This window comes from Macaca mulatta, chromosome 15 (assembly GCF_049350105.2).
Source record: "Macaca mulatta isolate MMU2019108-1 chromosome 15, T2T-MMU8v2.0, whole genome shotgun sequence".
Taxonomy (NCBI): domain Eukaryota; kingdom Metazoa; phylum Chordata; class Mammalia; order Primates; family Cercopithecidae; genus Macaca; species Macaca mulatta.
This window is the reverse complement of record NC_133420.1, coordinates 45833048-45974541: the sequence shown is the minus strand read 5'-3', so window position 1 is coordinate 45974541 and position 141494 is coordinate 45833048. Positions and strand designations below refer to the sequence as shown.

The window sequence follows — 141494 nt, the reverse complement described above, 5'->3', positions numbered from 1 at the left end:
GCTCTCTGTAAAATGGACCAATCAGCAGGATGTGGGTGGGGCCAGATAAGGTAATCAAAGCAGGCTGCCCAAACCAGCCATCGCCAAGCCAGTTGGGTCCCCTTCCCCAGTCTGGCTGCCATGTTCTTTTGCTCTTTACAATAAATCTAGCTGCTGCTCACTCTTTAGGTGCATGCCACCTTTAAGAGCTGTAACACTGACTGCAAAGGTCTGTAGCTTCATTCCTGAAGCCAGCAGGACTGTGAACCCACCAGAAGGAAAAAGACGCATCTAAATGACGAAACAAACTCCGGACACACCATCTTTAAAAACTGTAACACTCACTGCGAGGGTCTGCGGCTTCATTTTTGAAGTCAGTGAGACCAAGAATCCACCAGCTCCGGGCGCAGGATTACAGGCCTGAGCCACCGTGCCTGGCCAATTTCGAGAACTTCTTATAGATTAAGCTCCATGGGTTTGTGAGTCACTTTGATTCAAAAATAGTAGGTAGCATAGAGTTTAGCTCCTCAAGAACCACTTTTAGAATCCTAGCTGTTCCCATAGTCTAGGTGATGTGGAAGAGCCATGGCTTTCTATCATCCCACAGAAGTTTCTGGAATCAGGTATCTCAGATATCACCCACATGACCTGGTTTGAGCTGAAACCAGTAGGTTCTGTATACTGTCGTCTTGATAGTGAATGGAGTTACATTTTCTCTATTTGCTAGTTGCTCTATGCTTTGAAAAGACGGTTACAAATAATGTAGTTTATAATTTTTCTAACATTTTATCTTGTGCTTTTTTTCTGATTTGACTAAGTAATTCCCCTGAAACACCGTTTTCTGATGAGAGACATCACCCCCGTCGCTATTATGTTTGGACAACATGTAACCTTTGAACACTTGCCTTAAGGCATTCTGGTAGGCAGTAGTTAGTTAACATTTAACCAACAGAACCCTATTTCTGTTTACAGGTAAGACTTCTTAATATATAAAATAATACAAAGTTGCCAAATAAGTCAGAAATAATACCAGCTATTAGGTGAATCTAGGAAGGTAGACATTTTAATATTATTTTATCCCACGACAAATACAAAATCATAATAATTGACATCATATTTCCCAAAATAGAAACATCTGAAATCATGCTAAATGAAAAAAGCCAATCTCAAAAGATTACATGCTGTGTGATTCCATTTCTATAACATTCTCAAGACAAAATTATAGAGATGGAGAACAGATTAATGGTCACCAAGATTATGAAGAGGGTGGGAGCGGATGGAAGAGGATGGAGACAACTGTGACCACAAGGGAGTAACAACGGAGATATTTGTGGTAATAAAATAGTTCTGTATCTTGATCAGGGGGTGGTTATACAAATCTACGCATGATAAAATTGCATAGAACTTTAGATATGTGCATGAAAAAGTGAAAAAATCTGAAGAGAAGTCATGGATTGCGCAGTGTCTGTGTACTGTCTTTAATAGTGTAATGTAGTTACTAAGATGTTGCTATTGGGGGAAACTGGTTGAAGGTGCACAGGACCTTTTTGTACTTATTTTTTAAACTTCCTGTGAATCTACAATTATTTCAAAATAAACCTTGGCTGAGTGTTCCCTTAATATTTGTTGTTATTTATTCAATAATTAAACAATAACAAACTTCAAAGGCTTAAGCAAAATGGCATCTTGAGTATAATTTATAGTTTGCAGGCTATATCACCTTGGTAGTCAAATAAAGTTACAACAGCTGACACACACTGACTCTGACCAACTCTGCCCAATCTGTTGAATTATGAGCCTTTCTTCAAAGTCCTTCCCAACTATTTGAAGAGGCGGCATGCAAGTGTCTCCTACATGCTCGATGACTTCTCAGCAGCTATGAATCACGTCCATTTTTGTCATCCCATGCCTGGCCCTGATGTAATCATCTCCACATGAAGTTCCTAATATGGCCAGTGCCTGGCACAGAGGACTCATGTCTGTGCTGAAGGTGCTGTCCCTTGTCACTGTCCTATAGTATAATTTGCCAGCCCATGCCAAAGTTGCATTGGGCTTTCTGGAGCACTTTTCTGAAAAGGGGAGGATTCCTCTCCCTGTCTTTTGTCATACTACATCACCTAGGACCCACTGTCTCCCAGAATTTTTAATGAAACAGCCCTTTTTATTTTAATTCGCAGAAAATCCTCGTTTAAGATTTAGGCAAGGGTGAAATGCCATCTCTACTAAAAATGTAAAAAATTAGCCAGGCATCGTGGCTCATGCCTGTAGGCCCAGCTACTCAGGAGGCTGAGGTGGGAGGATCACCTGAGCCCAGGAAGTTGAGGCTGCAGTGAGCTGAGATCATGACACTGCACCCCAGCCTGCCTGACACAACAAGACTGTCTCAAAAAAAAAAAAAAAAAAAAAAAAAGATACAGACATGAGTCCTAAGGGGTAAGAAGATCTGAGTGATAATTGCTACAGTGATCTAAGAAGCATCATTGCCCTTAAACATTGACTTTTTTTTTTGTCCTTAAAACTGGTGTCCCCCACTCTCTATCTTGAGGATGAATTTCTTAACCTAGAAGTCTCCCAGACCCCACTTAGAAGTAAATCTCTTGGATTGTTGGTTTATTTTTTTATTTATCTTTATTTACTTGCCTTTTTAATTTTTTTTTTCTTTTTACTATTTTTTTCTTCTTTTCTTTTGAGACAGTCTTGCTCTGTCGCCCAGGTTGCTGTGCAGTGGCATGATCTCAGCTCACTGCAACCTCCACCTCCCAGGTTCAAGCGATTCTTCTGCCTCAGACTCCCCCAAGTAGCTGGGATTACAGGCACACCCCACCACACCCAGCTAATTTTTGTATTTTTGGTAGAAATGGGATTTTGCCACGTTGGCCAGGCTGGTCTCCAACTCCTAACTTATCAAGTGATCTGCCTACCTCGGCTTCCCAAAATGCTGGGATTACAGGTGTTAGCCACCATGCCCTGCCTACCCCGCCCAATTTTTAAATGATATAAATTTCTATCAAGATTATAACCATGACACTAACTCTTATAAAAATTCATATTTATTTAAACATGTTTATTTTTTATTTATTTATTTTCTGGAGACAGGGTATCACTCTGTCACTCAGGCTGGAGTGTAGTGGTGCAGTCGTGACTCACCGCAGCTTCGGCCTGCCAGGCTCAGGTGATCCTTCCCACCTAAGCCTCCTGAGAAGCGGGAACTGTAGGCATGTTCTGCTACCACACCTGACTAATTTTTGCCGGTGTGTTCTAAGCAACCAGAATAATGCCTACTACATAATAGGCAGTCAATATTTTATTAATTGAACATGTGAAGCAGGTTGTACCTTGCAAAGACAACCTTCCTTTTGTTTCACAAACTATTTATTGTATTAATATTAAATTTGTATTTTTGGTAAACTTGCCCTATTTTCTTCCTCAGCATTACCAATTAGTTATTTATTAGATCTTCGTTCTATTACATATTTTTCTTTAATGGCATGTGTTTGTTTTTTTTAATATTTTATATGATTTTGTCAAGTCTATTCTCTCCAATCATAGTTCAGATTTCTGCAGTATTAGTTTGATTCCTTGCTATTTTAACGTGTTTTTAAATAATATAATAATTTTGTTTTCTCCTCTCCTCTTTCGTTAGCTCTGCCAGCTTTTTTAAAATGTCATGTTATTGTCTTATCAATGTTTTAAAATCTCTTGTTTCATGGACTCCACATTTAATTACCCACAGAGGATAAGGAAGTATTTTGTCTAATGTTTTCTTCTTATCCATATTTGTTCCTCTTGAAAAGTGTAATTTTCATGTTTTTATAAAGTATATTCTTCTACTTCATTTGGATGTTTTTGTTTTGGTTTGGATTTTTTGTTTTTGTTTTTGTTTTTTTGGCAAGATGTCTGCTAGAATTTGTTTTGTTGTTTTTTGTTTTTTGTTCCATTCTGTTTGTTGAGTCAGGGTTTCACTCTGTCGTCCAGGCTGGAGTGCAGTGGCGCTATATTGGCTCACTGCAACCTCCGCTCCTGGGTTCAAGCGATTCTCCAATTCTCCTGCCTCAGCCTCCTGAGTAGCTGGGATTACAGGCGCACACCACCATGCCTGGTTAATTTTTGTATTTTTAGTAGAGATGGTGTTTCACCGTGTTGGCCAGGCTAGTCTCGAACTCCTGACCTCAAGTGATCCGCCTGCCTTGGCTTCTCAAAGTGCTGGGATTACAGGCATGAGCCACCATGCCTGGCCTCTGCTAGAATTTTTTTCCCTTGTTTGTATTGGGCAAGGAAAATGTTTTTGTTTTTTGTTGTGTGTGTGTGTGCGTGTTTTGGTTTTTTTTTGTTTTGTTTTTAATGATGGCAATACTACTCTGATCTGCAATTTACTAAAGAATAGTGTGAGTTGAGGGCTCACAAATCTCATCTCTGCTTGTTTGTGCATTATTGATATTTTTAGTTTTGTTTTTAAGTCACTTGAAGGGCTGGATATCAATGGTTTGTATTTTTGTTTCATCTTTCAATTACTTGGTGGGGATGGTGAAGTGGGAAGTGACTGTGTAGTGACTCCAATAAGTAGATAGCTGTGAAGTAAGGTGTGCTTTCTCTCAGAAACTTCACAAAATCCTTTACATAGTTCTGCTAAATATCCACATTTGGTTTGTTTTGTTTTCTCTGAATTCTTTAGAATGACTAGGTCCCTGTAATGGTTAATTTTAGGTGTCAACTTGCCTGCTTTAAGAGACACTCAGATAGCTGGTAAGGCATTATTTCTGGGTATGTGGTGACGGTGTTTCTGGAAGAGATTGGCATTTGCATCAGTGGACTCACCCAATGTGGGCGGGCATCATCCAATTGGCTGAGGGCCTGGATAGAAAAAAAAAAGGCAGAAGAAAGGCAAATTTGCTCTCTTCTGGAGCTGGGACACGGTTCTTTTCCTGCCCTTAGACATCAGAACTCCAAGTTCTCCAGCCTTTGGACTCCAGGACTTGTGCCAGCGGCCTTCCAGTTTCTCAGGCCTTTGGACTTGGACTTAGACGGAGCCGCATTACTGGCTTCTTGGGTTCTCCAGCTTGCCGATGGCCTATCGTGGAACATGGCTTCCATAAGTCTCCTCTCATATGTCTCTGCGTGTATGTGTGTCCCATTGGTTCTGCCTCTCTAGAGAACCCTGACTAATACAGCCCTCCTCACAGAAGCCCGAATATACTCTATAACATATGTTATAAGAGGTTAGGGCCGGGCGCGGTGGCTCAAGCCTGTAATCCCAGCACTTTGGGAGGCCGAGACGGGCGGATCACGAGGTCAGAAGATTGAGACCATCCTGGCAAACACGGTGAAACCCCGTCTCTACTAAAAAATACGAAAAACTAGCCGGGCGAGGTGGCGGGCGCCTGTAGTCCCAGCTACTCGGGAGGCTGAGGCAGGAGAATGGCGTGAACCCGGGAGGCGGAGCTTGCAGTGAGCTGAGATCCGGTCACTGCACTCCAGCCTGGGCGACAGAGCGAGACTCCGTCTCAAAAAAAAAAAAAAAAAAAAAAAAAGGTTAGACTGGGCACAGTGGCTCACGCTTGTAACCCCAACACTTTGGGAGGCCGAAGCGGGCAGATCACTTGAGGTCAGGAGTTCGAGACAAGCCTGGCTAACATGGTGAAACCCCGTCTCTGCTAAATATACAAAAAGTAGTCAGGCATGGTGGCACACACCTGTAATCTCAGCTATTCAAGAGGCAGAGGCAGAAGAATCGCTTGAACCCGGGAGGCAGAAGTTGCAGTGAGCCAAGATTACACCACTGCACTCCAGCCTGGGCAACAGAGCAAGGCTCCATCTCAAAAAAAAAAAAAGAAGAAGAAGAAGAAAAGAGAGAGAGAGATATTAAAAATAAACTTGTGTAGGCATGGGCTGGTATATATACTTAGATTTACAAGTTCTACCTGTTGAGAGGGTCAAACAATGACATCACAGTCACTTTTTTGTGGGTTGAGGGGGGCGGTCTCACTACGTTGCCCAGACTGAACTCAAACTCCCATGCTCAAGTAATTCTCCCACCTCAGTCTCCTGAGTAGCTGGGACTACAGGTGTGCACCACCGTGCCCAGCATTGCCCATATTTTAGTTTCTAGATACCATTGGCTAATAAAAAAGGAACCAAGACTCCTCAGAGAAGTTGTTGGTTCCAGGGATGAATCGGGGAAAATGCAGGATGAGCCTAGAGTATCTTGAGGCTCATTTTGAGGACAGAAAGTAAAAAAGTTACTTGCATGCAAAATGTTAACATTAGGGGAATCTGGACAGTGATTATTCAGATACACTCTGATTTTTTTTTTTTTTTTTTTTGAGACTGAGTTTTGCTTTTGTCACCCAGGCTGGAGTGCAATGGTGTGATCTCGGCTCACTGCAACCTCCACCTCCAGGGTTCAAGTGATTCTCCTGCCTCAGCCTCCCCAGTAGCTGGGATTACAGGTGCATGCCTCCACGCCCAGCTAATTTTTGTATTTTTAGTTCAGAGTGCTTTTTACCAGTTTTCACTACCACTACAAGCATTAGCTCATATCCTCAACTGATATTATCCAACTTTAAAAATTTTGTCAAGCAGTCAGTTTAAAATATCTTACATGCGGCTGGGCGTGGTGGCTCATGCCTATAATCCCAGCACTTTGGGAGGCCGAGGCAGGCAGATCACTTGAGGTCAGGAGTTTGAGACCCACCTGGCCAACATGGTGAAACCCCGTCTCTACTACAAATACAAAAAATTAGCAGGGTGTGGTGGCGGCGCCTGTAATCCCAGCTACTTGGGAGGCAGAGGCAGGAAGAATCGCTTGAACCCAGGAGGTGGAGATTGCAGTGAGCTGAGACTGGGCCATTGCACCCCAGGCTGGGCAACAGAGCAAGACTCCATCTCAAAAAAAAAAAAAAAAAAAAAAAAACCTTACTTGCCCTCAATTTTCATTTCCTTTCATTAATGCAATTGGATTTCATCTCACATTTTATTGGCCATTCATTGATAAATATCCTTCAGTAAAGTACCTGTTCATATATTTTACCCATTTTTTTCATATTTGACTATACATTTTTTACTTATTGGTTTGAAGGAGTTAGACACACACTTTTTTTTTTTCTGATAATATTTGCAGGCAGTTCCTCATCCAGTATGTTACTTCTCTTTTGCTTTTCTTCATGGTGTCTTCTGATAAACAAAAACTTTTCATTTTAATTCTAAAAAGTAAAATTTGTCAACTTTTTAAATTTATGTTTTGGGTCTTTTGTTTAAGCTTCTGTTAAGTATTATACCTTGGTTCTTGTGCAGTAAGACAAGAAACAGAAAGAAAAGATATATGCTACAGTTTAAATAGTGCTTGTCCCGTCTGAAACTCATGTTGAAATTTGATTATCATTGTGGCAGTGTTGGGAGATGGGGACCTTTCCGAGGTGATTAGGTCATTAAGGAGAATTAATGCCCTTCTTGTTGTAGCCAATTAATACTCACAGGAATCCGTTAGTTATCACAAGAACAGGTTGTGATAAAGCAAATTGGGCTTGTTTGGCTCTCTTTTACTTCCTCTCTTGCCACGTAATTCTTTCCTTTTTCTGCCATGCTATAAAGGAGCACAAGGCCCCCAACCAGATGCAGCTGTCCAGTCTTTGACTTCCCAGCCTCCAGAACTATAAGCTAAATAAATCTCTTTATAAATTATCCAATCTCAGGTATTCAGTTATAGCAACAGAAAACCTGCTAAGACAATATGAATATTGGAAAGGAAAAATAAGTTGCCATTATTTGCAGCTGATATGATTACCTATGTAGAAAATTCAAAAGTATATCAAAATTACTAAAATTAATGCAAAAGAAAAAATTAATGAGAGAGTTTAGTAAGAAGTCTGGGTGTAAGATTAATATATGAAAATCAGTTGCATTTCTATATACCACAAAAACAATTAGAAAATATTATTTTAAAATGGCTGGCCGGGCATGGTGACTCACGCCTGTAATCCCAGCACTTTGGGAGGCCGAGGCGAGCAGATCACCTGAGGTCGGGAGTTCAAGACCAGCCTGACCAACTTGGAGAAACCCCATCTCTACTAAAAATACAAAATTAGCTGGGTGTGGTGGCACATACCTGTAGTCCCAGCTACTCGGGAGGCTGAGGCAGGAGAATTGCTTGAACCGGGGAGGCGGAGGTCGCAGTGAGCAGAGATGGCACCATTGCACAGCAAAAAAATTAAAATTAAAATTAATACCCCCACTACAGAGCTATATACTTTAAAATGGTTAAAATGGTAAACTTAATGAGCTAAGCATGGTGGCACACATGTAGTCCCAGCTACTCCTTGGGAGGCTGAGGCAGGAGTATTACTTGAGCCCAAAGAGTTCCAGGTTACAGTGAGTTGTGATTGTGTGCCATTGTACTTCAGCCTGAGAGACAGAGTAAGACCCCCATCTCTAAAAAAAAAAGGAAAAAAACATATATTTTTTTGAGATGGGAGTCTGGCTCTGTCGCCCAGGCTGGAGTACAGTGGAGTGATCTCGGCTCACTGCAGCCTCCACCTCCTAGGTTCAGGTGATTCTTGTATCTCAGCCTCCTGAGTAGCTGGTACTGCAGGAGCACACCACCACACCAAACTAATTTTTGTATTTTTTTTTTCATTAGAGTTTAGGTTTCACCATTTGGCCAGGCTGGTTTTGAACTCCAGACTTCAAGCGATCTGCCCACATTGACCTCCCAAAATGTTGGGATTACAGGCGTGAGCCACCACACCTGGCCAAAAAAAAGTAAATTTAAATATAAAAAACAAAAATAAATGACTTCTAGAATAGCCAAGATAGTCTTAAAAAATAATAATGTGGGGACTAGCTCTATCTAATATTAAATTTATATATCATGAAGTCAAATAATCAAGAAAAAATGTAGTATTGCCATAGGAATAGACATTTTTTCTTTTTCTTTTTTCTGTTGTTTTTTGTTTTTTTGTTTTTTTTTTTTTTTGAGACAGTCTTGCTCTGTTGCCCAGGCTGGAGTACAGTGGCATGATCTCGGCTCACTGCAACCTCCACCTCCCGGGTTCAAGCGATTCTCCCTGCCTCACCCTCCCAAGTAGCTGGGATTATAGGTGCTCGCCATCACGCCCAGCTAATTTTTGTATTTTTTTTAGTGGAGATAGGGTTTCGCCATGTTGGCCAGGCTGGTCTTGAGCTCCTGGCCTCAGATAATCCGCCCTCTTTGACCTCCCAAAGTGTTGGGATTACAGGTGTGAGGAGATCTTGGCAAATATAAAAACTTTGTTTTCTTTTCTTTTTTTCTTTTTTCTGAAACGAAGTCTTGCTCTGTGGCCCAGGCTGGAGTGCAGTGGCGTGATCTCAGCTCGCTGCAAACTTGGTCTCCCGGGTTCAAGTGATTCTCCTGCCTCAGCCTCCCAAGTAGCGGGGACAAAGGTGCGTGCCACCACGCCCAGTTAATTTTTGTATTTTTAGTAGAGATGGGGTTTCTCCCTGTTGGCCAGGCGGGGCTCGAACTCCTGACCTCAGGTGATCTGCCTGCCTCAGCCTCCCAAGGTGCTGGGATTACAGGCGTGAGCCACCACACCCGGCCAGCAAATATAAAAACTTGATGTAGAACACAGGAGGCATTTGGGAGAAAAAATGGAAGTTATTTTCTTCCTCATTCCAAATACAGGTACCAACCTCATACCTGTATACAATGAGCAGTTCCAGATGACTTACAAATTAAAGGGAAAACTTTTAAGGTTTTAGTTGGTTTGGAGACTATATGACTTTAGGATATAAAAGGTATTCTTAAACACAATTTCAATGTAAGGTTAGAGGCATATACACTTTAGCAATTCTTTGCTTGTCAGTTTGTTTGTTTGTTTTTGCCTGAGACAGAGTCTCTCGTTCTGTCGCCCAGGGTGGAGTGCAGTGGCGCTATCTCAGCTCACTCTGCCTCCCAGATTCAAGTGATTCTCCCGCCTCAGCCTCCTGAGTAGTTGAGACTACAGATGCCCGCCACCACGCCTGGTTAATTTTTGGTTTTTTGGTAGAGATGGAGTTTCGCCATGTTGGCCAGGCTGGTCTTGAACTCCTGACCTCAGGTGGTCTGCTCAGCTCACCCTTCCAAAGTGCTGGGATTACATGCCACTTTCTCAATTATACTCCTAGATGTATATAACCTAGAGCACCAGCTGTATATAACCTTGTGCACCAGAAGACATATGAAAAAATATTCATAGCATCACTGTTTGTAACGCAATATATAGCTAGTCTAATGCTATATATAAATAACCTAATTTATCTATTTTAATGCAATATATAAATAACCTAAAAGCTCATCAACAAGAGAAATGGGCAAAAAAATTGTGGCATATTCACACAATGGAATACTATATCACAGCGAAAATGAATAAAATACCATAGGCAATGATATATAGAAATCAAAACAAAATATTGAATTAAAACTGTATGTACTCGGATATCTTTTTTTTTTTTTTTTTTTTGAGACAGGGTCTCACTCTGTCACCCAGGCTGGAGTGCAGTGGTGTGATCATGGCTCACTGCAGCCTTGACCTCCTTGGGCTCAGATGATCCTCCCACTTCAGCCTTCCCAGTAGCTGGAACTACAGGCATGTGCCACTATGCCTGGCTAATATTTGTATTTTTTTGTAGAAACAGGGTTCAGCCATGTTGCCAAGGCTGGTCTCAAACTCCTGGGCTCAAGTGATCCACCTGTTTTGGCCTCCCAAAGTGCTGAGATTACAGGTGTGAGCTACTATACCATTTTTATAATGTTAATAATCAAGCACAACTAGGCAAAACTCATCAATATATTGTGTATGTATGTGTATCTATACATAAATACATATACATAGGTATAGACACACACACAATTTTATAAAACATGACAAGGGATAAATACAAAACTCAGGATAGTGGTTACTTCAGGGGAGGAGGTAGGGAGATGGAATCAAGAGAAGCCCAGGATTTCATCATCCCTAGTCCTTCAGCTGGTTGTTGGTTTCACAGATGTTTACTATTATGCCTCATAATTTATATATATTACACATATTTTGAATGTATCAAGTATTATGCACACACATATCCACAAAATTTAGCCTATTTTTGTCAGCACTGACATAGGTCCCAAGACCTCATGCCTCGGAATAGAGTTTCTCAACCTCAGCACCACTGACATTTTAAATTATTTGTCATGGAGGGGAGGGACCTCCCAGTGAATTATTGGATGTTTAGTAGACAGTGTATTATTGGATATTTAGACTCTATTCACTAGATGCTAGTACCATTAGAGTAAGTAGTTAGGCAGGCATGAGCAGGGCAGGAGAGGGTGTCCCGCCCAAGGAATGTCAGGTGGCCATCAGATGGTCGGGCAGTTGTTAAATTATTTCTCTAAAATGATCATTGGTCACAACCAGCGCCAGGGAAAGGCAGTCTCCCAACACACAGAAAACACCTAAAACTGGTGATCAGCAGCTTCCCGATTACACCTCCGGAGTTGGGCGAGTGGCCTCTAGCATGTGCACTAAGATTGGCCTCTAGCGTGTGCACTAAGAGACAAAATGGCCGAGCTTAACTGGTATATGACCCTTCTCTACCAACAATGAACTGGTAAGGGAAAAAAATGCCTCAGATGAGCACGTGCACAACTTCAGTAAACACAGCGCGTGTGGCCCCTCCCAAGTGTTAGCAAGTCACTGCGCATGCGCACAGCCCACTCCAAAGAAGAATCACTCCAAAGGCGAGCAGAGGCAACCGCCCGGAAGCATGCCAACTTATAAAACCCCAAGTCAAAGATCAAACCATGCGCTTGAATCTCTCAAGTAGCCGGCTTGGCCCACTTCCAAGTGTACTTTACTTCCTTTCATTTCCTGCTCTAAAACTTGCCTCCGTCTCTCCCTATGCCTTATGCCCCTCGTTCAAATCCTTTTTTCTGAGGAGGCAAGAATTGAGTTGCTGCAGATTCGCTACTAACAGTACCACCCCCCTCCCAGATGTGACAGCTAAAAAGGCCTCCAGGCATTCGCAAATATCTCCAGGGAAGCAAACTCCACTCACGGGTTGAGAATATTGCCTTAGGGAATTTCCCTTATTTTCTTCCAAATTCATTCAATCATTTAAAATGTGTTGTGGTATAAGAAATATATTTAGTCTTTGTCCCTGGTTCCTGTCACAGACTTCCTAAAACCTTGGAAATTTCCTGAAGGAGAGGAGTGTCTTTTGTTATTTATCATGAGTCTCTTTCATAACCCCTGGGTTTATGCTAATAGGGTGATTTAAGGTAGATCCTCTAGGTAGCCTCAGTATGGTGTCAGTAGGAGAGGAGGGGGCTGGACATTAAGCTCTGTAAAAACTCTTGAGCAATCAGATGTGATGAGCTTCGAGGTTGCTGAACACATGGAGGCGCTGGGAGGTTGGTATGCCCAGAGAGGGTGTGGAAGTTCTGTACCACCACTCCTCGTATCTTGCCCTATGCATCTCTTCCATCTAGGTGCTCCTGAGTTGTGTACATATAATAAACTGGTAAATGTAAGTAAAGTGTTTTCCTGAGTTCTGTGAGCCATTCCAAGAAACTATCAAACCTGAAGAGGGAATCACAGGAACCCCTCAATTACCGTAACCAGTTGGTCAGAAGCATAGGGACTTGCGATTGGTGTCTCAAACAGGGGCTGTGTTATGGGACTTGAACCCTTAACCTGTGGAATTTGACACTATCTCTACATATAGTGTCCAATTTGCTGGGCGCAGTGGCTGACACCTGTAATCCCAGCACTTTGAGAGGCTGAGGTGGGTGGATCACCTGAGGTCAGGAGTTCAGGACCAGCCTGGCCTACATGGTGAAACCCTGTCTCTACTAAAAATACAATAATTAGCCAGGTGTGGTGGCAGACGCCTGTAATCCCACCTACTTGGCAGGCTGAGGCACAAGAATCCCTTGCGTCTGGGAGATGCAGGTTACAGTGAAATGAGATTGCGCCGCTGCACTCCAGCCTGGGTGATAGAGTGATAAAGAAAAAAAAAGAATTCAGTTGAATTACAGGACACCCAGTTGGAAATTGTCTGTTGGAGAATTGTTTGTCTGTGGGGAAAAACCCCACATATCTGGTCACAGAAGTGGCCTGTGTTGTATGAAAGTCTAGAGAACAAGAGTGTGTTTTCCTCAGATGTTTTTCTTTTTTTAATTTATTTACCATTTAAAGATTTTTTAATTTTTAAATTGAAGACCATTATTCCAAGTGAAATAACTCAGGAATGGAAATCCAAACGTCCTATGTTCCTACTCATAAGTGGGAGCTAAGCTATGAGGATGCAAAAGCATAAGAATGATACAATGGACTTTGGGGACTCAACGGGGAAAGGGCAGTGAGGGGTAAAAGACTACACATTGGGTTCAGTGTACACTGCTTGGATGACGGGAACCCCAAAATCTCAGAAATCACCACTAAAGAACTTACTCATGTACAAAAATAAATAAATAAGAAAAAAAGATTTTAAAATTTTTAAAATAAACTTTATTTTTTATAGCAGTTTTAGATTTATGGAAAGATTGTGATAGTACAGAGCATTCTTCCACAACCAATACCCAATTTTTGCTATTATTAACATCTTACATTAGTAGAGTACATTTGTTAGTTAATGAACCAACACTGACACGTGGTTGAGAAGAGTGGAAATATTTTAATAAAAATCATTAATTGTTCCAAATTTCCAGGGAAGATGGTAGTCTAGGAAAATAAAAATGAACCAGAACCAGAAAAGAAATTTCTCTTCTTTTCTTAATATGTTGTTGTTAATTCTCTCTCACACTCTGTCTCTCTCTCTCTTTTGGCATAAACAACAAACATTTATTATCTCACGCTGTCTTTAGGTCAGAAGTTCAGAAATAGCTCAGAGTCTCTCACGAGGTGACACTCAAGTAATTCTGCCTTCCTTTTTTTTTTTTTTTTCCTGAGACGGAGTCTCACTCTGTTGCCTGGGCTGGAGTGCAGTGGCGCGATTTCAGCTCACTGCAACCTCTGCCTCCTGGGTTCAAGTGATTCTCCTGCCTCAGCCTCCCGAATAGCTGGGCTTATAGGCACCTGCCACCATGCCCAGCTAATTTTTGTATTTTTAGTGGAGACGGGGTTTCACCATGTTGACCAGCCTGGTCTAGAACTCCTAACCTCAAGTGATCTACTTGCCTTGGCCTCCCAAAGTGCTGGGATTACAGGCATGAGCCACCATGACTGGCCCAAGTAATTCTTAATATATTGTTATTTGTTAAAGTCCTTACTTTATTAAGATTGGATTTATTTTTACCTAATATTATTTTTCTGTTCCAGGATCCCCTCCAAGATACTATAGTACATTAAGCTATTGTGTCCTCTTGGCTGTGACAATTTCTTACTTTCCTTGTTTGTGATGACCTTCACAGTTTTAAGGTGTACTGCTCAAGTATTTTATGGAATGTCCTTCAAGTGGAACTTGTTTTTCTCATGGTTAGACTAGGGTTATATGTTTTTGGGAGAAAGACTACAGAGATAAAGTGCCATTTTCATCATGTCATATCAAGGGTGCCTATTGTTAACGTGACTCATGGTGGTTAATGTTGACCTTGATCATCTGGCTGAGATAGTCTGTCAGTTTTCTTCACTCTCAAGTTATTTTTCCTTGCCTTTCCATATTGTACTCTTTGGAAAGAAGGCATTGGGCACAGCCCACACTTAAGGAATGGGGAACTATGCTCTACTTCCTTGAGTAAGCAGTGTTTACATAAATGATTTAGAATTCTTCTGTACAGATGATTTGTCATTCTCCCTCATTTACTTATATGTTCAATCATTTAATTAGATCAGTATGGATTCATGAATATTTATTTTATACTTTGATTATAATTCAATATCTTTTCATTTTGTTGCCGACATTTTTCCAGATTTGGCCATTGGGTGCTCTAACAGTTGCAGTTGGCCTATGTGTTCCTTTGACATCCCCCCCATCAATGTGGGGGTTTTTTGATTTCACTTTTTGAACACTTTCTTACTTTATGGCACAATAAGATGCTCCAGGCTCATCGTGTACATTTACTACCTCAGTCCTGGAATCAGCCATTTCTCAAGGAACTCTAATTCCTTTTTTTTTTTTTTTTCCAAGACAGAGTCTCACTCTGTTACTCCACAGCCTCAACCTCCAAGGCTCAAGTGATCCTCTTGTCTCAGCCTCCTGAGTAGCTGGGACGACAGGCAGCTGCCACCACACCCAGCTAGTTTTTTAATATATATATATTTTTTTTGTAGAGAAAAGGGTCTCACCATGTTGCCCAGGCTGGTCTCCAACTCCTGGGCTCAAGCAATCCTCCCGCCTTGACCTCCCAAAGTGCTGAAATCACAGGTGTGCCACTGTACCCTGCCTGGTTCCTTTTATTAAAGTACAGTATTTGAAAGTAAAATCTAGGTACTAAGAGTTCTCATTGTTACTGGAATTAAGATTGTAAGTTTTTTTTTATTTTCATTTTTTTAGTTTGAGAGTGTCAGGAGGTCTGGCCTGTCATAGGATTTTAATCTGCTAGTGCTTATTTACTCTGCTCAGTTTACTTTGGTCAGCAGTTGCAGATCTGCCTTGCAGGTCACTGTTAACCCTTTAGCCTCCCTTCACTTCCCAAGTTTCAGTCAAGGGTCAGCAAACTGAGTCCTGAAAATAAATAAAAATGCAAGACGCATCTTCTCTTTTTCAGTCCTACCTTCCTTAACGTCTGAAAATGAACCCCAGGGTGTATTTCTTAATTTTTCCATGGTGCTCCAAGGTCCCAGTTCTTATTTCTTCACATTTCAAATTGCTTCTGGGCCTTCAGGAACATCTCATTTACTTACTAAAAATGGCACTGAGTTACTATTTGAAGGAAATGCTTGTCAAATCTCACTGCTTTCCTTGATTTGGGTACAAATTGAAGTTATTCTTCATAGTCTATAATGGGTTATGTCAGTTCCATAGTTTGACTATAGTTGAAATTTCTTCTTTGGTTCTGGTTCATTTTTTGTGTATTTTCCTAGACTGCCACCTTCCCTTGAAGTTAAGTACCAATTAATGACTGTTTGTTTTTTTTTTTTTTTTGAGACAGAGTCTTGCTCTCTCTCCCAGGCTGGAGTGCTGTGGTACAATCTCGGCTCACTGCAATGTCCACCTCCGAGGTTCAAGCGATTCTCCTGCCTCAGCCTCCCGAGTAGCTGAGATTACAGGTGCCTGTCACCACACCTGACTAATTTTTGTATTTTTAGTGGAGACAGAGTTTCACCACGTTGGCAAGGCTGGTCTCGAACTCCTGACCTCGAGCGATCCACCCAGCTTGCCCTCCCAAAGTACTGGGACTACAGGCATGAGCCACCGCATTCCGCTGATGACTTTCATTAAAACATTTTCACTCTTATCAAACAGCCATGGATTCTCTCCTTTCACCAGCCCTTAACATGATTCTCCCCTAACTTACCTATTCCCAACCAGTTCTCTAGCTTGTAATTTACCCTAATCTTTTCAAAGAAGTGAAGGTGAAAGAAACAGCTATGAGTAAGGTAGCAGAGAGAAAGGGACAACTCCCTTTCTTTTCCTTTTTTCCCCTCTTTTCCGCTTAACCTGTTATGTATAACTCTTTCTCCCTGACCTGAAGTTAGCCTTCTGTGCTAATAGAGTTTATTTACTTTTCCTGTCTTGGCATTCAATTTGTCTACAGATATTTGAAGTAAATAAATATAATATAGATGCTCTTTGGGAGGCTGAGGCAGGCGGATCACCTGAGGTCAGGAGTTGGAGACCAGCCTGGCCAACATGGTGAAACCCTGCCTCTGCCAAAAATACAAAAAAATTAGCCAGGTGTGGTGGCTGGCACCTGTAATCCCAGCTAATTGGGAGGCTGAAGCAGGAGAATCACTTGAACCCAGGAGGTGGAGGTTGTAGTGAGCCCAGATTGCTCCACTGCACTCCAGCCTGGGTGACACAGCAAGACTCTGTCATTTAAAAAAAAAAAAAAAAAAAAAAAAAGGGCCGGGCGCGGTGGCTCAAGCCTGTAATCCCAGCACTTTGGGAGGCCGAGGCGGGAGGATCACAAGGTCAGGAGATCGAGACCACAGTGAAACCCCGTCTCTACTAAAAAAAAAAATACAAAAAATTAGCCGGGCGCGGTGGCGGGCGCCTGTAGTCCCAGCTACTCAGGAGGCTGAAGCAGGAGAATGGCTGGAACCCGGGAGGCGGAGCTTGCAGTGAGCCGAGATGGCGCCACTGCACTCCAGCCTGGGCAACAGCGTGAGACTCCGTCTCAAAAAAAAAAAAAAAAAAAAAAAAAAAAAAAGGCCGGGCGCCGTGGCTCACGCCTGTAATCCCAGCACTTTGGGAGGCCGAGACGGGCGGATCACGAGGTCAGGAGATTGAGACCATCCTGGCTAACACGGTGAAACCCCGTCTCTACTAAAATACAAAAAAAAAAAAATAGCCGGGCGAGGTGGCGGGCGCCTGTAGTCCCAGCTACTCAGGAGGCTGAGGCAGGAGAATGGTGTGAACTCGGGAGGCGGAGCTTGCGGTGAGCCGAGATCTCACCACTGCACTCCAGCCTGGGCAACAGAGCGAGACTCAGTCTCAAAAAAACCAAACAAAAAAAAAATGGATAGATAGATAGATAGATAGATAGATAGATAGATAGATAGATAGATAGATGCTTATAATATTGTAATTACTATACTGGACAAAATAGTTACTTTTCAGGTATCTGAGACCACATCACTTATAGGAACCATAAATTTTATTTTACAACTACAACAAAGCCTTCATTTTGGCCACAAATTCAAACCTCTTCTCTAAATCTTTTGACATATCTGTTCAACAAGGAGTCAGATAGATTGGTTAGAGTACATCTGTTTTATGTTTCCTGATTCGTCTTTAGTGGAAATAATAGCCCTGTGCAAAAAGCAAACCACAGCCCACAAGGTTAGTGGTAAAGCTCTTGGGTTGCCAAACAACTGGGTCAAGCTGTTGTTCTCCCGTACCAATATGGTTCTGAAAAATATTTAACTGCAGATGATCCCACAGGGCACCGGCAAATGTTCAGCCTTGAACAGGCAAACAAGCAAAAGGTCAGTAGCAGAAAAACAAAAGAAAACAACAAAATACAGCCTGGAAAGCTGCTCTGTGAAGAATATGTTATTTATGTAACTGGAAAAGCAAACCTCCTCTCCACACCACCCCCCTGGGGTGGAGGATTACTTGTATCAGAGGATAATAAGTCCTCATATTGCCTCTATTCTGGAGCAGTGGGAGTATGAGACCTTAATCAAGAATTTAATTTAGTAGAGGGTGGTAGGAGGATGACACCTACAAAAATTTAATTTGGCACAGAATAAATACATGGGATATTTCCAAAGCTTGATCTTGGTGTAGCAAAGCAGTGACAAGAAAGAGAGACGGATAGCTCAATTTGGGGGACTGATTTTTAAGCTAATTTCAAACATCTTTTTATATATTTTTTTAATGCCTGGTTAGGCACAGTCTGAAAACTAGAAGATGAAAAAGAATTGACATTGTTCTGCAAAATAAAATGCTATCTTGATAGTGAGCAGGGGTAAAGTTACATTGATTATAGGAGTCAAATATTTCTCTTTCTCAGCATGGAAAACGTACATGTACTCACAGTACAACGTCGTTTCTCAGAATTAATGCCTGTCTTTGGGAGATGTGGGTGTGTTTAACATAATAGTTATTTACTGGGCACCAGGAAGAATTAGGTGGAAATATCTCCAAGGGAACTGAACTTGGACTACTTACACCCACCACGGATTTTCTTGCTAGAGCCATATTTTAAATCAAGTGAGTAATTCAGACCTGAGAAAATGTTTGGCTTGGGAAAAGAGGAGGGATCCTGGTGTGAGACCAACCCCTGTGAGTGGGGCCTGGAATCTCCTGAAAGGAGGAGGGAGATACTAAAGGAAATGTTGAAGAAGGAAATTTGAACAACATCAATGCTCTGAGATAGAAAGGCAGATGTGAAGACAAGGGGCAATAGTAGGAATCTGGGTGTGCTCAAGGCCTTTGATGATGGTTTATATTCTTGGGATAATTTTATCTTGAGACTGAGTATCATTTAAGAGTTAGGTCCAGCTGCATACAACAGAAAACTCAGTGTGGAGATAAACTAGATACAAATGTATTTTTCATGCAAAGGAAGTTCAGAAGTAGTGGTTTCAGGGCTGATATGACACTCCATTTCATGTTCATCAAAGACCAGTCTTCTTTTAGTTCCATTATGCAAGCATATGGCTTTCATCATTCTTAGTATTACAAAATGGCTAGGGACTCTTTTTTTTGTTTTCGTTTTTTTGGGGGCGGGGAGGGGGAGTTGCCCAAGCTGAAGTGCAGTGGCGAGATCATAGCTCACTGCAGCTTTGACCTCCTGGGTTCAAGCAATCCTCCCACCTCAGCCTCCCGAGTAGTTGGGATTACAGGCATGCGCCAGCATGCCTGGCTAATTTTTGTAATTTTTTGTAGAGACAGGGTTTTGTGTTGGCCAGGCTGGCCTCACAAAGTGCTGGGAATACAGGCATGAGCCACCACACCCCACCTGGAGACAAAACTAACTCTTTCTTTCTTTCTTTCTTTCTTTCTTTCTTTTTCTCTTTCTTTCTTTCTTTCTTTCTTTTTCTTTCTTTTTGTTTCTCTTTCTTCTCTCTTTTTTCTTTTCTTTCTTCTCTTTCCTTCCTTCTTTCCTTCTTTTCCTTCTTCCTGGCTTCCTCCCTCCCTTTCTCTCTCTCTTTCTCTCTGTCTCTCTCTCTCTCCCTCTCTCTTAGATGGATTCTCCTGCCTCAGCCTCCCAAGTAGCTGGGATTACAGGCACCCACCACCACGCCAGGCTAACTTTTTGTATTTTTAGTAGAAACGGGATTTCACCGTGTCGACCAGGCCAGTCTAGAACTCCTAACCTCAGGTGATCCACCCGCCTTGGCGTCCCAAAGTGCTGGGATTACAGGTGTGAGCCACTGCACCAGACTGGAAACTCTTTAAAGAGGCTTTCCCAGAAGTCCTTCCCAGCATCTTCCACATATGTCTCGTAAGCCGTATTTGGTCATGTGGCCATCCCTGGCTGTAAAAGTGGCTGGGAGAGGCAGTGTTTTTGCTGGTTATGTTGTCACCTCTAAAAATAGTGTTGGTAAGAAGTACTGGGTAAGCCACCAGCAGTCTGTGACATAGCAGTTGTCACATAGTTTTTTCTCTCACGTAATAATTCCACAACTCTTTGGTGAAGAGTGTGTGGGGCTGGTGTGGTACATAAAGCAACAGAGCAAAAAAAAAAAAAAAAAAGGTGAAATATAGCTTGATTCACGTACTCACTCTGCTGCTTTTGCCCATATAAGGGAGCAGTTATCTACTGAGGGAACTGTTTCGTAGAATTCCAGGTATCTAGGTGGAAGTTGAGGAAAGCCCACAGTGTACTTTGGAGCAGTGGGAGTGTCAGAGATGTAAGGGAAAGACTCAGGAGGTTTTTGAGACAACTGCGCGCACGGGCGCGCGCGCGCACACACACACACACACACACACACACTTCGGCCCCAACCATTTCATTTCAGAGTAGGTGTATATTCATTTCCCTCTGCCTTTTTTTTTTTTTTTTTTTTTTTTGAGATGGAGTTTCATTCTTGTTGCCCAGGCTGGAGTGCAATGGCGTGATCTCAACTCACTGCAACCTCTGCCTTCCAGGTTCCAGCGATTCTCCTGCCTCAGCCTCCCGAGTAACTGGGATTATGGGCACCTGCCACCACACCTGGCTAATATTTTTGTATTTTTAGTAGAGATGGGGCTTCAGCATGTTGGTCAGGCTGGTCTCGAACTCCTGATCTCAGGTAATCCACCCACCTTGGCCTTCCCAAAGTGCTGGGATTACAGGCATGAGCCACCGCACCTGGCGTCCCTCTACCTTTTAATACTTTGTAATAAGACATGGAAATTATCTTGCATAACCTAGTAGAGTTGTCAAATCAGGAAATTCATTATTGATACAATACTTTAAACTCTACTACATATTCCAATTTGTTAATTGCCAGTAGTGTTCTTTTTGTGTTGCTGGTGTTGTTTTGTTCATTTTTTCTGAGGAGGGTCTTGCTCTGTCATCCAGGCTGGTGTGTAGTGGTGCAATCACAGGTCACTGCAGCCTCGACCTTCCCAGGCTCAGGTGATCCTCTTACCTCAGCCTCCTGAATAGCTGCGACTACAGGCACAAGCCACCATGCTTACTAATTTTTGTATTTTTTGTAGAAGCAGGGTTTTAATATGTTGCCCAGGATGGTCTTAAACTCCTGGGTTCAAGCAATCCGCCAGACTCAGCTTCCCAAAGTGTTGGGATTACAGGTGTGAACCACCGCACCCAGCCTGCCAACAGTGTTCTTTATAGCAATTTTTTTTTTCTATACAGGAACCAGTTCAGGATTATGTGTCACGTTGAATTGTCATTTCTTCTTTAATCTATTGCAGCTTCTTAGGTTTTCTATTTTTTTTATGACATCGACATTTTTGACTTCTTATTCACCTTGCAGAAAGTGTAAACAACTGGAGCAATTTTGCCTCCAGAGAACATTTGGCAATTTCCGGAGACATTTTTGGTGGACAAAACTGGAAGAACTGGAGATAGATGGGGTGATGGTTGCACAACAATGTAAATGTACTTAATGCCACTGAACTGTACACTTCAATATAGTTAAGATGGTAAATTTTATGTTAGGTATGTTTTACAAAAATAAACAGAAAAATCTGGCCAGGCGCAGCGGCTCACTCCTGTAATCCCAGCATTTTAGAAGGCCAAGGCGGGTGGATCATCTGAGGTCAGGAGTTCAAGACCAGCCTGGCCAACTTGATGATACCCTGTCTCTGCTAAAAATAAAAAAACCTAACTGGGCGTGGTGGCGGGTGCCTGTAATCCCAACTACCCAGGAGGCTGAGGCAGGAGAATTGCTTGAACGTAGGAGGCAGAGGTTGCAGTGAGCAGAGACCACACCACTGCCCACCAGCTTGGGGGACAGAGTGAGACTCTGTCTCAAAAAAACAAAAACAAACTGGAAGGAGGGTGCCACTGATGCTACTGGAATGTAGTGAGTACAGGCCAAGAATGCTGCTAAACATACTCTAATGCGCATGACAGCCTCCCACAAAAAATGATTATCCAACCCAAAATGTCAATAGTGCCACGGTTGAGAAATCCTGGTATGAATTATGAGCACAACCTTGCTAAAGGGTATTAAGTGTGTATATCCTCTGAGCAAACAGTCTCACTTCTAGAAATGTATTCTATGGAGATATGACTAGTGAGCAATGATGTATACACAAAGGCTTTTTATTGCAAATACCATTTATAATAAAGACAAATTTTAAAACCACTTAAATGTCTATCATAACAGCCAGGCAAGTTGGCATGAACCTGTAGTCCCAGCTACTCACTTCAGGCCAGGAGTTCAAGTCCAGCCTGAACAACATAGCAAGACCTCATCTCCAAAAAGAAATGTCCATCACAAATGAGAATGGTAAAATCAATTTGGAGTACATTCATAAAAAGGTAAACTATGCATCTTCTTTTCTGCGGGCGCTAGAGGGGGACTGAGTCTTGCTCTGTTACCCAGGCTGGAGTGCAGTGGCACAATCACTACAGCCTTGACTTCCTGGGCTCAAGCGATCCTCCCACCTCAGTCTCCTGAGTAGATGGGACCACAGGCATGTGCCACTATGCCTAGCTAAAATTTTTGTAATTTTTTTGTAGAGACAGAGTCTCCCAATATTGCCCAGGCTGGTCTCAAACTCCAGGACTCAGGCAATCTCCCATCTTAGCCCTCTCAAAGTGCTGGGATTATAGTTGTGCGCCACTGCACCTGACCACACCTACTTTTAAAAAGAAGTTTTAGGCTGGACGCGGTGGCTCATGCCTGTAATCCCAGCACTTTAGGAGGCCGAGGAGGGGGAACACCTGAGGTTAGGAGTTCGAGACCAGCCTGGCCAACATGGTGAAACCCTGTCTCTCCTAAAAAATGGAAAAAATAATTAGCCAGGTGTGGTGGCGGGCACCCACAGTCACAGATACTTGGGAGGCTGAGGCAGAGAATCGCTTGAACCCAGGAGGCAGAGGTTGCAGTGAGCCGAGATCCCGCCACTGCACTCCAGCCTAGGTGATAGAGCAGGACTGTCTCAAAAAAAAAAGTTTTAGATGTAAAGATGGAAAGATGTTTATAACGTACTAGGTAAGCCAAAGACAGGTTTCAGGCCTGGCACGGTGGCTCGCGCCTGTAATCTCAGCACTTTGGGAGGCCTAGGCGGGCAGATCACCTGAGGTCAGGAGTTCAAGACTAGCCTGGCCAACATGGTAAAACCCCATCTCTACAAAAATACAAAAATTAGCTGGGCATGGTGGCAGGTGCCTGTAATCCCAGCTACTCGGGAGGCTGAGGTAGAAGAATTGCTTGAACCCGGAAGGCGGAGGTTGCAGTGAGCTGAGATCGTGCCATTGCACTGCAGCCTGGGTGACCAGGCAAGACTCCATCTCAACAAACAAAAACAAAAACAAAACACCAAAAAAAAAAAAGCAAGTTTCAAAACAATGCAGTATACATAATTTCCCGTATGCTTAAAAACCATAAAAATTAATGTGAGTATTTCAAAGTCCTAGACACATGCCAAATTGTTAACAATGATTATCTCTGAAGGGTAGTATTAAAGAGGAACTTTCAGTTTCTCTAGCTTGTTGGAATCATGAATCAGAAATATATAGACATTAAAATACAACAATCAGGTTAATATCCAACAGTTGCTAATTAAATAATGACTGGCAATAATTCATGGAGCAAGAAAAGGCACAGCTCAGAGTTCTACGTGGATGGTTTGGTACATTACAGAGGCAACTGCCACACCCTCAAAACCCAAAGAAATTGTTTTTTCCAAGACAGGGTCTTGCTCTGTTGCCCAGGCTGGAGTGCAGTGATGCACTCACAGCTCACTGGAGCCTAAAACTCCTGGGCTCAAGCAGTCCTCCCACCTCAGCCTTCCGAGAAGCTAGGACTACAAGCATGCAGCACCACTCCTGGCTTAATTAAAAAAATCTTTTTGTAGAATCAGGGTGTCACTGTTGCCCAGGCTGGTCTCAAACTCCTGGGCTCAAGTGATCCTCTCACCTTGGTTTCCTAAAGTGTTAGGATTACAGGCATGAGGTACAGTTTCTGGCTCACAGTGATTTCTCAGAAGGTGGTTCTGAGACAGGGTGAGCTGTCTTGTGGGTGAAGGAAATGGAAATTTTCAAGAGATCTGTGACTCTCTCAAAGCCATTGAAAGCATCTGCTTAGTCACATTATATTGTTGTTGGCCTCTGACCATTAATTTGTAACATTATTTTTCACTGGAGAAGCCTAAAACATCTTAAAAGTCAAATGGAAAAATTTCAATGGCAAGTTATAATACGACTAACAGTAGGTTACAATCCATTAATGAGTCATCAAACTTATTTAGTAGGTTAGAATCAACTTTTTTTTTTTTAACATGACAGACAAGATTCAAATAAAATAGAATAAAAATTTTGTACTGGGTCTGAATAAATATTTCCTTTTGTGGGTTGTGGTCAACAAATTTGAAGGTTACTAAATTACACACTTTAAAAAATGGAGTATTATGCAAGCTCAGGGTTAGGAGAGTCCTTATTTGATAACTTAAGCTTAAAGTTGTTGTCAGTGTCATATCCTTTAATATTTCAATTTAATTAGGCATTTTCAATCTCCTATACTTGAACATTACTTTTTAACATTGGAGAATTAAACTTCATAGACTTTATTTACTTATTTATTTTTTATTTTTTTGAGACAGAGTCTCACTCTGTTGCCCAGGCTGGAGTGCAGTGGTGAGATCTTGGCTCACTGAAACCTCTGCCTCCTGGGTTCAAATGATTCTTGTGCCTCAGCCTCCCAAGTAGCTGGGATTACAGGCATACACCACCACACCTGGCTAATTTTTTTTTTTTTTTTATTTTTAGTAGAGACGGGGTTTCACCATGTTGGCCAGGCTGGTCTTGAACTCCTGAGCCCAGGTGAACTGCCCATTTCGGCCTCCCAAAGTGCTGGTATTACAGGCGTGAGCCACGGTGCCCAGCCTAAACTTCATAGACTTAAAAAGTCACAAAACAAGGGAAGATAACTTTGTCCATTTTATGGTAATTGTTAAAAGCGTTAATAATATAAAATGGATTGGAGTATCATATCCTGTTTTAAAGATTCAAAGCATTATTTTCATTAAGACATTTAAATTTCTGCCTTCTCTTATTTTCATTTTTTTGAGAGCTATAGAAAACTTTATGTTATTTTTGCCTTAACCCAACTCAATTATAATATTATATCACAATATTGTTAATAAATTAACATTTTATGGCGTGATACAATTTTGAATTTTAAAATAACAGCGCCACCTGGTGGTGACTCTAAACATGTTTCATTTCTCTTTGGTATACATACCTAAAAGTGGAATTGCTCTTTTGGCTGTGGACATTCAGGAACTGGCAATTATATGTAACTTGAGAGACTGCCAAACTGTTTTTCAAAGCTACTGAACCATTTTACACTTCCACCAGTAATGTATGAGGGTTCCAATTTCTCCACATCCCATCCAACACTTGTTACTTTCCATTTTTTTATTAGAGTCATCCTAGTGGGTATACAGTGGAATCTTACTGTGGTTTTGATTTGCATTTCCCTAAGTAATGCTGTTGAGCATCTTTTCATGTGCTTGCTGCTGTTAGTATATCTTCTTTAGAAAATTATCTATTCGGGGCCAGGCATTGTGGCTCACACCTGTAGTCCCAGCACTTTGGGAGGCTGAGGCAGGAGGATTGCTTGAGTTCAAGAGTTTGAGACCAGCCTAAGCAATGTGGCGAGACTCTGTCTCTACAAAAAATACAAGCCTGTGGTCTCAGCTACTTAGGAGGCTGAGAGGGGAGGATCACTTGATCCCAGGAGATTGAGACTGTAGTGAGCCATGGTTGCACCTGAGCAACAAAGTAAGACCCTGTCTAAAAAAAAGAAAAAAGAAAAAGTATCTATTCAAATTGTTGCCAATGTTTTAGTTGGGTTGTTCATTTTTCTGTTGCTGTTGTAAGAATTCGGTGTATGTACTGGATACTGGAGCCTTATCAGGTATATGATTTATAAGTATTTATTTTCATTCTCTAGGTTGTCTTTTCGCTTTCTTGATAGTGTCCTGGGATGCACAGATTAATTATTTTAATTCTTATGAAGTTCAATGTATCTTCTTTTTTTCCCTTCTGTGGCTTGTGCTTTTGGTGTCATATTTAAGAATCCATTGCCAAATCCAAGGTCATGAAGATTTACCCTTATGTTTTCTTTCAAGAGCTTTATAATTTTAGCTCCTACATTTAAGGTCTTTGATCCATTTGGGGTTAATTTTTAGAGCCATCTCTAGCATGGCCACCATCAGACCCCTCATGAAGCCCAATATCATCAAAAAGAGGAGCAAGAAGTTCATTTACCACCAGTCAGAACAATATGTCAAAATTAAGCATAACTGGTGGAAACCCAGAGATAGACAACTGAGTTCATAGAAGATTCAAGGGCCATATCTTGATGCCCAACATTGGTTATATGGGAGCAATAAAAAAACAAAGCACATGCTGCCCAGCGGCTTCTGGAAGTTTCTGGTACACATCGTTAAGGAGTTGGAAGGGCTGCTGACACACAGCAAATCTTACTCTCCTGAGATAGCTACAATGTTTCCTCTGGAACTGCAAAGCCATCATGGAAAGGGCAGCCCAGCTGGCCATCAGAGTCACCAGTCACAATGCTAGGCTGCACAGCAAAGAAAGGGAATAGACAGCTCATGTGCACATTTTATTTGTGTTGAAATAAAACCATACAAACTGTGAAAAATTAATTTTAATATAACTTTTGAGATGGCGTCAGGGGGTGGATCCAAACTCATTCTTTTGTGAGTAAGAATATCTAGTTAATAAGAATATCTGGGTCTGGGCTTGGTGGCACATGCTTGTGATCTCAGAACTTTGGGAACCTGAGGAGGGCAAATCTCTAGAGCCCAGGTGTTCAAGACCAGTCTGGGCAACATGGTGAGACCTGTCTCTACAAAACATACCAGCCTGTAGTCCCTGTTACTCAGGAGGCTGAAGTGGGCCGATTGCATGAGCCCAGGAGGTTGAGGCTGCAGCGAGCCGAGATCCACACACCAATGCACCTCAACCTGGGCTACAGAGCAAAACTGTCATTAAAAAAAAAAAGAAAAAGAAAAAAAGAAAAAAAAGGCTATTCTTGCCCCATTAAATAGTCTTGGTATGCTTGTTGCAAATCAATAGACCATAAGTGTATCCGTTTATTTATTCTATTACTTGATCTATATGTCTATCCCCATGCCAGTACCACACTGGTTTTTGCTTTTGTTTTGCAATTATTAGACTTTATTTTTTAGAAGAGTGCTAGATTCACAGAAAAATTGCGCAAAAAGTATTGAGAGTTTCCACATTCTCCCTCCTCCACCATTAACATCCCCAGTTGGCATGGTAAATTTAATATAATCAATAAACCAACACTGACATATCATTATCCACCTACATCCATAGGGTTCACTCTGGTTGTAACTTCTGTGAATTTTGACAAATATCTAATGACATATCTGTAACATCATGGTATCATACAGAATAGTTTTACTGCCCTAAAAATCTTCTGATCTCTGCCTATTGATCCCTCCCTCCTTACTAACTACTGGCAACCACTGATCTTTTTTTACTATCTCCATAGTTTTGCCCTCTTCAGAATGTCATATATTTGGAAACATACAGTGTGTACCCTTTCCAGACTGGCTTCTTTCGCTTAGTAATATGCATTTAAGTTTCCTCCATGTCACTGTGGCTTGCTAGGTCAGTTTTTGTTTTGTTTTGTTTTTGTTTTTGTTTGTTTGTTTGTTTTTGAGACAGGGTCTCACAGTAGCAAGATCTTTAAAAATAGGCATTAAACGTTTAATTCGATAACAGAATTTCAAGAAGACAAAAAAAAAACAAAAAACAAAACAAGAAAAACTCTAGTTATTTGCAAAGCAAAAGAGCGTGCTAACCATTTATAAGTATTTTGGTAAAGAAAAGCACCAGGGGACCAGGCACTGTGGCTCACACCTGTAATCCCAGGACTTTGGGAAACCGAGGTGTGTGGATCATCTGACCCAGGAGTTCAAGACCAGCCTGGACAACACAGCGAGACCCTGTCTTTACAAAAACTACAAGCCTGTAGTACCAGCTACTCGAGAGGCTGAGGTGGAAGGATGGCTTGAACCTAGGCGTCCAAGGCTGCAGTGAGCTATGATCACGCCACTGTACTCTAGCCTGGGCAACAGGGCAAGACTCTGTCTCTATGTTTTAAAAATTAAGAAATTAAAAAAAGAAATATTGTGAGAATTAGCAAAATATGACACAGAGACACAAAGTGAGCACACACTATTGGAAAAATGGCACCAATTGACTTGCTTGACACAGGATTGCCAGAAATATTCAGTTTGTAAAAAAATGCATTATCTGTGAAGTGAAGCTCCATAAAACAAGGCATGCTTATATACAATACATTACCACTAAGTTACTATGTTGTATATTAGATTTCCAGAATTTACTGACCCTATCTAACAGTTTCAGCACCCTGTGATCTACATATTTCCATTCCAACGCCCCCACCACAACACAGCCTCTGGCAACCACCCTTCTATTTGCTGCTTCTATATGTTTGACATTTTTAGATTCCACACATAAGTGAGATCATGCAGTATTTGCCTTTCTGTGGCTGGCTTAAATCACTTAGCATAATGTCTTCCAGGTTCATCCATGTTGTCACAAATGACAAGATTCCCTTCTTCTTTAAGGCTTAATAGTATTTCATTGTATATGTCTGTCTGCCTATCTATCTATCTATCTATCTATCTATCTATCTATCTATCTATCTATCTATCTATACATATGTCACGTTTTCTGTATCCATTCATCCATTGATGGACACTGATATGGTTTGGCTCTGTGACCCCAGGCAAATCTCATCTTGTAGCTCCCATAATTCACATGTGTTGTGGGAGGGACCCAGTGGGAGATAATTGAATCATGCGGTTGGGTCCTTCCCATGCTATTCTCATCAGAGTGAATAAGACTCATCAGATCTGATGGTTTTAAAAATGGGAGTTTCCTTGCACAGGCCCTTTCTCTTTGTCTGCTGCCATCCATGTAAGACGTGACTTGCTCTGTCTTGCCTTCCTCCATGATTGTGAGGCTTCCCCAACCATGTGGAACTGTAAGTCCATTGAACCACTTTCTTTTGTAAATTGCCCAGTCTTGGGTATGTCTTTATCAGCAGCATGAAAATGGACTAATACAGTAAATTAGTACCAGTAGAGTGGCGTGCTGCTGAAAAGATACCCAAAAATATGGAAGTGACTTTGGAACTGGTAACAGGCAGAGGTTGGAACAGTTTGGAGGGCTCAAAAGAAGACAGGAAAATGTGGAGAAGTTTGGAACTCCCTAGAGACTTGTTGAATAGCTTTTACCAAAATGCTGATAATCATATGGATAATGAAATCCAGGCAAGGTGGTCTCAGTTGGAGATGAGAAACTTGTTGGGAACTGGAGCAAAAGTGACTTGGGTGCTGTTACAGGCCTTCCATTTTATAAAGGAAGCAGAATTCTGAAAATTTGCAGCCTGACAATGTAATAGAAGACAAAATCCCATTTTCTGAGGAGAAATTCAAGGCAGCTGCAGAAGTTTGCATAACTGGCTGGGCATGGTGGCTCATGCCTGTAATCCCAGCACTTTGGGAGGCCAAGGTGGGTGGATCATCAAGTCAAGAGTTCGAGACCAGCCTGGCCAACATGGTGAAGCCCAGTCTCTACTAAAAATACAAAAATTAGCTGGGTATGGGGGTGCATGCCTGTAGTCCCAGCTACTCAGGAGGCTGAGGCACAAGAATTGCTTGAACCCGGGAGGCAGAGATTGCAGTGAGTGAAGACACGCCATTGCACTCTAGCCTGGGCAATAGAGTGAGACTCTGTTTCCAAAAAAAAATAAAAATTGCATAAAGTAATGAGGAGCTGAATGTTAATTCCCAAGAGAGTGGGGAAAATGTTGCCAGGGCATGTCAGAGGTCTTCATGGCAGCCCCTCCCATCACAGTCCTGGAGGCCTAGGAGGAAAAAATGGTTTCATGGGCTAAGCCCAGTGTTCCCAAGCTGTGTGCAGCTTGGGACTTGGCACCTTGCTTCCCAGCCACTCCAGTCATGGCTGAAAGGAGCCAATGTAGAGCTTGGACCATGGCTTCAGAGGGTTCAAGCCCCAATCCTTGGCAGCTTCCACATGGTATTGAGCCTGCAAGTTCACAGAAGTCAAGAATTGGGGTTTCTGAACCTCTGCCTAGATTTCCAAAGATGCGTGGAAATGCCTGGATGCCCAGGCAGAAGTCTGCTGCAGGGGTGGGCCCTCATGGAGAACTGCTGCTAGGGTAGTGCAGAAAGGAAAGGTAGGATTGGAGCCTCCACACAGAGTCCTTACTGGGACACTGCCTAGTGGAGCTGTGAGAAGACAGCCACTGTCTTCCACGCCCCAGAATGATAAATCCACTGACAGATTTCACCATTCACCTGGAAAAGCTGCAGACACTCAATCCCAGCCTGGGAAAGCAGCCAGGAGGGGGGCTATACCCTGTAAAGCCACAGGGGTGGAGCTGCCCAAGACTATGGGAACTCACTTCTTGCATCAGCATGACCTGGATGTGAGACATGGAGTCAAAGGTGATCATTTGGGAGCTTTAAGATTTGACTGCCCTGCTGGATTTGGACTTGCATGGGGCCTGTAACCCCTTTGTTTTGGCCAATTGCTCCCATTTAAAATGGCTATATTTACACAATGCCTGTATCCTCATTGTATCTAGGAAGCAATTAATTTGCTTCTGATTCTACAGGCTCATAGGCAGAAGAGACTTACCTTGTCTCAGATGAGACTTTGGACTGTGGAGTTTTGAGTTAATGCTGAAATGAGTTAAGACTTTGGGGAACTGTTGAGAAGACATGATTGTTTTGAAATGTGAAAACATGAGATTTGGAAGGGACCAGGGCAGAATGATATAATTTGTCTGTGTGTCCCTACCCAAATCTCATCTTATAGCTCCCATAATTCCCACATGTTGTGGGAGGGATGCAATGAGAGATAATTGAATCATGGGGCTGGGTCTTTCCAGTGCTGTTCTCATGACAGTGAGTAAGTCTCATGAGATCTGATCATTTTAAAAATAGGAATTTCCCTGCACAACTCTTTCTCTTTGCCTGCTGCCATCCATGTAAGATGTGACTTGCTCTGTCTTGCTCCATGACTGTGAGGCCTCCCCAGCCATGTGGAACTGTAACTCCATTAAGCACTTTTCTTTTGTAAATTACCCAGTCTTGAGTATGTCTTTATCAGCGGCATGAAAATGGACTAATACAGACACTTAGGTTGATTCCATATCTTGGCTATTGTGAACAATGCTGGAATGAACATGGGAGTGTAGACATCTCTTTGACATTGATTCTATTTCCTTTTTATATATCTATAAACTTCCTACTTAAAACTGCTTTTGTTGCATCCCATAAGTTTTGGTATGTTGTCTTTTCATTTGTATTTGTCTCAAGATATCCTTTAATTTGTCTTTTGATTTCTTCTTTGACCCATTTTAAATTATTGTGTTCAGAAAAGATATTCAATATGATTTCAGTCTTCTTGAATTTTAAAGACTTATTCTGTGGGTCAAGTGCAGTAGCTCACTCCCACAATCCCAGCAGTTTGGAAGACTGAGATGGGAGCAGCACTTGAGGTTAGGAGTTTGAGGCTATCTTGGGCAACACAGGGAGAGACCCCATCTCAACAACAATAAAAAACCTAAAAACTTAGCTAGGCATTGTGGTGCATGCTTACAGTCCCAGCTACTCCTCTGGGACACTGAGGTGGGAGGATTGCTTGAGTCCAGGAGCTTAAGGTTACAGTGTGCTATGACCCCCACAACTGCACTCCAGCTTGGGTTACAGAGTGAGACTCTGTCTCTTAAATTAAAAAAGAAGATTTTTTTGTGCTTTAACATTCTAACATGTGATGTATCCTGGAGAATGTTGCATTTGCACTTGAAAAGAATGTGTGTTCTGCTGCTGTTGGATGGAATATTCTACATACGTATGTTAGGTTAATTTGGTCTATAGTTTTGTTCAAGTCCACTGTTTCCTTATCGATTTTCTGTCTGTGATATCTATCCATTGTTGAAAGTGGGGTATTGAAGTCCCCCACTGTTATTGTGTTGCTACCTATTTCTCCCTTCAGTTCTTTTAATATTTCTTTTATATATTTAAGTGCTTTGATGTTGGACCTTCTTTATTATACATTAACCTTCTTTGCCTCTTGAGACAGTTTTTAACTTAAAGTCTATTTTTTTCTGATATAAATAGAGCCACACCTGCCCTCTTTTCTTATTATTTTCATGGATTATCTTTTTCCATCCCTTCACTTTCAGCCTATGTGTGTCCTTAAAGCTAAAGTGAGTCTTTTTTTTTTTTTTTTTTTTTTTTTTTTTGAGACAGAGTCTCGCTCTGTCGCCCAGGCTGGAGTGCAGTGGTGCAATCTCGGCTCGCTGCAAGCTCCGCCTCCAGGGTTCAAGTGATTCTCCTGCCTCAGCCTCCTGAGTAGCTGGGACTACAGGTGCCCACCACGACGCCTGGCTAATTTTTTGTATTTTTAGTAGAGACAGGGTTTACAGTGTTAGCCAGGATGGTCTCAATCTCCTGACATCGTGATCCGCCCGCCTTGGCCTCCCAAAGTGCTGGGATTACAGACATGAGCCACCACGCCGGGCCTAAAGTGAGTCTCTTATAGGCAGTATATAGTTGGTTCATGTTTTTTAACGTATTTAGCTGTTCTGTCTCAACGTGTTTTGATTGGAGAATTTAATCCATTTACATTTAAAGTAATTATTGAGGCTGGGCACAGTGGCCCATGCCTATAATCTTAGCACTTGGGGAGGCTGAGGCAGGAGGATCACTTGAGCTCAGGAGTTTGAGACCACCCTTAGCAACATGGCAAAACCCCATCTACACAAAAAAATATGAAAACAAACCAAACATGATGGTGCTTGCTTGCAGTCCCAGCTACTCAGGAGGCTGAGGCACAAGAATCACTTGAACCTGGGAGGTGGAATTTAAACTGAGCTGAGATTGCACCACTGCACTCCAGCCTGGGTGAGAGTGAGACCCTGTCTGAAAAAAAAAAAAATTACTGGTAGATAGAATTACTACAGGTTGAGTTTCCCTTATCCAAAATGCTTGGGACCACAAGCATTTTGGAATTCAGATTTTTTTTTTTTTTTTTTTTTTTTAGATTTGAGAATATTTGCAGATGTTTTACTAGTTGAGCATTCCTAATCTGAAAATCCAAAATCTAAAGTGCTCCAGTGACAATTTCCCTTTGAGCATCATATTGGCACTTAAAAAGTTTCATATTTTGGAGCATTTCAGATCTCAGATATTCAGATTAGGTATGCTCAAACTATACTGTCATTTTGTTAACTGTTTTATTATTATTATATAGTTCTTTCATTCCATTCATTCTCTCTTCCTGTCTTCCTTTGTGATTTGATTATTCATTATAATGGTATGCCTGGATTCTTTTCTCTTTCTTTTTCTTTTTCTTTTCTTTTCTTTTTTTTTTTTTTTTTTGGTATCCCTGCCATGGCACGATTTCTTTCTTTTTATCTTTCGTGGATATACTATACGTTTTTCTTTGGGGTTACCATGGGCTTAACATAAAATATCTTATCACAGTCTATTTTAAGCTGACACTAGCTTAACTTTGATCACATACAAGAACTTTTCATTTTAACTTTTCTTTCCACATTTTATGTTATTGATGTTACAATTTATATGTTGTCTATCCATGACCAAATTATTATAGTTATATTTTTAATACATTAAAAAAAACCTTTAGGGCCAGGCACGGTGGCTCACACCTATAATCCCAGCACTTTGGGAGGCTGAGGCAGGCGGATCACGAGGTCAGGAGATCGAGACCATCCTAGCTAACATGGTGAAACCCCATCTCTACTAAAAATACAAAAAAATTAGCTAGTCATGGTGGCGGGCAACTGTAGTCCCAGCTACTGGGGAGGCTGAGGCAGGAGAATGGCATGAACCCTGGAGGTGGAGCTTGCAGTGAGCCAAAATCGTGCCACTGCACTCCAGCCTGGGTGACGGAGCAAGACTCTGTCTCAAAACAAACAAACAAAAAACAAACAAACAAATCTTTAGACTACAGTTAAAAGTGATTTATGTGCCACCATTACTATAATAGAGTATTCTGAATTTGACTATTTTGACCCTTACAGTGAAAGTTATACCTGCGTATGTTTTCATTTTGTTAGCTATTATTCTTTTGTTTCAACACAAAAGAACTCCCTTTAGCATTTCTTGTAAGGCAGATGTAGTGGTGATGAACTCCCACAGGTTTTTTTTTGTTTGTGTTTTGGGTTTTTTTGTTTTGTTTTGTTATGTTTTATTTTTGGCTAGGTTCTTATCTCTCCTTTATTTCCAAAGGACAGCATTACTGCTCTTCAGAACAGTATAGTATTGTTAGTTGGCAGGTATAGTATTCTTAGTCAGGTATAGTATTTTTAGTTGGCAGGTTTTTTTGTCTTTCAACATTTTGAATATATTCCCACGGTTTCCTGGCCTGCAAGACTGAGAAATGCACCAATAATCTTATTATTGTATGTAATGAGTTCCTTTTCTCTTTTTTTTTTTTTTTTTTTTTGGAGACGGAGTCTCGCTCTGTCGCCCAGGCTGGAGTGCAGTAGCCGGATCTCAGCTCACTGCAAGCTCCGCCTCCCGGGTCTACGCCATTCTCCTGCCTCAGCCTTCCCGAGTAGCTGGGACTACAGGCGCCCGCCACCTCGCCCGGCTAGTTTTTTGTATTTTTTAGTAGAGACGGGGTTTCACTGTGTTAGCCAGGATGGTCTCGATCTCCTGACCTCGTGATCCGCCCGTCTCGGCCTCCCAAAGTGCTGGGATTACAGGCTTGAGCCACCGCGCCCAGCCGAGTTCCTTTTCTCTTGCTTTAAAAATTCTTTCTGGCCGGGCGCGCTGGCTCAAGCCTGTAATCCCAGCACTTTGGGAGGCCGAGACGGGCGGATCACGAGGTCAGGAGATCGAGACCATCCTGGCTAACACAGTGAAACCCCGTCTCTACTAAAAAATACAAAAAACTAGCCGGGTGAGGTGGCAGGCGCCTGTGGTCCCAGCTGCTCGGGAGGCTGAGGCAGGAGAATGGTGTGAACCCTGGAGGCGGAGCTTGCAGTGAGCTGAGATCTGGCCACTGCACTCCAGCCTGGGCGACAGAGCGAGACTCCATCTCAAAAAAAAAAAAAAAAAAAAATTCTTTCTGTCTTTGACTTTTGATGATTTGATTACAATGGGCCTCAGTGAAGATCTCTTTATATTTAATCTATTTGGGATCCTTTGGGTTTCATGGATTTGGATGTTCATTTCCCTTCCAAATTTGGGGAGTTTTCTGTCATTGTTTCTTTAAATAAGCTTTCTCTCCCCTTCTCCTTCTCTGTTCCTTCTGGAACTCCCATAATGTACATATTAGCTTGATGGTATCTCATGATTCCTGTTGGCTTTCTTCATTTTTTTTCTTTTTTTCTTTTCATTATTGTTGAGACAAAGTATCACTCTGTCACCCAGGCTGGAGTGCAGTGGCACAATCTTGGTTCACTACAACCTCTGTCTCCTGGATTCAAGCAATCCTCCCACCTCACCCTCTCTAGTAGCTAGGGCTATAGTCAGGGACCACCATGCCTGGCTAATTTTTGTATTTGTATTTTTTATTTTTTGAAACAGAGTCTCGTTCTGTCACCCAGGCTGGAGTACAATGGTGCAATCTCAGCTCACTGCAAACTTTGTCTCCCAGGTTCAAGCAATTCTTGTGCCTCAGCCTCCCGAGTAGCTGGGATTACAGGTGTGCACCACCACATCCAGCTAATTTTTGTATTTTTAGTAGAGACAGGGTTTCGCCATGCTGGCCAGTTTGGTCTCGAACTCCTGACCTCAAGTGATCCACCCACCTTGGCCTCCCAAAGTGCTGGAATTACAGGTGTGAGCCACTGTGCCCAACCCAGGTACATTATCTTCAGGGAGCACACTGTGAAAGGAATTCTTTATCAAATCTTGGCTTTTTTTAAAGGTGATAAAATGAGTCCCTCACAATATTACAATATATCTCCCTTGAGAAAAGTTGGATTGGTTATTTTCATTCCCATACACATGGGCCTTCCCATTATAATTTCATAAGGGGACAATTGATGTTTTCCCAAAGGGATGGATTGCAGTGTATGCAGCACTAGTGGGAGTGCTTTGGGCCCGGGAAGGTGAAATGCCTCTGTGAACTTAGCCAATTTGCATAAGTAAAGAGGAGCCAAATGTTAATTGTCAAGACAATGGGGGAAAATGTCTCCAGGGCATGTCAGAGGTCTTCACAGCAGCCCCTCCCATCACAGGCTGGGAGGCCTAGGAGGAAAAAATGGTTTCATGGGCCAGGGTCAGCACCTTGGCGCTTGGTGCCCTGTGCTCCAGCCATGGCTAAAAGGGGCCAATGTACAGCTCAGGGCATTGCTTCAGAGCATCCAAGCCTCAAGCCTTGATGGCTTACACATGGTGGTGTGCCTGCAGACACAAAGAAGTGAGGAATTAAGGATTGGGAACCTCCACCTCGATTTCACAGGATGTATAGAAACACCTGGATGTCCAAGCAGAAGTGTGCTGCAGGGGCAGAGCCCTCATGGAGAACCTCTGCTAGGGCAGTGTGGAAGGGAAATTTGGGGTGGAAGCCCCTACACAGAGTCCCCACTGGGACACTGCCTAGTGGAGCTGTGAGAAGAGGACCACCGTCCTCCAGACCCTAGAATGATAGACCCACTGACAGCTTGCACCGTGTACCTGGAAGAGTCACAGACACTCAACATCAGTCCATGAAAGCAGCTGGGAGGGAGTCTGTACTCTGCAAAGCCATGCAGGTGGAGCTGCCCAAGACCATGGGAACTCACCACTTGAATCACTATGGTCTGGAAGTGAGACATGGAGTCAAAGGAGATTGTTTCAGGGTTTTAAGATTTGACTATCCCACTGGATTTGGACTTGCATGGGGCATTTAGCCCCTTGATTTTGGCCAATTTCTCCCATTTGGAATGGGTGTATTTACAGAATGCCTGTACTCACATTGTACCTAGGAAGTAACTAACTTGCTTTTGATTTTACAGGTTCATAGGTGTAAGGGGCTTGCTTTGTCTCAGATGAAACTTTGGACTATGGACATTTGAGTTAATGCTGAAATGAGTTAAGACTCTGGGGCATTGTTGGGAAGGCGTGATTGTATTTTGAAACATAAGGACGGGAGATTTGGGAGGGGCCAGGGACAGAATGATACGATTTGGCTGTGTCCTCACCCAAATCTCATCTTGAATTGTAGCTCGCATAATACCACAACACGTGGGCATTGTGAAGGTAGCTGAATCATAGGGGCCAGTTTTCTCATGCTTTTCTCATGATAGTGAATAAATCTCATGGGATCTGATGGTTTTATAAAAGACAGTTCCCCTGCACACCACTCTCTTGCCTGCCACCATGTAAGACAGGTCTTTGCTCCTCCTTTGCCTTCTGCCATGATTGAGAGGCCTCCCCAGTCATGTGGGACTTTGAGTTTATTAAACCTCTTTTTCTTTTTTATTTATTTATTTATTTAGAGACAGAGTCTCGCTCTGTCATGCAGGCTGGAGTACAGTGGTGCAGTCTCAGCTTACTGCAAGCTCCGCCTCCCAGGTTCACACCCTTCTCCTGCCTCAGCCTCCCGAGTTGCCGGGACTACAGGCACCTGCCACCATGCCCAGCTCATTTTTTTGCATTTTTAGTAGAGATGGGGTTTCATCATGTTAGCCAGGATGCTCTCGATCTCCTGACCTCGTGATCCACCTGCCTCCGCCTCCCAAAGTGCTGGGATTACAGGCGTGAGCCACCGCGCCTGGCTTAAACCTCTTTTTCTTTATAAATTACCCAATCTCAGGTATTTCTTCATAGCAGTATGAAAATGGACTAATACAATGTTTCTGCAAGGGAACAAATACTGGAAAATCCTCTTCCACCATCTTGCTGATGTCACTGCTCCCACTTTTGATTACTGTAACTTTATAGTAAGTTTTAAAATCTGAAAGTGTGGGCCAGGTGCAATGACTCATGCCTGTAATCCCAGCACTTTGGGAGGCTGAGGCAGGTGGATTACTTGAGCTCAGGAGTTCGAGACCAGCCTGGGCAACGTGGCAAAACCCTATCTCCACCAGAAATACAAAAAATTAGCGGTGTGGTCATGCATGCCTGTGGTCCTAGCTACTCAGGAGGCTGAGATGGGAGGATCACTTGAGCCCAGGAGGTGGAGGTTGCAGTGAACCGAGATTGTGCTCATGTGTTCCAGCCTGGATGACAGAGTGAGACCCCGTTTCAATTAAAAAAAAAATCTGGAAGTGTAAGTCCTCCAATTTTGTTGTTCTTTTTCAAATTGTCTTAGCTACTGGGGATCTCTCACAAGTCCACATTAATTTGAGGATTGGCTTTTCCATTTCTATGAACAAAGCTATTATAATTTTGATAGGAATTATAGATTGCTTTGAGGAGTATTGTAATTTGACAATTTTAAGTCTCTCAACCCATGAACAGGAATGACTTGCCATTTATTTAGGTCTTCTTTAGTTTCTTTCAGCAATGTTTTGCAGTTTTTGGTGTACAAATCTTGCATTTTTTGGCTAAATTCATTCCATGTATTTTATTCATTTTGATGTTCTTATAAATGAAATTTATTAATTTCCTTTTTGGATTATTTATTACTTGCATACATAAATAAGGTTGCATTTTCAATATTCTGCTTCCTACAACCTTAGTAAACTCATTTATTAGCTCTTATAGTGTTTTTGGTGGATTCCTTAGGATTTTCTAGATATAGGATCATGTCATCTGCAAGTAAAGATAGTTTTACTCCTTCCATTCCAGTCTGGGTGCTCTTTTTCTTTTTCTTACCTAATTGTTCTGGCTATTGCTCCCAGTACAATATTGAATATAAGTGCCCAAAGTAGACATCTTTGTCTTACTCACCTGTTTTGGGTATAGCACCTGAAATAGTCATATGAATCATTTCCTAAAGACTGCAGTTCTCCCCAACCTCTGTGGTTAATGCCCAACTACTTATTTTCCAGATTTCAACATGTTTCTTACTGCTGGACTCCTTGCTGCCTCATTCTACATCCTTGACCTACTACTTACTGTCTTGTTTTCTCAATACTGGATTGCTCCTACTAACTGCACTTGGATTTTTCACGTGAACCCCTAATGCACCTGTTTCTACTGAACTACGAAACTGCTAGAAGAGGTTGGTGGACATTCCACATGAAAAGATATAAAATTATCATCTTGGAGAATGCAAAATAAACTTATTAGAGCACTCTCCTCCACACGTTGTTCAAGAGCCTTGGTGTATTTCTCAAATCATAGATTGGTTCTGCTTCCAAAATCCAAGGAGAATGAGAACTGGAGAAGTTTTTAGTAGCTTTTTTTTTTTTTTTTTTTTTTTTACCAGATCCCACTGGTGCTTAAGGTAGTCATAAAAGTTACACCTTTATTTCTTAGTTCACAATTCACTTATTTTTGTTTTTGAGACAGCATCTCACTCTGTCACCTAGGCTAGAGTGCAGTGGCATGATCACAGCCCACTGCAGCCTCAATCACCCAAACATAAGGGATCCTCCTGCCTCAGCCTCCCAAGTAGCTGGGATCACAGGCATGCACCAGCACATCTGGCTAATGGCTATTTTTTTTTCTTTTTTTTTGTAGACATGGAGTCATGTTCTGTTGCTTGACCTGGTTTATTCTTCATTGCTTAGCTATTATTCTCCAAAGCACAAATGTAAATGGTAGTTGGATCTTGAAGAGTTTTCTGCATCAGTCATATTCTGTTAAAAAACTTTCTTCCATACATTTTTTTTTCTTTTTAGAGAAAAGGTCTTATTCTCTCACCAAGGCTAGAGTGTAGTGGTGTGATCATAACTCACTTTAGCCCCCTCAAACTCCTGGGCTCAAGTGATACTCCCTCCTCAGCCCTCCTGAGTAGCTGGAACTACCGGTACATGTCACCATGTCCAGCTAATTAAAAAAAATTTTTTTTGTACAGACATGGTCTCACTATGTTGCCCAGGCTGGTCTTGAACACCTAGCCTCAAGCAATTCTCCTGCCTTGGCCTCCTAAAGTGCTGGGATTACAGGCATGAGCAACTGCACCTGATTTTCCGTTTTTTTTTTTGTTTAATAAAATGAGGTGGAATTCACATATGAAACTAACAATTTTAAAGTGAAATTTTCATTGACATTTAGTATAATTACTATGTTGTGTGACTACTACCTCTATCTAGTCCCAAAACATTTTCATCACCCCAAAAGGAAACTCCGTACCAATTAAGCAGTTACTCTCTATTGCCCCCTTCCCTTGGCCTCTGGCAGCCACCAATCTGCTTTCTATCTCTACAGATTTGCATATTATGGACATTATTTATAGAAATGGAATCATAAAATAGGTGACCTTTCGTGTCTGCCTTCTTTCACTTAGTACAATGTTTTTGAGGTTCATCCATATTTTAGCATGTATCAGTACTTCATTTCTTTCTATAGCTGAATCATATTCTATTGAACGCATATACCATATTGTGTTTATCCATGCATTAGTTGATAGACATTTGGTTTCCATCTTTTAGCTATTATGAATAATGCTGCCATGAACATATATGTACTTCATTGAATTCATAGGCTTTCTTTTTTTTTTTTTGAGACGAAGTTTCACTCTTGTTGCCCAGGCTGGAATGCAATGGTGCGATCTCAGTTCACTACAGCCTCCACCTCTCAGGTTCAAGCGATTCTCCTGCCTCAGCCTTCCAAATAGCTGGGATTACAGGCATGCGCCACCATGCCCAGCTGATTTTTGTATTTTTAGTAGAGACAGGGTTTCATCATGTTGGCCAGACTGGTCTCGAACTCCTGACCTCAGGTGATCCACCTGTCTCAGCCTCCCAAGTGCTGGGATTACAGGCGTGAGCCACTGTGCCCAGCTTCAATTCCTAGGCTTTAATGCAGAGCCCTGGGCGTGAGCCTAGATGTCCATATCTTTAAGTTAATTTTACTTTAGGAACTTGTTATACTTTCTGCCACTGGGCGTTTGTCAGAATCTCCTCAAAAGATAATTGCTTTTTTTTTTGAGAGTCTTGTTCTGTCACCCAAGCCGAGTGCAGTGACGCGATGTTGGCTCACTGCAATGTCCACCTCCTGGGTTCAAGTGATTCTCCTGCCTCAGCCTCCCGAGTAGCTGAGATTATAGGCACCCACCACTACGCCCAGCTAATTTTTGTATTTTAGTAGAGACAGGGTTTTACCATGTTGATCAGGCTGGTCTTGAACTCCTGACTTCAAATGATCCGCCTGCCCTGGCCTCTCACAGTGCTGGAATTATAGGCATGAGTCACCATGCCCAGCCTCAAAAGATATTTCTAACTTCAAATCTCAGAGAGTATGGGTTGGATATTGATGTCTCTCTCTTTTTTTTTTTTTCTTCAGGTCTTTGGGTTCTTTATGCAAATAGATGTTCAACCCACCTAGAAAACTACAAACCAAGGAGAGAAGCCTTAATTAAGCCCTGTAATAGGGTTCCTAGAGGGACAGAAATAATAGGCTGTGTGTGTGTTTGTGTGTGTGTGTATGTGTGTATATATATATCACACACGTATATATATAAACACATATATATACATACATACTCATATATACATGAGTTTATTAAGTATCAACTCACATGATCACAAGGTCCCACAATAGGTCATCTACAAGCTGAGGAACAAGGAGAGCCAGTCTGAGCCCCAAAACTGAAAAACTTGGAGTCTGATGTTCAAGGGCAGGATGCATCCAGCATGGGAGAAAGATGTAGGCTGGGAGGCTAGGTCATTCTAACCTTTTTACATTTTTTCTGCCCGCTTTGTATTCGCTGGCAGTTGTTTAGATGGTGCCCACCCAGATTAAGGGTGGGCCCACATTCCCTAGCCCACTGACTCAAATTTTAATCTCCTTTGGCAACACCCTCACAGACACACCAAGGATCAATACTTTGCATCCTTCAATCCAATCAAGTTGACACTCAGTATTAACCATCACAAGTCCACCCCTTGTCAACTTGAACCCATACACATCTCCTGAGATCATACATAATCTTCAAATAAAGACAATAAGATCATAATTCCACCTAACACAACTATCCTTCATACAACCAGAAACATATCAATCCCCAATCCAAATGCTATTAAAGTTAACAATACTTAAATGCTGACATGAAGTCAATAAATATGATGTCACATGATAAAGGAAAAAGGAAATAAAATGAAGATATTTTCTTAGTACACGTGTATACTTGCACAAACATGTTTTTAACAAAAGAAGGAAATATCCATGACAATTACAGTCCTTGTTTCCACAACTGGTCATGTGGTCACAGCTGGTATTGATGACTATCTTCTTCTGCTACCCATTCTGTATTCCCTTTGCCTTCATCAAGCAGCTCAGCAGGTTGTGGTTTTTTTCCTGGTGGGGTGACCCAAACTTTCATTTCTGAAGGGTCTGGGCAATTTATAGTCCTGCTTGGATTGGGCTGCTGTAGTTTCCCATCGACCTTAACCACAGGGCATGATAATACTAAGAGATGCCCTAATGGGTCTCCTGCATTCCATGAATACTGTGGAGTAGTAGACTGATTTCATCTTGATAATCAGGGTCAATCACACCAGCCAACACTAACTCCCTTCTTAGCCTGTTAACTTAAAGGTAGGAGGAGCCCAAAGTGTCCAGGTGGCAATCGTAACTTCCAGTTTAATGGAATCATTGTTGTGTCTCCTGGTGGCAGCATTCCTCCCTCTGGAACTAAGACCTCTAGGCCATCAGAACGTAATGTCACAGGAACAGGGAGCAAAAACTTGCTAGTGGATCGCTAGGCGTTATGGTGAGTAGTGCCACTTCCACTTCTACCGCTTGATTCCTGGACCCATGAATCCTGGCTACGGGAGAAACAGTACCATACATTGGACACTGATTCAGAGCATACACAATCTTCTGAAGAACTTTGCCCCAGCCCTGCAAAGTACTGTCACCTAGTTGGCGTTGTAATTGTGACATCAAAAGGCCATTCCACTGTTCTATCGATCCAGCTGCTTCAGGATGATGGGGAACATGGTAAGACCAGTGAATTCCATGAGCATGAGCCCACTGCCACACTTCTTTAGTCATAAAGTAAGTGCCTTAGTCAGAGGCAATGCTGTGTGGAATACCACGACGGTGGATAAGGCATTCTGTGAGTCCATGGATGGTAGTCTTGGCAGAAGCACTGTGTACAAGATAGGCAAACCCATATCCAGAGTAAGTGTCTATTCGAGTGAGGACAAACCTCTGCCTTTTCCACGATGGAAGAGGTTCAGTATAATCAACCTGCCATCAGGTATCTGGCTGATCACCCTGAGGAACTGTACCATATCAAGGGCTCAGTGTTGGTCTCTGCTGATGGCAAATTGGGCACTCAGCAGTGGCCGTAACCAGGTCAGTCTTGGTGAGTGGAAGTTCCTGTTGCTGAGCCCATGAATAACCTCCATCCCTGCCACCATGGCCACTTTGTTCGCGGACCCATTGGATGATGGCAGGGGTGGTTGGGGAAAAGGGCTGAGTGGTGTCCATAGAACGAGTCATCCTATCCACTTGATTATTAAAATCTTCCTCTCCTGAGTTCACCCATTGGTGAGCACTCGCATGGGATAAAAATATCTTCACAGTTTTTGACTACTCAGAGAGGTCCATCTACATACCTCTTCCCCAAATTTTATTCTCACCAATTTTCCAATCATGCTTCTTCCAAGTCCCTGACTATCCAGCCAAACCACTGGCTACAGCCCATGAATCATTATATAATCACACATCTAGTCATCTCTCCTTCCATGCAAAGTGCACATCCAGGTGCACTGCTCAAAGTTCTGCCCACTGGGAAGATTTCCCTTCACCACTGCCCTTCAGGGATGTCCTAGAAAGGGGCTGTAGTGCTGCAGCTTTCCACTTTCAGGGGGTGCCTGCATATCATGCAAAACATCTGTGAACCAGGCCCTAGTCTTCTCTTTCTCTGTCAACTGATCATGATCATAGGGAACTCCCCATGAGGCCATTGGTGCAGGCTGGGGGAGAGAAGGCAGGGTGGCAGGAGTGGAGACCATGGGCATTTGAGCCACTTCCTCATGTAACTTATTCCTCAGGTGACTTCAAGACCGGCGAGAGCCTGATCACACATATACCACTTCCACTGGATGATAGAATGCTGCTGTGCACAACCCACTTTATAGCTAGATGGGTCAGAAAGCACTCAGTTCATGATAGGCAGTTCAGGTCACATGGTGACTTGCTGACCCATAGTCAAACGTTCAGTTTCCACTAAAGCCCAGTAACAGGCTAAGAGCTGTCTCTCAAAAGGAGAGTAGTTATCTGCAGAAGATGGCAGGGCCTTGCTCCAAAATCCTAGAGGCCTCCACCGTGAGTCATTTATGGGTCCTGCCAAAGGCTCCAGATAGCATCCCTATCTGCCACTGACCCCTCAAGCACCATTGGATCTGCTGGGTCAATGGCCCAAGTGGCAGAGCAGCTTGCACAGCAGCCTGGACCTGTTGCAGAGCCTTCTCCTGTTCTGGACCCTACTCCTGGTACCAAAATCTATATTAGTCAGAGTTCTCTAGAGGCACGGAACTAATAGGATATAAATATACGTGTGTGTGTGTGTGTGTGTTGTGTGTGTGTAGGGCAGTTTATTTATTTATTTTTTTGAGACAGAGTCTTGCTCCGTCACCAGGCTGGAGTGCAGTGGCGCGGTCTTGGCTCACTGTAACCTCCACCTCCCGGGTTCAAGTGATTCTCCTGCCTTAGCCACCCAAGTAGCTGGGACTACAGGTGCGTGCTACCACGTCCAGCTAATTTTTGTATTTTTAGTAGAGATGGGGATTCACCATGTTGGCCAGAATGGTCTCAATCTCTTGATCTTGTGGTCTGCCTGCCTCGGCTTCCCACAGTGCTGGGATTACAGGCGTGAGCCACCGCGCCTGGCCTATTAAGTATTAACTCACATGATCACAAGGTCCCATAATAGGCCATCTGCAAGCTGAGGTGCAAGGAGAGCCAGTCCAAGTCCCCAAACTGAAGAACTTGGAGTCTGATGTTGGAGGGCAGGAGGGGGATAAATGCACAGGGGAAGGATATAGGCTGGCAGGCTAGGCCAGTCTCATCTTTTCAGGTTTTTCTGCCTGTTTTATATTCACTGGCAGCTGATTAGATGGTGCCCAGCCAGATTAAGGGTGGGTCTGCTCTCCCCAGTCCACTGACTCAAATGTTAATGTCCTTTGGCAATACCCTCACAGACACATCCAAGACCAATACTTTGCATCCTTCAATCCAATCAAGTTGACACTCAGTATTAACCATCACAAGCCCTATGAAATAAAAAGTTTTATGACCCCTTTCTTCCCAGAATTACGAATGCCAATTTACTTGCTCTACATTTATACAACTTCAATGACCTGGGGCAGGTAGGTTTGCAATGTTTTGTTACTTCCCCATTGTCCATATCCACTTGTGTCCTTGGCCATGGCCAACTAATTTACAGGTTGAAACATTTCCCAGCACTTTGGAAGGCTGTGTGGTGGGAGGACTGCTTGAGGCGAGGAGTTCAAGACCAACCTGGGCAAAATAGTGAGACCGCTGTCTCTATAAAAAGTAAGATTAGCCAGGTGTGGTGGCACATTCCTGTGGTCCTGGCTACTTGGGCGGCTGAGCCCAGGAGGTTGAGGCTACAGTGAGCCATGATCGTGCTGCTACACTCCAGCCTGGGTGACGGAGCAAGATCTTATCTCAAAAAAACAAAACAAAACAAAACACATTGTACTAGACTGTCTTAGTATTTGAAGCTTGAACAGATACACAGAAAAGACAGAGAAGCCACCTACAACGCATTCTAGAAAGAAGATCATGCTGCTGAGGATCATGGAAGTATCCTGGTTCCCATTGTCAAGCTTAGTTGTTCAGCTCTTCCTTAAGTTATATAAACTATCCCAGAATTCTTCTAAATTCCCCAACCCCTTTAATTTGGTTTAAATTAGCCAAATCAGGTTATTGTTGCCTATAACGAAAACTTAAGGGAAATAAATTGGTTGGGAGAATGTGTTGTAGCCAGTAGCCTGTCAAGAAAATGTTGCATTTTTAAGTGGTTTTGTCAAGCTGAGAAGGGATGAAGTGAGGGAGACTTATCTGACTTTCAAGATACTTGGCTTTCAAACCATTTGTTTTCACTTCTTGACTGTGTTATCACCATCCTCCCAGGACTTTACACCAGAAATCTGAAGGTCACCACTGATACCATCTTCCCCTCTTTGTTCCTATGTCTAATCATTAGTTACATCTGCCAGGTTCCATACCTTGAGTATGTCTTTTCATTCCCACTATTACTGCCTTAGTTCAGGTTACTGCTTTTCTTACGCATTACATTACTATGGGCTTTTAAATGGCTTCTGTGCCTTTATCTACTCACAAACTATTCACGCTGCAGTCAGAAGTGTTCTTTCTAAGCCAAAATTATTCACTTCCAAAATGAAGATCTAATTATGTTCACAAGTCCTCTCCTTCTTCACCCATTCCCCACTCTAGTGTTAATCTAATACTAGGTTAATCAAGGTAATGGGGTAGAAGGTCATGGGTAACTCCAAATCACACTTTAAATGAACTCTAGTCAAAGTACTGAATACAATGGATATAAACTTGCTTAGAAAAACTACCTCTAATAATTTAGGAATAAATTTGCCTTCTGTGAAAGCCATTCCAAAGTACAAAAATAGTATAATTACAGGTATTTAAGCTCACAAAATATCAAGGTTATGACTGAAAAATTGGCAAAGGTTTTTTGTTTCGCCTCTTAGTTGAGCTCTGTGTAACAAATGGAAATAGAAGCACACAAATTCAAGAGAAGGGACTCTAACAGACTGAGGATATTGTGGCTTTCAAAAAGGAGAGAACATTTTAGATGATACGAAGAAAATGTCACCCCATTACTCAGAATTCACTCTATTCGACAGATATATACACCCCTCAGCAAGTGCTCCTAAGGATGAGAGGAGAGTAAGTTTTTCCATCTATCTCTATCAACACTCTTCCTAAAATACCTAATGCCTAACAAGTCTAAAGAACACACTGGCTACTCATACCTCCCATAGGCAGAGACCTTGTCCTTTTTGTCCTGCTGTATCTCAGGTAACCAGCAGTCACTGAGCGGATGCTAATACATTTGCAAATTCCTCTGGAGCCTCTAAAGACCGTATCATGAATCATCAATTCAAATGCCTATAGGAGTAGGGCAGGTGATATGATTGAGTAAACAGAGTCATTTTAGGGCCTATAACAAAGGGGAGAGAGGCCAGGAGCGGTGGCTCACGCCTGTAATCCTAGCACTTTGGGAGGCCAAGGTGGGCCAATCATTTGAGGTCAGGAGCTCGGGACCAGCCTGACCAACATGGTGAAACCCCGTCTCTACTAAAAATACAAGAAAATTAGCCGGGCGTGGTGGTGCATGCCTGTAGTCCCAGCTACTTAGGAGGCTGAGGGAGGAGAATCGCTTGAACCCAGGAGGCGGAGGTTACAATGAGCCGAGATCCGCGCCACTGCACTCCAGCGTGGGCGACAGCGAGACTCCGTCTCAAAAAACAAAACAAAAACAAAGGGGAGCCTACAACTACATAAGCCATCTCCAGGCTAGTTTCTTTAACGAGTCTTCATATAATAATCTCCTCAGGGTCCTGTTTTATCCCTACAAAATACAAAACAGTTCCTCGTGTCTTCCTTCAAATATACTACAGTCTTTAGCTCATCAGGGTAGCTGAGTTAATCCAAGGCGTAATCCCAAAAGCGAAACTGAATGTCAGAATCGATCTCATCTCAACACTCATTCCAGAAGTAAAAACTTCTTCTGCAAGTTCAGCTTTTGACTAGGAATTCTTCAGCGCGACTTTTGCAGAGAGCTCTGTTCCAAGAAGCTGGCGGCTTAACACAAACTATCTACTCATGCACAAGGTGAGGCTGGCTTGGGTCCAGATTCGGCGGTAGAGTGGAAAAGTTACGCGGGCCGACTTTAACCACAAAGGTAATTTCTGCCCAGGGCTAGCGTTCCCAGAGGAGCCCGAGGGCGCGCCAGGCTCGGGTGCAGGGGCAAGAAGACCCAGAGCTAAGCACCCTCTGAGGGCCCGCCGAGGAGAGGGCGGGCTCAGGGCTCAGAGACCCTCCCAGCTTGGAGCCAGCGCTGGAACACGATAGCGCGAGGAGAAACCCCTAGACACGGCGAAAAGGCTAACGTAGCGGATGACGCTGCCCAGACGTTAGGCGCCGACGGGAGCCTGATTGTCACCGTAGGACCAGTGAGGGGGCGGGGCGGAGCTGTGCCTCAAAGCGCCTGCGCGGAGAGCCCCCTCTCAGGGACCAGGCTGGGAGGCGAGGAAAAGGAACGTGGGGCGCGGGAGGCCGACTGCATACGCAGGCGCACTCGGCGATCCCGGCTTTTCGGCGCACCCGTTCCAGCACAGGCCTTGGGGCGGGGCCTCGGGTGCAGGGGCGGGGCCGGGGCGGGGATAAATGCGGAGGGACTGTCCGGCTTTCGCTCTCAGCTCGCAGCCGCCGCAGTCGCCGCCACCTCCTCTGATCTACTAAAGTCATGTTACCCAACACCGGGTAAGGGGGTCGGGGCGGCGCGGGGAGAGACCCGGTCGGGCGAAGGGCGCGTCTCGGGGGGGCCGCCGCTAATCGCCCGGGCTGGCCGGCCCGGCGGTGGGAAGTCAAGGATGCTGCCTGGGCACGCTCTAAGCTCTGGTCCGCGTTGGGCGCTGTGCACCGAGAATCTGCGGTAACGCGTGAAAAGGAACACAAAGTTTTGTGTTACAGGGTGGCAGCAGTGTAGAAACCTCTTCCACTGGTAAAGGGCCGAGGGTAAGTCACTCTGCCGCCCGCAGTGCTGGCCCTCCCTGAATTTAGCAGGAGTGCATGCCTGGCCGAATGCGTACGAGTTCTAGGTGAAAGGTCGCAGGAGCAGCTCCAGAGTTTAAATGTAGAGTTTTCACTGTTCCTGACGCTCAATTCTAGAGTAATAATGGAGTGTTTAAAAACTGATTTCCAAATTAGAAACAAATTAAACCGATCTTAAAACATAGGTATCTTTTAGGGATTTTTTTCACCTTAAAAAATTGTGTTAAAATACGTATAAAATTTGCCATCTTAACCATTTTTTAAGTGTACACTTTAGTAGTGTTAAGTAGATTCATATCGTTGTGCAGTCAATCTCCAGAACTTTTTTCATCTGCAAGCTGAAACTCTACCCATTAAACAACCCCTCTTCCCCACCTCCGCTCATCCATTGGCAACCACCATTCTACTTTCTGGTTTATGTAAGGTCTGGGTATCTTGAGTTGAGTGACGTGTTGTCAGATTTTGTGATTTGCCTGAAACATGCAGGCATATAGCCAAAGACTTAAAACAGTTCAAAGAATATAGGGTAAAAAGTGAGTCTCCCCATCCGTAAAATCTAGTCCCCCAGTTACTTATGTTATGTTTCTGTTTCGTGCATGTATAAACATATTCTGTATACATCCAGACCCCCCCACACACAGGTACACAGACACACACACCCTTTCTTAAAAGTAGCAGCAAACTCTATTCTTGGTCTTGCTACTTTTAGTTGGTATGTCTTGGGACATTCTTTTTTTTTTTTTTAAAGACAAGGTCTCCCATGTTGCCCAGACTGGCCTCTAGCCTCGAACCCCCAGGCTGATGTTTCTTCCTTCTTAGTCTCTGGAGTACTTGGGATTACAGGCATGCACCACTGTGCCCAGGAACAAACATTTTCGGTACATGCAGATCTTCCGCCTCCTTTTTTTTTTTCTTTTGAGACAGAGTATCGCTCTTCTCCCAGGCTGAAGTGAAGTGGCGTGATCTCGGCTCACTGCAACCTCCGCCTCCTGGGTTCAAGCGATTCTCCTGCCTCAGCCTCCCTAGTAGCTGGGACTACAGGCGCGTGCCACCACGCCATGTTAATTTTTTTGTATTTTTAGTAGAGACGGGGTTTCACCATGTTAGCCAGGATGGTCTCGATTTCCTGACCTCGTGATCCGTCCGCCTCAGCCTCCCAAAGTGCTGGGATTACAGGTGTAAGCCACCGCGCCTGGCCCCTCCTCCTTTTTTTTTTTTTTTCCGAGACAAGAGTCTCACTCTGTCGCCCAGGCTGGAGTGCAGTGGCGCCATCTCGGCTCACTGCAAGCTCCGCCTCCCGGGTTCACGCCATTCTCCTGCCTCAGCCTCCCGAGAAGCTGGGACTACAGGCACCTGCCACCATGCCAGGCTAATTTTTTTGTATTTTTAGTAGAGACGGGGTTTCACCGTGTTCACCAGGAAGGTCTCGATCTCCTGACCTCGTGATCCGCCCACCTGGGCCTCCCAAAGTGCTGGGATTACAGGCGTGAGCCACCATGCCCGGCTACCCCTCCTCCTTTTTAATGGTTGCGTAATATTCTGTAACAGCCTGAGTATCCATTATGCAAAATGCTTGGTTCCAGAAGTGTTTTGGATTTCAGATTTGGTTTGCTCAACCTGTATATGAATATACCTTTGTTTATTTAACCTGTTCCCTATTGTTGGATACTAGACTGTTTCCAGTTTTTTGGATACTCTTTTTGCTTCCATGATTATACTTATATTTCTCTATTTGCATATATGTAAGTGTATATGTAGGGATAAACTCCTGGAAGTGAAATTGCTGGATCGAAGAGTAGATGTGGCTGACACAGTGGCTCACGCCTGTAGTCCCAGTACTTTGGGAGGCCGAGGTGGGTGGATCACTTGAGGTCAAGAGTTCGAGACCAGCCTGGCCAACATGGTGAAACCCTGTCTCCACTAAAACTACAAAATTACAAAAATTACAGATACAAAAATTAGCTGGGCCTGGTGGCGGGCACCTGTAATCCCAGCTACTCAGGAGGCTGAGGCAGGAGAACCGCTTGAACCTGGGAGGCGGAGGTGGCAGTAAACCAAGATCATGCCACTGCCCTGCCCTCCACCCTGGGTGAAAGAGTGAGACTCTGTCTCAAAAAGAAAAAAGAGTAAATGCACTTTATATTTTGGTAGAGATTGCCAGATGACCCTCCAGAAGGGTTGCACACCCAAAAGGATAAATGAGACCCCCTAATCCCACATGCTGGCTAACTGCAAAATAGTTAATGATGAAAATCTAATTAGAGAAAAAAGTGTCACCTCATTATTGTTAAATTTTGCATTTATTTTATCACAAGTGTGGATTTTGATCTCTTTGTATATTTAAACCAGGGACAATTTGATCCCCAGAGGACATTTGGTAATATCTGAGGACATTTTTGATAGTCACAATTGAACGGGGATGCTAATGCCATCTTGTGAGTAGAGTACAGGGATGCTGGTACACATCCTACAATGCACAAGCATTCCCTACAACAAATAATTATGTAGTCCAAGAGGTCAGTCGTGCAGAGGTTGAGAAACCCTGGTTTAAAGCCATCTATGTATCTTTATATTTGTCTGGCTTAACAAACGGGGTTTTTGATTAATCTCTGAGGGCTCTGTGTATTTTAAAAATTTGTCTTTTATCATGTTACAAATATTTTCCAGTTTTTCATGTTGCATCTGGACTTTGATTATACTGTTTATTTAACATGGAGAAATGTGTTTTTGTAAAGCGAGAGTTATCAGTCTCTTAAGGCTTTTGCATTTTTGTGAGAAGCCTTTGAGTTAAACCAAGATCTTTCTTTCTTTCTTTCTCTTTTTTTTTTTTTTTTAGATGGAGGCTTGCTCTGTTGCCCAGGCTTGAGTGCAGTGGTGCGATCTTGTTTCACTGCATCCTCTGCCTCCCAGGTTCAAGTGATTCTCCTGCCTCAGCCTCCCAGGTTCAAGTGATTCTCCTGCCTTAGCCTCCCAGGTTCAAGTGATTCTCCTGCCGCAGCCTCCCAAGTAGCTGGGATTGCAGGCGCACAACGCCATGCCTGGCTAATTTTTATATTTTTAGTAGAGTCGGGGTTTCACCATGTTGGCCAGGTTGGTCTCAAACTCCAGACCTCAAGTAATCATCCTGACTCGGCCTCCCAAAATGCTAGGATTATAGGTGTGAACCACTGTGCCTGGGCAGATCTTTCTATAATTAGTTTCCTTCTAATATTTTTATGGTTTTATATGTTTATATTTTTCAAATATATTTCTATTGTATGTATTTTTTGTACTCAGATATTTTTTATCCCCCTGGGATTTGTTTCAGGAAGTGAGTTAGGAAGCCTACTTGATTTTTCTTCAGGTGGCTGCTCAGTTGTCCTAGCAGCATTGACTTAATAGTTAATCTTTTTTCTTCCGTTCGACATTCTACCTCTGTCGTACATTAAATTCTTGTACATGTAGAGGTCTGTTTCTGGACTTTCTGCTCTGCTACTTTAGTCTGTATTCATGTACCAGTACCAAACTGTTTAATTAATTAATTAATTGAGACGGGGTCTCACTCTGTCACCCAGGCTGGGGCGCATTGGCACTATCATAGGTCACTGCAGCCTTGATCTCCTGGGCTTAAGCAGTCCTCCCAGCTCATCTTCACAATTAGCTGGGACTAGAGACATGCACCATAATGCCTGGCTATTTAAAACAAATTTTTTGTAGAGGGGTCTCACTTTGTGGCCCAGGCTGGTCTCAAACTCCTGGGCTCAAGTGATCCTCCGGCCTCAGCCCCCGAAGTGCTAGGATTACAGATGTGAGCCACTCTACCCAGCCCAAACTATTTTAATTGTTTTAGTTTTATAAAATGTTTTAATATGTGGGAAAGCTAGTTCCCACCACATTTGGATTATTTTTCAGAATTTTCCTGGTTATACTTGGGTATTTATTTTTCCAAATGAACTTTAGAATAATTTGTATAGTTTTTTGGAAACAATTGTTCTTCCTTTTTAAAACAGTTAACAAAAATTTCAGCACTTTTACCTGATTTTGGGGTACCAGAGAATTTTAGTAAATCAAACTGTAAGTTAGCTCTGCATTAATAAGTTTTAGCCATCTATCAATAATACTAAGAAATTTGGAGCCTTCTTTGAAGTGCTCTTGCCTTCTATATTCTGGTACTAATGCTTTGGAGCTGGAGGGCTTCCTTACTGGCACAGATCGGGGTTATGTTTGCTTTTTTTTCTGCCAATGCCAAAGACTCTGAGTGAGGAAGAAAATGCCCTTTCTCCTACTGGGAATCAATCCAGCTATACTCAAGGCAAAGAGATACGGCTTTTTCACAGCAATAGTTGGGACATTTTCTTGTAAATACTTATATTAAAAATCACTTTAACCTGTCTGTGGTCCCAGCTACTTGGGAGGCTGAGGTGAGAGAATCACTTGAGTCCAGGAGGTTGAGGCTGCCGTGAGCTGTTGAGGCTGTTATGGTAAACTGAGGACCAGAGAGACCGATATTGGGAAGACAGGAGGATGTTTATTTAAGGTACGCACCGGCTCAGTGGATTCACGTCCAAAAAGCTGAGCCTTGAACAAAAACAGATTTTAGCTTATACAGACCAGCATACAAGAGCAAAACAAAGGCAGTAAATTTTACAGTGACAAGTCACGTAATCCATAGCATAACTGCTGACCTGGCACTAACCTGTGGCCTTGCATAGCTAGTGGCCTAGCAGCTGCATTGAAAAAACAGGCACTTTGCAAATCTTACTTAAATACAAGCATTGGCAAACATAGTCATAACTAATAGTACAGGAGAGACAGTGAAGGAAATCGTTTTTCTTCTTTTAACCTTGCTCAGGGGTGTTTGGAGCTCATTTCTGCAGGCTAGGTCACTATGATCTGTCTATAGCCTTGCTTGCAGTAGTGAAAAACTTGTGTTTTTCACTTAACCCTTACTTTCCGTGGAGTGAATAAATGCAATATTTATTTTTCTTTAAATTTCTCCCTCAAGGCGACAGAGCAAGACCGTCAAAAGAAAAACACAATGACAACAAAACCACTTTAATATTTTGGGTATACTGCCTTTTGTATAAAAAAAGGAAGGGATAATTTTTCACATACATGGAGTGTGATATCTATATATATATGTATGTTTGCTTATCTTTGAAAAAAGTACAAAAATGATAGGCCAGAAATTAATGAAGCTAGTCACCTAGAGGTAAGAGATCAGACTTCTTTTTTAAAAGTTTTTAAGTTTCATTTATTTATTTATTTATTTATTTTTGAGATGGAGTCTTGCTCTGTCGCCCAGGCTGGAGTACAGTGGCGTGATCTAGGCTCACTGCAACCTCTGCCTCTGTTCAAGCGATTCTCCTGCCTCAGCCTCCGGAGTAGCTGGAATTACAGGTGTGCACCACACACCTGGCTAATTTTTTTTTTTTTTTTTTTTTTAAGACGGAGTCTTGCGCTGTGGCCCAGGCTGCACCTCCAGGGTTCAAGCAATTCTCCTGCTTCAGCCTCCCCAGTAGCTGAGATTACAGGTGCCTGCCACCATGCCTGGCTGGTGTGTGTGTGTGTGTGTGTGTGTGTGTGTGTGTTTAGTAGAGACAGGGTTTCACCATGTTGGTCAGGCTGGTCTCCAACTCCTGACCTCGTGATCCACCTGCCTCAATCTCCCAAAGTGCTGGGATTACAGGCCTAAGCCACCGCGCCTGGTCAATTTTTGTATTTTTTTAGTAGAGAGGGAGTTTCGCCACGAAACTGGTCTCGAGCTGACCTCAGGTGATCTGCCTACCTCGGCCTTCCAAAGTGCTGGGATTACAGGCGTGAGCCACTGCACCCGGCCTTAATTCTTTTTTAACCCCACAAGTATTATTTTATTATTATTATTATTATTATTATTTTTTTTGAGACGGAGGCTCGCTCTGTCGCCCAGGCTGGAGTGCAGTGGCCGGATCTCAGCTCACTGCAAGCTCCGCCTCCCAGGTTTACGCCATTCTCCTGCCTCAGCCTCCCGAGTAGCTCGGACTACAGGCGCCCGCCACCACGCCCGGCTAGTTTTTTGTATTTTTTTAGTAGAGACGGGCTTTCACCGTGTTAGCCAGGGTGGTCTTGATCTCCTGACCTCGTGATCCGCCCGTCTCGGCCTCCCAAAGTGCTGGGATTACAGGCTTGAGCCACCGCTCCCAGCTGTATTATTTTATTATTATTGTACTCTTTCTAAAAAAGATTTCTGTACTTATTTACCAATATCTTTGGTTTTCCTATTTTCTTGAATTTCAGACCTTCCATGTGGAAACACTTTTCTTCTGACTGAAGTGTAACCTTTAGTAAATAAGGTGTAAGACAGAATGAAAAACTATTTGGATTATAATGAAATAAACAATGCTGTAGTTATTTGCCGATGATGTAATTATCCTGCACAGGAAACCAAAATAACGTATAACTGAATTGTTATAATTAATAAAAGTTTAAGAAAATTGCTATATATAAAAGTCAACAAATAAAAATAATTTTGAGCTTGGCATGGTGGCTTACGCCTATAATCCCAACATTTTGAGAGGCCAAGGTGGGAGGATCGCTTGAGCCCAGGTGTTCAAGGCCACCCTGGGCAACATAGAAAGACTCTGTCTCTACCAAAAAAAAAAAAAAAAAAAAAATCAAGCATAGTGATGCACACCTGTGGTCCTAGTTATTCAGGAGGCTTAGGTAGGAGGATTAGTTGAGCTAGGGGGTCAAGTCTGCAGTAATCTGTGATTGTGCCATTCCACACTAGCCTGGGCGACAAAGGGAGACTCTCTCAAAAAATAATAGTAAGTTAGATTTCTACACAAGCAAAAATCTGCAAGAAGTGTATAGTACATAGCAATAAAAATGAGAAGTTCAAAATCCCAGATATGGACTCCACTACAGGACAAATTATGTATATTCTTCAGCAAATAAATGGCATAAAGAGTGGAAGGGAAGCTGGCACTGATTAAAAGAGAAACTCTTAAGGTATAACAACCAAATGTAATGTGGGGTACTTATTGGATCCTGATTTGATCAGGCCAACCACAAAAAAAACTGAGATAATTATAAAAGTTTGAGCATAGACAGATATTGGGTGATATTGAGAAATTATTGTTAATTTTCTTAGGTATAATAATGACATTAGTGTTTTAAAAGTTTTTATCTGTTAGAAAAGTAAATACTGAAGTATTCATAGGTGAAAGTACATAACCTCTGGGATTTGGTTTCTTTTCTTTTCTTTTTTTTTTTTTTTTTGAAACAGGGTCTCACTCTGTGGTTCAGGCTGGAGTGCAGTGGTGTGATACCAGCTGACTGCAACCTCCGTGTTGTGGTCCCAGGTGATCCTCCTACCTCAGCTTCCTGAGTAGTTGGGACTACGGGTGCATACCACATGCCTGGCTAATTTTTCTATTTTTTAGTAGAGATGAGGTTTCTCCATGTTGCCCAGGCTGGACTCAAACTCCAGGGCTAAAGTGATCTGCCCACCTCCGCCTCCCAAAGTGCTGAGATTATAGGCATGAACTACCATGCTACCCGGGATTTGCTCTCTGATGATTGCTTTCACAATTTAGTTGTTGGATAAACATGGAAGCTTATTATACTCTTTTCTGGTTTTTTGAATGTATTTGAAAATTCCATAATAAAAAGAGTCTTTGTTTTTGCACTGATTGTTTATTGGTTGCAAGGGAAGGAATAGTAACTGTGCAGTGGAGAAATATGGTAACACTATGGATAGATGATAAAAATTAACATTATAAAGTGAGTACAGATGGACGTTGTATGCTGCCCTATGGGATATACTGAGGAAAACACAGTATCACATGTTCTGGTTGGAAATGCATAACCGGAATCTAATCATGAAGAAATATCAGTTGAATCCAAAATGAGCATTCAGCCAGGGGTGGTGGCTCATGCTTGTAATCCCAGCACTTAGCAAGGCCAGGGCAGGAGAATCGCTTGAGCCCAATCGTTCAAGACCAGGCTGGCCAACATAGTAGGACCCTGTCTCTACAAAAAATGAAAAAATTAGCCGGGCTTGATGATGCGTGCCTGTAGTCCCAGCTACTCAGGAGACTGAGTAGGAGACTTGCTTGAGTCCAGGAGGTCAAGGCTGCAGTGAGCCCTGATCACACCACTGGACTTCAGCCTTGGTGACAGGCAAGACCCTGTCTCAAAAAACAAACAAACGAACAAACAAACAAACAAAAAGCCAGGTGCTGTGGCTCACGCCTGTCATCCTAGCACTTTGGGAGACTGAGGCAGGCAGATCACGAGGTTAGGAGTTCAAGACCAGCCTGACCAACATGGTGAAACCCCATCTGTACTAAAAATAGAAAAATTAGCTGGGCATGGTGGCACGTGCCTGTAATCCCAGCTACTCAGGAGGCTGAGGCTGGAGAATCACTTGAACCTGGGAGGTGGAGGTTGTAGTGAGCCGAGATCGCGCCACTGCACTCCAGCCTGGGAGACAGAGCTAGACTCTGTCTCAAAAAAAAAAGAAAAAAAAAAAAATAGGCCAGGTGTGGTGGCTCACAGCTGTAATCCCAGCACTTTGGGAGCCTAGGCCAGTGGATCACAAGGTCAGGAGTCCAAGACCATAGTGAAACCCCGTCACTGCTAAAAATATAAAAAATTAGCCAGGTGTGGTGGTGCATGCCTGTAATCTCAGCTACTCAGGAGGCTGAGGCAGAATTGCTTGAACCTGGGAGGTGGAGGTTGCAGTGAGCTGAGATTGTGCCACTGCACTCCATCCTGGGTGACAGAGTGTGACTCCATCTTGGAAAAGAAAAAAACTAAGGATCATTGTATTTTTAAAAAAGGAGTGCAGACTGTATTTTTCAAAAGGTCAATATCATAAAAGACAGAAGAGGCTGCAAAAATGTTCTAGAGTAAAGGAGACTAAAGAGATATGTCAATTAAAAGCACTACCCTAAACTGGGTCCTGTAGTGGAAGGAAAAAATGCTCTAAAGGGCATTATTGAATCAATTGACAAAATTAAAATACTATGAAAGTAGATACATAAGAGACCAAGCTTTGATGTATTCAGATCACTTTTTTTTTTTTTTGAGACAGGGTCAGTCTCTGTTTCCCAGGCTAGAGTACAGTAGTGTAATCATGGCTCACTGCAGCCTTGACCTTTGGGCTCAAAAAATCTTCCTGACTGAGCCTCCCGAGTAGCTGGGACTATAGGCGTGCACCACCACACATAGCTAATTTTTAAATTTTGTAGAGACAGGGTCTCACTATGTTGCCCTGGCTGGTTTCGACTTCTGGGCTCAAATGATCCCCCTGTCTTGGTCTCCCAAACTGCTGGGATTATAGGCATGAGCCACTGCACCTGGCCTCAAATCACTCTTAAGTGTTTTGGAGAAAATAAGATATAAAGAAGGAGAAAGAGAGAAGGAGAGAAAATGAGCACAAATGCTAAATCATTGGGGTAAAATATTAACCATATATGTATCTGGGTGAAAGATATGTGAGTATTTTTTGGTACTACTATTATTCTTGCAACTTTTCTTTAAGTTTGAATTATTTACAAATAAAAAGTTGGAAAAAGTTAAAAATAATGGAGTACCTAGGAATAAAGCCAACAAAAGATGTATAATACCTTTCTGTAGGAAATTATATAATAGTGAAAAACAGAAGGACCTAAATAAACAGGGAGTTATACCATGTTCATGAATTAGAACACTCACTGTCACAAAGATGTCAATTCTTTCCACTTTGAATTATAGACTTATTATAATTTCTATCAAAATCTCAACTGATTTCACTTGATCAGTTAGATAATGAGATTCTAAAATATACGTGGGCCAGGCACAGTGGCTTATGCCTGTAATTCTAGCACTTTGGGAAGCTGATGCCAGTGGATCACTTGAGGTCAGGAATTTGAGACCAGCTTGGCCAACATGGCAAAACCCTGTCTCTACTAAAAATACAAAAAATAGCTAGTCACGGTGGCGTGTACCTGTAGTCCCAGCTACTCAGGAGGCTGAGGCAGGAGAATCACTTGAACCCAGGAGGCTGAAGTTGCAGTGAGCTGAGATCACACCACTGCACTCCAACCTGGGCGATGGAGCGAGACTCTGTCTCTAAATAAATAAATAAAGTAAAAATTAAAGTAAAATATATGTGGAAAAGCAGAGGTCCAAATATAGACAAGAAACTCTTGAAGAAGAATAAATTGGAATTATTTGCCTTATCAATTATTAAGACTGATAAAACTGTTTTAATTAAGGCAGTGTGGTCATGTAGATTAGTGGAACAGAATAGAGAGTCCAAAAGCAGATATATATATTTATGGACATTCAGTTTGTGACAGAGTTGATATGAAGAGCTGTGAGAAAGATGGGTATTTCAGACTTGGACAGTTGGTTATCTATGTGGGAAAAAATGTATTAGTCCCCTACCTCCGTTTATACACACAAATTAATTCCAGGTAGATTAAAGACCAAACTTATTAATTTATCTGTTTAGAGACAGGGTCTCGCTCTGTCACCAAGCTGGAGTGCAGTGACACGATCATGGCTCACTGCAGCCTCAACCTCCTGGGCTCAAGCAATCCTCTCACCTCAGCCTCCTGAGTAGCTGGGACTACAGGTGCACACCACTACACTGGGCTAATTTTTTAATTTTTTGTAGAGACAGGGTCTCACCATGTTGCCCAGGTTAGTCTTGTACTCCTGGGCTCAATCGATCCTCCCATCACGGCCTCCCAAAGTACTGGGATTATAGGTCTGAGCTACCACACAAGGTAGCTCAAGACCAAACTTTAAAAGGTAAACCATGAAACTTTTGAAATACAAATTAATACACTTATAGGAAAAAAAGAATTTCTTAAGATTCCCAAAGCCCGGGCCATAAAAGAAAAGAATTATACATTCCTTAATATTAATGAATTTTCTAGGCCGGATGCAGTGACTCACACCTGTAATCTCATCACTTTGGGAGGCCAAGGTGGGCAGATCACTTGAGGTCAGGAGTTCAAGACCAGCCTGGCCAACATGGTGAAACCCTGTCTCTACTAAAAATACAAAAAATTAGCCAGGCGTGATGGCACATGCCTGTAATCCCAACTATTTGGGAGGCTGAGGCAGGAGAATCACTTGAATCCAGGAGACAGAGGTTGCAGTGAGCTGAGATCGCACCACTGCACTTCAGTCTGGGTGACAGAGTAAGACTCCATCTCAAAAAAAAAAAAAAAAAGATTTTTCTATAATCCCAGTGCTTTGCGAGGCTGAGGCAGGAGAATTGCTTGAGGCCAGGAGTTAAAGATGAGCCTGGGCAACATAGCAAGACCCTGTCCCCCTCAAAAAATAAAAAAATTAAATTAAGCAGGCATGTTGGTGTGTACGTGTAGTTCCAGCTACTTGGGAGGCTGAGACAGGAGGATTGCATAATCCCAGGAGTAGGAGGTTATAGTGAGTTATGATTGAGCCACTGCACTTCAACCTGGGTGACACAGCAAGACCCTGTCTCCAATGATAAAGAATTTCTGCTAATCAGAAGACACTATAGGCCGGGTGCGGTGGCTCAAGCCTGTAATCCCAGCACTTTGGGAGGCCGAGACGGGCGGATCACGAGGTCAGGAGATCGAGACCATCCTGGCTAACACGGTGAAACCCCGTCTCTACTAAAAAATACAAAAAACTAGCCGGGCGAGGTGGCAGGCGCCTGTAATCCCAGCTACTCGGGAGGCTGAGGCAGGAGAATGGCATAAACCCGGGAGGCGGAGCTTGCAGTGAGCTGAGATCTGGCCACTGCACTCCAGCCTGGGCGACAGAGTGAGACTCCGTCTCAAAAAAAAAAAAAAAAAAAAAAAAGACACTATAAAAATAGTGAAAGAGCAAGCCACAAATGAAAAGATACTGAAATGTATGTAATTTATAGACTTGTATGACTCAATAAGAAAAAAGTTAACCTTATTTATAGAAAAATGGGCAAAACTGGCCAGGCTTGGTGGCTCACATCTGTAATCCCAGCACTTTGGGAGGTGGAGGCAGGTGGATCACCTTGAGGTCAGAAGTTCGAGACCAGCCTGACCAAAATGCAGAAACCCCCATCTCTACTAAAAGTACAAAATCAGCTGGGTGTGGCGGCGCATCCCTGTAATCCCAACTACTTGGGAGGCTGAGGCACGAGAATCACTTGAACCCGGGAGGCGGAGGTTGCAGTGAGCCAAGATTACACCATTGTACTGCAGCCTGGGTAACAAGAGCGAAACTCTGTCTCAAAGGAAAAAAAAGAAAAAGAAAAGTGGGCAAAACCAATTAATAGGAACTTTGCAAGAGAAGGAACACAAGTGACTATTAACATGGGAACAAAAATGTATTCCACCTCATTAGTAACTGGGGAAGTGCAAATGAAAATTGCATTGGGATATCATTTCATAATACAGAATTGGGAAAAATTTTTTTTTTTTTTTTTTTTTTTTTGAGATGGAGTCTCGCTCTGCCGCCCAGGCTGGAGTGCAGTGGCCGGATCTCAGCTCACTGCAAGCTCTGCCTCCCGGGTTTACGCCATTCTCCTGCCTCAGCCTCCCCAGTAGCTGGGACTACAGGCGCCCGCCACCTCGCCCGGCTAGTTTTTTGTATTTTTTAGTAGAGACGGGGTTTCACCATGTTAGCCAGGATGGTCTCGATCTCCCGACCTCGTGATCCGCCCGTCTCGGCCTCCCAAAGTGCTGGGATTACAGGCTTGAGCCACCGCGCCCGGCCGCAAAAAAATTTTAAGGTCAGATATTACCAAGTGTTGGGGAGGTTGTGGAGCTACAGGAACTCTTATACTCATTCACTGCTGTTGGTAAGAATATTATCCTCTTTGGGCCAGGTGCAGTGGCTCACGCCTGTAATCCCAGCACTTTGGGAGGCCGAGGTAGGCGGATCATGAGGTCAGGAGATCAAGACCATCCTGGCCAACATGGTGAAACCCCATCTCTACTAAAAATACAAAAATTAGCTGGGCGTGGTGGCGTGCGCCTGTAGTCCCAGCTACTTGGGAGGCTGAGGCAGGAGAAATGCTTGAACCCGGGAGGCAGAGGTTGTGATGAGCCAAGATTGCGCCACTGCACTCCAGCCTGGTGACAGAGTGAGACTCAGTCTCAAAATAATAATAATAATAAATAAATAAATAAATAAATAAATAAATAAATAAAACAGAACCACAAACTGGATGGCTTAAAGCAAATGGATGCTCTCACTGTTCTGGAAGCCAGAATTCTGAAACCAAGGTGTCAGCAGGCCTGCGCTGTTGCAGTTCTAGGAAGAATCTTTCTTTGCTTCTTCCCAGCTTCTGAGGGTGGCCAGCGATCCTTCTGTTTGGGCCTTACAGCTGCATCCCTCCAGACTCTCTGCCTTTGTCATCATACATTCTCTGTGTGTCTGTCTTTACATAGTCTTCCCTCTCAGAAGGACACCTGTCCGATTGGAGTAAGGGCCCACCCTACTCCAATATGACTTCATTTTAACTAATTACGTCTGCAGCAATCCTGGTTCCAACTAAGGTCACCTTCTAAAGTTAGGACTTCCACTTGCTTTTTAGGGGACACAATTCAATCAATAACAGGGAGATAAGGCCGGGGTTATCTTCCTGTTATTGACTGATAACATCCCTTGCTATTATCTTAATTTTTATTCTTTTATTCTTTTTTAATGAGTTTACTAGGAAATTATTTTAGATGTCTCCTTCTCACTTAGCAAGTGAGTAAATAAAAAGTTTAAATGAACTTAATTTAATGTTTATAAGCCCAGCACTTAGGGAGGCCAAAGCAGGAGGATCGCTTGAGCCCAGTTCAAGACCAACCTGGGTGACACAGTGAGACACTGTTTCTACAAAAAATTTAAAATTTTCCAGGTGTGGTCGTACACGCCTGTAGTCCCAGCTACTTAGCTGGTGAGGCAGAAGGATCACTTAAGGCCAGAGGCAGAGGTTGCAGTGAGCCGTGATCACACCACGGCACTCCAGACTGGACGACAAACAAACAAACAAAAAAAGTAGCAGAAGGATAATGTTTTATCTAATTAGGATTCAAAATTAGCATTCCTTATCATCAAAATTGATCACAAATGCTCATCTGTAGCAATCAATCTTAGCTCCAGGGCCATACACAAACAGGTGGTGGGTCAGATTTGGCCTGGGGCCATAATTTGCGGACTGTTGATTTAGACTCAGACCTAGGTACTAGGAATAATGAAAAAACAAGGGAATGAATAATAACATTTAAGGTAGTTTTCGTTCTGTGGGGTGGGGGAAGGAAGGAGGATAGAGTTGGAGAGGAATATACAGGTGGCTTCTGGGGTATTGGTAATATTCTATCTTGCCTTGATACTACTGTTCATTTTAATTTTGTTCATTAAACAATACACATTGTTTTACATGCTTTTTATGTGTGCTATATTTCACGAAAAATAATTTCAACCTCTCTGACTCCTCCCCACTTCTCCACCCTCCCTCCTTCTTACCAAACCAATTATTCCTTATTTTAAAACCGCTTCCCACTTTTACCTCTGATCTCTTCTGGAGTGTAATCCTCTGGGTTTTACAAGAGTTTTATGTTCTTTTATTAACAAACCTGTTAATCTATTACCAATCTCAGGTCATTCCTCTTTCTTTGTCATTGTTGCTTTTGCTCTTCTCTCTCCATTCTTTTCCTTAAGCAGACTTTTAAATTTGCCCTTAGAAAGTAAAAAAGAAAGTGGGTTTCCCTTGCTGTTATCTTACTTTATTTTATTCTTTTAGTTTTTCTTTTATGAGTTTACTAGGAAATTATTTTAGATGTCTCCGTTTCACTTAGCAACTGAGTAAGCAGAAAGTTTAAGTGAACTAAATGAAATGGTGGGAGGCCAGGGTGGGAGGATCACATAAGGCCAGGAGTTTGAGACCTGCCTGGGTAACATACCAAGCCCCTGTCTCACAAACAGTTTTAAAAAGTAGTTGGGTATGGTGATGTGCGCCTGTAGTCCCAGCTGCTTGTGAGGCTGAGATGGGAAGATCACTTAGGCCCAGGAATTCAAGGCTGCAGTGAGCCATGGTTGTGCCACTGTACTCCAGCCTGGGTAACAGAGCTGTCTGGAAAAGGAAAAAAAAAAAAAAAAAGCACGTAGGAGTTCAAGGCCAGCCTGGGTAAGATGGTGAGACCCCATTTCCATTTTAAAAAACAAAAACAAAAAACAGGCTGGCCGGGTGCGGTGGCTCACACCTGTAATCTCAGCACTTTGGAAGGCCGAGGTGGGTGGATCATGAGGTCAGGGGTTCAAGACCAGCCTGGCCAACATGGTGAAACCTCATCTCTGCTGGAAATACAAAAATTAGCTGGGCATGGTGGTGCACACCTGTAGTCCCAGCTACTCGGGAGGCTGAAGCAGGAGTATCGCTTGAACCTGGGAGGCAGAGGTTGCAGTGAGCTGAGATCGTGCCACTGCACTCCAGCCTGGGCGACAGAGCGAGACTCCATCTCAAAAAACACACACACACACAGCACACACACAAAAATAATGAAATGGGCACAGGGACCTGTCAGTACATTTGAATCAGAATATTTCAGATCAACCTGCAGCAATTTGTGAGACTTCTCGGTTTGTTTATTTAAAACAGCTCTTTTGAGATGTGATTCACGTACCACACTATTCACTCATTTAAAATATGCAATTCATTGGCTGTTAATATATTCACAGAGTTATGCAGCCATCACCACAGTCAATTTTAAAACCTTTTAATCATCCCAGAAAGAAACCCCTCAACCCTCCGTTGTCAGCCTCCAACCCCTCCCACTTCCAGCTCGAGGTAACTTCTGATCTTTGTGTCTCTATAGGTTTGCCTATTCTGGACATTTCATGTAAATGGCATCATCTGTGGTCCTTCCTGACTGGCTTCTTCCACTTAGCAGAATGTTTTTGGTTCATCCATGTTGTGGTTTATAGCAGTACTTTATTTCTGAACATTATTTCATTGTATGCATGGCTACACCACATTCTGCTTATCTGTTCATCAGCTGATGGACATGTGGGTTGTTGCCACCCTGGCTATTATGAGCGTTCGTTGAACAATTGTTTGTTTTTAGATAATTTCTTTTAAGTGGCATTTAGTCATTGTGGAAAATTTGAAAAATATTAAAGAATATAAAGAATATGATAAAATTTACTCATAATCCCGCCACTCAAAAAAAAAAAAAAGCTTTATTGACATGTTTTCTGTGGGAAAAAAATGCACGTTTATATAATTTGTTTTATAATTCTTCATTTCTCTTGAAGATTTGCTTTGCATTTGAACAGGTTTTGTTTGCCAAATCACAGCAAGACTGGCCAACTGCAGTTGTCGTAAATAATTTATAAGTCATTGTGCAGTGGGAGTACAGTGGAGTTATCTGCCATCAGATGGGCATGGGGAGGGTTTAGAGAAAATTTCAGAGGAGGAAACATATATTGTAAAAATATGTATGAGGTTCTGATACCCATCAGTAAATAAAATATTGGGTCTTCTAATAAGGTCATTTTGTTCTGTTGTAGGAGGCTGGCAGGATGTACAGTCTTTATCACAGGTGCAAGCCGTGGCATTGGCAAAGCTATTGCATTGAAAGCAGCAAAGGATGGAGCAAATATTGTTATTGCCGCAAAGACTGCCCAGCCACATCCAAAACTTCTAGGCACAATCTATACTGCTGCTGAAGAAAGTGAGTGTGACAGTGCCATTTGATAAAATGTCTTTCTAGTGGTTTCAATACATAGAGAATTTGCTGGAGAGTTTAGATAAAGCTGTTTGAAAGCTACCCTGAAAATAATTGTATCTAGTGAAAGAAGTATTTATGTTGTCACCTTGGGGCAGTGCTTCTTACCATTTTTCTCCTCCAGCACTTTTAAGCAATGTGAGAGATTCCATTTAAAAATCTTATTTCATGGCTTGGCGTGGTGACTCACACCTGTAATTTCAGCACTTTGGGAGGCTGAGGCGGGTGGATCACCTGAAGTCAGGAGTTCGAGACCAGCCTGGCCTACATGGCAGAAACCCTGTCTCTACTAAAAATACAAAAATTAGCTGGGTGGGGTGGTGCACACCTGTAATTCCAGCTACTCTGGAGGCTGAGGCAGGAGAATCACTTGAACCTGGGAGGCGGAGGTTGCAGTGAGCCAAGATCATGCCGCTGCACTCTAGCTCGGGTGACAGAGCGAGACTCTGTCTCTAAAAAAAAAAAAAAATCTTGTTTCATGAGGGCAGTGATCTTGGATGGGAGAGGGAGTGGGGAAGTAGAGTGGAGAGAATTTGATTGGCAAGTGGCATGAACTCTTTGAAAAAGCTTTATGTGTTATTTATTCTCTGCACAATTTGCAAGTCATCATTTTAATAACTTTTAGTTGACAAATAATTATCACATACTTCTATTTAAGGCATGGTGCTAGGCACAGAGCCAGGAGAGAGGGCTTAAAAATTCAACTTCAGTTGACATTGCTAGTTTTGTTAGTCATGTTCAGAGCACTGTGGTTATGTTAGAGGAATGCATGTGAAGTGTTTATGAGTGAAATGATGTCAGGGATTTGCTTTAAAACACACCAGCAAAAAATAAAATAGGGGAAAGGAAAGATAAACATATTAACTGACAAAACTAACAATCATTGAAGATAGATGATGGGTTCCTATTAGTTTATTATAGCATCTTTACATTTTTGTATACTTTAGAATATTTCCACAATAAAAAGTTTTTTAAAATTACTTTCAACTGGGTGAGGTGACTCATGCCAGTAATCCCAGCACTTTGGGAGGCTAAGGCTGGTGGATCACTTGAGGTCAGGAGTTCCAGACCAGCCTGGGCAACATGGCAAAACCGCGGCTCTACAAAAAATAGAAAAATTAGCCTGGCATGGTGGTGCATGCCTGTAGTCCCAGCTACTTGGAAAGCTGAGGTGGGAGGATCCCTTGAGCCCAGGAGATTGAGGCTGCAGGGAGCCATGTTTGTGCCACTGCACCCGAGCCTGGGCAAGAGAGTGAGACCCTGTCTGAAAAACGAAAACAAACAACAACAACAAAAAACTTCCTTTTTTTTAGCTTTTTAAAAACAGTTACAAAGAAACCGCCACCAAACCTTCGTTTTTGTTTTATAATAGTGTTGGCCTATCTAGTCTGTCCTACTATATGGCAGAGTCACTGGTGGTAAGATAGAGTTATTTATATTGATTTTCCAAACACAGGGTACTTATTTCTTTTGACCGTGATATCGGAATCAAAGGTATAATATTTAAATGCTTTAACGCTTTTTCGTTTTGTATCCTTTATATAAGTTGAAGCAGTTGGAGGGAAGGCCTTGCCGTGTATCGTTGATGTGAGAGATGAACAGCAGATCAGTGATGCAGTGCAGAAAGCCGTCAAGAAATTTGGAGGTAACAACTTCATTCTGAAAAAATTATTGAATATTGGTAAAATAAAGGTATAACTATAATGTTAATTTAAAAATTTGTTTTGATTCTTGAATTTTCTGAGTCATTGGAGAAATAATGTATTTGTTCACGCAGAACATGGTTTAAAAGCATCTGATGAGGCCGGGCGCGGTGGCTCACACCTGTAATCGCAGCACTTCAGGAGGCCGAGGCAGGCAGGTCACTTGAGGTCAGGAGTTTGAGACCTGACCTGGTCAACATGGTGAAACCCCGTCTCCACTAAAAATACAAAAATTAGCTGAGCATGGTGGTGTACGCCTATAATCCCAGCTACTCAGGAGACTGTGATGGGAGAATTGCTTGAACCTGGGAGATGGAGGTTGCAGTGAGCTGAGATTGCACCACTGCATTCCAGCCTGGGTGATAGAGTAAGACTCCATCTCAAAAAAAAGAAAAGAAAAAAAAGTGTAGAATGATAGACTGTGGAGACTGGGAAGAAAGAAGGGATGGAAGAGGGGTGGATGAAGGGAAATTACTTAATGGGTACAATGTTTGCTGTTTGGGTGATGGATACCCTACAATCATGGACACTTCACAATCTATGCATGTGAGAAAATTGCACTTGTACCTTATACATTTATTTTTGAAAAAAATTCTTCTTTTATATGGTTAAATCTCATCTTCACAAAGTCAGTTCCCTCACCATACCAACTAATCAGAATTATATTTTTCTTTCTCTGATTTCTTTTTTTCTTTTCTTTTTTTTTTTTTTTTTTGAGACTGAGTCTTGCTCTTGTCACCCAGGCTGGAGTGTAGTGGCATAATCTTGGCTTACTGCAACCTCTGCCTCCCAGGTTCAAGCAATTCTCCTGCCTCAGCCTCCTGAGTAGCTGGGATTACAGATGCCCGCCACCACGCCCGGCTAATATTTGTATATTTAGTAGAGACAGGTTTCGCCACATTTGCCAGGCTGGTCTCGAACTCCTGACCTCATGATCCACCCACTTCAGCCTCCCAAAGTGCTGGGATTACAGGCGTGAGCCACCATGCCCAGCCTCTCTGATTTCTTAAAACATTCCTTTGATCCTTACCTTGTACTATTTTAGATCTTAGTATTTCTTTTCTCCCCAATTAGTTGAAAAGTTCCTAGAAGAGAGCTGTTGGGGATTGAGCTAAGGCTTTCATGGTATTGTAGTAGTGCACCTAGGCATGTCCAAATCCTGCCTAAACCATTACCACTCTCCCCACTAATGTTCTGGAGGACGATGTGTACATGTGAGGGACAATGGCCAGTGGAAAATGAGGTAATGCTTCAGTGTTAGCAGGGCTGTACTTATAATCCCAGTACAGAGTGCTGTGGGGTGCTGGACTGAAGCACGAGCTTTGGCTCAAGTGGGGCCTCTTCCCTTAAATCCAAAATCTTACCCCTAGCTGGCAGCCTTTCCCAAAGAAATGTGAATGCCTGTGTCAGAAGAGGAGAGAAAATGCAAAATGATGTTTGTCCAACTGATAGGACCCTAATTGTGAAATGTGCCACACTCAACTGCAGGATATTTTATCTAAAATGACTTTACCTAGTAGTAAAAGTGGTTAACTAGTGCCACTTAGGATTTGATGTAATTAGTTTATCCACTAATTTTTGGGGAGGAACTAAGGGGAGAAAGCTGACTTTTCAATTCTCCCATATTCATTCAGTTTTAGTTCTTTTTTTTTTTTTTTTTTTTTTTTTTTTTTTTAAACAGGGTCTAACTCTGTCACCCAGACTGGTGTGCAGTGGCATGATTGTGGCTCACCGCAGCCTTGGCCTCATGGGCTCAGGTGATCCTCCAACCTCAGCCTCCCGAAAAGCTGGGACTATAGGCGCCCACCATCAGGCCTAGCTAATTTTTGTATTTTTAGTAGAGATAGGGTTTCACCATGTTGGCCAGTCTGGTCTCAAACTCCTGACCTCAAGGGATCCACCCGCCTCAGCTTCCCAAAGTGCTGGGGTTACAGGCATGAGCCATTGTCCTTAGGCTTGCGTTTATTATTTAACTTTTAAAAATTGTGGTAAAATACACATAACATAAAATTTACCATCCTATTTTTCAGTGTACAGTTCAGTGACGTCCAAGTTTATTATATTGTTACACAACTATCATTAAGTGCACCTTACAAAGAATAATGAAGACCAGATAGAAACAAATAAAAAATGTTTGACATAGTTTTTGTATTTTACCATTTTCCTTTAATGTTATTTCACTAAGCATATAACTATAAACAAAACTTGTTGCTTATAGGTGGAAGCTAGATAGAATTTGCAGAAATAGTAGTTACTTTGGTTTATTTTTTGTGTGTGTGTGTATGAGTCACTAAAACAAAATTGATCCACTTTGATGATTTGCCTGGGATTGAAACAGTAGGTCTTTCTCTTTTCCCAGTTCTCAGGACCAGAAAGGAGCCTTTCCCTTTAAGTGAGGGGCCTTGGGGGAAGGGAGACTACTATGCTTGGAAGGAGGACAGGCCTTTGAAACTTCATGCTAGAGAGGAAGGAAGACTTTAAGGAATTTGATACAAGGTTTATGGAGACAGGGAGGGACAACCAGGAGGTAAGAGAACAGATAAGAGTGGAAGCTACAAACCACCAAAGACTAAGCCTCCTTTTAGTTTCATGTGGAGCTCTGGCAATTGGCTATGTCTCCATTGTGCTAGAGACAATCATGCAGGTGCTATTTTGAAACAGCTACCAGTCTTGCATTGGTAGTGTTCAGTCATATTATCTAAAAGACGTACAGCCACGCATTGCTTAATGATGGGGATATGTTCTGAGAAAGGCATTATTAGGCGATTTTATGATCGTGTGAACGTAGAGTGTAATTACAGAAACCTAGATAGTCTAGCTGACCACATACCTAGGCTGTATGGCATAGCCTATTGCTTCCAGGCTATAAGCCTGTATAACATGTTACTGTACTGACTACTGTAGGCGTTTGTAACCCAACAGTAAGTATGTATCTGAACATATTTAGACAGAAAAAAGATAAAATAAAAATATAGTGTTATCATTTTAAGGGACCATGTTGCATATATGGTCCATTGTTGACTGAGATGTTAGGTGTGGTACATGACTGTATTTGTCAATCAACTGAGGGTTCAGAAGAGAGTAAATGCTTTTTTGGTGTGTGATAAAAAGTCTTACATTAAAAGGAAATTGATTTTTCAATTTTGAAAACAGGAATTGATATTCTGGTAAATAATGCCAGTGCCATTAGCTTGACCAACACACTGGACACACCTACTAAGAGAGTGGATCTGATGATGAACGTGAACACCAGAGGCACCTACCTTACGTAAGTTTGCAAGAAGAGTTGTGGGGGAAGATGTTGTGGTGTTCTCTCAGGGAACTTACTTAGTTGTAAACAGATTTGAGTCAAATTAACAGTGTAGTTCAAAATCTAGTCAATCCTTATAAAGGCCTAAAAGTCCTTCATTCGGTCAATAGTATTATATTTTATTTTATTATTTTTTTATATATATTTTTTTGAGATGGAGTTTCGTTCTTGTTGCCCAGGCTGGAGTGCAGTGGCACGATCTCAGCTCCCTGCAACCTCTGCCTCCCAGGTTCAAGCGATTCTCCTGCCTCAGCCTCCCGAGTAGCTGGGATTACAGGCGCCCACCACCATACCCAGCCAATTTTTTGTATTTTTAGTAGAGACAGGGTTTCACCATGTTGGCCAGGCTGGTCTTGAACTCCTGACCTCAGGTGATCCACCCACCTTGGCCTCCCAAAGTGCTGGGATTACAGGCATGAGCCACCACACCCGGCCCAATAGTATTTTAAATAGCTTTATTTGGAGCTCCTTTTCTCTATGAATTTAGGAGAGACCTAAGTAGGCTGAGTGCGGTGGCTCACACCTGTAATTTCCACACTTTGGGTGAGGGGAGGATTATTGGAGGCCAGGAGATCGAGACTGGGATGCACAAGATGGCAAGACGCTGTCTCTACAAAAAAAATTTTTTTAAATCAGGCAGGCATAGTGGTGTGTGCCTACTGAGACCGTGGTGGTGGTCTCATTTACTCAGGAGGCTGAGGCAAGAGGATCCCTTGAGCCCAGGAGTTTGAGGCTGCAGTGGGCTATGATCATGCCACTGCACTCCAGCCTGGACAGAGAAAGACTCTGTCTCCAAAGGAAAAAAAAGGACTAAAGGGTAGCTCAAGCATTTTCTCAAATATTTGCATGTGTAAATACTTACATGTATACTCTGTCTTTCATAGGACACAGTCCTTTCATAGAACTGTTTCTGATTACTGAAGCCAGCAATAGTCTTCTTCCTCTGAAAAAGAACGGGAGTTAAATTAAAAAAAAAAAAGGCTTAGGTTTTAGTTATTTAAATAACAGTAAGGTCATTCTCATTATGAATCACACTTTGTTGTAACCAATAAAAAGGCTAACACTTTTTTGGGCTTTGCCGGGGAAATGTAGAATATCAAATGAAAGAACATAGTCCTGATCTGTTCTGGATTCATCAGACAACTCATCTTATTGTCCATTTATTTATTTGTTTATTTACCCTCTGGTTCTATCATTTTCTATGTGAGTATCAGGATACACCAGGGTAGAACTTGCTTCTGTACCTTACGTGTATCTTGTTACACACAGAACAGGTGGTTAGGAGCTCAGACTTTGGAATAAGACTGCTTGGATTCAAATCTTAACACTCACCCTTCATGACTTTCTATTTTGTGACCTTGGACAAGTAACTTAACTTCTTGCAGATTCAGTTTCTTTACTTTTAAAATGGCAATAATAAAGTAGAATGTTATAGGGTTGGTCATGAGGGTTAAATATCTAAGTTATTAAGTTAGAGTCCTGAATTTTTCCCTCAGGTATGTTTTGTTGGGTCTGCAAAACTTGGCCCAGACAGTGTTAAAACAAAATTATTTTCTTGAGTTACCTACATTCAAAGTTTTATTAGTTAGGGCCAGGCAGGGCGGCTCATGCTTGGAATCCCAGCACTTTGGGAGGCTGAGTCAGGCAGGTCACTTGAGCCCAGGAGTTCAAAACCAGCCTAGACAACATGGCAAAACCCTGTCTCTACAAAAAATAGAAAAATTAGCTGAGGATGGTGGCACATGTGCCTGTAGTCCCAGCTACTCAGGAAGCTGAAGTGGGGGGATTGCCTGAATCTGGGAGGTGGACGTCGCTGTGAGCTGAGATCACGCTACTGCGCTCCAGCCTGGGCAACAGAGCGAGACCCTGTCTCAAAAACTTTATTGGTTGCTTATGTTGAAAAAACTAGAAGATTTATATAAAAGTCCAGATTCCTAGCTTTTCTTGAAATGTTAGAAGATCTGGCCACATAGAGAAGCATTACCACATGGCAATAGTTGCTGTAGCTGAGTGGCAGGGTATCAACTACCTCATTAGATGGGGCCAGAGCTCTGTTGTCTTCTGGATGCTGAGGACAGGCTAACAAGTTATATCATTGTGTTTACACTGTTGTTTTTTCTTATATGAAAGAGGAAAGTGAAATATTTCTCATAACCACATCTCTCTGTGAAGTAGGAAAATGAGACTTATGCCAAGAGGGCTGTATATTCAAGTAAAATGGGTGAAAGCTTACTTGTTTGTAGATATGAGGCATATTTCTACAAATTCACTATGTAAGGTATGTCTCTATTGAATGAAACCATATTGAACCCGACCATAGCAAGAATTATGGCAACTGGCTGGGCATGGTGGCTTGTAATCCCAGCACTTTGGGAGGCCAGTGCAGGCAGATCACCTGAGGTCAGGAGTTTAAGACCAGCCAGGCCAACATGGTAGAAACCCTGTCTCTACTAAAAATACAAAAAATTAGCCGGGCATGGTGGTGCGCACCTGTTACTCGACTACTCTGGAGGCTGAGGCAGAAGAATCGCTTGAACCCAGGAGGCAGAGGCTGCCGTAAGCCAAGATCGCACCACTGTACTCCAGCTTGGGCGACAGAGTGAGACTCTGTCTCAAAAAGAAAAAAAGAATTATGGCAAGCGTATAGATTGTAGTGAAAAACTTGAACTAGAAAAGGAATTCATTTTTCAAGAGTTTGTGTTTCTTTTCAAATAAAATAGGCAATGTTGCTATGTGATACTGTCATGGTACTAGAAAAAATTATATGGGAATCAAAATCTTTTACAGCTGGCAACTTTGTGAAATAAGTTCAATTGAAAGTTAAGTATTTGTTTAAACAAATGCTTAAAAATATAAACCTAGCCAGGAATACTATTGCTCAACATGTTAAACTAAGGCTTAGTTAAGGGCATGTTGTGTGAATAAGTTTAATGATTTATGGCAGTTTCTATTGTAGATGATGAAGCCACAGATATACATATACAGGTTGAGTATCCCTGGTTTGAAAATCCCAAATCCAGAATGCTCTGAGATCTGAAACTCTGAGCGCTGACTCAACGCTCAAAAGAAATGTTCATTGGAACATTATGGATTTCAGATTTTTGGAGTAGGGATGTTGAACTGGTTAAGTATAATGCAGATATTTCAGAATGGAATCTGAAACAATTCTGCTCCCAAGCATAAGGGTTACTAAACTTGTACCACACACCTAGGTATATGGCGTCAGGAGAATTTCGAAGTGATTAAAAAGGTTTTAGACTGGGTATTCATGACATGAAATGACTTCTAAGGTATTGACAGATATCTTGGCAAGTTTAAGGTAGATTTGTCAAAACTAGTAATCATAACTAGAGACAGTGCTGTAGTAGTGGTCAGTGTTAACTTTAGACTTATTAAAAATCTAAACAAATGTAGATATATGTTTTGCAGGGGTGCAGAAATTGTTTGTTCATTGTATCATTTGCTAGGAATTGCTCCCTACTAACAAAATTAAAAACATACATGTTTTCTTTCCACAAGATGATCAATACAAGTAAAGCACTGAATTTTATGTAGATTTGTCAAAATTGGTAATCATAACTATGGACTTGACGTTTTAAACTGACATTATGACTGATGTGTACATAAATGTATGAGTCTTTTTGTTTTTTTCCTTGTGAAATTATGTCTTTGGAAAGCCCAGTTGGCAAAAATAATTTAGTCTACTTTCCTGTATTGAGGTCATTTTTCAAAAATGAAAGTGATGTCTTAACCCACATTTTTAGATGTGAAGGTTCAATTAAAAACAAAATAGACCAGGTGGGGTAGCTCCTGCTTGTAATCTCTGCACTTTGGGAGGCCGAGGCGGGTGGATTACTTGAGCCCAGAAGTTCGAGACCAACCTGGGCAACACAGTGAACCCTGTCTCTATTTAAAAAAAAATTAAAGTTAAAATTAAAACTCTTGCACAAAGATTCTGTTCACTATTGAAAGTGCCTACCTTTATAAACAGCTGCGTAAAAAAAAATCCACTAAATAAAATTAAATATTGCTCCCAGTTAAAAGCAGATTGCAATGCCAAATGAAAGACCTCACACTGACCTTTGGGTCAAAGAAAAGTGTCAGAGTTTTGGCCTTCTATGAAAGGTATGTTATAAAATGAAAATTCATAATGAAATATTTCTATTTTGGCCAGGCAGGCGGTGGCTCACACCTGTATTCCCAGCACTTTGGGAGGCTGAGGCGGGTGGATCATGAGGTTGGGAAATCAAGACCATCCTGGCTAACACAGTGAAACCCTATCTCTACTACAAATACAAAAAATTAGCTGGGCGTGGTGGCGGGCGCCTTGTAGTCCCAGCTACTCGGGAGGCTGAGGCAGGAGAATGGCGTGAACCCGGGAGGCGGAGCTTGCAGTGAGCTGAGATCGCGCCACTTCACTCCAGCCTGGGCAACAGAGTGAGACTCTGTCTCAAAAAAAAAAAAAAAGGTGGATTGGCCCGGCATGATGGCTCACGCTTGTAATCCTAGTACTTTGGGAGGCTGAGGTGGGTAGATCACTTGAGTCCAGGAGTTTGAGACAAGCCTGGGCAACATAGCAAGACCCTGTTTCTAAAAAAAAAAAAAAAAAAATTACAAAAACTATCCAGGTAGCTGGGCATGCTGGCACATGCCTGTAGTCCCAGCTACTTAGGAGGCTGAGGTGAGAGGACCGCTTGAGCTGGGGAGGTAGAGGCTACAATGAGATGTGATCATACCACTGCACTCCATCCTGGCAGCAGAGACACCCTGTCTTAAAATTAAAAAAAAAAAAAAGAAAAAGGAGAAGTTAGCTGGTAGCAGTGGTTCACACCTGTAAACCTGTAATCCTGGCACTTCGGGAGGCTGAGGTAGGAGGAGTGCGTGAGTCCAAGGGGTTCAAGACCAGCCTGGGCAACAATGCTAGACCCTATCTCAAAAAAAAAAAAAAAAAAAAATTACAAAAATTAGTGGAGCATGGTGGTGCACACCTGTAGTTCCAGCTACTCGGAAAGCTGAGGCGGGAGGATTGCTTGAGCCCAGGCGCCCAGGAACTCAAGGCTTTAGCAAACTGTGATTGAGCCATGCACTCCAGCCTGGGCAACAGAGTGAGGCCCCGTCTCTTTAAAAAAAAAAAAAAAAAGTGGAGAAATTTAGAAAGCTGTTTAATTTGACTTGTATTTTCTTTTGCTTTCAGATCTAAAGCATGTATTCCTTATTTGAAAAAGAGTAAAGTTGCTCATATCCTCAATATCAGTCCACCACTAAACCTAAATCCAGTTTGGTTCAAAGAGCACTGTGGTAGGTGGTAGGGTGAGGGGATGGTTTGTGCTTAATTTGTTTTGAATTAAATCTGTGTATGTCTGATGTAATCACAATCTGCACATAACAATCAGCATTGAATTTTCTATGCCAAATCATTAAGTGGCATTTGGAAAGCAGATTCTTAATCTTTTATCTGTAATTTAAAAAACTGAGGCATAATTTACATTCAATAAAATGCCCAGCTCTTAATGGTTCAGTTTGATGAATTTTGAGAAATGTATATAACCAACATCCAAATCAAGATACAGATTTTTACCATTTCAGAAAGCTCTTTCATTTCCCAATGAGTGTGTTTTACTGTGTGTAATTTATTCATCTATAAAGTTGGTTAAAAACTATCTATGGGATACTTTATTTTTCTTAGCCAGGTATGCACCTGTAGTCCTAGCTACTTGGGAGGCTGAGGTGGGAGGATCGCTTGAGCCCAGGAGTTTGAGGCTGCAGTGAGCTATGATCATGGTATGCACTCCCGCCTGGGTGACAGAGAGAGACCCTGACTCAAAAAAAAAACAAACACGACCAAAAAAAAAAAAAAAAAACTATTACCTTTCATAGCATACCAATGGTTTAAGGTAAATATGCTAAGCAACAAGATTTACGTATAGGTGCCTCCTTTAAAATAGTTGTACCAAACACTTAGTTTTTATTTCAGCACAATTCACTAACATTTGGAAAGGCACTTGGAATGGGAACCCACAGAGCAAAACTGAAAGTTGTTTCGCTTTAATTGACTAGGTTAAATACATTTGCAGCCTTTTGTAATGATTGTTTTACTAGCAGCAGTTTCCCTTTAAATAAACACTTTCATACTTAAAAAAAAAAAAAAGAGTCCAGACATGGTGGTTCAGATCTGTAATCCCAGCACTTTGGGAAGCCGAGGCAGGCAGATCACTTGAGGCCAGGAGTTTGAGACCAGCCTGGCCAACATAGTGAAGCTCCATCTCTACTAAAAATACAAAAATTAGCTGGGCATGGTGGCGCACACCTGTAATCCCAGCTGCTCAGAGGCTGAGGCACAAGAATCACTTGAACCAGGGAGGTGGAGTTTGCAGTGAGCCAAGATCACACCACTGTGCTCTAGCCTGGACAACAGAGTGAAACTGCGTCTCAAAAAAAAAAAAAAAAAAAAAAAAAAAGGTGTAACATATTAAGAAATAATAATGTAATTTACCCTTATAGTATTAAGAAAAATGAAAGTTTATTACTGTCACTTTTATTTTAATCAAATATTAGGAGGGAAATATATAAAACGATTTCATCTCTGTTCACTTCTATAAAAACTGTTCTTTAGAAAATAGTACATTTAAAAGTTATATTTTATATTATTGAAAAGAATTCTCAAAAATATATCAGGGAGGCTGAGTGTGGTGGCTCATACCTGTAATCCCAGCACTTTGGGAGACCAAGGCAGATGGATTGCTTGAGCCCAGGAGTTCAAGACCAGGCTAGACAACATGGCAAAGCCCTGTCTCTACAACAAATTGAAAAATTAGTCAGGCTTGGTGGCACGTGCCCATAGTCCCAGCTACTTGGGAGGCTGAGGTGGGAGGGTCGCTTGAGCCCAGGAGGTAGAGGCTGCAGTGAGTCATGATTACACCACTGCACTCCAGCCCAAGTGATAGAGTGAGACCTTGTCTCAAAAAAAAAAAAGAATATGTGTATACATATGTATATATGTATGTGTGTCTGTATACATGTGTGTATTACTGTTTTCTTCCTGATATATATCTGTGTGTGGATATGTTGTATGTATATACATGTATATACATATATGTATACACACACATATACACATATATATGTATATACATACATACACACATATATCGGGAAGAAAATAGTAATAGAAAAATTGGTTATTTCTACTCACAAGTTAATCAAATTAATTTCTTTTATAATTAGATTATTATTTTTTGTGCTTCTTTCAGCTTATACCATTGCTAAGTATGGTATGTCTATGTATGTGCTTGGAATGGCAGAAGAATTTAAAGGTGAAATTGCAGTCAATGCATTATGGCCTAAAACAGGTATGTATTTTTAAAAACTTCATTTGGTAGATTTTCATGTATTGTCCCTGACACTTATTATTTTTTTGATCCAGGGTGGAGTGCAGTGGTGTGATCTCGGCTCACTGCAACCTCTGCCTCCCGGGTTCCAGCAGTTCTTGTGCCTCAGCCTCCCAAGCAGCCGGTCTCAATCCCTTGACCTCGTGATCTGCCAGCCTCGGCCTCCCAAAGTGCTGGGATTACAGGTGTGAGCCACTGTGCCCGGCCTCTTCATTACATTTTTAAAATTTTTTTTGTATTTTTTTTTAGTAGAAAGGGGGTTTTGCCATGTTTGCCAGGCTGGTCTTGAACTTCTTGCCTCAAGTGATACAGCCTCCTCGGCCTCCCAAAGTGCTGGAATTACAGGCATGAGCCACTGCGCCAGCCTCATTACATTTTTTAAAACACTTCTAGGCCGGGCGCGGTGGCTCACGCCTGTAATCCCAGCACTTTGGGAGACGAAGGCGGGCGGATCACAAGGTCAGGAGATTGAGACTATCCTGGCTAACACGGTGAAACCCCGTCTCTACTAAAAATACAAAAAATAGCTGGGCATGGTGGCGGGTGCCTGTAGTCCCAGCTGCTCAGGAGGCTGAGGCAGGAGAATGGCATGAAACTGGGAGACTGAGCTTGCAGTGAGCCGAGATCGCACCACTGCACTCCAGCCTGGGAGACAGTAAAACTCCGTCTTGGGAAAAAAACCACAAAAACAAAGAAAAATCACTTCTACTGATGGCAAATTGGAATCTTTTTCACTGAATTTGCCGGCAGAGGGGGTTTCTAGGAAGATGACTACTGGAAGTCATGTCCCTGCTATCCCTTCCGTTCCCCTGATTGGAGCAGCTGCTACGGTGGTGGGCAGGTAGGACTAGGAAGGAAGGAGTAGGACTTGATTCTGTAAGAGAAGGAACTTGAGAAGCTTGTGAAAGACTGTTCTCTCTGAGCTAGAGGACAGAATGGAGCCAGGGCAGAGAACTTGAGAAAGAACAGATACTCAGAAGTTCCTGGAGAGGGCTTTGACCATGGAGATCTGAGGACTCAACGGGGTGGCTCAACAGGCAAGGTAAGTATTTCCTATCCTTGAGGTGTGGAAGTGAGGAGACCTTAGAGACTTCATCAAGTCCCAAAATAGATTCAGTGACTACTATATCTGATATGATAACTTACTACTGCTGGCAACGCTGGCATCGTTTAAACTATCCTGGTGACAGAGCGAGACTGTCTCAAAAAAAAAAAGCTACATAAGGGTGAACAGTGCTATGAGGAAACAAAGAAAAATGGTAGTACAACTAAGAGGACCCAATATCCAGACACAGAAAAAATAAACAGAATACCCAGAATAGTAGTTTTCAGTGAAATAAAACTGCTAAAGAAACAGAAAATACCTCAGTTCAAAAAGAAAAATCATAACATAAGAGATTGAATTATAGTATGAAAAATGCTTTCTGGAACTAAAAATAGATTGTGTTTTTAAAATACATAATGGGCCGGGTGCGGTGGCTCATGCCTGTAATCCCAGCACTTTGGGAGGCCCAGACGGGCAGATCACGAGGTCAGGAGATTGAGACCATCCTGGCTAACACGGTGACACCCCGTCTCTACTAAAAACACAAAAAATTAGCCGGGCGTGGTGTCGGGCGCCTGTAGTCCCAGCTACTCGGGAGGCTGAGGCAGGAGAATGGCGTGAGCCCGGGAGGCGGAGCTTGCAGTAAGTCGAGATGGCGCCACTGCACTCCAGCCTGGGCGACAGAGCGAGACTCCGTCTCAAAAAACAAACAAACAAAAAAAACAAATAAAATACATATATGTATATAGTAGTTGAAGGGTTGGATGTTGAGTAACACCTGAGTAAGCAGCTTGGATAGTCTACTGCAAGAAATATCTCAGAAGAGCAAAAACACCCTGAAGAAAATGGAGAGAGGCTTAGAGGACACATCCAGGGAACTTCACATGCAAATATCAGAAGTCCCAGAAGGATATCTGGAAAGAGAACAAATAGAGGAGAAACAATAATTGAATGACTAATAGGAAACAATTCCCTTGAGCAGAAGAAAGACCGATATGGATGTAGACTAAAAGGTTGACCAGATTTGAGGCTGAATTTATGAGGGGGAGAAAGACATCTGGGAGAACTTCAGAATTTCAAGGATAAAAAAATCTTCCAAGCCTTCAGGCAGAATATATGTTACTTACAAAGGAAAAAGATTGCAGACTCTTTTATCTTCAATGCCAGAAACTAGAAGGCAGTGGAATAACATCTGTACGTTACTGATGGAAAGGGATTCAGCCAAGATAGTTATTTATTGACAAGATGAAGGGAAGATATGTGGATATGCTACCACACTTGAGAAGAGTCTTATAGAAAGGGCTGTTAACCAAGCAGCAAATCTGTCAGAACAGAGAGTTTTCAAGATAGGAGTCAGAAAAAAAGAGGAGAGAAAATAATGGCTAGCAAATAAACCTGTAGTATATTTAATATATGGTCAAATGTACATGGATTACCTAGAATAACTGGGAATATGAAATACAGGTACCAAATATCAACTCTCTACATTGAAGAGATAGGAGAAGAGAAAAGTTTAATACTTGTCTGTAGTATAGGCGCCTGCCGCTGTGCCCGGCTAAATTTTGACTACACTGTCTTCAAAACCTAGATTTTGGGGAAGAGGGAAATGTGGAAGTCATTGAATTCTTTTCTTTTCTTTCTTTTTTTTTTTTTTTTTTTTGAGACGAGTTTTGTTCTTGTCACCCAGGCTGGAGTGCAGTGGCACAATCTTGGCTCACTGCAACCTCTGCTTCCCGAGTAGCTAGGACTACAGGCATGCACTATCACGCCCAGCAAATTTTGGTATTTTTAATAGAGAGGGGGTTTCACCATGTTGGCCAGACTGGTCTCAAACTCCTGACCTCAGGTGATCCACCTGCCTCGGCCTCCCAAAGTGCTGGGATTACAGGCATGAGCCACTGCACCAGGCCAGAAGTCACTGAATTCTGAAGGACTCATATGAGCATGGGAAGATTAGGGAAGGGAACGCTTTCTCACCGTCTCGTTTTGAGGCAGCTACAATTCTAGATAGTGTCTTTGTTGTTGTTGTTTGTTTGTTTTTTGAGACAGTCTCACTCTGTTGCCTAGGCTGGAGTGCAGTGGCGCAGTCGGCTCACTGCAACCTCTGCCTCTGAGGCTCAAGTGATTCTTGTGCCTCAGTCTCCCAAATGGCTGGGATTACAGGCACTCGCCACCATGCCCAGCTAATTTTTGTATTTTTAGTAGAGATAGGGTTTCACCATGTTGGCCGGGCTGGTCTTGAACTCCTGAACTCAGATGATCCTCCTGCCTTGGCCTCCCAAAGTGCTGGGATTATAGGCATGAGCCACCACACACACCCGCCCTAGATGGTATCTTTTAAAAAAATTATATTTTCTGTTTGGTGCTAGGGTGTAGAAATGTTTTTGCATTTAAACATTATAGGCAGCTATCTTTCTAAACTTTCTTGTTGAGTCTAATAATTTAGAGTCTCTTGGATTTTCTGTGCAGGTAATCATATAATCTATAATAACATTCCAATTCTTATGTCCTTGGTTTCTTTTTTTCTTGCTTTACTGCACTCTCTTCTCTCCTTCTCTCTAGCCTTCACTAGTAGTTTTCTCTTGACTTATTGAGAGCCCAGCAGTGCTTTTAAAAAATGCTTATTGCTTATTTATAGTTTTATTGTAATGAGACAGCCCTTTAGAGTTTATAAGTCATCATATAGTTGATACATGAACAATGCGGTGTTAGGGATGCCAGCCCCCAGCAGCGAAAAAAAGAAAACGTATTTCCAGAAGCAGAAGACTAGTCCTATCCATTTTTAGTTAGATATATTACTAGATATTTTATATATATATATATATTTTTTTTTGAGATGGAGTCTTGCTGTGTCTCCCAGGCTGGAGTGCAGTGGCGTGATCTCAGCTCACTGCAAGCTCCACCGCCTCCCGGGTTCACGCCATTCTCCTGCCTCAGCCTCCCGAGAAGCTGGAACTACAGGCGCCCGCCACCACGCCCGGCTAATTTTTTTTTGTATTTTTAGTAGAGATGGGGTTTGACCGTGTTTGCCAGGATGGTCTCGATCTCCTAACCTTGTGATCCACCCGCCTCGGCCTCCCAAAGTGCTGGTATTACAGGCGTGAGCCACCGCACCCAGCCAATATTTTATATTTTTATTGTTTTCAATATATTTTCTTTTTTTTTTTTTTTTTTTGAGACGGAGTCTCGCTCTGTCTATATATAAATATAAAAATGATATATCTTTATTACAAATATACTAGTAAACTGAACTCTCTTATTAGTACTAAAAAGTTTTCTGCAGATTCTCCTAGTTTTTTTAGGTTTAAAGTCTTATCACAAAAAGTGACAATTGTGTTTCTGCCTTTTCCTTATATGTTAAATTATGTTTCCTTTTCTTATTAGATTAGCTAATCCTTTTAGAACAATGTTGAATAGTAACAATGATGGGACGTATATTTGTTGTGTTCTTGTCAATAATGGGAAGGCTTTTCTTTTCATCATTATATATACACAGTTTCTTCCCTTTTTTTTAACTTCAGTTCTTGCATCCTTTCTACTACTTAATGCTGTGTTAGTATTAAATGTGATAGTTAAGGCATTAAGGTCTTACTTGATTTGCTGGAAATTTTTGTGTAATGTTCCTATCTACCAAGTGGACTTGGTAAGTTGGTAACTTATACTGAACTACCATAAAATCTCCATGTAAGTTTTTAAATGCTTAATAAAATTGAAATATTACTTTTTAGTCATATCTCAAACTTGGAACTATTGGAGAATTAAGCAGTAACATATTGTTTCTGCCGTTAGTGGTTTACAAATTTTTTTAGGGCAAATAAATCATATAAATATAATGCAGCCAGAGAGGTAATCTACCTAGATGCTCTTCAAATGTTTGAACTCTTGATTGTAAAGTTGCAAATAGGCTTCCATAATCTATTAATTATGGAAATTAGTTCCATCTGTATCTTCTCTTCTGTGAGAGCCTTTGAGCTTTCATATTCTCGGTGTCACATTTTGTTAATTTTCTTTTTAGCACACTTATTCTGTATTCCAGATTCTCAATTAACCATATAATATAGTTCAGGTAAAGAAATGATAGAACTGATTTTTATTTATTTATTTTGAGATAAGATCTTGCCCTGTTACCCAGACTGGAGTGCAATGGCATGATCACAGCTCACTGCAGCCTTGACCTCCTGGGCTCAAGCCATCTTCCTGCCTCAACCTCCTAAATAGCTAGGACCACAGGCACATACCACCATGCCCAGCTGGTTTTTTAGTTTTTTTTTTTTTTTTTTTTTTTTTTTGTGGAGATGGGTTCTTGCCATGTTATCCAGGTTGGTCTCGAACTCCTGGGCTCAGGAAACCCTTGCACCTCGGCTTCCTAAATTGTTGGGATTACAGGTGTGAGCTACTGTGCCCTGCCAGAACTAATTTTGATAAAATATCCAAACGTCACATTAGTATTTAAAATTACTCAGTTTCTCTTTGCTTCTTTGGGCTTGTGGCACTCTGGCCACCCCCATCTGGCTGTGATAGCCTCTATAGTCCATGGGCTGGCACTTTGCTCATCTTTTAAAGTTTCTTTTCCTACCCAATCCCCACTTTCTGGTAAGGCTTTTTTTTTTTTTTTTTTGAGACAGAGTCTTGCTCTGTCACCCAGGCTGGAGTGCAGTGGCATGATCTCAGCTCACTGCAACCTCCGTCTCCCGGGTTCAAGCGATTCTCATGCCTCAACCTCCCAAGTAGCCGGGACTTCAGGAGCCTTTTACCATGCCTGGCTAATTTTTGTAATTTTAGTAGAGATGGGGTTGCGCCATTTTGACCAGGCTAGTCTCAAACTCCTGACCTCAGGTGATCCACCCGCTTTGGTCTCCCAAAGTGCTGGGATTATAGGCATGAGCCACCACTCTCTGCCCTGGTAAGGTTTCTCTGAGGTCTGTTAGGTGTACATCCTGCAGCTTATTGGTTTAAAATGTACTAGCCTTTGGTGTAGTCTCTTTGGGGCTGATTGGGAGAAAGAAAAATCAATAGTGCAACTGTTTTGATACTGAATATTGACAAGTGTCTTTATGAACTAAAGAACCAGTCCCTCGAAAAAATAAAAATAAAATAATTCAGTTTCTGTATTGCACATATTCTTCTTAGCTGTGTGAGCTGCAGTAGCTGTCTGTACCTAGTTTCCCCTTATATAAAATTCAGTATTATAAATAACCTCTAAAGCCCTTTGTTGCATATTTTTCAAACTTTTACTTATGAAAAAAGTCAAACATATGTACAAACATGTATACAAGTAGGGAGACTAGTACATCATGTACAATTCCGCTTCAGCGATTTCACCACATGGCCAATCTAGTTTTATCGGCCCTCCCACCTCCATCTCCCTTTAAACCCACTTCTTTTTTTGTTGTTGTTGTTGTTGAGACAGAGTCTCGCTCTGTCACCCAAGCTGGAGTGCAGTAGCCGGATCTCAGCTCACTGCAAGCTCTGCCTCCCGGGTTTATGCCATTCTCCTGCCTCAGCCTCCCAAGTAGCTGGGACTACAGGTGCCCGCCACCTCGCCGGGCTAGTTTTTTGTATTTTTTTTTTAGTAGAGACGGGGTTTCACCGTGTTAGCCAGGATGGTCCCGATCTCCTGACCTCGTGATCCGCCCGTCTCGGCCTCCCAAAGTGCTGGGATTACAGGCTTGAGCCACCGCGCCCAGCCTTAAACCCACTTCTAACCTCACCAGATTATTATATTATTAATTAATTAATTATTTTTTCGAGACAGAGTCTCACTCTGTCACCCAGGCTGGAGTGCAGTGGCACGATCTCAGCCCACTGCAGCCTCCACCTCCCAGGTTTAAGTGATTCTCCTGCTCCAGCCTCCAGAGTAGCTGGGATTATAGGCGCCCGCCACTGTGCCCGGCTAATTTTTGTATCTTTAGTAGAGAGGGTGTTTTGCCATGTTGGCCAGGCTGGTCTCGAACTCCTGACCTCAAGTGATCCACCCACCTCGGCCGCCCAAAGTGCTGGGATTACAGGTGTGAGCCACTGTGCCTGGCCCTCACCGCATTATTTTTAAGCAGATCTCAATCATAGCATCATTTCATCTGTATATACTTCAATATGCATTTTTAAATGATTAGGGCTCTTTAAAAAGGCAAAATTATTATCATAGCTAACAAACATACCTTAATACCATCTAATATCTAGTCAGTGTTCAAATTCCCTCAAGGGTCTCATAAATGTTTTCTTTGCAGTTGGTTTATTTACATCAGGATCTAAATTGTTCCATACATTGCATTTGTTTGATAAGTCTCAAGTTTTTTTTTTTTTGTTTTTTTTTTTTTTTTTTGAGATGGAGTCTTGCTCTGTCACTCAGTCTGGAGTGCAGTGGCCGGATCTCAGCTCACTGCAAGCTCCGCCTCTCGGGTTCATGCCATTCTCCTTCCTCAGCCTCCCAAGTAGCTGGGACTACAGGCGCCTGCCACCACGCCCGGCTAATTTTTTGTATTTTTAATAGAGACAGCATTTCACATTATTAGCCAGGATGGTCTTGATCTCCTGACCTCGTGATCCACCTGCCTCAGCCTCCCAAAGTGCTGGGATTACAGGCGTGAGCCACCGCGCCCGGCCAGTCTCAAGTGTTTTTAATCTAAAGCAGTTACACTCATTTTTTTTTCTTGCCACTTATTTCTTGAAAAACCAGGTTGTTTATCTTACAGGATTTCTGTCATTCCAGATTTTCCTGATTCTCCCAGTCGTATCATTTAACGTCTTTCTGTATCCTCTAAGGACCCTTATATTAGTATATTATTTCCATTCTTCTTTCTTCTGGCATTATTTTGTTTATTCATTCATCATCCAACAACTATTGATTGGATGGTTATCATGCAGTAGACATGGGTACTGGGGATACTTCTTTGGCCTTTTTACCTAGTGTATGTCTAGGTTGGTAGAAGTTAGGTTTTAAAAGCATATTTAATCCAGCATTTATGCAAAGTATTATTAAAGCCCTGGTGGTGCTCTTGAACTGAACTGCCACATATAGCTGTGTGAAACATATCCAGAGTTCTAGTTTAGGAATAAATGAAGGATTTCTTTTCATTGTTGCTTCCTGTCTGCTATGTACTAGATAAAGGGAGTTCCCCAGCTCCAAGCAGTACTGAAAATTCTATGGCCTGTGGTGTAGATGAGGGGAAACAAGGGGTTATGGGTGAGAATTTACCGAGTACTGGGGCATGCTGCCGAGGTAACTCTTAGGAATATTTGAGGGTTGCAGCCAGTTTTCCAATCACCATCTTTTTCTTCTAAGTAGTCCAGGAATCAATTTGGTTAAATTCCTTTCTTCTGCAATTTGGCCAACACTCCTTTCTTTCCTGGTCCCCACTGTGGGACCAAAACCATGTTTTATTGCTTCTTTGTTTCCTTTATGTTTCTGTAGCAGATAATTCTTTTAAGATTTTCAGAAGAGTGATGTTTTTCGCAGTGGGGAAAAAGAGAGTGAAAAAGGCACTTCTTCAATATTTCTCAAACTGTATGTCAAGACTCATTGGTGAGTCATGAAATCAATTTAGTGAGGCATGAAATCAATTTAGTGGATTGTGAAATTGATTTAGTGAGTAGCAGCCAGAGTTGTTTTGTTGTGTTTTTTTTTATTATTATTATTTCTAGTGGAATCGAATAGAAAATATTAGAGTGCATTGCACAGAGGAAGGGTCAGTATTGTTTCATAAGCTTTTGTTTCATATATAAGTGTCATATATGAAAATGTTACCTATTATGGGTCACAGCCAAAAAAATTAAAAGCTCACAGTTTATCGTGTCTCTCTTTTTCAACTTCTTTGCCTTTTCTCACCCTATCTCAATCACCCTCCCTCACATCATTGTTGTCATGAAAGTTGATATAGAGAGTTAGGAAGTATAGTTAGAAAGGGAAGTCTCTTAGGTAACAAAGTTCTAACACATTATTTTCCCTCTTTGTACCTCCCTTATATTACTTGTCACTTTCTCTTTTTTTATTTTTGAGACAGTCTCGCTCTGTTGCCCAGGCTGCAGTGCAGTGGCGCGATCTTGGCTCACTGCAACCTCTGCCTCCCGGGTTCAAGCGATTCTCAGGCCACAGCCTCCCAAGTAGCTGGGATTTCAGGCGCACGCCACCACGCCCAGCTAATTTTTGTATTTTTAGTAGAGATAGGGTTTCACCATGTTGGCCAGGCTGATCTTAAAGTCCTGAGCTTAGGAGATCTGCCCGTCTCAGCCTCCAAAAGTACGGGGATTACAGGCATGAGCCACTGTGCGCAGCTGACTTCTCACTTTACATTCGTTCATTTCCGAAACGTTCATTCTTACATGCCAGGCACAGTTCTCTGCACTATTCACTTGTTACGCATTTGACAGATAATTTATTAACTGTCTACTTGGTGCAAGGCAAGGCCACGTGGGTACTAAGATGAATGTGACACAATCCCTACTCTCAAAGAGTTTACCATTTAGTATGGGAGATTTAAGAGTTTGTTACCACCACTTGTACTTTGTCCTCCCCCCACTTTCCTTTATTTCCGCACCTGTAGGTCTTTGGGATCCTGGGGTAACAAAGTCAGAAAAAGCCTTCTTTGACTCTTAAGAATTTTAAATTTTATTCATACAATAAACATTCATTGGACCCTTATTTTGTGCCAAGCTGTGTTCTGTTTGCTGAAGATACATCAGAGATCAAAAGAGATAACAATCTCTGTCCTTATGGAACTTACAGTCTAATTGGGAGAGATACAACAGACAACATGATAAATGGCAAAGTATATAGTATGCTAGAAGGTAACATGTTATGAAAAATAGAACAAAGGAAGGGGGATTGGAGTCTCAGCCATTGAGGAAGGAAGGTGGTAATTTAAATAGGGTAGAAGGGTTTGGCATTAGGCCAGGAGCAGTGGCTCCTGCTTGTAATCCCAACGCTTTGGGAGGCCAAAGCAGACCGATCGCTGGAGCCCAGGAGTTCGAGACCAACCTGAGCAACATGGCAGAACTCCGTCTTTACAAAAAGTAGCAGGGTGTGGTGGTGTGTGCCTGTCGTCCCAACTACTCAGGGGGCTGAGGCAGGAGGATCACCTGAGCCTTAGGAGTTCAAGGCTGCAGTGAGCCATGATCGTACCACTGCACTTCAGCCTGGGCAACAGAGTGAAACCCTGTCTCAAAGAAAAAGAAAGAAAAGAGATGTTTGGTCTTTCTGAGAGTGCCAAGCCCTAACTATCAGACCACCAGGGAAGGTAGGTTTGGCCTTTCTGAGAAGGTGACATTTGAGCATAGACTTTGACATTTGAGCATATGGTTAGTCTTAGGGGTAATACGGTTAGCCAAAGCTTATCTGAGGGAAAACCTGCAAGGCAGAGGAAGCAGCAGTGGATAGGTCCTGTGGACTAGTATGACTGGCATGATGCAAGAGCAGGGAGAAGACCAGTGTCGCCAGAGTGAGGGGAGAGGAGTAGAAAATGAGATGATGTCCATAAGGAAATGGGGGTCAGATGTTATAGGCCCTTGCCAAGACTTGGTCTTAGATTACTCTGGGTGAAATGAGGAGCTGTTTCAGGATTTCAAGCAGAGAAGGGACCTGATCAAACCTAAATGTTTAAAAAACCTCTCTGGCTGTTCTGATGAGCCTTGATTCCTTTTTTTTTTTTTTTTTTTGAGACGGAGTCTCACTCAGTCACCCAGGCTGGAGTACAGTGGCATGATCTCGGCTCACTGCAAGCTCTGCCTACTGGGTTCACGCCATTCTCCTGCCTCAGCCTCCCGAGTAGCTGGGACTACAGGTGCTGGCCACCTCGCCCGGCTAATTTTTTGTATTTTTAGTAGAGATGGGGTTTCACCGTGTTAGCCAAGATGGTCTCGATCTCCTGACCTCGTGATCCACCCGTTTCAACCTCCCAAAGTGCTGGGATTACAGGCGTCAACCACCGTGCTCAGCCAAGCCTAGATTCTTGAGAGGCAAAGGGGGGAACAGTTGGGAGGCTATTGCAGGAAGTGAGGCACAGATTTTGGTGGCTGTGACCAGGATGACAGCAGTAAAGGTGGTGGAGAGTGGCCAGATTCTGATATATTTTCAAGGTAGAACCAACAATATCTGCTGATGGATTGCCTTTGGGACGTGAGAGAAAGAGTCAAGGGTGACTCCAAGATTTCTGGAAAATAGCCAGGTGCGGTGGCTCACATCTGTAATCCCAGCACTTTGGGGAGGCCCAGGTGGATGAATCACCTGAGGTCAAGAGTTCAAGACCAGCCTGGCCAACATGGTGAAACCTCATCTCTACTAAAAATACAAAAAATTAGCCTGGCTTAGTGATGCGTGCCTGTAGTCCCATCCACTCAGGAGGCTGAGGCAGGAGAATTGCTTGAACCTGGGAGGTGGAGGTTACAGTGAGCTGAGATCACGCCAGTGCACTCCAGCCTGGGTGAGAGAGTGAGACTCCAACTCAAAAAAAAAAAAAAATTAAATTAAAAAAATAAAGATTTCTGGCTTGAGTTACTAGGACGGTGGAGACTATCTCCATCTCAGGAATTGAGATGGAGAAAGCTGCACGTAGAGCAGATGGAGGGCAAGCTTAGGAATTCAGTGTGGGGTGTTGTGTTTGAACACCCAAGCGGGGACAGTCATTAGACAGCAGGGCTTGTGAATAGGGGTCAGGAGAGTGGTCCAGGCTGGAGATAAAAATCTGTGGGTTATCAACATATAGAAGGCATTAAAAGCCACAAAACTACATGATACCATCTAGGCAGTGAGAAGAAGAGAAAGGACCATTGCCCATTTCAACATTGAAAGGTTGGCAAGAAGAGGAAGACCCACATAGGAGAGTAAAGTAGGAAGAAACCCAGAGGAGATGAAAGCTGGCTGAAGAAACTGTTCCAAGGAGAATGGGGAGTGATACAGTTTGGATGTTGTCTCCACCTAAATCTCATGTCAAAATGTCATCCCCAGTGTTGGAGGTGGGGTCTGGTGGGAGCTGATTGGATCATGGGGACAGCTTTCTCATGAACGGTTTAGCACCATCCTCCTTGGTACTGCCCTCACCATAGTGAGCAAGTTCTTATCTGGTTTTTAAAAGTATGTAGCACACCCCCTCGCTCTCTTGTTCCTCCTTTAGCCATGTGATGTGCCTGCTCCTTCTTCACCTTCCGCCATGAGTACAAGCTCCCCAAGGCCTCCCCAGAAGCCAAGTGATGTTGGAGCCATGCTTGTACAGCATGCAGAACTGTGAGCCACTTAAACCTCTTTTAAAAATTACCCAGTCTTGGCCGGGCGAGGTGGCTCAAGCCTGTAATCCCAGCACTTTGGGAGGCCGAGACGGGCGGATCACGAGGTCAGGAGATCGAGACCATCCTGGCTAACACAGTGAAACCCCGTCTCTACTAAAAATACAAAAAAAAAAACTTAGCCGGGCGAGGTGGCAGGCGCCTGTAGTCCCAGCTACTCGGGAGGCTGACGCAGGAGAATGGCGTGAACCCGGGAGGCGGAGCTTGCAGTGAGCTGAGATCCGGCCACTGCACTCCAGCCTGGGCGACAGAGCGAGACTCCGTCTCAAAAAAAAAAAAAAAAAAAAAAAAAAATTACCCAGTCTCAGGTATTTCTTTTTTTTTCTTTTTCTTTTTTTTTTTTTGAGACGGAGTCTTACTCTGTTGCCCAGGCTGGACTGGAGCGCAGTGGCTCGATCTCAGCTCACTGCAACCTCTGCCTCCCAGGTTCAGGTGATTCTCCTGCCTCAGCCTCCCGAGTAGCTGGGATTACAGGCGTGCGCCACCACACCTGGCTAAGTTTTTTGTATTATTAGTAGAGATGGGGTTTCACCATGTTGGCTAGGCTGGTCTTGAACTCCTGACCTCAAGTGATCCACCCACCTCGGCCTCCCAAAGTGCTGGGATTACAGCCGTGCCCAGCCTAGGTATTTCTTTATAGTAATGCGAGAACAGACTAATATAGGGAGTGATCAATTGTGTCAGATTATGCTGATAGTTCTTACAAAATGGGACTGATCATCGGGTTTAGTAGTCTGTACATCTTCACATCACTTACAGCATTTGTAATTATTAATTTATGATTATGGTTATTTAATGTCTTCTTTACTAGAATGAAAACTTCTTGAGGATAGGGACAGTGTTTGCTTTGTTCGTTTTATTGTAGTCATTGTAGATAAATATTTGATGACATTCAATAAATATTTGATGAGTGAGTAAATGAGTGAATGAATGTGCAATATGATTACCTTCTGCCTGGCTCCAAAATATTGTGGACAAAGCTTATATAACAGGCAGAATGTTCTGTATCAGGGAATATAGAGGGCATTATCAGGATCAGCAGGAAAAATCAGCTCATTGCTGAGATCTTTGCTTTAGCTTCAAGATATTCATTTTAGAAGGTTTACTAGACATCTTGGAGCCAGTGATGTTACTTGGTGCTAGACTTGATGACACACTAAATCCAATTTACAGTCATGTTCCTTGTGGTGCATGGTATGATGAATTATGTACTGGGTATTGTTTTTTATTTTTTATTTTTTGAGACAGAATCTTGCTCTGTCACCCAGGCTGGAATGCAGTGGCGCCATCTTGGCTCACTGAAACCTCTGACTCCTGAGTTCAAGTGATTCTCCTGCCTCAGCCTCCCAAGTAGGTGGGACTACAGGCACGCACCACCACGCCCAGCTAATTTTTGTATTTTTTTTTTTTTTTAGTACAGACAGGGGTTTTACCACATTGGCGAGGGTGCTCTGGAACTCCTGACCTCAAGTGATCCACCCTCCTCGGCCTCTCAAAGTGCTGGGATTACAGGTGTGATCCACCGTGCCTGGCCTACAGGGTGCTTTTGAGACATAGTAGCTCAGGATAAATGATCAGAGAGGTAGATTTTCAAAAGTAGGTAAACAATTGAAAAGAGATCTCAAGGGGATGTTGGAATGTTTCAGAAAGGAGAACTGGGAAAGACATTTCTCAGCAGAGGGAGCGATGCATGCAAAGATTGCAGTTTGGGAAAATACTGTCTGTGCGGTGGAACTACAAGGCTGGTGTATGTATGATAGGGTGTGGGCTTGTTATTTCCTACTGAACTTGAGCAACTCAAGTTGTGCAGGTTGACTGGAATGTTGGGTGAGTGTGAGGGTGTGGGGAAGATGGATGAGATGGATGGTCTTGTCTGCCAAGTTTAGGAGCTTGAGTTGTAACCTATATTCAGTGGAGAGCCACTGAAGACTTAAAAGCAGAAGATTAATAATAAACTAGGGAAAATAGTAGCACTGAAGTAATATGGTTGTTGATGAGGTTTAGGAAGTTTAATCTGGCATCTGAATATAGGATGGCTTGCAAGATTATAGAGAGAAGAGGCAGGAAAGCTAGCTAGAATATTACATTATTCATGAGTGAGGCAATGAAAATGGAGGGGTGAAAATGGACTTGAGAGGGTGGCCAGGCTCTTGGCTGTTTGTGAGGCCTCTATTTAAAGGAAAACACGCATCTCCTCATCTTAGATGACAGCGTAGAGTGACTCTCTTTATGTCAGCTGGAACCAGAAGTAATCTCCCAACATTATTGCCTTTCAAGAAAAAAGAGATTTATTGTGCTTAACGGAGTGAGTACAGTGTAACATATATTATCCTCAATCACAGCAGTGTCCTGGTCTGCCGCTTGGCTTTTCAGCTGCGTGCTCTTCTCAACAACACTGACTTCATTGCTCCTCCTGGGTTTAGCACTTTCACCCTGCTGAATTCAGCACATCCAGAGAAAGGATCAGAGGGCCGGCCTCTAGTTGTTTCACAACATGGAATTTCAGGCTTCCAACTAGGTCACCTTGAGAATTGTAATTTTTTTCTTTTTATAAGACCTGTTTCATGGTTCTTGCTGAAATGGAGGGTGGAGAAGGAGAGAGGGATGATGGCTGCTATTCACAATGCGTACTCTTCTTACCTTGTGACTGGTCTGGACAAGTGTAGTAGAAGCAGGAAAGTCCACTTTTGGGTGGATTTGATTTGGGCTTGGGGTGGGGAGTCTGGGTATGGCAGCTACTGATTTGGTAATGGCTGCAGAGAGGAAGGCCGCAGAAGTATCACAGAGCAGCTGCAGACCTCTGTCACCTGGACTATATTGCAAATAGATTTGTGAACTCAGCTAACCAAGGAGGGTGAGGCGACAAGGTGGTGCCTCACCTCCTCCCTGTCTGGTGCTAGAAATCAAAACTAGTTTCTCTGTTTTTCAAGGGACCTGTTCACTGACTAGGTTAAACAGTTTATACATTTTCATTGATTCTGACATCCCCATGCTTTGTATTTGTATATCTCTAATATCTGTCTGTATCTTACAATGGATGATATATCATAGTTTAATTGGCAGCTTTTTTCTTTCCTTAGTGATCCCTAAGGTAATGGTGTGCTGTATAATCGGTGGCATCACTGGTTCAGTGGATACACACACGAGTATGTGGATATGTGTGGTGGTGGCTGACAGGTGTTAAAGAGGGGAAATAAGCTCTCTTCCCAGAGAAGGAGTCATCATGGGCAGTGCTGATGTTTTAAGCCTCATATGCACTCCATATATTTATGTGAAAGGAAATCTTTGATTGGTCTTAAGACTGTTGGTACTGTCTGTTTTCAGGCAGTAATCTCTTAGCTGTTATCAGGAGAATCAATTGGAAGCTATTAGATGTCTCTTCAGTTATCTCTTAATAAGACTTAAGTTTTAGGGTTGATGTTGTGACTCTTGTGATCCATGGTTTATCTGCTTTCATTATAAATCTTGCTTATTTTCTTTCCCAGAAATCATCAGTGAATTTCATTTGATTTATCCTACTGTTAACCTGTTTTTATCGTTATCAGTTTTTTCTAACCTGTTGGGTTAGCTTGTTGGCATTCCAAAATCTGTGTTGAGAAATACTCAATGGCCCACTTCTTGATTTTTGAGTGTCTAGTTGTACCTTCTTTGTATCTTTCCTAGAAAGATTGTTAAAGTAATGATAGGTTGGAGGAACATTTCTTATTCTATAGACATACACACATAGCATGTATATACTTACATGTGACATATTTTTATTAGACTTCTAATTTAGAATTTTTAAGGATTCTTGTGCAACTGATGTCGTTTACATGGAGACTAGGAGTGTGCATGTATGCATATCGTTTCAAAATAGATTATACTCAATTATGTGCAGGAAAGTTCTACAGTTTTCGAGAGTGAGATGATAACTGAACTCCAAGAACTTTGATTAACAAGGTATGACCCATTTAGTTGCATCATGGATGAGAGCCTGGCTCTCAAGTCAGGCTGCTGGGTGTTTGAATTTTACCTTCTGTGACCTTGGGCAAGTTACTTAACTTCTCTGTGCTTGAGCACTCCTATCTATAAAATGGGAATAACAACAGGACCTACCTCAGGGTTCTAAGAATTAAGTAAGATAATGTATGTAAAATAGGTAATAGCATGCCTGGCACAGGGTATACTTAATGAATGGCAGGTGCTATTTTTTATTTTAGTTTATTCATTTTTAATTTTTGTGTTTTTTTGATAAGCAGATGGGGTCTCACTCTGTCACCCAGGCTGGAATGCAGTGGCACAGTCATAGCTCACTGCAGCCTCAAACTCCTAGACTCAAGCAATCTTCCTGCCTCAGCCTCCAGAATATCTGGAATTATAGGCTCTAGCCACCACATCCAGCTGCTATTTTTTTTTTTTTTTTTAATTAATAAAGGATCAGTTCAAGAGTGAGACCAGAGCTCTTGCTCTTGATCTGTTGGTTACGGAAAAAAATTATTTCTAGGGCTGGACATGGTGGCTCACACCTGTAATCCCAACACTTTGGGAGGCCGAGGCAGGAGGATGGCTTGAGCCCACCAGTTGGAGACCAGCCTGGGAAACATAGCAAGACCCATTTCTACAAAGAAAAAAAAAAAAAAAAAAAAAAAAAAAAGCCGGGCGCAGTGGCTCACGCCTGTAATCCCAGCACTTTGGGAGGCTGAAGCCAGTGGATCACGAGGTCAGGAAATTGAGACCATCCTGGCTAACACGGTGAAACCCCGTCTCTACTAAAAATACAAAAAATTAGCCAGGCGTGGTGGCGGGCGCTTGTAGTCCCAGCTGCTCTGGAGGCTGAGGCAGGAGAATGGCGTGAACGGGGGAGGCGGAGCTTGCGGTGAGCCGAGATCGCGCCACTGCACTCCAGCCTGGCTAACAGAGCCAGACTCCGTCTCAAAAAAAAAAAAATAAATAAAAAAACTGGATGTGGTGGGAGGGTGAGGTAGGAGGATAGTTTGAGAGCCCAGGAGATCAAGGCTGCTGAGAGCCATGATCTCACCACTACCTTTGGCCTGGGTGCCAGTATGAGACCCTATCTCGGGGGGAAAAAAAAAAAAATTATTCCTAGTAAATGATTTTTAGTTATGAAGTAGAAAAGTGTCTTCTAACTCAATGCTTTCAAGAAATTCCCTAAATTAATTGAACATTAAAAAAAAGGGATGTAAGTTCCACGAAGGTAGATGCCTTATGTCCGTTTTGTCAACATCTGTGTCCTTAATATCTAGAATAGTGCCTGACTTATATATAGTAAGTGCTTAATAACTATTTGTTGAGTGAATGCAAAAGGGCCAATGGCCCTTAAAAGCTACAGACATTTCATCTTATAGACCAAAATATGTAAGTTACTCTAGCATATAATAATTTAAAATTGTATTTTAACAATGTATGGAAATAAGTTTTATCTAAAGTACTAGAAACTCACAAACCTAAGTACATTTAAATAAATTGACTTTCTGTGAACCTATGAATTATGTTGGAAAATAAATAAATAAATAGACTTTTCTTGTTTGATGTAAACTAGGATATATGTAAGCAAATTGAGATGTTACTGTTGACAATGTGTAATTAATAATGTACTGTTAATTGTAGAGTTTCAAGTTACTTCATATAAGACACATAATTTTTAAAAGTACAGCTAACATAGTAAAAATTATATGCAAATATTAACAGCAGGTATCCCTAGATAGGGAAATTATAATTAATTAAGCAATTTTTCCTTTTACTTCTCTTTATTTCCTTTTTTTTTTTTTTTTTCCTGAGACGGAGTCTCACTCTGTCACCCAGGCTGGAGTACACTGGAGTAATTTCAGCCCATTACAACCTCTGGCTCTCAGATTCAAGCGATCCTCCTACCTCTGCCTCCCAAGTAGCTGGGACTACAGGCACTCGCCACCACGCCTGGCTAATTTTTGTATTTTTAGTAGAGATGGGGTTTCACCATGTTGACCAGGCTTGTCCCGAACTCCTGACCTCAAGTGATCCATCCACCTTGGCCTCCCACAGTGCTGGGATTACAGGCATGAGCCACCGCACCTGGCTATTTTCTAATATTTTCTACAGAACAGAGTTGTCTGAATTTAAAAAGGACCCCCCCAGAAATCCAAGCAATATTTATTGAGTGTTTTTCAAGGAACCTATTCACTGACTAGGTGAAAGAGTTTATACCATTTTCATTGATGCTGAGATGCCCATGTATTATATTTGTACATCTCTGATACCAGTCTGTATCTTACAATGAATGATATATCATAATTTAATTGGCAGCTTTTTTGTTTCCTTAGTGGTCCCTAACATAATGGTGCACTTTATAATCAGTGGCATTGTTGGTTCAGTGAATTCCCACAAGAATGTGTGCATGTGGTTGGTGGTGGCTGACAGGTGTTAAAGAGGGGAAATAAGCTCTCTTCCCAGAGAAGGAGTCATCACAGGCAGTGCTGATGTTTTAAGCCTCATATGCATTCCATATGTTTATGTGAAAGGAAATTTTGGGTATTAAGACTGGTGGTACTGTCTGTTTTCAGGCAGTAATCTCTTAGCTGTTATCAAGAGAATCAATTGGAAGCTATTAGAGGTCTCTTCAGTTATTCCTTTAAAAGACATGAAATTCTTGAGCATTCTAAATCAGAAAGTTCATTGAATTTTATTGTGAGTCTTCTGGTTTAGTCTGTAGTATAAGGCAGGGTTGCACAGAGTAAGGAACATGTGTTTTCTACCCAGTTCTCTCTGTGGAACATTTGGCAAATTCTGGGGCCGGGCTCAGTGGCTCACGCCTGTCATCCCAGCACTTTGGGAGGCCGAGGTGGATGGATCACGAGGTCAGGAGTTTGAGACCAGCCTGGCCAACATGGTGAAACCCCGTTTCTACTAAAAATACAAAAAATTTCCTGGGCGTGGTGGCGCACGCCTGTAATCCCAGCTACTCGGAAGGCTGGGTTCAATTGCTTGAACCCAGGAGGTGGAGGTTGCGGTGAGCGGAGATCACGCCATTGCACTCCTGTCTGGGCGACACAGCAAGACTGTCTCCAAAACAAAAACAAAAACAAAAAGCAAAAAAATTTGGCAAATCCCTTAAGCAGTCTGGACCTTGTTTTCATCATCTGAGAAATGAAAGAATTAGCCTTGATAATTGTGAAGGGTAGTGCTTGTTACTTCCATAGTTTTATTATTTGATTTGGAGTTACAAGTGTACGTGTGTGTGTGTTTTCTCTACAGCCATACACACTGCTGCTACGGAGATGCTGGGAGGACCTGGTATCGAAAGCCAGTGTAGAAAAGTGGATATCATTGCAGATGCAGCATATTCCATTTTCCAAAAGCCAAAAAGTTTTACTGGCAACTTCGTCATTGATGAAAATATCTTAAAAGCAGAAGGAATACAAAATTTTGACATCTATGCAATTAAACCAGGTAATGCTTGTATAGTTTTTAAAAGTAACAATATGTTTTTCCATATTTTCTGCCATGAACACATCTGTTTTTTGTGTTTGTGTGATCGTAAAATGAATATGTTATTTTAAAAGCTGTCTTCCCAATGAAGGAAAAAAACCCATACCAACACAACTTAAAAAAAAAAGATGAATAAAAAATAGAGGTGAGTTGAGGGCTTTTGAAGTGATATATATAAGCACAGAAAGTCAGATCAGCTACTAGCCACTTCCAAATCTCGAAATAAGAAATGAAAATTATTTTTTAAAGTTGGTCTTAAAATCACAGAGTAAAGATTTTGTTCAAGAATACGTGGTGACAGATGGTACAGTAGTGGGTTATTTATTTATTTGAGAAAGGGTCTCACTCTGTCACCCTGGCTGGAGTGTAGTGGCACGATCTCAGCTTACTGCAACCTCCACCTCCTAGGCTCAAGCAATCCTTCCACCACAGCCTCTTGAGTAGCTGGGACTATAGGCATGTGCCACCACACCTGGTTAATTTTTATATTTGTAGATGTGGGATTTCACCATGTTGCCCAGGCTGGTCTTGAACTCCTGAGCTCAAGTGATCTGCCTGCCTTGGCCTCCTAAAGTGTTAGGATTACAGGTGTGAGCCACTGCACCTGGCCCAGTCATGAATTTTTTTGTTTAAAATAATTTATGATTGTGGACTCTGTAAATATTTGTCTCTTAAGTGCAGTCTCTTAGAGTAGCTTAATGACAGATGGTGTAGATGAGTGGGCATGGTGTAGTAAAGAAGAAGCTTCCAGAAAGCCCTCTTTTTAAGTAACTCTCTCTCTCTGAAATCGTGGATGATAATGATAATAATGGATTTTTACCATATAGAATATGATGTATTCTAATATAGCCATATATAGAAGTAAATTTAATTTATGGTAAAGTATATTTTAAATATTATTCATTAAGCTGAGCTTCGAAATGACACAAACCATGTTTATATTTGTATCATCCCTGCTCATCTCTGCAGTTCCAACTGAATTAAATAGCAGATTATAGTTTTATAAAGCACTCTTATATGCATTATCTATTTAGCCTGCATAACAATTCTGTAAGGGAAGTAATGCTTAGTGATTAAGAACATGGAATTTGGGAGAAGACAAGCCAGGTTCATATTGCAGCTCTGCTGCTCACTGCTATGCAGCTTTGAGCATGTCACCCAGTTTGTCTGTCTCAGCCTTAATGTCCATATTGGTAAACTTAAGAGAACGATACATTTCATACAAGATTTTTGTAAAGACTAAATGTGATAACGTATGTTTTTGGCACAGTGCCCAGCATATAGTACACTCAGAATATTTGGTAGTTAATATTTACAAGTGGAAAAACAGGCTCAGAGAGATTGAGCCTTTGCCTAAGAGCAGATGGCTAATAGGCGGCAGAACCTGACTAGATTCGGGTCTTCTGGGTCCTGGTACCCAGGAATATAATTATTACTTTAGGTTTTATTTTTTATTTATTTATTTATTTTTTTGAGACGGAGTCTCGCTGTGTCGCCCAGGCTGGAGTGCAGTGGCCGGATCTCAGCTCACTGCAAGCTCTGCCTCCCGGGTTTTTACGCCATTCTCCTGCCTCAGCCTCCCGAGTAGCCGGGACTACAGGCGCCCGCCACCTCGCCCGGCTAGTTTTTTGTATTTTTTAGTAGAGACGGGGTTTCACCGTGTTAGCCAGGATGGTCTCGAACTCCTGACCTCGTGATCCGCCCATCTCGGCCTCCCAAAGTGCTGGGATTACAGGCTTGAGCCACCGCGCCCGGCCTACTTTAGGTTTTAAAGACACAGTGTAATTGTGCACAAGTTTTAAAATTTTATTTAAATTAAAAATCCTATCAAGTATTGAGAACTTAGTATGACCAGATACTATGATATTAGGATACAACAAAGATGAATTCATTCCTGCCCTCCAGAAGTTTGCTTAAACTTCTGAAAAAGAGAGAGAGAGACAGGAGACTGAGGCAGGAGGCTCATTTGAGCCCAGAAGTTTGAGACCAGCCTGGGCAAAACAGCAAGACCCCATCTCAAAAAAAAAAAAAAAAAGAAAAGAAAAGAAAAGAAAAAAAAGGAAAAGAAAGGAAAAGAAAAAGAGAGCAATTGAGATTGTTAACATCTCACTGTACTATAGTTTTGAAGGCTTTGTGGCCTTTAAATCTTCTAGTGTGCACGTGTCTTGGAGTTATCAGTGTAATTAAAACAGTTAGCCTATTTGCTAACCACAACCATTAGCTGAAAATAAGACCCAGCGGAGGCTGTGTGCAGTGGCTCATACCTGTAATCCCAGCGCTTTGGGAGGCCAAGGCCGGCAGATCACTTGAGCCAAAGAGTTCAAGACCATACTGGGCAACATGGCAAAACCCTCTGTCTATAAAAAATAAAAATGAGTGGTCGGGTGCCATGGCTCATGCCCATAATCCCAGCACATTGGGAAACCGAGGTGGGTGGATATCCTGAGGTCAGGAGTTCGAGACCAGCCTGACCAATATGGGGAAACTCTGTCTCTACTAGAAATACAAAAATTAGCCAGGCCTGGTGGTGGGCACCTGTAATCCCAGCTACTTGGGAAGCTGAGGCAGGAGGATTCCTTGAACCTGGGAGGCAGAGGGTGCAATGAGCCGAGATTGTGCCACTGTACTCAAGCCTGGGTGACAGAGCGAGACTCCATCTCAATAAATAAATAAATAAATAAATATTAGCTGGATATGGTGGCTTGCACCTGTGGTCCCAGTTACTTGGGAGGCTGAGGGAGGAGGATCACTGGATCCCACGAGGTGGAGGTTGCAGTGAGCCAAGATCGTGCCACTGCACTCCAGCCTGGGTGACAGTGAGACCCTGTGTCAATAATAATAATAATAACCCAGTGGAATGGATGGAATAGGATAGCTTAGTTTTCATGATGATGGAGTGAGAGGAAGAGGGAGAGAGAGAAGAGACCCAAATGCACTAATGCTGAGAAGAAAGTCCTTCTTAAGAAGGGGCCCTCTGCTCTTAGGAGGGCAGGTAAGAAATGAGTCTTGAGCACTTTGGAAGAATGTGGGCCAGAAGAGCAGTGTAGGATGAGAAGGGCAAAGGTTCCTGGGAGAGCAGGTAAAGGCTTTACAGAACAGGTGATCTTTTGGGGATTAAATCTTGAAGATAAAATTTATCAGAGGAGAGGAGGATAACTGAATTATGAGAAAATTAATTGAATGAAGATCAGGTCATTCGCAGTTTTCACGGAGGCCTTTTCTGTTGCACCAGAATGATTTTTAATGAAACAGATATGTTTACTAAACAGATGTTAAAATCTTACTATGTTGTAGTTACATTAACCTAATGGTTTGGGGTCAATTTTTCAGGTCATCCTTTGCAACCAGATTTCTTCTTAGATGAATACCCAGAAGCAGTTAGTAAGAAAATGGAATCAACTGGTAAGATCTAGACTATATTTTATGTTAGAAAATATAAATCCTAACTTACGTATTTCTTCCAAAATATGGAATTGATCCTATAAGAGTGACATTTCTGCCTTCTGTTTTTAAACTATTTTGTAATTTAAAGTAAACAAGTAATGTGAGCTCTCAGTTAATTCTAGTAAAGAAGGTTATTTTGTTCATCTACCACTAAGAAGTTTTAATAAGGCTGGGCACAATGGCTCATACCTGTAATCCCAGCACTTTTGAGGCGAATGGATCACTTGAGTCCAGGAGTTTGCGACAAGCTTGGGCAACATGGCAAAACCCCATGTCTACAAAAAAATAAACTGGGCGTGGTGGCACGAGACTGTAGTCCCAGCTACTCAGGAGGCTGAGCCTGGGAAGTTGAAGCTTCAGTGAGCCATGATCGTGCCACTGCACTCTAGCCTGGGTGACAGAGCAAGACCCTGTCTCAAAAAAAAAAAAAAAAAAGAAGGAGTTATTAATATATTCTTTGCATTTGGTCAAAAAAAGGTCTGAAAAAACTTTTTTTTCAGGTTTTATTTATTTTCTTTTGCACTGTCTTTAGGTATTTCATGTTGATACGTTATTTTGAGGAAAAGTGTGTCATATATCAAATACATCTAACACCATTTCCACAGTTTGTGTTATGTGACGATTTTATGGAAGAAATCAACTTCAGAGGAGGTTCGGGTTTTACTTTGTTTTGTTTCTGTAATTCAGAAACAACAGTGCCCTTGAATTGGTCCAGAGTTTACATTTTAGACTTTGTGTTCTGACATTTTGCCAGTGGCTCACTTAAAGAAGAAACACTTTAATGAATACCTGTGGGAAGAATTTCTCTCCTGGTTTACTAATAAGAATGGCTGTGCTTCTTATGGGCCCTTACCTTATTTTTATCTTATAGATGCTGTGATGCTCATCGATTTTGTTTTTTTTTTTTTTAGAAGTCTGATAGAAAATATAGGGATGAATTTCCTTGATACCGTTAGCAAATCTGTGGCACCTTACTGCAGTGCATTTTAGTGCCAAACCTTATTTCCAGCTTTCCTTTATTTATTCTTTATTATTTATCTTTTCTTTTTCCAAATTTTTGTGGTAATTAAAAAAAATTACTTAGGTAATAAAAAGGACTTTTTTGTATTATAGACAATTTAAAACAATAGAAAGGAAAACAGTTACTCATAGTCCTACTACCCAGAGTATTAAAACCAGGAAAAACAAGATTCTCAGTCTTTTTCTCAAAAGGCCTCTTACAGAATGGTGGAAAATTATCAAAGTCTGGAAGAGTCTGGTCTTCAAGTTAGTTAAGTCCAAAACTCTGATTTTTGCCCAGCGCCCTAAGGTTGGATCTGTCTTTTAGAAGAAGGCATGCATGAACTGAGCTCATTTAAATTCCAAATTTTAAATAATAACCATTTATTGATCAAGTATATTCATTTTGTTTATTCAACAACTATTTACTGGACACCTACTATGTGCCAAACACTGTGCTAAGTACTTTGCATGCATTATCCTGTTTAACACTATTAATCCCCAAGACAGATACTACCCTCATTTTATAGCTGCGATTGCACAGCCAGCAGGTGGCAGAACTAAGATTTAAACTTGTATTTCTGTGATTCCAAAGCCCATGTCTTTAACCAGTAAACTTAAATGGCTTTCCTAACACTTGAATACTTAGTCTTATAAATTTAAGCATATTCTTAGTCTGGGCAACATGGTGAGACCCCATCTCTACAAAAAATAAAAAAAATTAGCTGGGCATGGTGGCACATGCCTGTAGTCTCAGCTACTCAGGAGACTGAAGCAGGAGGATCCCTTGAGCTCAAGAGTTTGAGGCTGCAGTGAGCTATGATTGAGCTATGGCACTCCAGCCTGGGCAACAGAGCAAGACCCTGTCTCAAATAAATACATAAATTAGCACATTCTTTCCCGTGATAATCCAATTTATTAATTTATAACAAGGAGTTGCCATCTCATAGGTTAAACATGTAGGTGCTTGATCAGCACATTCTCTTCCTTTGGATATAATTACACATGAAACAGAATCATAGTCAGAAGGTCATTTAGTGACCATGGAATCAGAACAAGGGGGTTAGACAGGTAGAGTGTAAAATCAGTGTTTACTGGCATCAGGCTTTGATAGGGATAACTTTGCCTATAGCCATCTCCACAGAAGCAATGCTCTCACCCTTAAGGTCAGAAGACTCAAATTCCTTTGGCTAACTTTCCCCACCTAATGCTGCGGGAGCATTTACTTTTGTAGTTCTCTTTTTTTGATTCTGTGTGGTTCAGTCGATAGCAATTTTACTTGACCTTTTCTGTAGGTATATTATTATAGTCATATAGATAGTAGCCTGGGCTATAAGTTACCTCTTTCAGTTTATTTCTTATGTCCTCTCATAGTTCAGCTCTCTGAGAACTATGGTGTATCCCTTGTTTCCAAAGGGGGAGAGGTTCACCCTAATGTTGCACCCACAACTTAGAATAACCTGTTACCATTTCATTATACCTTTTCCAGTATTTGTCCTGTGTATGTTAGCTCTTATATATGTAATTATTATAAACAGTGTACATAGTTTTAAATTGATTTTTTCTTTCTTCCTATCTTAAAAGCAATATCAACCAGGCATAGTGGCTCATGCCTGTAGTCCCAGCACTTTGGGAGGCTGAGGTGGGAGGATTGCTTGAGCCCAGGAGTTCAAAAGTAGTCTGGACAACATGGCGAAACCTTGTCTCTACAAAAAGTACAAAAATTAGCTGGGTGTGATGGTGCATGCCTGTAGTCCCAGCGACTTGGGAGGCTGAGGTGGGAGGATCACTTGAGTTCAGGAGTTTGAGGTTGCAGTGAGCTATGATCAAGCCAGTGAACTCCAGCCTGTGTGAGAGAGTGAGAACCTGTCTCAAAAAACAAACAAACAAAAAACACAATACCATTATTTCTTCATTGATTCCCCCCACCCCTACTCTCCACTGGAACACAGGGAGCCCACTCAGTCTTTTTTTTTTTTTTTTTTTTTGACTTTCAGCTTATTCTTATTTTTATTTTTCATTTGTTTTAGAGACTGGGTCTCACCCTGTCGCCCAAGCTGGAGTGCAGTGGCTCGATCATAGCCCACTGCAGCCCTCAAAGTCCTGGACTTAAACAATCCTCTCACCTCAGCCTCCCCAATAGCTGGGACTAGAGGTGCATGCCACCACGCCCAGCTAATTTTTAAATTTTTTGTAAAGAGGGGATCTTATTATATTGCCCAGGCTGGTCTCAAACTCCTGCCCTCAAACAATCATCCTGCCTCGGCCTCCCAACGTGCTGGGATTACAGGCATGAGCTATGGCGCTGGGCCTGTTTTCCTTCAGTTACAGTTTTAATTGCTTCTGTTCCATTTGTTCTTGATTCTCAGAAACACTTATTCTTACCCTGGCTCCCCTTACCCTTTCCCTGTAGTTAGCACCACTTCTCATTGGTTCCGGCTTTCTCTTCTGTATTCTGGAGACCTTTTAAAGTTTGTCCTCTATTAAAAAGGACAGTCTGATAAGATGTTCTATAGCTTAGTTTCTCTTCCATATTGTCTCGAATGGTTATTTTAATTTGCTATGGTGCTTATATTTCTCTCACTTCCTCTTTCATTTTATCCTATTGTCTTTTCATCTCAGCCAGTTACATATAACTTTCTGTCCCTGTTTCATATAGGTTTTTTTTAAGGCTTTATTTATTTATTTTTTTGAGAGAGTCTCTCTCTGTTGCCCACGCTGGAGTGCAGTGGCATGATCTTGGCTCACTGCAACCTCCACCTCCCAGTTTCAAGCAATTCTCCTCCCTCAGCCTTGCTAGTAACTGGGATTACATGGGTGTGCCACCACGCCTGGCTAATTTTGTATTTTTAGTAGAGATGGGGTTTCGCCACATTGGCCAGGCTGGTCTCAAACTTCTGACCTCAGGTGATCTGCCCACCTTGGCCTCCCAAAGTGCTGGGATTACAGGCATGAGCCACTGTGCCTGGCCAAAGCTTTATTTTTTCGAGAGCAGTTTTAGATTCAGAGCAAAACTGAGAGGAAGGTATAGAAATATCCCATATACCCGCCTGCCCCCACACATGCATAACCTCCTTCCTTAGCAGCATCCTCTACCAGAGTGGCACATTTGTCACAACTGATGAATCTGTATTGACACATCATAATGATATAGTTTCCATGTGGAAGAATTCTTGTAAGTTAGTTTTAGATCTTGCTCTTCAGAGTAGCCTCCATTGCCTTGTGGCATATTATTTTTTTCATAGGCATTTTTCCATTAATTCTTCCTCATAGTAGGAGGTATCTCTAGAGCTAGTGTAGTCAAAGGCAGGAAAGTGTAGGTTGCTTTTGGCTCCACTCCCTGTCCATATGGAGGAATTCCTTTTTCTGAGCTGTAGTTTCAAATGTAGCACCTGTTGGGCAAATAGCTCAGGCCAGTGTGCAAGGCTGACATGTGACCTTCCTTTACTTCCTCTGTTTCAAACTACTCTCCAGGCCTGGCTCAGTGGCTAAAGCCTATAATCCCAGCACTTTGGGAGGCTGTGGTGGGAGGATCGCCTGAGGCCAGGAGTTCTAGATGAGCCTGAGCAATATAGCAATAGCAAGATCCCATTTCTACAAAAAACTGTTAACAATAGCCAGGCGTGGTGGTACGTACCTGTAGTCTCAGGTACTTGGGAGGCTGAGGCAGGAGGATCACTTGAACCCAGGAGTTCAAGGTTGCAGCGAGCTGTGATTGTGCCATTGCACTCCAGCCCGGGTGACAGAGGGAGATCCTATCTCAAAAACAACATGAAACACAACAAAAACACAAAAACTACTCTCTCCTGCAATGCTCTGCTGCCAAGGTTCTTCCCCTCCCCATCCTTGTCAGCCATGCCTTGGGGCATGTACTTCCCAGGATGCTGCACTGCAGGACTCCCCTACTGTCTGCTTATCTTATTTGGGAGCTACAAGCTTTGGAACTGGATTTGAAAGATACGGATGAGGAATCATATAGAGTGTGTCTTGAAAAGTAGCGTGTGTAAAACAGAGAGACAGCTCCTGATCTTAGTTGGTACAAGCCCAGAGTCTGATCCAGCGCAAGCCTCTCTTCTTTGTTCGGGTGGGCAGAGGTATTCTTTCTTTGAGATCTTTCATGAGGGAAAGCACAGGAGACCAGTCTTTCTGAGGCTGACTCTGTGTACCTTAGAGCTGCTGAACCTCTCCTCCTAGATTCAGATACTAGATTGTGTATCAGTCTAGGTGATGTTCAGTATTTCCCCTTTTTTGTGTGTGTGCATTTTTATATTTATTCAGTGTGAAGTTAGGAGAGCCTGTGTCAGGGACTACCAGCCATGTGTCATCTTCTTTTGTGTATTGGAATTCTATAAATATTTCTTTCCCATTCCGGCTTACATTTTTGTAGTCTGATGGCTGCACCTTTAAAATCTATCATTGGTTTGTTGTTTTTGTCTCCTGAAGTTTTTTTTTTTCTCTTGTGCAAACTCACCATGTTTACGTCTCAATAATCCAGGTGATAAATTATGCAATTTATCTCTTGGCAAATGTCTTTCAGTGATAAACTAAAGTTTTTGCTGCAATCTCCTTGGCACTTCATATGTAGATGATATACCTTGACTAATATACAAATCACCTGAAGTAGTTACCCACTAGGAAGGGAGGGGTTCCAGCAGTTATTTATATGACAGACTCAGTTCTCTCTGGTGTAACTGCTAAGACAAAACACATGACCTGCCTTTGGAAACATGAAGGAACCGTGTGTCTTCGCTGCCCTTGCTTTAGCAGCCTTTGCTTGGTCAACTTCTGGTGAGTTTCACATCTCAGCACTGTGCTCAGCTTTTATGTTGGCTATATAAAAAATTAGATTGCTAAACATAGAAGAAAATGTTGAGGACATATTTATTACTCAGTGGATAAAATTACAGGCTCTGGAGTCAGACTGCCTGGATTTAATCTTGAATTCCATTTGTTTTTATTAAACAAATTGAAATGCTTTCTGGAACAAGGCAAGTTAAAAATAAAAAGGGGGAAATTAACTTTTGTATGTTCTGTATCTGGTCACCATCATGAGCTTTTTGTTGTTGTTTTTAAAGACATCTAATAGTTTCTGAGAGAGAGTGAGTACTCATTGAAAGCATAGACTTCGGAGTAAGACAAATATGGGTTCAAATCCGGTGCCTGCCACTTACATCTGTCATTTTGGGCACATCACTTCAGTTCTCTGAAACAGTTTTGTCACCTCTTGCTTTCCTTGTGTAATTATTGTGAGGAATAAGAGTGATAGTACATCATATTGTACATTTGATGCAGGAAGCCCCTATAACTATTGGTTGCTGTAGTTATTATTAATTACCTTGGATTTTCTACATGGTAAAACTTGTCTGCAAATAATAATATATTTGAAGGATTATTTCTGGCATATATCTTAATACACTGACTTGAACTTCCACGAGTTCTTTAAAACTATTTTATTTTAATTATCCTTATTTTATTCTTAATTTTAATTAGAAAAATCTTCAGATTTTACCATAAGGTGTTAACATTTGTATAAGATGGAGATTTTTTAAATCAGAGAAGTTAGATTGGTATCTACTTTTTTTAGTGTAATAAACTTGTTAAATTTAAATATGTTAAATGGGTAATGTTCTCTTTCTGTGCTCTTTCTTCCTTTCTTCTTTCCTTTCTTTCTTTCCTTTTTTTTTTTTTTTATTGAGATGGAGTCCGTTCTGTTGTCCAGGCTGGATGCAGTGGCGTTTTCTTGGCTCACTGCAACCTGAGCCGTCTGGGTTCAAGCGATTCTCCTGCCTCAGCCTCTTGAGTAGCTGGGATTACAGGCTCGCGCCACCATGCCCGGCTAATTTTATTTTTATTTTTTTATTTTTAGTAGAGACAGGGTTTCACTGTGTTAGCCAGGATGGTCTCAACCTCCTAACCTTGTGATCCACCTGCCTTGACCTCTCAAAAGTGCTGAGATTACAGGCATGAGCCACCACACCCGGCCTTTTTCTATGCGCTCTTCTTTGAAGGTTTGAAATACCTACTAAGTCATTTGGGTCTCTTCTGAAGTTATTTCTTTCAGAACCTTTATTTTATTCAATTATAGGCTTTTTAAAACATAAAAAAACCAAAATTATCCATTTGAAGTTTCAAAACCTATTTAAGAGTTGACATGTAGTATTTCACTTACACAGTTTTTTAAAGTTTTCAAACTGTTTATCTCTTTCCTTTGTTTTTTTATTTTTTCTTTTGAGAAAAAGTCTCACTCTGTCACCCAGGCTGGAGTGCAGTGGTGCTATCTTGACTCACTGCAACCCCCACCTCCCAGGTTCAAGGAATTCTCGTGCCTCAGCCTCCTGAGTAGCTGGGATTACAGGCACCCGCCACCATGCCCAGCTAATTTTTGTATTTTTAGTAGAGACGGGGTTTCACCATGTTGGTCAGGCTGTTCTCAAACTCCTGACCTCAGGTGATCCACCCACCTCAGCCTCCCAAAGTGCTAGGATTACAGGTGTGAGCCTCTGCACCTGGCCTCTTTCCTCTGTTTTAAAAATTATTTTTCGGCCGGGCGCGGTGGCTCAAGCCTGTAATCCCAGCACTTTGGGAGGCTAAGACGGGCGGATCACGAGTTCAGGAGATCGAGACCATCCTGGCTAACACGGTGAAACCCCGTCTCTACTAAAATACAAAAAAAATTAGCCGGGCGAGGTGGCGGGCGCCTGTACTCCCAGCTACTCGGGAGGCTGGGGCAGGAGAATGGCGTGAACCCGGGAGGCGGGGCTTGCAGTGAACTGAGATCCGGCCACTGCACTCCAGCCTGGGCAACAGAGCTAGACTCCGTCTCAAAAAAAAAAAAAAAAAATTATTTTTCTTTTTTCTTGATCAGTTGCTTATTTTATAGTATCTTATTTTTTTTTCTCAAAAGCACCAGATTTTAAATTTTATTTCATGTTTAATTCTACAGGTTTTCTCTTTTCTGATTCATTATCCTTTTAAAAACAACTAGCTGGGTGTGGTGGTGCACGTCTGTAATTCCAGTTACTCGGGAGGCTGAGGCAGGAGAATCACTTGAGCCTGGGAGGTGGAGGTTGCAGTGAGCCAAAATCATGTCACTGCACTCCAGATGGGGCGACAGAGTGAAGCTCTGTTTAAAAAAAAAAAAAAAAAAAAAAAGGCTGGGCGCAGTGGCTCACGCCTGTAATCCCAGCACTTTGGGAGGCCGAGATGGGCGGATCACGAGGTCAGGAGATCGAGACCATCCTGACTAACACGGTGAAACCCCGTCTCTACAAAAAAAAAAATACAAAATTAGCCGGGCGCGGTGGCCGGCGCCTGTAGTCCCAGCCACACGGGAGGCTGAGGCAGGAGAATGGCGTGAACCCGGGAGGCGGAGCTTGCAGTGAGTGGAGATCGTGCCACTGCACTCCAGCCTGGGAGACAGAGCGAGACTCCGTCTCAAAAAAAAAAAAAATTCACCATTTGAAAGTGTCTAATGATTTTTAGCATCTTCCCAGAATTGTGCAACCATCTGATACCTCACTTTTTTTACTTTTGCTTTATTGTTTTCTCCTTTCTTTGAGGTCGGTTTTGTTCCTGTTCTTACTTGTTGGGCTAATACTTTATTGTTATTTCTTTTAAAATAATGAAATAAAGTTTGTGCATTTATCCCCTTAACATAGTTTTGGCTACAGCCAATCAATTTTGTTATATACTTTACTCAATTTTGATAGCATTTTAAATTAGTCTGTATAGAAAAACTTAGTATGGGCAGGATGTAGGGGCTCACACCTGTAATCCTAACACTGTGGGAGATAGAGGCGGGATGATCACTTGAGGACAGGAGTTCAAGACCAGCCTGGGCAACATAGCGAGACCCTATCGCTACAAATAGAAAAAATTTAAAACATTAAAAATTAAAAACATTTTTGAAAAGAAAAGCTTAATACAGAAGTATAAAAAAGTATAGAACAGGCCAGGTGCAGTGGCTCACACCTGTAATCCCAGCACTTTGGGAGGCTGAGGTGAGCGAATCACCTGAGGTCGGGAGTTTGAGACCAGCCTGGTCAACACGGTGAAACCCTGTCTCAAATAAAAATACAAAATTAGTTGGGTGCAGTGGTATGTGCCTGTAATCCCAGCTACTTGGGAGGCTGAGGCACCAGAATCGCTTGACCCTGGGAGGTGGAGATTGCAGTGGGCTGAGATCACGCCACTGCACTCCAGCCTGGGTGACACAGCAAGACTCTGTCTCAAAAAAAAAAAAAGTATAGAACAGCTCAAAGAAAAAAATTTAAAGTACCTGTAATCCAATTATAAGTACATTTATATTTTGGCTTATTTCCTTTCAACCACTGTTTTTTTTTTTTTTTTTTGCACATATAACTTAAAATGTATACCCAGAAATAAATATTTTACCAGTAGGTTCATAGTGTGTTTTTTTTTTTTGAAAGAAGCTTTATTTATATTATGTTTAATTGCATAGATTCTCATTTAATTTAACATTACTTAATTATTGTGAAAGTTCTCCATGTCTTCAAAAACAACTTTTTGAGGCTGGGTGCGGTAGCTCATGTCTGTAATCCCAGTCATGGGTGGCTGAAGTGGGTGGATCACTTGAGTCTAGGAGTTCGAGACCAGCCTGGCCAACATGGTGAAACCCTATCTCTATAAAAAATACAAAAAATTAGCTGGGCATAGTGGCACATGCCTGTGGTCCCAGCTACTCAGGAAGCTTGAACTCAGGAAGTTGAGGCTGTAGTGAACCTTGATTGTACCACTGCACTTCAGCCTGGGTGACAGAGTAAGCCCCTGTCTCAAAAAACAATAAATAAATAAATAGATAAATATTGGAGTTCATAGCTCAATTTTAAAATTGGCTTCTAAATAATAATACCTTATATGAATAGTAATGTGTCCCATTCACTTACACTGGTGTACACTTGGAAAATAACTGGGAAGTGGCCTTGCTCAAATAAGCACTGCAAAGGTTAGAAAGTATTAGGTTTTATTGTTGAAGCATGGGGAATACCTTTTTAAAATTTAACTGGTGAAGATGAACTACTGGCCAATTTTATGTTTTCAAATTGTAGAATAAATATGTACGTGTGTATGTATTTACATATTCAGCCTTATATTGTTTAGTTCAGTATCTATTCAAAAACTATCTTAACTAAAATATTCTTACATTCTATCCCAGTTCTTAAGTAGAACCCATCACTTCTCGACTTAATTTTATGTATGTATGCATGTATATGCATTTGCATATTGTCTGTCTACCCTAGTCAGTTTTCTTGTATGTCTGTGTCTGGCTTGGTGTCATGGTAAACTGGCCTCACGTAATTAATTAGAAAGTGTTCCCTCCTCTTGCATTTTTTTTTGGAAGAGTTTTGAAGGTTCGGCAGGCATATAAAAATAGATACTGTATGATTGATTCCATTTATTTGACGATAAACATGAGACAAAACTAATATATGGTGTTAGCAATTAGGAGGGGTTGTGGAGTGGGCTTCTGGGATACCTGTAATGTCCTCTTTCTTGACCTAGGTGGTGATGACACGATGTTTTCACTTTCTTACATAAATTTTGGTCTGGATACACCTGATCACTGTTTCTGAATGTATGTTACACATTAATAAAAAGCAGCGCCATGCTAAGGGCAAGGCAGGAGAAGTGGATAGCCGCCAGTGCAGGCAATAAAGGGGTACACTGTAGTAAATTTTAAAACAATAATAAAACAGGCTAAAGAAATTCTTTAAGGCTTTCATTTCTAATATATGTTTGTACTTTAACTTATAAAAGGAGAAGGGTTTTTTTTTTAAATTTGTGGAAACATCATAATGAAAGGCAATTTATATTCAGTATACTTTATGAATTAATAGCTTACTTTGGGCCGGGCGCGGTGGCTCAAGCCTGTAATCCCAGCACTTTGGGAGGCCGAGACGGGCGGATCACGAGGTCAGGAGATCGAGACCATCCTGGCTAACACGGTGAAACCCCGTCTCTACTAAAAAATACAAAAAACTAGCCGGGCGAGGTGGCGGCGCCTGTAGTCCCAGCTACTCGGGAGGCTGAGGCAGGAGAATGGCGTGAACCCGGGAGGCGGAGCTTGCAGTGAGCTGAGATCCGGCCACTGCACTCCAGCCTGGGCGGCAGAGCGAGACTCCGTCTCAAAAAAAAAAAAAAAAAAAAAAAAAAAATAGCTTACTTTGTACTATGGAGTATCTTTATGCTGTCAATTAGATTTCATTTAATAACCTTTGGGGAATTGTATTAGACAAGATGGCTGTGTATAATTTGAGTTGAGAAACAGATTCACCTTCAGCCTAGAGCACAGATTGGCCTTGGAGTTAATTTAATTAATGAATTGTTCTTACCTGTTTCTGGGGGCAACTACTTAGCTGCCCCTGTGTGATTCTAGGATGATAAATAAAGGAATAGAGAGGCTGGGCATGGTGGCTCACGTCTGCAATCCCAGCACTTTGTGAGGCCAAGGTGGGCAGATCACCTGAGATCAGGAGTTTGAGACCAACCTGGCCAACATGGTGAAATCCTGTCTCTACTAAAAATTCAAAAGTTAGCCGGGCATGGTGGTGGGCACCTGTAGTCTCAGCTACTTGGGAGGCTGAAGCAGGAGAATCGCTTGAACCGGGAGATGGAGGTTGCAGTGAGCCGAGATCAAGTCACTGCACTCCAGCCTGGGTGACAAAGCGAGATTTTGAGACAAATCTCAAAAATAAATAAATAAATAAATAAATAAATACACAAACCGTGACAGTATTGGGGGGCAGCATCATGATACAGGAGCAAAGCAGTCCTATGAACTGCTGTCTTCTCCCCTGGCTTAACATCATATGTTAAGTTGTTATAGCCAGTGGGTTAAGTGAATGCAAGTTTTAAAATGTTGCAGGCAACCTTCATTCCCGTGACCTAGTGTTTCCAGAGAAGGCAGCCTGTTAGTCAGGGGGCTAATAGTTTAACCTCCCTTTTCATCTATTGGGAGGATCAATCTGAATAAGGGAGATGGGGAGAACTTGAGGTTGTATGTCAGACCCTTCTGAGCATTCTCTTTTTGAGCAGGCTGTCCTCAGTTTTCTACATGATCTGTACTTAACAGAGCATTTCTAACCTGTGATGGGAGGATGCAGGATCAATCCATGGGTGAAAGGACTATGTGAATAGATTGAATATAGAGGTAGAGTGATTAGAAAGCACACTTGGGTGTTGATTCAAGCTACAGTCTCCAGTATAGCTCCACTAATTCCACAGCTGATATTTTGATTTCCATCTTTGATTCCAGTGTCATTTTGTTCTCATTTGGTTTTAGAACTCAGAGAAATTGACAAAGGAGTGATTGATTATCATCCCTAATACTCCAGTAGTTGTGTTTAGGTCTGTTTATTTTATTTATATTTTTGAGACAGGGTCTCCCTCTGTCACCCAGGCTGGAGTGCAGTGGCGTGATCTCGGCTCACTGCAGCCTCCACCTCCCAGGCTCAAGTGATCCTCTCACCTCAGCCTCCCAAGTAGCTGGGACTACAGACACCAACCACCACGCCCAGCTAATTTTTGTATTGTTTGTAGAGACAGGGTTTCTCCATGTTGCCCAGGCTGGTCTTGAACTCCTGGGCTCAAGTGATCCGCTCGCCTTCGCCTCCCAAAGTGCTGGAATTACACGCATGAGCCACCACGCCCAGCCTTGGCCTCACAAAGTGCTCAGATATAGAAGGTCTGTTTATAATGAATATTTATAGTTTAGTAGTATTTTTAACCTAATCTGAAAGTTAGCCTTTTATTTGGAGAGTACAAACTATTTACATTTATAGTCACAATTGATGTGTGTTTGACTGTTATTCTGTCAATATGATTTATGCTTTTACATGCCACTTAATGCATTTAAAGTCATTTTGGTCAAATAGGTCTAATTGGTGGCAAGTCTGTCCTGCTGATTAATTAATTCTGTGTGTGGTCCTTCACTGCCAAGCATTAAGGTCATTTGCTTGAATAACATCTTATAGGTGCTGTTCCAGAATTCAAAGAAGAGAAACCGCAGCCGCAACCAAAACCACGTTCTGGAGCTGTGGAAAAAACATTTAGAATTGTTAAGGATTCTCTCAGTGATGATATTGTTAAAGCCACTCAAGCAATCTATCTGTTTGAACTCTCCGGTAAGGACTGCATCTGGTAATCTGAAGTTTTTATGAAACAAAACGGGGTGTTTCCTTTGGAAGAAAATCAGCCTCCAACAGTGATGCCCTGGATAGTTGGCTGCATTCAAGACCCTTACTCTTGAATATAGACATTCAAGAACAGCACCTATAACTATTAATTTGTTTTTGTTGTTGTCTCTTTGAGATGGAGTCTTTGTCACCCAGGTTGGAGAGCAATGGCGTGATCATGGCTCACTTCAGCCTCGACCTACTGGGCTCAAGTGATCCTCCGACTTCAGCCTCCCAATGATTTTTATTTCTAGATTAAGATCAGTGCGTACGGACACATGTAAAGTAAATTTTATTACAAATATTCCCAGTGTTATATAACTCTGGCATATTTGAGAGAAAATCCTGCTTAGAAGGGCATATGGATCATGACAGGTAATATGATACAGTAATTTATCAACTATAGGCACCTTGCCACTTTTATCTTTGACATTAACAGGTCAGTCTGAAAGCAGTCAGCTTTTTTTACATTTCTGTTTTTAAAAAAATTTTTTTTTTTTTTGAGACGGAGTCTCGCTTTGTTGCCCAGGCTGGAGTGCAGTGGTGTGATCTGGGCTCACTGCAACCTCTGCCTCCTGGGTTCAAGCGATTCTCCTGCTTCTCAGCCTTCCAAGTAGCTGGGATTAAAGGCACCCACCATCACACATGGCTATTTTTTGTATTTTTAGTAGAGGTGGGGTTTTGCCATGTTGCCCAGGCTGGTCTCAAACTCCTAGCCTCAAGCGATCCTCCTGCCTCAGCCTCCTCCCAAAGTGCTGAGATTGCACGTGTGAGCCATTGTGCCTGGATGATAGTTAGCTTTTAAAAACCAATTAATATTGTTCTTCTCCATATAAAATTTACTCATGTTAATAATAGTTTAAGAACTAGCTGCCAGGGATGGTGGCATGCAGCTGTAATTGCAGCTACTCAGGAGGCTGAGGCTGGAGGATCACTTGAGCCCAAGAGTTCAAGACTGTAGTACACTGTGATCGCATCTGTGAATAACCACTGCACTCCAGCCTGGACCACACAGTGAGATGCATCTCAAACAAATAAAAGTAAGAAACAGATAAAATTTATGTTACAAAAAAGCTACCTCAGCCCCATTATACACAAACGTTTTTATTCTTCGTCCTCTCTGCTTTATCTTAATCCATCCTGCCTTCCTGTTCTTATTTCCTTGCCATCCTTGGGATCCATCATCCATGGCTTTAGTCACTCTCTTGCTTGTGTCCTAAACTTGCTGGACCCTTTGTGCTTGTGCCATCACCTGACAAAGGACTAGTCCTGGCTGAATCAAACTCTCTGGCTGCTCCACAGTTGCATCCAGGCTGCTAAGTTTTGAGGGAGGAAAGGAAAAAAAAATCACACCGCCTGGGTGGATCTGTACCAGCAGAAATTGACTATTGCCCCACTTCAGCTGAGGTTTAAGCAACACTTCAGAATTCCGTATTTTCATGGTCAGCTTACTGCTGCATTTTCCACAGTGACTATTTTAAACTTTCTCAGTGTTCCTGAAATCTCCCATATTTCCCCTCACCTCTTCCCTGCCAGTGTCAGCAGATCCACTTGCTCTTTGACAGAGGTAGTAGAAGACTGCAGACATAAATTCCTTCAGCTTCCTGCCATCAGATATCAAATCAACCATGATAGGCATCATCCTCGCCTCCTTCCCTCTTAGTAGAATGGAGCTCAGCTCTCCATCAGTGCATCTCAAGCTCTAATGTCTATATCAAGTACCTGGGATCTTCCTAAAATGCAAAATAATGATTCAGTAGGTCTGGAGTGGAGTCTGAGATTCTGCATTTCTGACAGGTAATGACAGTATTGCAGTCCATGGATCATACTTGGAAGCAAAGTTCTAGATCCCATTTTCCCTGGCCTTCTCAAGAATTTTGTGCTGTTAATTGTACCTTGTCCTCAATCTGTTCATCTTGCAGCCTCCTTCCCAGTGGTATTTTAATGTTCTCAATTCTTTTCTAACTTTAAAACGGAACCCAATGACAATAACAAACCACGCACCCCATCTTTTTTCTCCTTTTCAGAGCCAGACTGATGTTCATCTACAACTTACTCCCCTGAACACACCCTGCTGATACCATTTGTTTCCATTTCACAGAATTGGTTTTCACCAAGGTCCTTGATGACTTCCATGTCACCAGTGGGCATGTGTCATTCCTCCCTTGTGACCACACTGCAGCATTTGATATTGCTGACCACACTTTCCTTGTGGAAATGCTCCTTCCCCGGTCCTTCATTGTAACCTCCTTGCTTTCCTTCCCTGCCTGTGATCATAGCTTGTCAGTCTCCCTTGCTGGCTGCTTCTCCTCTGTCCTTCCCTTAAGCAGTGTTCTCCACGTCACTGTCTCAGCACTCTTGACACTCTACTTCTGACACTTTCTCTAGGAAACTTCAACCATTCACGTGGCTTCAGTGACCATATGAACCGATTGATTATGTGTCCCTGTTTCTAGCTTAGCCAGACTTCATCTGACATTTTTAGTTAACTATCACAAAGATGTCTCAGCCTGAAAATGTCCAAAACAACCATTCCCAGGACCTGCCTTTGCAACCACCCATTAAATCTGCTGAGTGTCTGGCTTACTGTGTCTCTTGGGCACTGTCAATCCACACCCTCTCTCTGCATGCTTCCTTGCCATGCCTCGAAAAATTAAGGAAATTCCTGGGTGGCTCATGCCTATTATCCCAGCACTTCGGGAGGCTGAGGTGGGCAGATCACCAGAGGTCAAGACCAGCTTGGCCGGCATGGCAAAACCTCATCTCTACTAAAAAATATAAAAATTAGCCGGGCTTGGTGGTGTGCGCCTGTAGTCCCAGCTACTTGGGAGGAGGCTGAGGCAGGAGAATTGCTTGAACCCTGGAGACGGAGGTTGCAGTGAGCCCAGATTGCATCACTGCACTCCAGCCTGGGCAACAGAGCGAGACTCTGACTCAAAGAACGAAAGAAAGGAAAAAGAAAAATGGAGGAAATCAAGCACTTTCTGCTCAGATCCAGGCAAGTGGATGCCATATCTGTCAAGATCAAGAAAAATAAAGTTCACAGCAGCAGGATTATACTTTGGTTGTCACAGACAAAGAGAAGGCAGAGAAACTGAAGCAGTCCCTGCCCCCTGGTTTGACAGTGAAGGAGCTGAGATGAACCAGACACACTGGTTTGAGCTGTATTACAATTTTAAACGATGCCTGTAATCCCAGCACTCTGGGAGGCCGATCACTTGAGCTCAGGAGTTTGAGACCAGGCTGGGTAACATAGTGAGACCCTGTCTCTACAAAAATAAAAATAAAAAATTAGCTGGACATGGTGATGTATGCCTGTAGTCCCAGATACTTGGGAGACTGAGACAGGAAGGCTGCTTAAGCCCAGAAGGTCGAGGCTGCAGTGAGCGGTGATCATGCCACTTCCCTCTAGCCTGGGCAACACAGCAAGACCTGTCTTAAAAAATTAAAAATAAAGCAATCTGTTGTTCTTCAGTAGTCTTCTCCCACTTAAAAAACAAATCCACCCAAGCCAAGAACTAGCAGATCATTCCTATGTACCCTCCCCACCTTTTCCTCTTCATATGCAGTTACCTAGTCTTATGGTTCTGCCTTGAAATTCTCTCTCAAATGTACCCACTTTTCTCCATGCCTCTGCCACGCTCCCAGTCCAGGCATGCACCCTCAAGCTCCTGAACTATCCCAACACCATCCTTACTAGCCCTCTCCATTCTTTTGATTTCTCTCCATGTATTATCTACACTGCAGGTAGGGCCATACGCAAACCTTACCATATGACACATCCTGTAGGATGAAGTCATTCAATCTTTTACATGACTGGCTGTGCTCAGACCTAGACTGCCTCACAAGCTCATCCAACACCCATCTACCTTCTAGTGCCACTGTGTTTTTTTCAGTTCCTCACACATGCTGCACTCTTGATTCTCGCTTTTCTGCATATGCTGTTCTCATTGCCTGAAATACTTTCCCTCTACCATGTCCATCCAGCTAATTCTTACTTCACTTTCAAATCTCAGCTTCAACTGAGCTTTCCTGACCCTTTTTGAAAATTTAATTTTGCATTGCAGTAAAAGATGCATAAAATTGTAACCACTTCTTTTGTTCTTTTTTTTTCTTTTGAGATGGAGTTTCACTCTTGTTGCCCAAGCTGGAGTGCAATGGCGTGATCTTGGCTTACTGCAACCTCTGCCTCCCGGGTTCAAACGATTTTCTTGCCTCAGCCTCCCAAGTAGCTGGGATTACAGGTGCTCCCCACCACACCTGGCTAATTTTTTGTATTGTTAGTAGAAACAGGGTTTCACCATGTTGGCCAGGCTGGTCTCGAACTCCTGACCTCAGGTGATCTGCCCACTTTGGCCTCCCAAAGTGCTAGGATTACAGGTGTGAGTCACCATGCCCAGCCTATTTTAACCACTTCTAAGTGTACAGCTTAGTAGCATTAAATGCATTCACATTGTTTTATAACAGTCATCACCGGCCAGGTGCAGTGGCTCACGCCTGTAATCCCAGCACTTTGGGAGGCTGAGGTAGGCGGATCACCAGGTCAGGAGATCGAGACCATCCTGGCTAACATGGTGAAACCCCGTCTCTACAAAAAATACAAAAAATTAGCTGGGCACAGTGGCAGGCGCCTGTAGTCCCAGCTACTTGGGAGGCTGAGGCAGGAGAATGACGTGAACCCAGGAGGCGGAGCTTGCAGTGAGCCGAGATTGAGCCACTGCACTCCAGCCTGGGTGACAGAGCAAGACTCCGTCTCAAAAAAAGAAAAAAAAAGGAAAGAAAACAAAACAAAACAAAAAACAATCATCAACATCTATCTCCAGAACTTTTTCATCATTCCAAGTGAAACTCTATACCCATTCAACAGTAACTCCCATTCCCCCATCCCCCAGTCCCTAGGAACCACTGTTCTACTTTCTGTCTTTATGAGTGGTTTTTTTTTTTTTTTTTTTTTTTTTGAGACGGAGTCTCACGCTGTTGCCCAGGCTGGAGTGCAGTGGCGCGATCTCGGCTCACTGCAAGCTCCGCCTCCCGGGTTCCCACCATTCTCCTGCCTCAGCCTCCTGAGTAGCTGGGACTACAGGCGCCCGCCACCGCGCCCGGCTAATTTTTTTTTTGTATTTTTAGTAGAGACGGGGTTTCACTGTGGTCTCGATCTCCTGACCTTGTGATCCGCCCGCCTCGGCCTCCCAAAGTGCTGGGATTACAGGCTTGAGCCACCGCACCCGGCCCTTTATGAGTTTTCTTACTCCGGGTATTTTGACTCTTTAATATGCTCCCACGTCACCCTCTACTTCCTCTTTTGTGAGTAGAACCATGTTTTTTTTTTTTTTTTTTTTTTTTTTTTTTTTATTGAAGAGTATTCAGAGCCTAGCAGAGTACCTGGACATGCTTAATAAATATTTGCTGAATTTGACTGATGGAGGTCTGGGGATTTTAACTTGGGAAACAGCATTTTGTAAGATTATTCTAATTGAAGTAATTATTAAATTTAAGAAGAACAGGGCTCCTATAACACTGATTTCCATATGTTTATCTCTCTAGGTGAAGATGGTGGCACGTGGTTTCTTGATCTGAAAAGCAAGGGTGGGAATGTCGGATATGGAGAGCCTTCTGATCAGGCAGATGTGGTGATGAGTATGTCTACTGATGACTTTGTAAAAATGTTTTCAGGTGAGTTTTCCAGTTTATTAGTTTACCTTATTGTTCAGCGAAAATTTAGTTCTGATATTTTGCTTTATCCCTTCCCAAATAATCAAGACTTGTAGATGTTGGCAGCAGTGGAATCTTAGTTTTGGGAAGGCTGTTCTTACTGTTGCCTCTATTGCCACTTCTCCCTCCTCTCACAGGTGGAAGGCAGATGTCAGAATCATTTTTTTCCATTACTGAGAAGCCAGTAATGTTGGGAACAGAGAGATAATTCAAAGGGACTCCTGAGTGGGCTTCAACATATTAGCTGGCCTAAGGTATTATGTTTCCAATAACACCCCAGTCACTGGAGGCACTGAACTCAGTAGCAGCAATTCACTTATCAAGAGTAAGGTCGTGCTTCCATCCTGCCAGCTGTTTGAATAGGAAACACATACCAGCCCTCGGCCATGGCCTAGTAACCCTGCTTTCTGTGGAGTCTCAAACCCAGAGAACCTTTTGTGTGATTTTTCTATTCTGTCCATTTACCTCTAACTGTGCTAGAAAATTAAGGATAATTTTCTCTTTTTTACTCTTAGAAAACTACTCCAAATGATAAGTTAATTAACTCAAATTCTAAAAAACTAGAAGCAGCACTTGAAACTAAGCATAACATTCTGATCTAAAGAGTCTTTCATGGAATGAATTATAAATGTTATTCAGACTTCGTTCTGTTTTAATCTTTCTAAACAGGAACATGGTGTATTCTGTGCCCTCTAAGTCTTTCTTTCCAGTTCTAATTCAGGATGCTAATTGCCTACATTCCATCTGAGCCAATCTGTATACAGTGTACTAATGATCAACATTTCTTCAACTTTTCCCTTTTTTTAAAGTGGTGTTAAATGTTCATATGAAAATTAGAAAAGATAGGCCAGGCATGGTGGCTCATGCCTGTAATCCCAACACTTTGGGAGGCCAAGGTGGGAGGATCACTTGCGCCCAGGAGTTTGAGACCAGCCTGGGCAACATGGGGAAACCATGTCTCTACAGAAAATACAAAAATTGGTTGGGTGTGCTGGTGCGCACCTGTAGTCCCCAGCTACTCCAGTGGTTAAGGTAGGAGGATTGCCTGAGCCCAGGAGGTGGAGGCTGCAGTAAGTTGAGATAAGACCACTGCACTCCAGCCTGGGCGGCAGAATGAGACCCTGTCTCAAAAAAAGAGAAAGTATACCTAAGAAAAAAGAAAATAAAATTATTTTTACCATACCACTGAAAGATGACCATAATATACATATGTATGATGCTAAACCATAACCAAACCAAAATATGGTTTAGCATCTATATATGTATGTTATGCTCATCTTATTATGGTTTGCATAATTTGGTTTAGCATCATACATATGTATATTTGTGTGTGTGAGTGTATATAAATATACATGTGTGCTTATAAAAACAGGATCATACCATTACTGCTGTTTGGCAATCTTTTTCACTTAATACACTATAACATCTTTTCAATGTTTATCAGTGGTTTTCCCTTTAAGGATTTTTTTTTTTTTTTTTTTTGAGATGTAGTTTAGCTCTTGTTGCCCAGGCTGGAGTGCAATGGTGCAACCTTGGCTCACTGAAACCTCTGCCTCCAGGTTCAAGTGATTCTTCTGCCTCAGCCTCCAGAGTTGCTGGGATTACAGGTGCCCACCACCATGCCTGGCTAATTTTTTGTATTTTTAGTAAAGACAGGGTTTCACCATGTTGGCCAGGCTGGTCTCGAATTCCTGACCTCAGGTGATCCACCCACCTTGGCCTCCCCAAGTGCTGGCATTACAAGCGTGAGCCACCATGCCTGGCCCCTTTAATGATTTTTAATAGTTTAGTGTTTCAACAACTATCTCTCCATAGAGCTTAAACACAGTTCTTTGGACACATTTAATAAATGCTCAATGAATTGGTGAACTGGTTTCTTATAAGTATTGAACATGAAGACCATTTAAAATAAAAATTTATTGTCAACTTCTAAATGGAAATAACAGTAATTATGTATGATTTATTTATTATATGATTGCTATAGGTTAAGCAATACTCCCAACAGTCCTTTCCAATAAAATATGTTCTCCATTTTATACCAGTAAGTACTGAGGCTTTGATAAATAATAAGCCCAAGGTCAGCTGATGAATGAGAAAATAGAGCTAGGATTTGAATCCAAGCTAACTCCAAAGCTTATGCTAGTCTGCCCTCCAAAGGTGAAGAAATCAAGTGACTTCTTTCTTTACATTTCACTTATGTAGCATACACTTGAAATAATAGGCTTTTTATTGGTATCTTTCTTTGAATGTGGTCTTGAGTTCACTGGATGAGGTCAGTCAGTTATATGAATTATTTAAAAAAAACAGTTATTCTTATCAAGTATATTTTATAGGTATGGTTTAGATTGGGAGCAAGTGAGTTTGCTTGTGCTTCTTATGTCCTTTTATTCTGTTTTTCCCATCTGCTTTCCTCTAAATGGGCACAATTTAGACTTTACATCCTAAGAATTCTCTTTGATGAAACCATAGCCATTTCTATGCCTAGTTTATATAGTGGATACATTATAAACATAAAATTTAGGCCAGGCATGGTGGCTCATGCCTGTAATCCCAGCACTTTGGGAGGCCAAGGCAGATGCATGCCTTGAGGTCAGGAGTTTGAGACCAGCCTGGCCTACAGGGCGAAACCCTGTCTCTACCAAAAATACAAAAATTAGCCGGGTGTGGTGGCACATGCCTGTAACTCCAGCTCCTTGGGAGGCTGAGGCACAAGAATAGGCTGAACCTTGGAAGCAGAGGTTGCAGTGAGCTGAGATCAAGCCACTGCACTCCAGCCTGGGTGACTGACTGACACTCTGTCTCAAAAAAAAAAAAAAAAAAAAAAAAAAAAGCAACTAGTAACCAACTAATCGGAATCTCTCCTTTTGGCCAATAGAGGCCACTATATGGTGGAGCAGTATGATAGAAATAAAGTAAATTGAGCAGTATTACTTTACTTGAGGAGGGGTGTGTGTGTGTGTGTGTGTGTGTGTGTGTGTGTATAAAACATTGAGCTTACTAGCTTTTTAAAAAACCTTTTGTTAAAACAGTATTGTTGAGGTCTAATTCACATGCAATAAAATTTACCATCCTAAGTATAAATGATTTTTAATAAATTTATAGTTGCACAGCCATAACTACAGTCCAGTTATGGACTGTATGTTATGAGAACATTTCATCACACCAAAAAATTCTCTCATGTCTCTTTGCAGTCAATCCTATTTCCACTCCCAACCCCCTAGCCAGCCAAATACTAATTTCCTCTCCGTCTCTATAAATTTGCTATTTCTGGACATTTTATATATATGGAATAAAACAGTGTATAGTCTTTTGCATCTAGGTCCTTTTACTTAGCATAGGCTTTTGATATTCATTCATATATATGTTGTAGCTGGTATCAATAGTTCGGTTCCTTTTTATTGCTGAATAGTATTCCATTGTATGGATATACCACATGTTGTTTATTCACTCTCCAGCTGATGGACACTTGGATTGTTTCAAGTTTTTGGCTATTATGAATATTGCTGCTATGAACATTCTCATACATGTATCAGTATGGATATTTGTTTTCATTTTTCTTGGGTAGATTTTTAAGAATGGAATTGCTAGGTCATATGGTAAGTTGACATTTAACTTTTTTTTTTTTTTTCACTTAAAATAAAATAGAGATAGGGTCTCGCTTTGTTGCCCAGGCTGGTCTTGAACTTTTGGGCTAAAGCAATCCTCCCACCTCAGCTTTCCAAAGTCCTGGGATTACAGGTGAGAACCACTGTAAGCCAATATTTAACTTTTTAAGAACCTACCAAACTATTTGCTACAGTGCCTATACCATTTTTATAGTCCCATCAGCAGTGTATTAAGGTTTCATTTTCTCTACCTACTCACCAACACTTGTTGTCTTTTAAAAACATTTTTTTAAACTGCTCCTTGCAGAGCAGGGTCAACTCATAGGCAGTATACCCAGAGTTGGCTTGTTGTCTTTTTTATTATAGCCATTCTAGTAGGCGTGTAGTGGTATCTCATATATTTGTTTATGTGTTTGTTTATTTTTTGAGACAGAGTCTTGCTCTGTCTCCCAGGCTGGAGTGCAGTGGCATGATCTTAGCTCGCTGCAACCTCCACCTCCTGGGTTCAAGCAATTCTCATGCCTCAGCCTCCCAAGAAGCTGGGATTACAGGCATGCACTACCACACCTAGGTAATTTTTGTATTTTTACTAGAGATGGGGTTTCACCATGTTGGCCAGGCTGCTCTCAAACTCCTGGCCTCAAGTGATCCACCCACCTCAGCCTCCCAAAGCGCTGGGATTATAGGCACGAGCCACCGTGCCTAGTGTTGTTTTAATTTGCATTTTCTTACTGATAATGATGTTAAACATATTTTCATGTGTTTAATAGCTATTTATATTGGGTGAATTGTCTATTCAGTCTTTGCTCATTTTAAAATTGAGTTGTCAGCCAGGCATGGTGGCTCATGCCTATAATTTCAACACTTTGGGGGGCCAAAGAAAGAGGATACTTGAGGCCAGGAGTATGAGACCAGCCTGAATAACATAGTGAGACCCTGCTTCTAAACACACACACACACACACACAAAATAAAGTAAAATTGAGTCATCTTTTTAATATTGAGTTGTAAGATTCTTTATAAATTCTGGATGCATGTTCTTTATTGGATATGTGATTTGCAAATATTTTCTCCCAGTATGTGGCTTCTCTTTCCATTTTCTTAATAGTATATTTGTATTACAAAAGTTTTTTGTTTTGATCAAGTTTAATCTATGATTTTTTCCTCTTATGGTTCATGCTTTTCCCACTAAATATTTTATTCTTTTTTACTATTGTGAATGAAATTATTGTTGTTAGTTTATTCCAAATTGCCTGTTTCTGGTATATAGACCTATACTTAATTTTTGTGTTTTGATTTTGTATCATTTGAATTAATTAGTGAAGCCATTTTGTAGCTGGGATTTTTTTGTAGGAATATTTTAAATTAACAATTCAATTTCTTGTTGTATGTCAATAGCTTTTTAAAAACAGCTTTATTGAGATATAATTCATATACCATACAGTTCACCCATTTAAAGTGTATTTTATTTTTTGAGACAGAGTCTCACTCTGTCAGCCCAGCTGGAGTGCAGTGGTGCAATCTTGGCTCACTGCAACATCTGCCTCCTGGGTTCAAGCAATTCTCCTGCCTCAGTCTCCCAGGTAGCTGAGATTACAGGAGCCCACTACCATGCCTGGCTAATTTTTGTATTTTTAGTAGAGACAGAATTTCACCATGTTGGCCAGACTGGTCTCGAACTCCTGACCTCAGGCAATCTGCCTGCCTCGGCCTGCCAAAGTGCTGGGATTACAGGCATGAGCCACCGCGCCTGGCTGCAATCGGCCGCAATTAGTCATTTTAAAGTGTATAGTTCAGTGACATTTAACATTCACAATGCTGTGCAACCACCACTTCTCCCTGGTTTCAAAATTTTTTCATCACTGCAGAAGAATACCTGTACCATATGTAAGTAAGCACTTCTCATTCTCACCTCCCCTGGCAACCACTAATCTGCTTTTTCTCTATTGATTTGCATATTCTGAATATTTTAAATAAATGGAATCATACAATATGTGATTTTTTGCATCTGACTTATTTTACTTAGTATAATGTTTTTGAGGTTCATCCAAGCTGTAGCATGTATCAGTACCTCATTTCTTTTTATGGCTGAATATTATTCCATTATATGGATTTGCCACAATTCATTTACCCATTCATCTTCTGATAGACAGGTAGGTTATTTCTGCTGTCTGGCTATTATGAATAATGCTTCAATAAACATTCATATACAAGTTTCTGTGTGGATATATGTTTTCCTTTCTCTTGGCTATCTACATGGGAGTAGAATTTCTAGGTCATAATATATGTTTAACTTCTCAAAGAATTGCCAAAAGGTGTTTCATAGTGGCTACATCATTTACATTCCCACGACCAATGTACAAGGATTTCTATTTTTCCATATCCTAGCCCTTACCAACACTTCTTTTCTGGTTTTTTTAAATTATTTTGTTTTTTCATTATTGCCACCCTAGTGGATGTGAAATGGCTTCTTGTTGTTTTGATCTGCATTTCTCTAATGACAAATGATATACATTTTTTCATGTGCTTATGGATCAAAGGTATTTCCTTGGAGAAATCTCCATTCAAGTCCTTTGCCATTTCAAAATTTGGTTATTTGTCTTTTATTATTCAGTTTTAAGAAATTATGGCGAGGCGCAGTGGCTCACACCTGTAATCCTAGCACTTTGGGAAGCCGAGGAGGGCAGATCACTTGAGGTCAGGAGTTCGAGACCAGCCTGGCCAACATGGTGAAACCCTGTCTCTACTAAAAATACAAAAATTAGCCAGGTATGGTGGCAGGCGCCTGTAATCCCATCTACTTAGGAAACTGAGGCAGGAGAATCGCTTTAACCCAGGAAGCGGAGGTTGCAGTGAGCCAAGATCATGCCACTGTACTCTAGTCTGGGTGACAGAGAGACACTGTATCCAAAAAAAAAAAAAAAAAAGAAAGAAACTCTTCATATATTTTCAGTTACGTTTCATCAGATACATGATTTACAAATGCTTTTTCACATTTTTTGTGGGTTGTCTTTCACTTTCTTGATGATATATTTTGAAGCACATATGTTTTTAGTTTTAACGTTCAACCTATGTTTTTTGGTTTTTACTTCCAGTGTCATATCTAAGAATCATTTGCCAAATCAAGGTTAGGAAGCTTTATCCCTATATTTTCTTCTAAGAGTTTTGAGTTTTACCTCTTACATTTAGGTTTATGATTCATTTTAAGTTAATTTTTGTAGATAGCAGGAGAGTCCAACTTCATTCTTTTGTATGTGGATATCCAGTTATCCCAGCACCATTTGTGGAATAGACTGTTTTTTCCTGTGTTAAATGGTCTTGGCACCCTTGTTGAAGGAAGATCAGTTGACTATAGACACATGGGTTTAAACCCATAGATGTATAGGTACAGTTAATTACAGAATTACCAAATGACAATTTCTACTTGTAAATCTATACTCAAAAGAATTGAAAACAGGCACTCAAACAAATAAATGTACATGCATATTCACAGCAGCGCTATTCACAATAGGCAAAAGACGGAAACAACCCAAATGTCCATTAAGGGATACATGGATAAACAAAGAGTGGTATATACATACAATGAAATTGTAGTCAGCCATAAAAAGGAATGAAGTACTGACACATGCTATACCATGGGACATTATGCTAAATGAAAAAAGCCAGACACCAAAGATCATATACTGTCGAAATCCTTTTATATTAAATATCTAGAATGGGTGCATCCAGAGACACAGAGAGCTGTTGGTGGTTGCCAGAGTCTGGAGGCAGGGGGAACTGCTAATGCTGAATCCCTGAGGGTTTCATTTTGGGATGATGAAAATGGGTTGAAACTAGATAGATACCACATGTGTTGCGTGGTGGTACACAACATTGTGGCTGGACTTAAATGCCACTGAATTATTTCTCTTCCTTTTCTTATAAGGGCACTAATCCCATCATTCTGGCTCCATCCTCATGATTTCACCTAAACCAAATTATTTTCCCAACGCCCCACTTCCTGAGACCATCACACCGAGGGCAAGAGCTTCAAGAGATGAAGTTTGTGGGGAATGCCAACATTCAGTCCATGACACTAAGCAGAGTCTTCCTGTACTCTTCCCACAGCTTCCTGATGCAGTTTTCTACATTGTCAAATGTATCAGCTCATGTCAGTCCATTTTTTCCCTGGAGCCCTTTGTCTTCATGTTATAATCCAGACCTGAAGCTCATTAAGCCTGCTACACAGCTGTTGTCCTAGAAATTTAACTCTCTCCTGCATTGAATCTCCTGTTTCCTGGATCCCATGTCTTCTTTCTTCCTTTTCTTCATTTTGGTGGCACACATTCTCCAGTAGTTTCATGAGAAAAGATACCTTAGAGAAAATTTTTGTGTGTATCTGAAACCACTATTATTCTACCAACTCTCTTGATTGTTTGGGTAGAGATTTCTGGGTTGCAATTCATTTTCCCTCAGAATTTTGAGGCCATTGCTTTATCATCTTAAGATTATCGTTGAGAATTTGATGTTGTTGTTCTTAATCTTTTCTATCTACCCTTGTCCTTTCTGAAAGTTTTTGAAATCAGAGGCATCTTTCTCTGTGGTGGTCTCATATTTCACAGTGATAAAAGGTAAATGTCTTCTGTCATTTTTTCAGCCCCTTGAAAAGTTCTTACGTTATTTCTTTGATAGTTCTCTCAGTTTTCTCTCTTCTGACTTTCTGGAGAAAAGATCATCTGATTTAATCATGCATTTCTCCTATTGCACATGTATTTGTATAATTCTTTTCACCTTCTAGGAGATCGACTCACCTTCTTTTTCCTTTCTATTGCATTTTAATTTTGTTGAGTAAAATTTTAATTTCTAAGAGCTCATCTTGTTTTCTTCCTCCTCGTCAATCCAACCCATCCCCTGTCTTTCCCTGGTATCGCTGCCTTTCCCCCTTTCCCTTTTTCTCCCCTCTCCTTCCTCTTTATCCCCTCTTCTTTTCATCTCTCCTTCCTGTGCTCCTCCTCTTCCCTCCGTCTCCGCCTGCATCCTGTTCTCCATCCCTTGCTGTATTATTTTCTTTTATCTCTGAGGGCAGAGATTATGGAATTTTTAATTTGTTCTCCATTTACTCTATTTTAGTTATCTTTCGTCTGAGCCTGCATTCTGTTTCCTCCAAGTTGCTCTTATCTATGTTTTGGTTTTGGTTATATTTGATGTCCATTCATCTCTATGGGCAAGGCTTTGCAAAGCTGATTGGAAGATGTGTGTGAGTGGGGTGGGTGGAATGGTAGGCTTCACTGTAGAATAACAGAGCATGATCCAGTTGATTTAGCTGAAGGACACCCAGATGTCTGTGTTTTTTGAGGGGCTGTTCTGTTCCTTCAATAATAAAGATCCTTCAGTATCCTCCATGTAAATAAAAGTTGCCCTTCATTTATTATTTGCTAGTATTGGGATTTAAACATCACATTGTCTTAAAGTAGGACACAGCTCAGTTTATTCATTAAAAGAGTTGGACTTGATCCTTTCTACCTTATAATAACTCTATGAGGCTTTGCTACAACCTCTATTTGGAATCATTTAAAGGCATTTAATAGCTTAATATAATATATATAAAATACATTAACTCATATACTTTCTCTACAAAGAACCTGTGTGGAGCACAGTGGTGGGGAGGGTGGCTACTAATATACCAAACACATTTTGTGCCTTCTAGGAGATCTGTCATCTATATCAATTAGCATAATGTAAGACAAAATCATAAATGAGGCTGGGCCAGATGGCTCACATCTGTAATCCCAGCACTCTGGGAGGCAAGTGGATCACTTGAGACCAGCCTGGGCAACATAGCAAAACCTCATCTCTACAAAATTAGCCCTGCATGGTGTTGTACGCCTGTAGTTCAGCTACTTAAGAGGCTGAGGTAGGAGGTTCGGCTGAACCTGGGAAGTCGAGGCTGCAGTAAGCAACGATCACACCACTGTACTCCAGCCTGGGAGACAGAGTGAGACCCTGTCTCAAAATAAAAAGAAAAGGAAAAAAAAAGTCATAAATGAAAGGCAGACATATCTGGCTTTGAATTGCAGCACTGCCTCATACAAGCTGTGTGACCTTGGGCAAGTCAAAATCCTTTTTGAGTCTGTTTCCTCATTAATTCCACTATGTGACAGACCCCGTACTGACACTGGAATAAGAGTAGCAGATAACAAATGTACTTCTCTCCATGGAGCTCATATTTATTACATGTTGTTACTAGCTACAATTCTATTTTAATGCTCACATTTTTTATACCCTGGCATTTCTGTGGTTAAAGTAATGCTAACACATATTTTGTGTCCATACACTATACTTTTAATGATCATTTCTTAAGAATATTTTGTTCATTTACACTCTTTGGTTTTTTTAACTTAAACTTGAAATGTTAAAAGTTTAATGAACTATCATAAGTTGGAAAATTAACTAAAATAGACAGTATTTGTTTAGCAGAATTCATTAGAGGGCCGTGTATCCTTTAGTGTATAAAAATCTTTTTAGTGTAAAAACATTTGCTCTAATCTTTTGCTGATTGTGGTTTTTATGCTAGCTCTTATAGGATATTGTTAACATTTAAGTCTAGGAATTGGGATTCCCAAGATACTGATAAAATGCTGTAACAGAAATTTCTGTGCTTCTGAGGTTTATAGAACTCGAGATTCTTTTAGAATGAGTGTTCTTAAAGCAGTATATCCCTAAGGGCATTCATGGTTGCTTTTCTCTCTTCTCCTTTTCTCATTTTAGGGAAACTAAAACCAACAATGGCATTCATGTCAGGAAAATTGAAGATTAAAGGTAACATGGCCCTAGCAATCAAATTGGAGAAGCTAATGAATCAGATGAATGCCAGACTGTGAAGGAAAAGATAAAAAAAAAAAAAAATATTGACTGCTATGCTCAAAAAGTAAAAAAAGCTCAACAGTTAAAATCTAATGTTTGTTTTCTTCCCTGTTGTGTTATAAGGATATGCACGTTTGTTCTGGAAAAAATAGAATTTGTCTCTAAAAGACCTGAAATTGTAATTAAAACAGCAAGCTAATCAAACATAAGCTTCATTAAGTGGGATTCTAAGACAGTATGTGTTTTTATATTTCAAGGGTTTAACCCTTTGAGCCTTACATCTCACTCACTGTCTTTCTCCAAGAAAAGTATTTTGGGCAGCCAGTCAGATCAAGCAGTAAAATTAGCTCTTTGTCATGTAAAATGAAGCTAGTCTGTTTTAAAATTTTTAGTTTTGGATTGTATACTAATGAAAATTTTAATGATGTATTTGATTTTTATATACTTATTTTAAAGAAAATCGTATATAGTGCATTTAACAAAAATCACAAAAAACGAATTAACTACTACTGGTGAGGACTAAATGAAACAATTCATTTTTCATTTTGATAACTAGCTTTCCAGGTAGACTTAGCCATAGGAAAATATTACTAATGTAATTTAACAAATTGCAGTATGTATTCCATGTAAAAATATGTTTAAATTGTCCTAAAACAAAATAATTTTCTCCCTAGGAGTATGCATTTGGCTACCATGTTTTGAAACAGGAACCTTAGGATAGGGCATTGGTATGGGCTGAATTGTGTAACCCCCAATTCCTTCGTTGAAGTCCTACCTCCCATTTCTATTTGGAGATGAGGTCTTTAAAGAGGTGACTGAGTTCAAAGGAGGCTGTTAGTCTAATCCAACACGGTGTCCTTTGGACATAAGAGATACCAGCGATGCGTGCACAGAACAAGGACCAGGAGAGGACACAGTGAGAAGGCAGCTATCTGCAAGCAAAGAGAGGCCTCAGAAGAAACAAAATCACCAGCACCTTGATCTTTGACTTCTAATCTCCAGAATAGTGAGAAATAAATTTCTGTTAAGCCGTCCACTGTGGGAGGCCAAGGCAGGAGGATTGCTTGAGGCCAGGAGTTCAAGGCCAGCCTGGACAACATAGTAAGACCCTATCTCTACCCACCAAATAAGTTAATTTAAAAAGCCACTCAATCTGTGGGGTTTTTTTTATGGCAGCCCTCGCAAGCTGATACAGTGGTTTGAGAGGCTGGGAGGGTTGAGGGGAAGATAAACTTTAAAAAAGCTCTTATCTTTCATTTCAATCAGTTAAAAAATACTTGCTCAGCGTAACAATTTTGCTTCTCATCTTCCACTCTAATATTATTGTGCCATTAAGCAATTTAGCTAATCCTGACATTTCTTAGAATCATAATGTCAGGAGCATTTAATCTGTATTTTACAAGTTAGGAAGCAGAGGATCAGAGATGGGAAAGGAGTAGCCCAAGGCCAAAATTAACAAGCCCTATCTAACAAAAACTTTCCAATACATTTATGTTGAATGGAACTCCAAGATCTCACCTCTCCATCCAGGAATGGAGTACGTGTAATCAAAGTGAACTTAAAAATAGGACAGTTTCAACAAGTCCAGAGATTCACTGCAACTGATCAAAGGGAGTCCAGTCAACATGAGCCAGCGTGATGGTGACGAGGAAGCCCCCTCTGCTTTAATCCACACAAGGAACGTAACCTGAAGTAACCTGATGTTAACCAATCTGCTACTTCTACTATGCTGTTTCCTTGTTCCTGCTAGTGCTGCCTGACAAATGCAGACCGTTCCGTCACACCTGGTGGAGCTTCTGTTTATTTTGTAGGCTGGATGCTACCCGGTTCATGAATCGCTAATAAAAGCCAATTAGATCTTTACAATTTAATTTGTTGAGATTTTATTCTTTGACATTCTTTAAGGTTTGGGAAAATGAGAAGTAGAAAATACCGTGAGGCAGCAATCTCTGGGTTCTGGTCATTAAAACATGAATTTGCTAATTATACCCATTCCAACAGGGGGATTGAGTCAAGGGACCTTGCCCTTTTCTTGACTGACCTGCTTGATTATTGCCCTAAGTGATTGTTAGTTAGGTTGCCCATCGGAATCTCTGCCTTCTGGCTTTAAAATTTCTTCCAAATTGGAGTAAATTGAGCTGACTGGTTTTGAGCTTGTAATGTTAGGGGACCAGCAATGAGTTCCTCTGATCCATCCAATCATTAGATTACACCTTTGTTTTAAACCCATCACAGTCTACTATTCATCCCTTTTTTAAATAACCATTTAAAAATTTTCTATCCTGAATTGCATTTTGAAAGGGATGGTTCCTAGGTAACACAAGGTAGAAAATTTACATCTCAAAGACAAAGAACTTACATTTCAGGCCCAAATATTGTTATTTGCCAAGACAGAAAGGTGATGCTAAGAAGCCCAGTTAAGACAAAATGGTCGAAGGTGAGGTTTATTTGGACTAATGCTCTCACCTATTGTAAGAATTTCTACTGATTTTCCTTTATAGATACACATTTTTACAAAGAGTTTCAAAATAACTGGCCAAATACCAGAAATGCAAATTTTGGAGACTGATTTAATTCAATAGGTGGTCTTTTCAACTTAGCTTCTGTTTCTTAACTAGATTACTGAGTTCAGGGCAGAGCCCATTAGCAAATAGAGCAGACAAAGGGTTTCCTATTTCTGGACGCAGATGGATAGTTCTGAAAAAGAAGCAAACCTGCTTTACCCACGGGCCTAATTTTTATAAATATTACCTAGCATTGTTTTTGCCTTTGGAGTAAAATAGTAACTAAGTGAAAAGGTTGGCAGATTCAATCTTCTTATAAACTAGTTGCTAAAGCTTTTCATTTGCCTTCTACATGGGATCTTTTAAAGAGGCAAACATTTTTCAAATCTTTTTAGAAGCTTTTGCACATCAGTAGGTATCCCTGGGAGGGCCTGATTCAGAAGCCCTCATTTTTAAACTCAATTCTTAGATGAACAAACAGTCTTATTCATCTGGAATGTTCCACATAATGGTCATCATAATTCTCATTTATCTTTAGTAAGATTTCACCATTTTTGTAAGTATTTGCAGCTTCTAGGCCCTAATACATGTAAAAGGCAAACATAGCCAGAAGGTGAAGTACACAGTTCTTTAAAAATTTAAGGGCCGGGCGCAGTGGCTCCCGCCTGTAATCCCAGCACTTTGGGAGGCCGAGACGGGCGGATCACAAGGTCAGGAGATCGAGACCATCCTGGCTAACACAGTGACACCCCGTCTCTACTAAAAATACAAAAAAAAAAAATTAGCTGGGCGTGGTGGCAGGCGCCTGTAGTCCCAGCTACACAGGAGGCTGAGGCAGGAGAATGGCGTGAACCGGGGGGGCGGAGCTTGCAGTGAGCTGACATCACGCCACTGCACTCCAGCCTGGGCGACAGAGCGAGACTGTCTCAAAAAAAAAAAAAAAAAAAAAAAAATTTTAAGGATGCTGTCCAGGCATGGTAGCTCACACCTGTAATCCCAGCACTTTGGGAGGCTGAGGTCAGCGGATCACTTGAGGCCAGCAGTTCGAGACCAGCCTAGCCAACATGGTGAAACCCCATCTCTACTAAAAATACAAAAATTAGCCGGGTGTGGCAGCGTGGCCTGTAATCCCAGCTACCCAGGAGGCTGAAGTGTGAGAATTGTTTGAGCCCAGGAGGTGGAGGTTGCATTGAGCCAAGACTGCACCACTGCACTCCAACCTGGATAACAGAGTAAGACTCTGTCTTTAAAAAAAAAAAAAAAGAATTAAGGATGCCATTTTTAAATTGAATCTTGAGTCTCTCAGAGTCAAGATAAAAGTCTAAGAGTGAAATGCCATGAGGTTGGGTCATTGTGTTTTTTTCCTCTCTCTCTTCCCCCCTCCCCTTCTCCCCCTCTATGTTTTTCTCCAGGGTTCCTGGCTTATAATTCCTATAGCATTGTTACAAGCATTTGTTACAATGTTGGGTGTGTCAGGCCTTGCAGGCAGGCCTCAGGAAACGGAATCTCTCTGACCTTCTCTTGCCTTCCTTTCACCTCCCCAAGGCAGAACTGTGGGTCATATAAACCCTCATTCTAGAGAGGATGCTGCTCTATATGCTGGGGGAAAGAATGCCAACTTAATGAAGCCTCCATAAAAACCCAAGAGGACTGGGTTCCAAGAGCTTCTGGATAGCTGAACACATGGAGGGTCCTGGAGGGTGATGCACCCAGGGAGGGCTGGAGAGCTCTGTGCCCCCTTCCCCAATACTGTGCCCTACGCATCTCTTCATATGTATCCTTTATTATTTTCTTTACGATAAACTGGTAAATGTGTTTCCCTGAGTTCTGTGAGCTGCACCAGCAAATTAATCGAACCCCAAGTGGGGGTTGTGGGAACCCCAACTTGAAGTCAGTTAGTCAGAATTTCCAGAGGCCCAGAGTTACAACTGGTGTCTGAGAGGTGGGCCAGTTTTGGGGACTGAGCCCTCGACCTGTGGCATCTAACATTTTGGAGATAGTAGATAGTGGGCAACATCGTGATACCCACTATCTCCAAGTAGATAGTGTCAGAATAAAATTGGAGGACACCCACTTGGTGTCCACTGCTTAGTGTGTGGGAAAAACCCTCACACATTTGGTCACATAAGTCTTCTTGTGTGTTGGTGATTGCTGTGTTGGTATAAGAGCAGAGGAAAAATGGTTTGGAGTTTTTCCCAAAACAGTCATGTAATGCTTTCATAGTGTACCTCAGTGCACAGACGTTTTCTTTTTTCTGCAGTGCATTCTAGAGTGCAGTGGCATGCTCATAGCTCACTGCAGCCTTGAATTCCTGGGCTCAAGGTCTCAGCTTTCCAAGTCTCAGCTTTCCTGGGCTCCCGCCTCAGCTTTCCAAGTAGCTGGGATTACAGGCAAATACCACCATGCCTGGCTTTGTTTTTTTTTTGTATGGACAAGGTCTCACTTTGTTGCCCAGGCTGGTCTCAAACTCCTGGCTTCAAGTAATCCTCCCACCTCAGCCTCCCAAAGTGCTGGGATTATAGGTGTGAGCCACCATGCCCAGCCTAAATAATTTTTTAAATTCCAGTTTTTAATTATTCTGTGTTAGGATACAGAAATACTTTGTGTCCTGCAATACTGTTAAACCTACTTACTAGTTTTAGCAGCTTTTTTGTAAATCCCTTAGGATTTTCTATGTATGTGATAGTTATCTGCAAATAAAGATAGTTTTATTTCTTCTTTAACATTCTGTGTGCCTTATATATTTCTTTTCTTGTCATATTGCACTGTTAGACCCACAGTATAGTGGTGAATACTGGTGGTAAAAATGGATATCCCAGCCTTGTTCTTAGTCTTAGGGGGAAAACACTGTGTTTTTTCACCATTAACTATGACAGTTGTAGGGTGTTTTTTTTGTAGATGCACATTATCAGGCTGATTATTGTTTATCTGCTGAGTATTCTCAATCATACGATTGCTGAATTTTGTCAAATGCTATTCCTATTATCTATTGAGACGATTAGGGTTATTCTCCTTTATTCTATTAATATGGTGAATTAAAATGATTTTTAAAAATTACTTTTACTTTTTTTAGAGATGGGGTCTTGCTCTGTTACCCAGGCTCATCTCAAACTCTTGGTCTCAAGCAATCCTCCTGCTTTGGCCTCTCAAAGTGCTGGAATGACAGGTGTGAGCCACCTTGCCTAGTCTAAAATGATTTTTTTAAGTTAAAAATATTTATTGTGCTGTTTTCCCCAACCCATGTTTGTTGAAGCCAAATGTACTTAAATAGAGACAAACAGCTGTATCTAGGGGAATGATGGCAGTTTAGGAAGTATCAGGCTTCATTCCCAACCAACAGAAAGTTCACCTAGAAACTATCCACAGGGCAGAAAACCCTTTTGTAAACCCCAATACTTGGAAACAAGTTTGAGACACACATGGTCCACAGAACTGAATGAAATCTGAATTAGAAGGGTAAAGAGAACAGTCTTTTTTTTTTTTTTTTCTTTTTAAGAGACTGTATCTCACTATGTTGCCCAAGGAAGAATGGTCTTATTCCAACTGTGGCACCCCTTTCCCTCCAAGTCAGCACAATGCAAGACAGAAGATTTTCCTGGCCCACAGTTTCTACTAGGGGAAAAGAGAAATTGAGACAGTCATCTAGCTTCCCTAGCATATTCTGAGATGTTTCCCCGGCAGCCCACTGTGTTTTCCCCTGGAACACTTGGGGAAATGGCATCACTAGACCACTCAGGGCCAGGTAGAAACAATGAAAGGAGGCAGAGGTCATAGTAACCAGCACGTGGATCTTGGTAATACCTTTACGTTTCTGCCAGTTGTGACACCAGATGAGAGATACCAGCCAGTCTCAAAGCCTACCCACAAAACTGAGCTAGTCACTTTCAGAAGCGTGGTGGGTATTTCATGCTAGCTTGAGTCCCTAGATAGCTAGTCTCTGTGCCCAGACTCAGAGCCCACCCTAACAATCCTACTCAAGCAAGGAAACTCCCACCTCCATGCACTGGAGAGAAGGAGCTAGACCAGCTTGACCCAGGAAGCCAAACGTAAGATCTACTCAGCCCTCAGCCAAAAATCCCACCTAACAACCTACCCACGCAGGAAGACTCCCACCTCTAAACATTTCAGAAATGCAAAGGGGCCAGACTGGCTTGACCTGAGAAGTCAAACAACCACTTAACTCACCCAAAAGCCTACCCCACAGTTCTATCCTGACAGGCAGGCAATCCTCAATTCTGCAATTTTTTTTTTTTTTTTTTTTTTTTTTTTTTGAGATGTAGTTTCACTGTTGTTGCCCAGGCTGGAGTGCAATGGCACAGTCTCAGCTCACTGCAACCTCTGCCTTCCAGGTTCAAGCGATTCTCCTGCCCCAGCCTCCCGAGTAGCTGGGATTACAGGCACCTACCAATACGCCCAGCTAATTTTTGTATTTTTAGTAGAGACAGGGTTTCTCCATGTTGGTCACACTGGTCTCGAACTACTGACCTCGTGACCCACCTGCCTCAGCCTCCCGAAGTGCTGGGATTATAGACCGCACCCAGCCTCAATTGTGCAATTCTAAGGAGCATAGCTTGTGATCCCACTTGTCCCAAGCAGTGACTCTACCTAACTTCCAATCCCAGCCCGCAGCCTTCCCTAACTGCAGATCCCAAATATCAGAATTGCTTGGCTAGGGAATATATCCTGTGACTAACCTGACCAAAAGCCCTCACAGTACCCAGCCAGCAGCTCTATCCAGTATCAGGGCAAAGGCAGTAGCCCAGTCAACTAGAGAAATCACAACAAGCTCTGCCTATCTGGGGTCATTCCAGCTTATCTGGGAGCTGGCCCTTCCAGAATCACAGGCTAAATAGTGAAGGTCTACTTCTGCCAAAGAACACCTTCATAAGACAGAAGAGGGGGCGGTCTTCTTCTTTTTTTTTTTTTGATATGGACTCTCGCTCTGTTGTCCAGACTGGAGTGCAGTGGCGCAATCTCGGCTCACTGCAAGCTCCACCTCCCAGGTACATGCCATTCTCCTGCCTCAGCCTCCTGAGTAGCTGGTACTACAGGCACCTGCCACCATGCCAGGCTAATTTTTGTATTTTTAGTAGAGACGGGGTTTCACCATGTTAGCCAGGATGGTCTTGATCTCGTGACCTCGTGATCTGCCTGCCTCGGCCTCCCAAAGTGCTGGGATTACAGGCGTGAGTCACCATGCCCAGCCAGGGGCGGTCTTCTTAAATGCTCAGACAACAATGCAAGGACACAAAGATTGCAAAGAATCAGTGAATTATGACACCTCCAAAAGACACTAATAAACCTTCAATAATGGGCCCACATGGTATGAGATTTTAAACCTTACAGCACACAAATCTCTTATTTTAGACTTTTTATCTTCCTTATGATATTCTTCTCCAGGCAATTCTGTTTCTAAATTTTGAGATGTTTAAGTCAATATAAAGATGGACGCCGGGCGCGGTGGCTCAAGCCTGTAATCCCAGCACTTTGGGAGGCCGAGGCGGGCGGATCACAAGGTCAGGAGATCGAGACCACAGTGAAACCCCGTCTCTACTAAAAATACAAAAAATTAGCCGGGCGCCTGTAGTCCTAGCTACTCAGGAGGCTGAGGCAGGAGAATGGCGTGAACCCGGGAGGCGGAGCTTGCAGTGAGCCGAGATCGCGCCACTGCACTCCAGCCTGGGCAACAGCGTGAGACTCCGTCTCAAAAAAAAAAAAAAAAAAAAAAAGATGGCAAAGACTCCGTCTCAAAAAAAAAAATATTATTATTTTACATAAGAAGAAACAATGTAATGATTGATTTTTGAGTGAAAAGCTAACTTTTATTATTTCTAGGAAAAATCCCATTTAGTCATATTGTATTAATTATATATTGGTGGATTCAATTTTGTATTTGTGTCCCTTTGCCATATTGGGGCCATAGCTTTTTTTTTTTTTTTTTTTTTTTGAGGATAGTCTCGATGTCCTGACCTCGGCCCGCCTCGGCCTCCCAAAGTGCTGGGATTACAGGCGTGAGACACCGCGCCCGGCCTGGGCTGTAGTTTTCTTGACACGTCTTTGTCTGTTTTTGGTCTCAGAGTAATGGTGGTCTCAAAAAAGGAGTTAGGAAGTGTTCCCTTATATTTTGAAAAAGTTTCTGAAAGATGGGCATTCTTTTTTCTTTCTTTTTCCCGAGAGGGAGTCTCTCTCTGTTGCCCAGGCTGGAGTGCAGTGGCGCGATATCGGCTCACTGCAAGCTCCGCCTCCCAGGTTCATGCCATTCTCCTGCCTCAGCCTCCGGAGTAGCTGGGACTACAAGCGCCCGCCACCATGCCCGGCTAATTTTTTGTATTTTTAGTAGAGACGGGGTTTCAGTGTGTTAGCTGGGATGGTCTCGATCCGACCTCGTGATCCACCCGCCCTGGCCTCCCAAAGTGCTGGTATTACACGCGTGAGCCACCGCGCCCGGTCGGCATTATTTTTTCTTAAAAGTTTGACAGAATTTATCAGATTTATCAGTGAATTTACCCGGGCCAGATTTTCCTTAAGGGAAAGTTTTAAACTGCAAATTCATTTTTTTTTTTCTTTTTTACAAACAGGGTCTTGCTCTGTTACCTAGTCTGGAGTGGAGTGGAGCAATCATAGTTCACTGTGTCCTTGAACCCCTGGGCTCAAGCAATCCTCTTGCCTCAGCGTCCTGAGTAGCTAGAACTACGGGAGCATGTGACTATGCCAGCTAATTAAAAAAAAAAAATCTGTTTTGTGGGTCTTGTTATGTTGGCCAGGCTTCGATATCTTAATAGAAAGAAAACTATTCAAATTTATATTTTTTTCTAGAGCCCATTTTGTCATTTTTGTCTCTTAAAGAATTTAAGTTGTTCAATTTAGCGGCATAAAGTTGACTTCAATATTCTATATTGTCACTTTAATGTCTATGAATTCCTTCTTTCATTTTTGAAATTAGTAATGTCCATTTTCTTGACTAATGTAAATGGAGCTTTAGTACAGATTCTCACTCTCACCCAGGCTGGAGTACACTGGCGTGAGCACAGCTCGCTGCAACCTCAAACTCTCGGACTAGAGTGATCCTCCCACCTCAGCCTCTAGATGACCTAAGTAAGACCACAGGCACACACCACCATGCTCGGCTAATATTTTAATTTTAATTTTGTAGAGACAAGGTCTCACTATGTTGCCCAGGATGGTCTCAAACTTCTGGGCTCAAGCGATTCACCCACCTTGGCCTCCCAAAGCACTGAGATTACAGGTATGAACCACCATGCCTGGCAATGATTTTTTACAAAATACTTTATATTTTCCTTTATTTTCTTTCTTTCTTTTGTTTTTTGGGGGGGGTCTGTTTTCTGTTTTAAGTTGATTTCTACTATCTTATTTGTTTTCTTCTTTGTGTTTAATATGTCCTTTCTTCTAGCTTCTGAAGATTAAAAGTTAGTTCATTCTCTTGGGCCTTCTTTTTCTTATGATATAAACTTTTAAGCCATAAATTTTACTTTTAGAACTGCCTTAACATTTTCCCACAAACATTTGATATATTGTGTAATTTTTCATTCACTTCGAGAGATTTTCCTACTTTCCTTCTGAGTTCTTCTTTAGTCAACGAGGAACATAGAAACATGTTTAATTTTCAAATATTCATAGAGTTTCCAGATATTGATCTATAATTGATTTCAAATTTAGCTTTACAGTGGTTAGAAAATATACTTTGTGTGACTTCAATCGTTTTAAATTTCTCGAGACTTGTTTTATAGCTAATTATATGGCCTTTTTTCGTGAACATTATATATGCACTTAAAAGGAACATCTAGGCTGGGCATGGTGGCTCACGCCTGTAATTCCAACACTTCGAAGGCCAAGGTGAGAGGATCACTTGAGCCCAGGAGTTCAAGACCAACCTGAGCAATATAGCGAGACCACATCTCTACAAAAAAAAATTAAAAATTAGCTGGGTATGGCCGGGTGTGGTGGCTCACACCTGTAATCCCAGCACTTTGGGAGGCCATGGCAGGCGGATCACAACGCCAAGAGATCAAGGCCATCCTGGCCAACATGGTGAAACCTCATCTTTACTAAAAATACAAAAATTAGCTGGGCATCGTGGCGCGTGCCTGTAGTC

At 41.9% G+C, this 141494-nt stretch overlaps 1 protein-coding gene, 1 long non-coding RNA gene and 1 pseudogene across 2 annotated transcripts; all 3 read left to right on the top strand.

Moving 5' to 3' along the window:
* The first annotated feature begins 48646 nt into the window (after nucleotides 1-48646).
* On the top strand, nucleotides 48647-131157 carry HSDL2 (hydroxysteroid dehydrogenase like 2). The gene is given in 11 exon segments (NM_001199126.2): nucleotides 48647-48900; nucleotides 65680-65843; nucleotides 67444-67542; nucleotides 70754-70868; nucleotides 76105-76208; nucleotides 78161-78259; nucleotides 97848-98042; nucleotides 101412-101483; nucleotides 114518-114667; nucleotides 120263-120391; nucleotides 130782-131157. Coding segments are annotated over 11 exon segments (1257 nt in total). The 5' UTR covers nucleotides 48647-48883; the 3' UTR covers nucleotides 130895-131157.
* On the top strand, nucleotides 98965-100164 carry LOC144335160 (uncharacterized). The gene is made up of 2 exons (XR_013405647.1): nucleotides 98965-99522; nucleotides 99847-100164. It is a non-coding gene; the product is annotated as an uncharacterized LOC144335160 (long non-coding RNA).
* LOC106993644 (large ribosomal subunit protein eL38 pseudogene) lies at nucleotides 117652-117966 on the top strand (annotated as a pseudogene).
* Nucleotides 131158-141494: the final 10337 nt, after the last annotated feature.